Source organism: Rana temporaria, chromosome 2, assembly GCF_905171775.1.
Source record: "Rana temporaria chromosome 2, aRanTem1.1, whole genome shotgun sequence".
Lineage (NCBI taxonomy): Eukaryota > Metazoa > Chordata > Amphibia > Anura > Ranidae > Rana > Rana temporaria.
The window spans coordinates 392,939,268-393,083,446 of record NC_053490.1 but is presented as its reverse complement, the minus strand read 5'-3'; the positions used below and the strand labels follow the sequence as shown (position 1 = coordinate 393,083,446).

General features: G+C 44.7%; 2 protein-coding genes across 3 annotated transcripts in view; both read left to right on the top strand.

Annotated features, from left to right (window-relative positions):
* The window catches only part of F5 (coagulation factor V), a 139,975-nt gene extending 131,086 nt beyond the window's left edge, over nucleotides 1-8,889 (top strand). The window contains exon 26 of the mRNA XM_040338047.1: nucleotides 8,491-8,889. Coding sequence (XP_040193981.1) covers nucleotides 8,491-8,634 — 144 coding nt within the window. The 3' untranslated portion in view covers nucleotides 8,635-8,889. The remainder of the gene's footprint in view (nucleotides 1-8,490) is intronic.
* Nucleotides 8,890-41,474: 32,585 nt separating this feature from the next.
* On the top strand, nucleotides 41,475-123,956 carry THEMIS2 (thymocyte selection associated family member 2). Of its 2 annotated transcripts, none has more exons than XM_040338046.1 (6): nucleotides 41,475-41,681; nucleotides 62,438-62,578; nucleotides 64,476-64,880; nucleotides 72,589-73,625; nucleotides 90,721-90,793; nucleotides 122,793-123,956. In XM_040338046.1, the coding sequence occupies exons 1-6, from the start codon at nucleotides 41,576-41,578 to the stop codon at nucleotides 122,873-122,875; spliced, it is 1,845 nt and encodes a 614-aa protein (XP_040193980.1). In that variant the 5' UTR covers nucleotides 41,475-41,575; the 3' UTR covers nucleotides 122,876-123,956. The 2 variants fall into 2 exon arrangements, with proteins under 2 accessions (XP_040193980.1, XP_040193979.1); XM_040338045.1 differs by having other exon boundaries at nucleotides 90,721-90,865.
* The last annotated feature ends 20,223 nt before the right edge of the window (nucleotides 123,957-144,179 follow it).

The window sequence follows — 144,179 nt, the reverse complement described above, 5'->3', positions numbered from 1 at the left end:
ATATAGTGTATACAATGCAGTAGTGTGTAATGTACAATATACAGTAGTGCAGGAGTGTGATATGTACAAAATAGTGTATACAGTGCAGGAATGTGTAATGTACAGTACAATATAGTCTATATAGTGCAGGAGTGTACAATGTGAAATATAGTGTTTACAGCACAGGAGTGTGTAATGTACAATATAGTGTATATAGTGCAGGAGTGTGTAATGTACAATATAGTGTATACAGCACAGGAGTGTGTAATGTACAATATAGTGTATATAGTACAGGAGTATGTAATGTAAAATATACTGTATACAGTGCAGTAGTGTGTAATGTAGAATATAGTGCATATCGTGCAGGAGTGTGTAACATGCAATATATAGAAGTCTGTCCCCCAGATCAAGCACCCCCCAGGTCAGTGTCCCCCAGCACATTCGCTCTCCAAGTCAGTGTGCCCCAGCACAATTACCAACCTCCCAGGTCAGTGTTCCCCAGCACAATTACCGCAATTACCCCTTAGGTCCGTGTCCTCCAGCACGAACACCCCCCAGGTCAGTGTACCGCAGCACAATTACCCCCAAGCCAGTGTCCCCCCAGCACAATCACCATCCCCCTCAGTTCAGGGTCCCTCAGCACAATCACCATCCCCACCAGTTTAGGGTCCCCCAGCACAATAACCATCCCCCAGTTTAGGGTCCCCCAGCATAATCCACCAGTTTAAGGTCCCCAAGCACAATCACTTTCCCCAGTTTTGGGTCCCTAGCACAGTCACCAAGTCCCTCCCCTTAGTTAACAGCTAACAGACCTCAGACATATCTCTGCAGCATGTGAAGTTTCCTTCCTCCCGGGCTCAAGATTACATCAGAGCCATATCCCCCAGTGATGCTGAACCACCCCCAGAGTTAACAGCCCGTGGCAAATCCTGAACAGCAACAGGCAAGGGGACACATGCAGCAGGACGCTGACAGCCGAATACAAACAGCGGGACATGGGCAGCGGGATACAAGCAGCAGGACAAAGGCAGCGGGAATCAGGATACAAGCAAGCAGCAGGACATAGTTAGGGCAGTGACAGGCGTGGCTGCAGCACACAGTCATATTTAGGATTAAAATTCTCCTCCATGGTTGCATTGTTGACAGAGCACAGTGGGCCCCACCTCCTTCAGTGTCCCTCAGCCCCACTGGGGCTGAGGGAAGTCTTGCAAGTTGGAAGGGGACTGGGTGCCACACAATGAAAGGGGCAAGAGGGGCTGTGCCTTGCAAGATGGAAGGTTATTTAGGGGGGTGGGTGCTGCAAGGTGGAAGGGGCTAGAGGGAGCTGAGCTGGGAATTTAACATAAAAGGTGCTTGATGAGGCTGGGTTTTTCAAGTTAAAAGAGGCTTGAGGATGGGTACTGCAAGATGGACAGGTCAAGAAGAAATTGCAAAATGGAGGAGGCTAGAGAGGGCTGGGTACCTCCATATTAAAGATGCTGGAAGAAGGTGGGCCCTAAAAGATTGGGGGGAACTGGGTGCTACAAGGTAGAAGGTGCTAGAGAGGGCTTTGCAGTGCAAGATGAAAAGGGCTGGAAAATGTCATTCATTGTTCGATTTTTCCATTTGTTTGTGGGGTCAAATCAACATTCATTTTAAACTACAGTGACAATAAAATTTGAAAAGGCAAGATGGAAATTTTTTCTCCAACAAACATATTTCTAACAGTGTATGTGGTTTTAGTTCAGGAAATTACATTACATTCATTCTGGTGCAGCTGTACATGTTAACCAATCAGCGACTAACTTCAGCTTGTTCAATGAAGCTTTGGCAACAAGGCCGGGTTCACACTGGTACGACACTACAGTCGTACTACTTTGGATCCGACTTTGCCCTGCGACTTGAAGTCAGAGACGCGTCCGACTTCAATGAATGGGGATCCCGGCCAATACCAGGCACTGTGTTTGGTATGAATCTTGAGGGAGAACTCCACGCCAAATTTTAAATGAAAAAAACGGCATGGGTCCCCCCTCCAAGAGCATACCAGGCCCTTCGGTCTGGTATGGATACTAAGGGGAACCCCCTATGCCGAAAAAACGGAATGGGGTCCCCCCAAAATCAATACCAGGCCCTAATCCGAGCACGCAGCCTGGTCAGTCAGGCCTGCCCCCCATCACCACTCTGACCCAACTGTAGTGCCCTGCATCCCCGATCTCCCAGGAGCCCTCCCTGCACTGCAACAGGCCGGCCTTCCCTCCAGCAGCAGCAGTTGTTAGCCCGGAAGGGAGTCTGGATCGTTTGGTGTGAGGATTTAGAGTGGGAGGGGCTGGTAAACATGTGTTTACCAGCCCCTTTTCTTTCCTAGGTGGACATAGTGAGCGAACGGTACCGGTCGCTCCTGTGTTTAGCTGTCATGGTGGCATAGTAAACAGTGTTTACTATGCCCCAGTTTATTAATGAATGGGAGCGTCTCTACAGACACTTCAATCCATTCATAAGCATTGAGCCTGCAGAAAAAGGGACTGAATCTGTCTAAACAAAGAGACATTAGAGGTCTGTCTAGACCCTTGATGTCTCTCCAAAAATAAAAATAATTGCTGTGTCCCAATTGACATAAATATGACTGCACAAGGATCCCTGTGCAGGTAAACCTGGCAGTTTCATGGGTGTACGCTTTAGCACACCCCACTGAATGAGGCCTTAGTAGGAATTTAGCAGGAATTAATTAAGTTATATTGTGTTTATGTGTGCAAATAAGGATTTTTGGGTTTTGTGAAAGTAGTGATTTGATAAACATTTGCGCAAAAATTGCAGGGCCTTAAAAATATGTAGCGCCTTCTTTTTATCCTACCGGCCATGTGCTTTCAGAAAAATAGGATTTTTTAAACAGCTTACTTGTAAAATCATTTTCTTGGAGTACATCACGGGACACGGAGCTCTGTTAATTACTTAATGGGTTATATCTCATCCCCAGGTGATTGGACACTGACACACCCTAATTAAGAGAGAAGTTCCCCTCTATGTAACCCCTCCCATATGGAGAGTACCTCAGTTTTGTAGCAAAGTGTGCAGCATTGCCAGCAGCACCTGAGAGACACAGAGTGTCCAGGGGACATAACACAAAGCAATAAGTATCCCAATATAAAATATATACATATATATATCTATATACACCGTATTTATCGGCGTATAACACGCACAGGCATATAACACGCACCCTAACTTTAAGAGGGAAGTTTTGCGAAAAAAACTTTCCACAGCCCCCTGCGTATAACACGCAGGCACAGTTTACCCTCTATTTTCAGGGTAAAAAAGTGAGTGTTATACGCCAATAAATACAGTATATATATATATACACACCTCAAAATAAGAGGGGCAGGAGCTCTGTGTCCTGTGATTGTCCTCCAAGAAAAGGGTTTTACAAGTAAACAGTTTAAAAAATCCTATTTTCTTTTTTGTACATCACGGGACACAGAGCTCTGTTAATTACTTAATGGGATGTTCTAGAGCAATGCTTAACTTGAGGGGAGGGGGACACAGATCAAAGCCAACCGCCATCGGACGTGAGGAACTATACTGCTGTCTGCAGCACACTGCAACCGAAGGCGTTATCCTCATGCCCTCTTACATCCACTTGATTGAATTTTGTGAACGTATGGACCAAAGACCAAGTTGCAGCCTTGCAGATCTGAGCCATGGAGGCCTGGTGATGCACTTTCCATGAAGCATTTACTGCTCTGGTTGAGTGCGCTTTCACATGAAAAGGAAGAATTTTCTTCTTCAAACCATAAGCCTAAACAATAACTTGCCAAACCCACTGGCAGCCCAAAAAACATCAGTTTTTTGTATCTGAGCCGTTGCTCAGATACAGCAACAATTTCTCTTCTGTCTTGATTAAGATAAAATCCTGAAACCATCTTGGGCAGAAAAGTTGGATGGGGATGCAACACCACCCTATCTTTGTGAATGATTAAATAGGGCTCCTTACAGGAAAAAGACGCTAATTCCGATACCCTTCTAGCAGAGAATATAGCAACTAGAAAGACCAACTTTTTTGTCAACAAAAACAAAGGAATATGATGCATTGGTTCAAAAGGTTGTTTTTGTAAAACAGACAAAACTAAATTCAAATCCTATGGGCACAAGGGAGACTTAACCGGTGGCCTTAAATGCAATACCCCTTGAATAAAAGCCTGGACCAAGGAATGAGAGGCAAGTGGCCTTTGAAAAAATATTGATAAGGCCAAGATCTGACCCTTGATGGTGCTCAAGGCCAACTTCATTTCCATTTGTAGAAAGGCAAGAACTCTACTAATGAAATATTTTCAAGGATGCCATCCCTTGGATTCACACCAGGAAATGTGCCTTCCAGATTCTGCAATAAATGAGCCTGGAGGCCGGCTTCCTAGCATTAATCAGAGTGGAGCAAACCGGACCCGAGAGTCCACGACCTTTTAGGATGTAGGTCTCAACAGCCAAACCGTCAAATTTAGGCTTTGTAAGGAAGGATGGAACATTGGTCCCTGTGAGAGCAGGTCTGGGCATATACGATATCTGTATACCACGATCTTCTGGGCCAAGCTGGGGCCACCAGAATTACCGGTTTCTTTTCCTTCTTGACTCTGCGAAGGAGTCGTGGTAAGAGCAGAACCGGAGGAAACGCATAGATCAGAGAAAACTGTGCGTGCACGCATGTGCTCGCTCATGGCAGCCACGGCCCCCGCTGCTCCAGTGTACAGAAAAGTGTGCTCCCCGCATGCACATAGGGGGCGGTGGTGAGCGGGGGAGAGATGACCTTATGCAGGGGGATCGCTGTGGGACCGTGGACAACATGGGACCCCCTTCACCCTTTTTGTGGCAGAGCCTGAAGCGGAAGAGGTGAGCAGATCCTCAGATCGGCTGACCTGATCCTGAAGAGCATGCAAGTAAAAACACCAGGTATGTCTCTTTACTCCCTCTAGTGGAGGAAACAGGTAAGACATGCAACTCATAGAAGAGAACCCATGAAATTTTCTCAGGGTTGGCTTCACTTACCTTATTCCCTCCGCCGGATACTGTTGAAGAGCAGACAGTTCAAACCTTCATCCATCACGGCGGGCTTCAGGGTTCTGGGTTCCTACTTAAAGGAGGCCTCTTCCCTGGACCTGTAAAGCACTCTGCCAGAAACCTTTGGGTATTTTTTAATATGTGCCACGAAGTGCTGGATCCCAGAATCCAGTCCTACAAAAGAGACATTACAGGCAAAACCTTGCTTTTCCGCGAGGCCCGGGGTAAGGTACCTGTGGTAGGTGGTAGGTAGTGTCCAAAGTGCAGCTTGTGTGCTGAGGACTCAGGCGAAAACTTAGTCAAGCAGGACAGCAACAGATCAGGCAAATCGGTACACGATTGAAATCCAGAGAGTGGTCAGGCAGGCAGAGGTCATACATGAGCTGGCGTCGATGTACAAAATCAGCAGGCTAGAGAATAGTCAGGAATTCAGGCAGGAGTTATACATGGAAATCAGAGTCACAAAGCTTTTATCACAACACCCAGGGAGCTAGTCCACACAAACGGGCACTGAGAGATAGGAAGTGCTGCTATTTATGGGCTGCTTTGATTGTAGATTGTCCACAGCTGGCAGCAGGTGGGGCAAGTGAGTCTAAGGTAATGCTTCAAACTGAGAGGACATTTCCATAACTCCAGAGCTCCTCCATGGCACACCAGGTAAGACTGCAGCTGTGGGCCCAGGAAGATCCCTGTTCAAGTACACCCAGGTACATGACACCCGGATACCATCCACTTTGGCGTTTTTTCTGACCTTCTTGGATGGATCCGGTTGTGTAGCTCCTTAACCACTTAAACCCCGGACCATTTTGTTGCTAAATGGCCGGGCCACTTTTTGAGATTCGGCACTGTGTCGCTTTAACTGACAATTGCGCGGTCGTGCAACGTGGCTCCCAAACAACAATTGACATCTTTTTTTTCCCCACACATAGAGCTTTTTTTGGTGGCATTTGATCATTTTTGCGTTTTTGATTTTTTGCGCTAAAAACAAAAATAGAGCGATAATAAAAAAAATGCAATATTTTTTATTTTTTGCTAGAATAAATATCCCCAAAAAAGATATAAAAAAATTATTTTCTCAGTTTAGGCCGATACATATTCTTCTACATATTTTTGGTAAAAAAAAAATCGCAATAAGCGTTTATTGATTGGTTTGCACAAAAGATATGATGTCTACAAAATAGGGGATAGTTTTATAGCATTTTTAATTATAATAATTATAAAAATGCACTGATTACTGTGTAAATGACACTGGCAGTGAAGGGGTTAACCACTAGGTGGTGCTGTAAGGGTTAAGTGTTCCCTAAGGAGTGGCTTGCTGTGACACATCACTGATCGTGTTCCCGATGACAGGGAACAAGATCAGTGACAGTGTCACTAGGCAGAACGGGGAGATTCTGGGCCATATTCTCATAGAAGTTACAATAGAGTATCTCAGGATGCTCCATCGTATCTCCCTTTTTTGGCCCGTGTATCTATGCGACTGAGTCTTAGAATAATTTTCGCATAGATACACTTAAGATCCGCCATCTGTAAGTTACTTACACTGGCGGATCTTAAATGTAATGACGCCGGCCGCCGCTAGATGGCATTTACGTGAAGGACTCATTTGCGTATGCAAATGATCCTTCTACGCCGATTCCCGAACGAGTTTGCGTCGCGTAACCGGCGCTAACGTCGTTTGCGTAAGCGGAAACTTACTCCTGCTATATGAGGAGTAAGTTTCCGCAAGTCCCACGTAGGCCATGTTACGGATGGCGTCGGGTCCGCGTCGTGTTTTTTCGTCGGGTACGTCGTTTACGTAAGTCGTTCTTGAATACGACTTTACGTCAATGACGCACACGTCAGCGTCATTGACATTTTCCGCCGAGAACTCGAGCATGCGCACTGGGCTTTTTGAAGCCCGGCGCATGCGCAGTTCATTAGAATCGGGGGCGTGCTTAATTTGAATACAAGCCGCCCCCTTGGAGATCCGCCAGGCTACGCCGGGGCATTTACACTCTGCCGTCCCAACTTACGGAGCAAGTGTTTGGGGAATACAACACTTGCTCCTGTAAGTTGGGACAGCGGAGTGTAAGTGCCTTAAGCGCAGCCCGTGGATTTTTAGAGAGAATATGGGCCGTTGTGTTTACACTAACATCTCCCCATTCTATCTCTCCGTGAGGTGATCACGGGTATGCCCGAGGTGATCGAGTCCACGGGACCCACGGGCAGGCTCACAGAGATCGTGGTGGGCACGCACGCGCGTGCCTGCAACAACGGCTTCTTAAAGGGGACGTATATATACGTCTTTTTACCTGCACGTGCCATGCTGCAGACGTATATCTGCATGTGGCGGGCGGCAAGTGGTTAACCCCCGGAGGAATCCTCAGCAGAGCTTCTTCTTAGCACATACTTTAACCGTGACAGACACCATAGACACTGGTGAAAGAACTGAGGTACTCTCCATATGGGAGGGGTTATATAGAGGGGAACTTCTCTCTTAATTAGGGTATGCCAATGTCCAATCACCTGAGTGAGTGAGTGAGAAACTTACAGTATATAGCGCAACACATGCAAACTGAATCGCCTCTGGTGATGAGATATAACTCATTAAGTAATTAACAGAGCTCTGTGTCCCTGTGATATATATATATATGGTTTGGTCTGTCTTTTACAAACTCTGAAAGCCATCAGTGAATAATGAAAACCTCTAGATTTTTAGAGAAATCTTTACGGGCACGTTCGATTTTCACCATTTTGCAAAAAAGTTATTTAGTAGGGATTTAGGTGAAATTTTGTAAAACTAACTGTGTTTTTAATCTGCTGATAATGGTTTTAGTGTATTTTTAGTGAAATAAAAAAAAAAAAACATTCACGCAAATATCAAGGGGCCTTGAAAATCAGCAGTATCTTATTTTTATTCTACATGTCATCTGCTTTCAGAAAATGTATGTTTTTTGGGAGTCTTTAACAAATTATTAAAACTGTAAGGAAAAAATTCAAATTTTTTGAGAAATTTGGATATTAACACTTTTGCGTCTGTTTTCACCATTTTGCAAAAGGGCGCAATTTAAAGTTACAAATATTTGTTAACTCAATACAGGTTAAGCTTTTATATTTAGTAGGAATTTTGGAAAATGTGCTGTATTTTTATCTGCTAATAATGATTTTAATGTATTTTTAGCAAAAATAATGTTTAACATGTGCGCAGATATCATAGGGCCTTAAAAATCATTATCTTCTTTTTATTCTACTGGTCCTGTGCTTTCAGAAAATCTATGGTTTTGGTGAAAAAATATATAAATCTATGGAAAAAATGCAAAGATGGTCTGGCCAGCTGAGTTTAAAAGTGGAGCTCAGGGCCTCACAGCAAAAAAAAATTAGACGACAACAGTTTATATTTGTGATTTTCTAGATTTTGTTATCATCGGTTTTGTAGATATAAAATTAGATGTGTATTATTTGACTATTTGACTAAAAAAGTGAATTTTACTGTACTTTTTTTAGATATTCAGAGGAAACAGCAACAGTGCAGGATATGCTAAGAATAATTTCAACCCTCCAATATTTTCACGTTTCCTGAGGATAATTCCAAAAAGTTGGAATCAAAGCATCATCATGAGAGTGGAACTCTATGGTTGTAATATTTAAAGTCATCATTGAAGTGTTCCGAATGTATGGAACATGTTTTGTGTTACAGTAACTATCCAGAGACACATTTGCCTTGTTAATTTGTGGTCTGTATATTCAAACAAATGTTACCATTTGACATATTCTTTTTTTAAAGTTTTTTTATTTATGAAAATTGTTTTTGTGATATCTTGGTTGTTTTTTATAAAACTGCTTATTTCTGTTACTGAAAATATAATCTATTAAAATGAACTTGTACTCAAAATTTAACATAAAGCTATATGTTTTTTTTTTTACTTTCAATTTGTATTATTTTGGACAAAATGCATTCCAATATAGATGAATACAATTAATTGGTATTGCTTATCATATTATATAGAACAGATAACAAAAATTGAGAAATGAATAGCAAGAAGTAATAATAACCTTAAGGTACAATATCTGAAGTTTTATATCCTACTACCGCATACCCGAGTGGGATCATACTGTTGGCGGGAGCTGGTCATCACATTTTTAGACATGAAAAGAAGAAGAGGGGTCTATAAAAAATGAAATATCTTGGTGTGTCATACAGTATAATCGATATTCTTTAAGTAATCGGAGGCTCTTGGGTTATTTATCCACGCTTGCCATTTTTTGGGGAAAATAGTGATAGAGAAATTTTGGAATGCTAACATCAATTTGTATTGGGACTGAGTATTTAGTCTTATGACATTTGACAAGTTAGGAGCTTCTGTGCATTTCCACATGTTGGCAATGGTAAGTCTCGCTGCTATTAGGACATGTGATATAGCAATGTGGGTATATATCTAGATTTAATCCTACCAATGCTGTTTCCAGTGTCAGTTCTGTCAGATTACCTGTAAGGTCTGCAATAAAGGAGGAAACTGAGTTCCAAAAACTTGAAAGGTTCTTGCATGACCAAAGAGTATGGTATAGGTTTCCCACTAATTCCTCACACCTCCAACAGATAGGAGAGGTGGAAGGGAATATTTTGGACAATCTATAAGGCCTGGTACACACGATAGGATTGATCCGCGGATACGGTCCGCCGGACCGTATCCGCGGATAAATCCTCTGCGGATTTTAATCCAATGGAGTGTACACACCATCGGATCGAAATCCGTGCGGAATTCCCATTGCGGTGACGTGTCGCGCTGTCGCCGCGATGATGACGCGGCGACGTGCGCGACACTGCGATATAAGGATATCCACGCATGCGTCGAATCATTACGACGCATGCGAGGGATGGGTTCAGACGGATCGATCCGGTGAGTCTGTACAGACCACCGGATCGATCCGCTGGTGCCAATTCCAGCGGATAGATTTGTAAGCATGTCTACAAATTTTTATCTGCTGGAATTCGGAAATATCCGCGGATAAATATCCGCTGGAACGTACACACCAGGGGATCTATCCGCTGAAACCGATCCGCTGAGATTTTTCAGCGGATGGATCCTCTCGTGTGTACGGGGCCTAAGGTGTCAGGTACCATCTGTTAAGAATTTTTTGAAAATGATCCCAATGTTCTGAACATGAGGATGCTTTACTAGAGGTTGATAGGGCTTTATGCCATTGTTCCCATGTAAAGGTTTGTGAAAAATACTTTTGCCATTTTAACATGTTGGAATTTGTTTCTTCTGGGGGAAGAAGGGGAGAGAAGGTTGTAGAAAAGCCCAATTCCTCTTACTTTTTGAAATTTATGGTGTGTGAAATATTGCCATATTTCTGTTGGGATATCAACATTGTCAGAAAGGCTTATTTTTTTTGTGATATGCGCATTTGCTGAATTTCCCTACCACTATGTTCTTGAAGAGGGATGGTAGGCAATTATAAGTTTGGAAGCCTGGTTTGGTCCATTCTTTTGTTGATTGACTTATTTTACAGTAGTCTATTATTGTGGGCAATGATATTTTAGCGAACAAGTTTCCCTTTTTGGTTTTAGAATATGTTTCCATGCTATTAAAGTTGATTTAATAAAAAGGAGGTTTGGTACAATTATTTTTTTGATTATTACATGCTTCGCCATAAAAAGGGCGAATAGGTCATGACCTATAGTCATTTCTTTTTCGATATTTAACAATAGTTTATCATTAGGAGAGGTAAACCAAAATTAATTTTGGTCTAATAAAGAAGCATAATGATAGTTTCTAATGTCTGACAGTCCCATTCCTTCTAGGTCTTTGTTGGCAGTTAGTATCGAGAATGATACTCTTGGTTTTTTGCCATTTCATATGTAATTTTTTAATTTAATGTTCATTTGTTTAAAGAATTTGGAGGGTAACGGAACTGAAAGATCATATGGTCCTATTTTTATGCAGCTGATGTCCGGATTAGTGCGTAAATATTCAACTAATGGCTGTATTGCTAGGGAAAATATTATTGAGGAGAGTGGGCATCCTTGTCTACTGCCCTTGGATGAATTGAAGATTTTGGAGATTAATCCCAAGGAGAGCACCTTTGCTGAGGGTTGGGAATATAATGACAAAATAGCTGAGTGTATGAATCCTTTCAAACCAAATTTTTCTAATGTTTTGGAGATATATTTCCAATGCATTCCATAGAATGCTTTTTCAGCATCTAAAGCTAAAAGAAGAGCATTTTGTTATTTTCCATATGGTTGATTAGATTCACCATCCTTCTAGTGGCGTCAGGTTACTTGATCGGGCCCAATGAGATATGATGTTATATTTATTAAACGATTGGCTATAATCTTAGCATAAATTTTAATGTCAACATTTAGTAATGATATAGGTCTGTAATTTATGGGTGATGTTGGTTCTTTGGTTTTGGGATGGTAATTATTAATGCTTATAACTAGAGTTGAGCAGACACCTGGATGTTCAGGTTCGGCGGGTTCAGCCGAACTTTGGAAAAAAGTCCGGGTTCGGGACCCGAACATGACCTGAACCCGAACCCTATTGAAATCAATGGGGACCCACATTTTTGATTACTAAAATGTCTCTAAAAAACTAAGGGAAAGGGCTAGAGGGCTGCAAATGGCAGCAACATGTTGGTAAGAGCATGGCAAGTACTCTGCAATCAAATGTGGATAGGGAAATAACTTAAAATAACATAAAAAAATAAATAAAAATCTTGACCTAGGAGGACGAGGTTCATATGGAGTAGGAGGTTGAGGGTTAGGGTTAGGGTTAGCTAGAGGGCTGCAAATGGAAGCAAAATGTCGGTAAGAGCATGGCAAGTACTCTGAAAATAAATGTGGATCGGGAAATAACTTAAAATAACATAAAAAATAAAAATAAAAATAACTTTAAAAAAAAAATTCATCTTGACCTAGGAGGACGAGGTCCATATGGAGTAGGAGGTTGAGGTGGCGGTGGATGTGGCGGTGTAGGTGGAAGCGGCGGTGGAGGAGGACGAGGTAGCCAAGCAGGTTTTGGTTTTTAATTGATTTATTTTTTAAATTAGGGTACACCCCAAAAGAGTGAGAAAAATCTAGGGTTGCCACCTCATCCCTTTAAACCTGAACACATAGTAATTACACAGGTTCTGGGGCTAATTTAATGTCGATAAGGCACCACGTGAGTTTAATTAGCAGCACCTTAATCAGCCAGAGAACTTGTGTAATTAATATGTTTTCGCTTTTAACCAGTTAACCACCAGCCGCCATCATATAACGGCGGCAAGGTGGTTGCCTAACTGGGGGTCGCCGTTATGTAACGGCGCCCAGCAGATTCAGTAATGCGCGCCGCCTCGGGCGCGCACAAAGAAAATTCCGTGCGTGCCGGGTCTATGAGACACAGATCACAGATCACGGTAACTGACCAATAACAGCGGTCTTTTACCATGTGATCGCGCCGTCCAATAACGGAGCGATCACAGGTAAACAAACCGGCGTCATTTGATGACGCCGGTTCCTCCCTCCTCTCGCTGTATCGATCGGTACAGTGTGAGAGGAGAGCGCGGATGGCAGCAGCAGTGTGGGATGGATCTGTGACTATTGCAGTCACAGATCCATCCATCCCTGCTCAGCCATCCCTGCATTAACCCCTGCAATACTCTGCCTTCCCTGCGCAATACTCTGCAATGCTCTGCCTTCCCTGCGCAATTACTCTGCAATACCCCCTGCGCAATACTCTGCAATACCCCCTGCGCAATACTCTGCAATACCCCCACGCAATACTCTGCAATACCCCCGCGCAATACTCTGCAAAACCCCCGCGCAATACTCTGCAAAACCCCCGCGCAATACTCTGCAAAACCCCAGCGCAATACTCTGCAATACCCCCGCGCAATACTCTGCAATACCCCCGCGCAATACTCTGCAATACCCCCTGCGCGATACTCTGCAGTACCCCCTGCGCGATACTCTGCAATACCCCCGCACAATACTCTGCAATACCCCCGCACAATACTCTGCAATACCCCCGCGCAATACTCTGCAATACCCCCTGCCAGTACTCTGCAGTACCCCTTGCGCAATACTCTGCAGTACCCCCGCACAATACTCTGCAATACCCCCTGCGCAATACTCTGCAGTACCCCTTGCGCAATACTCTGCAATACCCCCCGCACAATACTCTGCAATACCCACGCACAATACTCTGCAATACCCCCCGCACAATACTCTGCAATACCCCCCGCACAATACTCTGCAATACCCCCCGCACAATACTCTGCAATACCCCCGCACAATACTCTGCAATACCCCCGCACAATACTCTGCAATACCCCCCACACAATACTCTGCAATACCCCCCACACAATACTCTGCAATACCCCCGCACCATACTCTGCAATACCCCCGCACCAATACTCTGCAATACCCCCACACCAATACTTTGCAATACCCCCGCACCAATACTCTGCAATACCCCCGCACCAATACTTTGCAATACCCCGGCCAATACTCTGCAATACCCAGAAAATACTCTGGGGAAAAAAATGTGTTTTAACCACTTCCCGCCCACGTCATATGAGGTCCTTGACTTTGTGCAGGGATATCTAAATGATGCCTGCAGCTACAGGCATCATTCAGATATAATTTTTTTCAGCCAGCGATTCTCTACACCATAAGAATGATCATGGCGGCTGTTCCACCTCTTGATCGTTCTTACGGGAGGCAAAAGGGGACGTCCCCACTCCCTTCGCCCTCCGGTGCTTCTTCCGACTCACCGCTGCGATCGAAGCCAGGATCGTTTATTTTTTTTTTCAGGCTTCCCAGCCTAGAGGTGAGATGTGGGGTCTTATTGATCCCATATCTCACTGTAAAGAGGACCTGTCATGCTATATTCCTATTACAAGGGATGTTTACATTCCTTGTAATTGTAATAAAAGTGATCAAAACATTTATTTTTGGGGAAAAACGTGTCAAACTAAAATAAATAAAGTAAAATGAACAATAAAAATAAAAAATAAATATTTAAAGCGCCCCTGTCCCCGCGTGCTTGTATACAGAAGCGAATGTGCACGTAAGTCCCGCCCACATATGAAAACGGTGTTCAAACCACACATGTGGGGTATCGCTGCGAACGTTAGAGCGAGAGCAATCATTTTGGCCCCAGACCTCCTCTGTAACTAAAAATATGTAACCAGTAAAAACATTTAAAACGTCACCTATGGGGATTTTTAAGTAGCGAAGTTTGGCGCCATTCCACAAGCGTGTGCAATATTGAAGGGTGACATGTTGGGTATCTATTTACTCGGCATAACTTCATCTTTCATATTATGCAAAAACATTGGGCTAACTTTAATGTTATTTTTTTTAAAAAAGCACAAAACTGTTTTATTTCCCAAAAAAATGCGTTCGAAAAATTGCTGTGCAAATACAATGCGCGATAAAAAGTTGCAACGACCGCCATTGTATTCTCTAGGGTCTTTGCTAAAAAAGCATATATAATGTTTTGGGGTTCTATGTAATTTTCTAGCAAATAAATTATGATTTTTACATGTAGGAGAGAAACGTCAGAATTGGTCTGGGTGTTCCAGAACGCCTGATGGTGCTCTCTGCATGTCGGGCCTCTGTATGTGGCCACGCTGTGTAAAAGTCTCACACATGTGGTATCGCCATACTCGGGAGGAATAGCAGAATGTGTTTTGTGGTGTAATTTGTGGTATGCATATGCTGTGTGTGAGAAATAACCTGCTAATATGAAACTTTTGTGGAAAAAAAAAAAAAAAAAAAAAAAAACCTTGATTTTGCAAAGAATTGTGGAAAAAAATGACAACTTCAAAAAACTCACAATGCCTCTTTCTAAATACCTTGGAATGTCTTCTTTCCAAAAAGGGGTCATTTAGGGGGTATTTGTACTTTTCTGGCATGTTAGGGTCTCAAGAAATGAGAGAGGCCGTCAGTACTCCAGATGTGATCAAATTGATAAATTTTCAGTAATTGGTACCATAGCTTGTAGACCTTATAACTTTCACCCAGACTAAATAATATCCAAATTTTTTTTTTTAACCAAAGATATGTAGCAGTATACATTTTAGGCCAAATTTATGAAGAAAAATTCATTTTTTGCTAAATTTTATAATAGAAATGAAGAAAAATTCATTTTTTTACAAAATTTTCGTTCTTTTTTCATTTATAGCGAAAAAAATAAAAACCGCAGAGGTGATCAAATACCACCAAAAGAAAGCTCTATTTGTGGGGAAAAAAGGACAAAAATTTCATTTGGTTACAGTATTGTATGACTGAGTTATTGTCATTCAAAATGTGAGAGCACCGAAAGCTGAAAATTGGTCTGGTTATTAACCTCCCTGGCGGTATGATTCTGTCTGGAATTACGTACCAAAAGCGGTACAATTATTTTGTAAGGAAATTGGCGTTTTATACTGTAGGCCTGTAATTTTTAGAAATAACTCACTTAAATCTGACCAAGCAAGAGTCTTGTAGGCATCCCGGGTATGATTTTTTTTTTTAAAACAAAATGATAAATTATAATATAATAAATAATTATAAATAATTATAACAAATAATAATATAATTATAATAAAAATTATTCAATAATGTAATCAACTCAAAATCACTGAAATTTGCAGTTGCAGAATTGTCGCTGTCATTATTTTATTTTTTTTATGGCGAATTTCCCCGCAAATCGCTATCGCACATTTCTGCAAGTGATGATAATTTATTATCGCTGTTTTCTAGCTAATCTAAAACCATTTTTGACATAAAGGGACACTTTTGGACAATCTACAGTTTTTAGGCAGAAATGACATTTTTTATTATATAAAAGTACATGCAGGGCACTGGGCAGACCACTAGGGACAAGGGGGGTGTGTATTTTTTTACATACAGTACTGTAATCTATAAGATTACAGTATACTGTATGTAAAGTGTTTGTTTACTTTTTTTGAATTTGGCGCCGTTCTCCGTCCCCGTGCGTCGTAACGTCGCAGGGAACGGAGATCGGCGGCACACGGAGACTGTGAATCGAGCGAGGAGGACCCGCTCGCTCACACAGCGGGTGGCATCGCTGGATCCAGGGACAAGGTAAGTAAACCAAGCCTGTGGATCCAGCGAAAGGTAAGCCCGTCCAGCCCGAGCGTGACTCAGGTTTACCGATCCTAACATGAAAAACCAACCCCGAGTCACGCTCGGGTTTACCGTCAGGGGGGTTAAGTGGGTTTAAGTGCCCAGTTGTCAAGTGGTTAAAGGGATGAGGTGGCAACCCTAGAAAGATCAGAAAAAAAAGAATGGCTGGGTAAGGCCGGCCCGGTGTCTATTCTGCACAAGGTACGGACAAGTCCTGTGGGATCCATGCCTGGTTCATTTTAATGAACGTGAGCTTGTCCACATTGGCTCTGGACAGGCGGCTGCGCTTGTCTGTGATAACGCCCCCTGCCGTACTAAATACACGTTCAGATAATACACTGGCTGCAGGGCAGGCCAGCACCTCCAAGGCGTAAAGGGCAAGCTCAGGCCATGTGCCCAATTTAAAGACGCAGAAGTTTAAGGGGGCAGACCCGTCATTCAGTACGTGTAGGCGTGTGCACACATACTGCTCCACCATGTTGCTGAAATGCTGCCTCCTGCTAAAACGTTCCATATCAGCTGGTGGTGCTGGTTGTTGTGGTGTGCTGACAAAGCTTTTCCACATTTCAGCCATGCTAACCCTGCCTTCTGAGGTGCTGGCGGTGCCCCGGCTGCATTGGCGACCTCTTCCTCCTCCTCTGCCTTCACCTTGTGCTTCCACTGTGCCCCCGCTGTCAGGTGGGAATTCCACCAACAGCACGTCTACCAGCGTGCGCTTGTACTCGCGCATCTTGCGATCACGCTCCAGTGAGGGAATTAAGGACAGTACATTGTCCTTGTAACGGGGATCCAGCAGCGTGGCCACCCAGTAATCAGCACCTGTTAAAATGTGCGAAACACGGCGGTCGTTGTGGAGACACTGCAGCATGTAATTGCTCATGTGTGCCAGGCTGCGCAGAGGCAAGGAAAAGCTGTCCTCTGTGGGAGGTGTATCATCTGTGTCTTCTGTATCCCCCCAGACACGCACCAGTGATGGCCATGAGCTGGTCTGGGTGCCACCCTGCTGTGAACATGGTTCCTCCTCCATCTCCTCCTCCTCATCCTCCACCTCATCATCCTCCAGAACTGTGCCCTTGCTGGACAATTGTGTACCTGGCCTTTGTTGGTGCAGGAACCCACCCACGGAGCCACTTGTGAATGACTGCCCTGAAAGCCTTGGAAATTATCCCGATTCCTCCTCCTCCTCCTGTGCCACATCCTCTTCCATCATCGCCCGAAGCGTTTTTTCAAGGAGGCATAGAACTGGGATAGTCACGCTGACAACGGCGTCATCGGCACTGGCCATGTTGGTGGAGTACTCGAAACAGCGCAACAAGGCACACAGGTCTCGCATGGAGGCCCAGTTATTGGTGGTGAAGAGGTCCTGTTCCGCAGAGCGACTCACGCGTGCGTGCTGCAGCTGAAACTCCACTATTGCCTGCTGCTGCTCGCACAGTCTGGCCAGCATGTGCAAGGTGGAGTTCCACCTTGTGGGCACGTCACATATGAGGCGGTGAGCGGGAAGGCCAAAGTTATGCTGCAGCGCTGCCAGGTGAGCAGCAGCAGGGTGAGAACGCCAAAAGTGCACACAGACGGCCCGCACTTTCTGCAGCAGCTGTGGCATATCGGGGTAAGTTTTAAGGAACCTCTGCACCACCAAATTCAGCACATGCGCCAGGCAAGGGATGTGCGTCACACCGGCTAGGCCCAGAGCTGCTACGAGATTTCTCCCGTTATTGCACACCACCAGGCCCGGCTTGAGGCTCACTGACGCCAACCACTCATCGGTCTGTTGTTCCATGTCCCTCCACAACTCCTGCGCGGTGTGGGGTTTTTCCCCCAAACAGGAAAGTTTTAAAACTGCCTGCTGGCGTTTACCCATGGCTGTGCTGAAGTTGGTGGTGAATGTGTTACGCTGACCGGATGAGGAGGCGGTAGAGGATGAGGAAGCGGAGTAGGAGGAGTTAGAAATAGGAGGTAAACTGAAGCGCCCTGCAATCCTCGGTGGTGGAAGGACATGCGCCAAACTGCTATCCGCCTCAGGCCCAGCCACCACTGCATTTACCCAGTGCGCTGTTAGGGAGATATAACGTCCCTGACCGTGCTTACTGGTCCACGTATCCGTAGTTAGGTGGACCTTGGCACAGATGGCGTTGCGCAGTGCACACCTGATTTTGTCCCCCACTTGGTTGTGCAGGGAAGGGATGTCTCTCCTGGAAAAGTAGTGGCGGCTGGGCATGACGTACTGTGGGACAGCCAATGCCATCAGGCTTTAAAAACTCTGCGTCTCTACCAGACAGAATGACAGCATTTCAAAGGCCAGGAATTTTGAAATGCTGGCATTCAGGGCCAGGGATCGCGGGTGGGTAGGGGGGTACTTCCTCTTCCACTCCAGTGTTTGGGAGATAGAGAGCTTGCCGATCCTCTGATTGCGGGGTGGCAGGTGGCACTGTCAGTACAGAGGTGGATGAAGAGGCAGAGAGGCCCGAGACTGAAGCAGAAGAGGAAGCAGGAGGAGCCAGAGACCTTTCTTGGTTTTTGAGGTGTGTACTCCACTGCAGCTCGTGCCTTGCACCTAGATGCCTGGTCATGCAGGTTGTGCTCAGGTTGAGAACGTTTATGCCTCGCTTCAGCCTCTGATTGCACAGCGTGCAAACCACTCGTGTCTTGTCATCAGCACATTGTGTGAAGAACTGCCACGCTAGGGAACTCCTTGGACCTGGCTTTGGTGTGCTCGGTCCCTTGCTGCGTTGGGCAGTAGCAGGCGTACTGTCTAGGGGACGAACGCTCCGCTTTGGCATCCTGCTCCCTCTTCTGCTGTGCTGGTGGCTCTGTGCGACCACCGCCTCTTCCTCCGAACTACATGGGTCACCTGCATGAGGTTGATTCCATGTGGGGCCGAGGACCTCATCGTCCTCCACATCATCTTCCACCCAGTCTTTACCACTGCCCTCCTTGTTGGTCTGCACAATTGCAAAAGCAGCAGCAGTTGGCAACTGTGTTTCATCATCATCCGAGACGTGCTGTGATGGTCCCCCCATGTACTCATCTTGAAATATGAGTGGTTGGGCATCGGTGCACTCAATCTCTTCCACTTCTGGGGCTGGGCTAGGTGGATGGCCCTGGGAACACATGCTAACAGACTCATCAAAAAGCAGAAGAGACTGTTGCATGATTTGGGGCTCAGACTGCTTGGCTGATTTGCAAGGGGGTGAGGTGAAAGACTGATGGACATCGGCTGCAGGTGCCAACTCTGATCTTTCAGCACAAGACTGGTTGGGAGACAATGTGAAGGAACTGGAGGCACTGTCAGCAACCCAATCTACTACCGCCTGTTCTGCTCCTGGCCTCAACATTCGTAGAGTCGTATTAGGCCCGACCAAATACCGATGCAGGCTCTGTCGCCTACTCGCACCTGAGAAAGGTGTTTCACTTGTGCGTGTAGCTGGCACAGAACGACCACGTCCTCTCCCTGCAACAGGAGCTCCACCAGCACCACCGCGACCGCGGCCACGTCCCTTATTTGACGTTCTCATATTTCAAAAAATTTAGGATCTTGCCCTAAATGGGTGTTTTTTGAATAGAACAATAGAAGAACACTGGCTTAAGTGTTTATCTCACACCTACAGATATGGAGGAAACACTGCAAACACTGGAGGAAACACTGGAAATTTTTTATTTTTTCCCTAAATGGATGTTTTTTGAATAGCACAATAGAAGAAAAGTATATAAATGGTGTATCTCACAGGTGACAGATGCAGTGCTGGTGTAATATGCAGAGTATCTCCTATATAATTCTCTCACTATAACAACAAGCAGGAACCTTGCCCTAAACTATGTAATGCACAGTATCTCACAGGGGACAGATGCAGTGCTGGTGTAATATGCAGAGTATCTCCTATATAATTCTCTCCTTATAGCAACAAGCAGGAACCTTGCCCTAAACTATGTAATGCACAGTATCTCACAGGGGACAGATGCAGTGCTGGTGTAATATGCAGAGTATCTCCTATATAATTCTCTCCCTATAGCAACAAGCAGGAACCTTGCCCTAAACGATGTAATGCACTGGGGCTGATTTACCAAGCCTTTACTCCATGACTCATGGAGTAAAAGCAGGAGTAGCAGCCGTTTGGTCATTTACTACTGAAATACGCTGCTAGTGCAGTGTATTTCAGTAGTTACTAATGTGCTCCGTGCGCCCAGGAGAGGGTGCATTGTGCACTACTATAGACCTGGCGCACGGCACATTGAAATGTAAATTGCGGGGGTTTGGGCGGGAGTTTATTAGGGGGGAGGTGGGGGGATGCAGGGGAAGTGAAGTGACATGTGTTTGAATGTGTTTGGCGGGCCGAATTGAAAGTGAAAGTGTTTTTTTGAAAACAGATCCCCGTACGCTTGCACAGTGCGCCTGAACCTCGGGAGGTTCATTTGCATACTGGGCATGCGTAGAGAGAAAAGTCAGGGATTCCCGTGCGCCTTGTCAGTACGCCGTGAGAATCTTGGTAAATACCAAGCGGCGTACCCGTGAATGCGCTGCGTGACGCGGCGCACGGGAATCTCCGAGCTGTTTTCAGCCATGAAGGGGAACTCCGCGCCAAATTTCAAACTTGAAATCGGCGCGGGTCCCCCTCCAGGGCTACATTAGGCTCTTAGGCTTGGTCCGGAACGTGAGGGGTTAAACCCGCGCCGATTCGGCGTGGGGTTCCCCCCCAGATCCAAACCAAGCCCTCATCCCAAGCACGCAGTCTGGCCCGGACAGGAATGGGGGTGGGGACGAGCGAGCGCCCCCCCCCTCCTGAGCCGTACCAGACCGCATGCCCTCAACATGGGGGAGTGTGTGCTGTGGGGAGGGGAGCACTGCCCCCCCACCCCACAGCACTCTTGCCCCCATGTCGATAGGGACAAGAGCCTCTTCCCGACAACCCTTGCCATTGGTTGTCGGGGTATGCGGGCGGGGGCTAATCGGAATCTGCGAGCCCCCTTTAATAAGGGGGCCCCTAGATGCCGGCCCCCACCCTATGTGAATGAGTATGGGGTACATCGTACCTCTACCCATTCACCTGGGGGAAATGTAAAGTTAAATAAAACACCACACAGAATAAAATATTTTATTAATCAGCTCCGGAGCCCCCCCTTTCTTCTTTCACAAGGGGGGGTTTCTTCTCTCCCGATCTTCTGCCGGGACCCTGGGCTTCGGTGATTTCTGCCGGGGGAGGGCGCCATCTCTCGGTCCTCTCCGGAGCCTTCCGCCGGGTGCCCCCACCCCATTTAAGCTCTTTTACATTATGGGGGGGCCATCCGGACTTCGGCGACTTCTGCCGGGGGATGGCGCCTATCCCCCGGTCTTTCCGGTGCCTTCCGCCAGGGTTCCGGTCTTCCTGGTCTTCTGCCGGGGGTGCGCCAACTCCCCGGTCTTTTCTCTGCTCCCTCTTCTGCCTGGCTCCCCCGCGGAGCCAGGGCTTCCTTTCCGCTTCTTTCTTCTCTGTTCCTTCTTCTGCCTGTCTCCTCCGGGAGCCCAGGGCTTCCTTTCCGCTTCTTTCTTCTCTCTTCCTTCTTCTGCCTGTCTCCTCCAGGAGCACAGGGCTTGTCTGCGCTGTCCTCTCCCTTCTCTTCCATTGGATGTTGACACGACGAGGTTCCGCGCTGACATGCGTGTCAGCGGCGGGCATCGACTTATATAGGGCAATGCCACCATGTGACCTCAACCCATGTGACATCACATTCCCTGGGCATGATGGGAATGTGATGTCACATGGGTTGAGGTCACATGGTGGCATTGCCCTATATAAGTCGATGCCCGCTGCTCAGACGGCATTCCAGCACGGAACCTCGTCGTGTCAACATCGAATGGAAGAGAAGTGAGAGGACAGCGCAGACAAGCCCTGTGCTCCCGGAGGAGCCAGGCAGAAGCGGAAGGCACCGCAGAAGCCCGGAGGGTGGCGCCCTCCGGCGGAAGAAAGCCCTGTGCTCCGCGGAGGAGACAGGCAGAAGCGGAAGGCATCGCAGAAGCCTGCGGGTGTCGCCCCCCGGCGGAAAACACCGTAGAAGCTCGGGACCCTCCCCCAAAGGCAAGGAGCCTCACTGGTGAAGGGGGTCCCGGTGAAAGACAGCGCTGCACCCCCCCGAAGAAACCGACGAAGCCCTGGGACCCTCCCCCAAAGGCAAGGAGCCTCACTGGTGAAGGGGGTCCCGGTGAAAGACGGCGCTGAAGCCCCCCGCAGAAACCGACGAAGCCCGGGACCCTCCCCCAATGGCAAGGAGCTTCACTGGTGAAGGGGGTCCCGGTGAAAGACTGCGCTGAAGACCCCCCCGCAGAAACCGATGAAGCCCGGGACCCTCCCCCAAAGGCAAGGAGCCTCACTGGTGAAGGGGGTCCCGGTGAAAGACGGCGCTGCACCCCCCCGCAGAAACCGACGAAGCCCGGGACCCTCTCCCAAAGGCAAGGAGCCTCACTGGTGAAGGGGGTCCCGGTGAAAGACGGCGCTGAAGCCCCCCGCAGAAACCGACGAAGCCCGGGACCCTCCCCCAAAGGCAAGGAGCCTCACTGGTGAAGGGGGTCCCGGTGAAAGACTGCGCTGAAGACCCCCCCCGCAGAAACCGACGAAGCCCGGGACCCTCCCCCAAAGGCAAGGAGCCTCACTGGTGAAGGGGGTCCCGGTGAAAGACTGCGCTGAAGACCCCCCCGCAGAAACCGACGAAGCCCGGGACCCTCCCCCAAAGGCAAGGAGCCTCACTGGTGAAGGGGGTCCCAGTGAAAGACTGCGCTGAAGACCCCCCCGCAGAAACCGACGAAGCCCGGGACCCTCCCCCAAAGGCAAGGAGCCTCACTGGTGAAGGGGGTCCCGGTGAAAGACGGCGCTGAAGACCCCCCCGCAGAAACCGACGAAGCCCGGGACCCTCCCCCAAAGGCAAGGAGCCTCACTGGTGAAGGGGGTCCCGGTGAAAGACGGCGCTGAAGACGGGGGGGGTAGGTGAACCCCCCCGCAGAAAGCGACGGAGCCCTCCCCCATAGGCAGGAGCCTCATGGTGAAGGGGGCTCTGGCAGAAGACGGCGAAGCCCAGGGCCTAATGGGGTGGTGGTGGGGGGACCCGGCAGAAGACCCCCGGCAGACTAATAAATTAATTTATTAATGTGTGTTGTGTTTTATTTCTTTACATTTTTTTCCCAAGGTGAATGGGTAGGGGTACAATGTACCCCATACTCCTTCACATAGGGTGGGGGGCCGGAATCTGGGGGCCACCTTATTAAAGGGGCCTCTCAGATTCTGATAAGCCCCCCGCCCGCATACCCCGACAACCACGGCCAGGGTTGTCGGGAAGAGGCTCTTGTCCCTATCGACATGGGGACAAGAGTGCTTTGGGGTGGGGGGGCAGTGCCCCCCTCCCCCACAGCACACACTCCCCCATGTTGAGGGCATGCGGTCTGGTACGGCTCAGGAGGGGGGGGCACTCGCTTGTCCCCGCCCCCATTCCTGTCCGGCCAGACTGCGTGCCTGGGATAAGGGCTTGGTCTGCATCTTGGGGGGGACCCCGCGCTGGTTTTCAGCGCGGGTTTACCCCCTTATGTTCCAGACCAAGCCTAAGAGCCTGGTATGCACCTGTAGGGGAACCCACATTTTTTTTTTGGTCTGGAGTTCCCCTTCATGAACAGCGATCTGTCATTTACCCATGTCAGTCCCACCCCCCCTTCAGTTAGAACACACCCAGGGTGTTAACGCACCTAGTGTTAACCCCTTCCCTGCCAGTGGCATTTTTATAGTAAGCAATGCATTTTTACAGCACTGATCGCTAGAAAAATGCCAATGGTTCCAAAAAAGTGTCCGATGTGTCCGCCATAATGTCGCAGTACCGATAAAAATCGCTGATCGCCGCAATAACTAGTTCAAAAAAATATATAACAAAAATGCCATATTTTGGACACTTTTGCCAAAACCAATCAATAAACGCTAATTGCGATTTTTTTGGAACCAAAAAGATGTAGAATATGTTTCGGCCTAAACTGAGGGATTTATTTATTTTTTAGAATATATATTTTTGGGGATATTTATTATAGCAAAAAGTCAAAATTATTATTTTTTTTTTTTAAATTGTCGCTCTATTTTTGGTTATAGCTCTAAAAATTCAAAAAAAACGCAGAGGTGATCAAATACCACCAAAATAAAGCTCTCTTTGTGGGAAAAAAAAGGTTGCCAATTTTGTTTGGGAGCCACGTCGCACGACTGCGCAATTGTCAGTTAAAGCGACGCTGTGCCGAATCACAAAAACTGGCCCGGTCATTGACCAGCAATATGGTCCGGGGCTCAAGTGGTTAAAAATTCACAAAACACTAAAGTTAGCCCAATTTTTGGTGATAATGTGAAAGATGATGTTACGCCGAGTAAATAGATACCTTACATGTCACGCTTTACTATTGAAAACACTCCTGCAATGGGGCCAAAATTCAGTACTGGAAATTCCCCATAGGCGACCTTTTTTTTTTTTTTCAGGTTACCAGTTTATAGCTACAGAGAAAGTCTAGTGCTAAAAGTATTGCTCTCGCTCTAACGCACGCGACAATACCTCACATGTGTGGTTTGAACGGTGTTTACATATGTGGGCGGGACTTACGCAAGTCCCGCCCATATTTATAAACATCGTTCAAACCACACATGTGAGGTATTGACGCGTGCGTTAGAGCGAGAGCAATACTTTTAGCACTAGACCTTCTTTGTAACTATAAACTGGTAACCTGAAAAAAAAAAAGTCGCCTATGGGGAATTTCAAGTACTGAATTTTGGCCCCATTGCAGGAGTGTTTTCAATAGTAAAGCGTGACATGTAAGGTATCTATTTACTCGGTGTAACATCATCTTTCACATTATCACCAAAAATTGGGCTAACTTTAGTGTTTTGTGAATTTTTAACCACTTCAGCCCGGACCATATTGCTGGTCAATGACCGGGCCAGTTTTTGTGATTCGGCACGGCGTCGCTTTAACTGACAATTGCGCAGTCGTGCGACGTGGCTCCCAAACAAAATTGGCAACCTTTTTTTTCCCACAAATAGATTATTAAATGTGCGTGTTCAATTCTGTCTTTAACACCTCCCCTTCAGGCTGGAAAGCATCAGATCAGGGAAAAAAAAAAAAAAAGCTCTCATGCCATTGCAGCTTGGTTCCTACATGTGTGATGAACTGAGTCTGCTCAAACACTTAGAAAAAAATTATCCTTTCTTTTTGAGGCTGGGTTCACACTACTACACTACTTTCATCCTACTTTGCTCGGTGTTCAATGTTTCCCTATGAGAGCGTCTTGTAGTGTCCTACATTGGTCCTACACAAGACGGTCCGACTTTGAAAATGCTCCCTGTACTACTTTTGGTCCTACATTGATCCTACTTCAGGCCCATTGAATATCATTGAAGTCGGACCAAAGTAGTATCCTGTTCATGAAAGTAGGATGGATGTAGGACCAATGTAGGATAAATGTAGGACCAATGTAGCAGAGCAAAGTAGGATCAAAGTAGTGTAGTAGTGTGAACCCAGCCTAAAAGGTGAAAAACACTTGGATGCTCATAGAGCGTGGTTTGGGTTAATACCAGGTGTGCGCAATTACAAGCTCACCCAAACTAGAGACTGCAATTTGTTCATGTGATTTCAATTGCTTCATTACTAGCACTGTTATAAAAAGCATGGATCGATCATTCCTCAGCTGCCCTCAGAAGGGGCAGGCTGGCAGAAATGCTGTTGCTAAACACAAATGTGGTTTGTTGCATGTTTTTTTTATTTTGCCAATGGTTTTTGTTTATTTTGAAATGATGTTCACTTTGATGTATTTGTCTATGCGGCCTTATTTTATGAAAAATGTGTCAAGATGTGAGGTTAAAACTATGTTTATTTTGATTATTGAAATGTATTTTTGTTTGTGTGTTTCTTTGTCTTTTTTTGCTTTCCTTGTTTTGTTGACCAATAAAAATTACTTTAAAATTTGGAAGTTTGTTTTTTGTTACTTTTTCATGCTATATTTTGACAGCTGCAGCTGAAATAGGTTTGGGCCTAACAAATTATGTGTGATTTTTGTCTAAGCTTCTTTCCTGGTGTGTAGGCATGAAATGTTTGCCATGTTTAATCTCGAAATTAAAGACAAACTGGTAAGTATTTTCTTTTTTCTGCAGTGGTCCTCAGCCCTCAAGTACCCCCGACAGGACATGTTTTGTGGATTTCTCTTATCAAGAATTGCTGTCCAGACTGTCTTTTAAAGCACATGTGCAAGATGAAGTAAAACCTGCAAACATGGCCCATGGGGGGGGGGGGGGGGGGTTTGCTATTGGTGGACAGGCTTGACGTGCTGATTTACAGCACTGTGCTTAAATCTAGCGCAAGGCAATCCTATTCTAATTGTGGGTGTTTGAGGGAAGCCAAGTGGGTGTTAGAACCCCTGCTTTGTGTTTTTTTTGGGTTGAGCTTTGTGTCCCTTTTCTTAAAATTGGCTTCACTTCCTGTCACACAGCTGAACAGGAAGTGAGGTTAAAACCCTACCAGTGTCTTTTCTTGGGGACACAGGTCAATCTAACTAGTGTCCCCATTAAGCAAATTGCACTCCAGCACTGCTGTGTACACCCCAAATCATGGGTCTTCAAACTACGGCCCTCCAGTTGTTCAGGAACTACAATTCCCATCATGCCTAGTCATGTCTGTGAATGTCAGTGCAATACAAGGCCTCATGGGATGTGTAGTTCTACAACAGCTGGAGGGCCGTAGTTTGAGGATCCCTGCCCCAAATGATTATTTAGTTTGGGGTATAGTAAAGGCAAAGCCACTCTGCAGTACAAGCATAGTTGCTGAAAATCAGAGAGGAAGCACTGATGGTTTTAACATCCAATCCTGTAGAAGCAAAGTTGTTTTGTTTTCTTCCTTGCTTTGCACTTGTAGTGAAAAGTGGATTTGCCTTTAGTAAATGGACCCCAAAGTCCAAGATCCCTAATAATTTGGGGTGTACACAGCAAAATGCTAGAGTGCAATTTACATAATGGGAAACTATTTAGATTGATCTCTGTGTCCCCAAGAAAAGATATTAGTAAGGTTTTACCCTCACTTCCTGTTTGGCTATGTGACAGGAAGTGAATGAATTAGAAAGGGTGAAGACACCTCACAAATGTTGTCACTATCAGGGGTGCAGACATCCCCAAAAAAATGAGCAGATAATACTTATTTGCAAATTAATAATTTTTTAGTTAACATTGGGTGGGGTGCTCTAACACACACATTCATACATATTAGCCACGCTGTATCCTGGCCTATTGGCATGGTTATATTTTCTTAGGCCTCTCAATAAAACTCTATGAAATTTGTGCTTAAACTAGAACCAGGGGCGGACTGACAACTCATGGGGCCCCCGGGCAATAGAAGATTATGGGGCCCCCGGCTTACAGATGGCAACCACGCCAGGAGGCAGTGCAGAGGCGGGGCAGCTAAAATCTTGGGATATTCACATTAAAAGCATGTCAGTTTCGGACATATCAGGGACAGATCTAAAAAAATAAAAGATTTTTACATACTGTCCCTGGTTTTACTGAGCCTGGCAACCCTGATGGGGGCCCCCTAGTGGCATGTGGCCCTTGGGCAGTGCCCGAGTGACTCAATGGTCAGTCCGCCCCTGACTAGAACTATAATCAACACTTTTTATTTTCTTTAATTTTGGATAGAGTGAGGGAGGGTTATAGGCCCTGTCAGTTTATTTTGTATTATCTGTGTCCAATTGGGGATATTTGCCTTCACTTCCTGCCCCATAGCCAAACAGGAAGTGAGAGAAAAACTATGCAAATTAAGGGAGTCCAGTAACCCCCTCCCCCCCCCCCAGAACTAGTGTGTGTGTGTGCCCTGAAAATTCCTGGGCGGGTGATACAAAAACAGGGTGTGGCTTTGGCAGGAAGGGGTGGGTCATTTTTCTATTAGGAGGTGCAGAAATGTAGTCAGGCCTAGGGCAGCACAAAACCTAAATATACTACTGCATATTAGGGCTTATTTAGACCGGATCCGATTTACAGCATGTTTTTATATTGTGGGAGGAAACCCACACAGGCACAGGGAGAACATGCAAACTCCATGCAGATGCTGTCACGGGCGGGATTCGAACCAACGACTCTTTTGCTGCTAGGTCAAAGTGCTATACACTACACCACTGTGCTGAACGAACATGATTGCAGCTGAAAGCATGAGATCTTTTTTTTATTTCCAATACCATGCTTTCCAGCCTTATTGACCCCGCCTCTCTCCATAAAGAGGACCTGTCACACACTAGTCCTATTACAAAGGATGTTTACATTCCTTGTAATAGGAAGAAAAGTGATCCGAAATCAAAAAAAGTGACAAAAAAGTGAAAGAAGAAAAATATGAGCTAAAAAACACAAAAAAATAAACGGCCCTGTCCCTAGAAGCTCGCACTCAGAAGCGAATATGCATGTAAGTCCCCACATATGTAAACACCATTCAAACCACACATGTGAGGTATTGACGCATGCGTTAGAGCGAGAGCAATAATTCTAGCCCTAGACCTCCTCTGTAACTCTGAACTGGTCACCTGTATAAAAAAAAACAAGCATCGCCTATGGATATTTTTATGTCCCGAAGTTTGGCGCTATTCCATGATTGTGTGACAAGTCGGTATCTATTTACTTGGTGTAACATCATCTTTCACATTATCCATAAAAATTGGGCTAACTTTACTGTTTGGTTATTTTTAAATTCATGGACCGTGGTTTTTTTTTGGGCAAAAAAAAAATGGCATTAGAATAATTATTGCGCAAATGCCGTTGGAAATCAAGTAAAAAATGTCCGCCACTTTATTCCCTAGGGTGTCTGCTAAAAAATTATATATAATGTTTGGGGGTCCTGAGTAATTTCCCAGGAACAAAATATAATTTTTACATGAAGGAGAGAAGTGCCAGAATAGGCGCGGTATGGAAGTGGTTAAAGTGAAATAATAAAAGTGAAATATTCCTTTAAATTTCATACAGGGGGGGAGGGGGGGTACACTTATCAGAATCTGGAAGACCCCTTTAACAAAGGGGACCCCCAGATCCTGCCCCCCCCTGTGTGAAATGGTAATGGGGTACATTGTACCCCTACCATTTTACAAAAAAAAAGTGACAAAAGTGTGAAAAATGACAGTAGCCGGTTTTTGACAATTCCTTTAATAAAATCTTCTTTCCGCGGTTCCTTCTTCTTTCATTCAGGTTTCTTCCTCTGCTTCTTTCTTGGGTCTTCTCGTCCACATCTTGCCGTCTTGCCGTCTTCTCCCATCTTCTTCTCTGTCCGTCGACCTTCTCGTCCCACATCTTCTTCATCTTCTGGGCGCTGCGCTTGAAATTGTAGATCCCGCCGTGTTCCCGCTCCTGGGACCCGCCCCCCTCTGACGCCACAGGTTAACTCATCTGCAAGTCCGCGTGTGGCATATGTGCGTCAGAGGGGGGCGGGGTCACATGAGTGTGACACGGCGGGAACTTCAATTGGAAGCTGCGGCGGCTTCTCCTCCGGACGGCGCGCTTGAAATCAAATTCCCCCGCCGTGTGACGCTCTGTGACCCCGCCCCCTCTGACGCACATGACCTTCTAAGGAGTTTACTTGTGGCGTCAGAGGGGGGCGGGTCCCAGGAGCGGAACACGGCGGCCAATTCAAATTCAAGCGCTGGGTCCGGGGAAGAAAAAGATGTGGACGAGAAGGCTGGCGGACCGAGAAGAAGACAGGAGAAGACACAAGATGCGGACGAGGAGGCCGACGGAAGGAGAAGAAGACAGGAGAAGACACAAGATGCGGACGAGGAGGCCGACGGAAGGAGAAGAAGATAGGAGAAGACACCGGGCAGACGAGGAGGCTGAAGGACGGACGGAGAAGATAGAAGAAGACGTCGGGCAAGATGTGGACGAGAAGACCCAAGAAAGAAGCAGCGGAAGAAACCCGAATGGAAGAAGAAAAGAAGATTTTAATAAAAGATTTGTCAAAAACCGGCTACTGTCATTTTTAACACTTTTGACATTTTTTTGGGGTGAAATGGTAGAGGTACAATGTACCCCATTACCATTTCACATAGGGGGGGGCCAGGATCTGGGGGTCCCCTTTGTTAAAGGGGTCTTCCAGATTCTGATAAGCCCCCCGCCCGCAGACCCCCACAACCACCGGGCAAGGGTTGTGGGGATGATGCCCTCCTCCCCATGTTGAGGGCATGTGGCCTGGTGCGGTTCAGGAGAGGGGGGGGCCGCACTCTGTCCCCCCCTCTTTTCTGCGGCCGGCCAGGTCAACGTGCTCGGATAAGGGTCTGGTGTGGATTTTTAGGGGGACTCCACGCCATTTTTTTTTTTAAATTTGGGGTGGAGTTCCCCTTAAAATCCACACCAGACCTGAAGGGCCTGGTATGGATATTTGCCGGGAACCGCACATCTTTTTTTTTCTTTTTTTAATATCCATATCAGACCTGAAGGGCCTGGTAATTTAATTTGGGGGAACCCCTACACATTTTTTTTTTGTTTTATGAATTAATCCTGTCAGAATTGTCAGAGCCGACAATTCATTATAGCCGCGTGTGAATTTTAAATGGCTTTTTTTCCTTCTGAATGTCACTTTGTGCAGGGGCAGTTCTAAGTGCGGGAAAAATGCGCTATTTCACATGCTGACATTACACCCCCCCTAGGTACGAAATTTAAAGGAATATTTCACTTTTATTGTTTCACTTTAAGAATTATTAATTTCACTGCTCCTGAAAAAACGGCCGTTTAAAAAAAAAAAAAACATTGATACATGTCCCCTGGGGCAGGACTGAGGTCCCCAAACACTTTTTACGACAAAACTTGCAGATTAGCCTTTAATAATAACACTTTTGATTTCTCCCATAGACTTCTATAGGGAGATCGGCGCGGCTTTACATATTACTTTCAATGCGCCGGCTGCTACGCTGGTTCATGCGCCTAATTAAGGCTTCACCCGGAGTACTAATTAACGCATGAACCAGCGCAGCGCACAGAGCATAGTAAATCAGCCCCATAGTATCTCACAGGGGACAGATGCAGTGCTGGTGTAATATACAGAGTATCTCCTATATAATTCTCTCCCTATAACAACAAGCAGGAACCTTGCCCTAAACTATTAATGCACAGTATTTCACAGGGGACAGATGCAGTGCTGGTGTAATATGCAGAGTATCTCCTATATAATTCTCTCCCTATAGCAACAAGCAGGAACCTTGCCCTAAACTATGTAATGCACAGTATCTCACAGGGGACAGATGCAGTGCTGGTGTAATATGCAGAGTATCTCCTATATAATTCTCTCCCTATAGCAACAAGCAGGAACCTTGCCCTAAACTATGTAATGCACAGTATCTCACAGGGGACAGATGCAGTGCTGGTGTAATATGCAGAGTATCTCCTATATAATTCTCTCCCTATAGCAACAAGCAGGAACCTTGCCCTAAACTATGTAATGCACAGTATCTTACAGGGGACAGATGCAGTGCTGGTGTAATATGCAGAGTATCTCCTATATAATTCTCTCCCTATAGCAACAAGCAGGAATCTTGCCCTAAACTGTCTAATGCAGAGTATCTCACAGGAACCTACTCAGTGCTGCTGTAATATGCAGAGTATCTCCTATATAATTCTCTCCCTATAGCAACAAGCAGGAACCTTGCCCTAAACTATGTAATGCACAGTATCTCACAGGGGACAGATGCAGTGCTGGTGTAATATGCAGAGTATCTCCTATATAATTCTCTCCCTATAGCAACAAGCAGGAACCTTGCCCTAAACTGTCTAATGCAGAGTATCTCACAGGGACAGATGCAGTGCTGGTGTAGATTTCTGAAGCAGGATAGTCCTATCTCAATCTCTCCCTCAGATCAGCAGCAGCGTTTCCCTACCCTAGCTAAAGCAGAGTGACGAGCTGGTCACTCCATTTGGCTTGCTGGATGGGATGTGGCCCCTCCCTCTCCCTCTCCCCTTCCCCCTTTTCTTTCTTTTTTGTTTTTCCTCTCCTATCTGGATAAGCTAACATGATGTTTTACAATGAAGATGGATTTCCTTGCACTGTCTATAACAAATGTTTGGAGCCTTACGGCCCTGTGTGTATCACCATCTTATAACAAATTCACCATGCAGGCTGTGAGCACAGCACTGACAAAAAAAGACTTGAGAATGACTGACTAGATTACCTGTCGCCATGTACACACATCGCATGGTCACTCTAGCAGATGACACGCTGGAGATGCCGGCCTCTTTTATCAGTTGAGAATACGCTTAAATATACGACCGCAGGGATTCGGACTTACGACGGCGTATCTACTGATACGCCCGTCGTAAGTCTCTATGAATCTATCCCACTGTGTCTCTCTCTATCTCTCTAACTGACTGACTGTCTGATGTGGTCTGTAACAACGCCGCAACACACTACACGCGGCCGCCTTGCAGGCGGCCTTATATAGTGTGGGGCGTGTACTAAACCCCCTGAGCCATAATTGGCCAAAGCCACCCTGGCTTTGGCCAATTATTGTTCTCCATTTTTTGCGCGCTGTGATTGGCCAAGCATGCAAGGTCATAGTGCATGCTTGACCAATCATCAGCGCGCAATGGCGCAGTGAATTATGGGCCGTTGCGCGTCACTCGAATTTGGCGCGAACGACCCATTTTGTTCGAAATTCCTCGAACGTACGAACAGACAATGTTCGAGTCGAACATACGTTCGAATCGAACACAAAGCTCATCCCTAGTCGCACAGAGCCGCCAGCACAGCAGAAGAGGGAGCAGGGTGCCAAAGTGGAGCGTCCGTCCCCTAGACAGTACGCCTGCTACTGCCCAACGCAGCAAGGGACCGAGCACACCAAAGCCAGGTCCTAGGAGTTCCCTAGCGTGTCAGTTCTTCACACAATGTGCTGATGACAAGACACGAGTGGTTTGCACGCTGTGCAATCAGAGGCTGAAGCGAGGCATAAACGTTCTCAACCTGAGCACAACATGCATGACCAGGCATCTAGGTGCAAGGCATGAGCTGCAGTGGAGTACACACCTCAAAAACCAAGAAAGGTCTCTGGCTCCTCCTGCTTCCTCTTCTGCTTCAGTCTCGGGCCTCTCTGCCTCTTCATCCACCTCTGTAGTGACAGTGCCACCTGCCACCCCGCAATCAGAGGATCGGCAAGAAACACTACCACCTGGGTCACCAAACATCTCCACAATGTCCCATGGAAGCATTCAGCTCTCTATCTCCCAAACACTGGAGCGGAAGAGGAAGTACCCCCCTACCCACCCGCGATCCCTGGCCCTGAATGCCAGCATTTCAAAATTCCTGGCCTTTGAAATGCTGTCATTCCGTCTGGTGGAGACGCAGAGTTTTAAAAGCCTGATGGCATTGGCTGTCCCACAGTACGTCGTGCCCAGCCGCCGCTTCAGTTTACCTCCTATTGCTAACTCCTCCTACTCCGCTTCCTCATCCTCTACCGCCTCCTCATCCGGTCAGCGTAACACATTCACCACCAACTTCAGCACAGCCATGGGTAAACGCCAGCAGGCAGTTTTTAAATTTTTCTGTTTGGGGGGAAAAACCCCACACCGCGCAGGAGTTGTGGAGGGACATGGAACAACAGACCGATGAGTGGTTGGCGTCAGTGAGCCTCAAGCCGGGCCTGGTGGTGTGCGATAACGGGCAAAATCTCGTAGCAGCTCTGGGCCTAGCCGGTTTGACGCACATCCCTTGCCTGGCGCATGTGCTGAATTTGGTGGTGCAGAGGTTCCTTAAAACTTACCCCGATATGCCACAGCTGCTGCAGAAAGTGCGGGCCATCTGTGCACACTTTCGGCGTTCTCACCCTGCTGCTGCTCGCCTGGCAGCGCTGCAGCGTAACTTTGGCCTTCCAGCTCACCACCTCATATGTGACTTGCCCACAAGGTGGAACTCCACCTTGCACATGCTGGCCATACTGTGCGAGCAGCAGCAGGCGATAGTGGAGTTTCAGCACGCACGCGTGAGTCGCTCTGCGGAACAGGACCACTTCACCACCAATAACTGGGCCTCCATGCGAGACCTGTGTGCCTTGTTGCGCTGTTTCGAGTACTCCACCAACATGGCCAGTGCCGATGACGCCGTGTCAGCGTGACTATCCCAGTTCTATGCCTCCTTGAAAAAACGCTTCGGGCGATGATGGAATGTGGCACAGGAGGAGGAGGAGGAATCGGGATAATTTCCAAGGCTTTCAGGGCAGTCATTCACAAGTGGCTCTGAGGGTGGGTTCCTGCACCAACAAAGGCCAGGTACACAATTGTCCATCAAGGGCACAGTTCTGGAGGATGACGAGGTGGAGGAGATGGAGGAGGAACCATGTTCACAGCAGGGTGGCACCCAGACCAGCTCATGGCCATCACTGGTGCGTGGCTGGGGGGATACAGAGGACACAGATGATACACCTCCCACAGAGGACAGCTTTTCTTTGCCTCTGGGCAGCCTGGCACACATGAGCAATTACATGCTGCAGTGTCTCCGCAACGACCGCCGTGTTTCGCACATTTTAACAGGTGCTGATTACTGGGTGGCCACGCTGCTGGATCCCCGTTACAAGGACAATGTACCGTCCTTAATTCCCTCACTGGAGCGTGATCGCAAGATGCGCGAGTACCAGCGCACGCTGGTAGACGCGCTGCTGGTGTAATTCCCACCTGACAGCGGGGGCACAGTGGAAGCACAAGGCCAAGGCAGAGGAGGAGGAAGAGGTCGCCAACGCAGCCGGGGCACCGCCAGCACCTCAGAAGGCAGGGTTAGCATGGCCGAAATGTGGAAAAGCTTTGTCAGCACGCCACAACAACCAGCACTACCAGCTGATATGGAACGTTTTAGCAGGAGGCAGCATTTCAGCAACATGGTGGAGCAGTATGTGTGCACACGCCTACACATACTGAATGACGGGTCTGCCCCCTTAAACTTCTGGGTCTCTAAATTTGGCACATGGTCTGAGCTTGCCCTTTACGCCTTGGAGGTGCTGGCCTGCCCTGCAGCCAGTGTATTATCTGAACGTGTATTTAGCACGGCAGGGGGCGTTATCACAGACAAGCGCAGCCGCCTGTCCAGAGCCAATGTGGACAAGCTCACGTTCATTAAAATGAACCAGGCATGGATCCCACAGGACTTGTCCGTACCTTGTGCAGAATAGACACCGGGCCGGCCTTACCCAGCCATTCTTTTTTTTCTGATCTTTCTAGGATTGCCACCTCATCCCTTTGAAAGCGAAAACATATTAATTACACAAGTTCTCTGGCTGATTAAGGTGCTGCTAATTAAACTCACTTGGTGCCTTATCGACATTAAATTAGCCCCAGAACCTGTGTAATTACTATGTGTTCAGGTTTAAAGGGATGAGGTGGCAACCTTAGATCTTTCTCACTCTTTTGGGGTGTACCCTAATTTAAAAAATAAATCAATTAAAAACCAAAACCTGCTGTGTTGGCTACCTCGTCCTCCTCCACCGCCGCTTCCACCTACACAGCCACATCCACCGCCACCTCAACCTCCTACTCCATATGGACCTCGTCCTCCTAGGTCAAGATTATTATTATTTTTTTTAAGTTATTTTTATTTTTATTTTTTATGTTATTTTAAGTTATTTCCCGATACACATTTATTTTCAGAGTACTTGCCATGCTCTTACCAACATTTTGCTGCCATTTGCAGCCCTCTAGCTAACCCTAACCCCCTAACCCTAACCCCTAACCCTAACCCCTAACCCTAACCCTCAACCTCCTACTCCATATGGACCTCGTCCTCCTAGGTCAAGATTTTATTTTTATGTTATTTTAAGTTATTTCCCTATTTGATTGCAGAGTACTTGCCATGGACGCCGATCTGTGTCTCGTGGACTTTTTCCATCCCATGACGCTGGCGGTGGACACGCCCCAGGCTAGCGGTATTTCAGCCAGGTTGTCACCCATGGCTCACTCTCTTGCCTCCAGACTGGGGAGTGGCTTCCTGGATTTCCATCCACACTTCAGGTACTGTGGTTTCCACACCAACACTCACATTCACTTACCCACACTTAATTACAGTTTTATCCCATTCATCGCCTCACACATTCACACCTTCGATTCCCTATGCCTCTCATATGCATCAGTGTTGTGGCACACCTAATGGTTTTTATTTCATTCGTTTTTTTTTTATATATACATCCCTTACCATTCACCAAAGCGCCCCCTTTGGGTTAATTTTCATTACATTACACACTGTTTGCAACCACCACCTTGATCTCCTGTCTCTCTTTTTTTGTTTTTTTACTTTTTTTCTTTCATTCTTTTGTCTATTGTTCTATCACTCATTCGTTCTTCTCTCCACAGAACCTGTTTTGTGTTCCCTGTTTGCCTACGCTCCAGTCAGGTAGTGCATTGTGGCTGTTCGTGTTCATCCTTGGCTGATTTTTCCCGCCACTACAGGTTTTGGACTCCCCCATTCCATCTTGAGAGCCCCTTCCTTTGCGGGGCTTAACCACCGCCTCTACCTCGGGGGAGACAGCCCATCCGGGACCGTCAGTCTATTCCCAACTGTGGGACTTTTTTGGGTATCCACTTTGGGCTTTGCCACTGGAAATGTATACTATTTCCCACTCTGCTCTCCTATTGAAAGCATGATCTAGCCCACCTGAGACCTCATTGGCCTAACTGTCTATTTATGTATTTATTTGCCATTCCAGTTGACATTTACGCACCTCACTCCTGATGACTGGCTTTAAACGCCAAGAAACGCGTCGAGTCCATACTCAGGGTTGCCAAGTCAATTTTGTCCAACAAGGAATTTTTTAATAATCTCATTGTATATATATTTCTCCATAGGATAATTATGTTCACTATATCTGTATATCCAGGTATTGATTGTGACTTGTCAGGATTGTAACACATGATCCATTTTTTGATTTTTGAGATTTTTTCAGACACACATCCTCGCCTCATTTAAAGTCCCATGACCCCTTCTTCTCTTTTTTCTTAAAATACAAGGTTTGACAATACAATACAAGCTTTGACCATAGACTCATAAAAGTCATAAGACTGCAATATACTGCTGATAAGAAAAGGTATTTAGCCTTTTATATTTACTAAAACTATTGCATTTCCATGTTCTGTGTACTGTGGGAGACCAGATATAGTGAATGCAGGGTCCTGGGTTTAGTAACACTTTAACTATAATGGCCCGTACACATGATCCAAATATCGTACGACAGATCGTACAACTTTTTCGCTTAATAGTCACAAGTAGAAATTAAATTGGTTATTAAAGTCACAAAATTTCTCGTACGACAGAAAAAAAAAATCGTAAGTGATGTCATGTGTTGTAATGTATTTGTATTGTATTTTTGGACGACAACTGTACTGACTAAACGAAAATCGTACTATCTGGTACCGTGCGAGAACATTTTTTGTGCTTGTCAGATCGAATAATATCGGATGAACTGTCATAATCGGCTCTAGAAAGCTCTGTACCAACGATTCGATTATCGTACGGTTCTTCCTCGGACGACATTTTTCGTACGATATTCGGATCGTGTGTACGGGGCATAAGTCACATAATTTCAAAGCCATGGTTGATACACTGTGTTTTTTCTAGGAGTTTCTAGGAAATCAACAGCCTCTCTGCAGTTGCTAATAAACTGAAACATGCTCAATGTTTCAGGTTGTGATTTATGCCGCGTACACACGACCGTTTTTCATGACGAGAATTTTTTTTTATTTGCCTTAAAAAAACGGTCGTGTGTAGGCTCCAGAGCATTTTTCTCAACGAGAAAAATGGGCATTAAAAATTTAGAACCTGCTTTATTTTTTCTCGTTGTTTTTCACGTCGTCGTTTTTCTCGTCGTAAAAAACGGTCGTGTGTAGGCTTTAACGAGGGGGGAAAAACTCACATGCTCAGAAGCAAGTTATGAGATTAGAAACTGGCATAATCAGCCCAAAGGGTGGCGCCATTCAAATGGAACTTCCCCTGTATAGTGCCGTCGAACATGTTGTACGTCACCACGCTTTGCTCGAGCATTTTTTATTACAATCCTGTGTATGCAAGGCAGGCTTATGAGGAATCACGCCGAGGAAAATGTCGTTTTTTTCCATGACATGAATAACGGTCGTGTGTACACGGCATTAGGCTGCCTTCCTCTGAGGAGGATTTTGTTATATTTAATGCAAGAAAGTATATTTTTTCTTTTCTTTTTCAAATAACAAATTAGATTTTTAAATTCTGACCTGTATGCTTTTAATCTAGTTAATTGCGTGAGTTGTATTTATTGATTAGCTTCAAGCCTTGGTAAGATTACATTTTTAAATTAACTATAGGAGTGTTTTTAAACATTCATTACATTTTATACTGGACCATATATGGATCATCTCCAAGTTCCTCATTTGCAGTTTTGCTTTGTTGAGTTGTTGATTTGGAACAGGAAATACTCATATGGCAACAGAGACCTCCTTGTCAGGATTTTAACATATGATCAATTTTTTGACCTTTGAGATTTTTTCAGACACACATACTCGCCTCATTTAAAGTCCCATAAGCCCTTCTCTTTTTTCTTTGTATCCAGGGATGGAGGCTTGGCTTGTGCTATTCGATGGTTCCATTGGGTCATTTACTGTTTATCAAATTAACCAGGGTGGAAGACACCCAGTCCCCTTTTTGGACCCTACCTTTTATGACGATCTTCTCTTCTCAGTTATTGATCTCTGAGACAATTTAAATGCTGGCTTTCTTTTTTCAATACATATATTCATACATTTTTTATATTTTTATAACTTACCAACCTTTCAGACAACAGGTCATTATCTAAATACATTTTTGTCTCCTTTAATGTCCATCTAGTTTCTTTTTGTTTCATCTACAACCTAAAACGTTTTCAATCTAACCGTGGCTTACCCAGCCCATCTGATGACAGGTCCTGTTGTTTTTGCTTATTCTTCCTCGGGGTATCGATGCGCCCAGATCCCCCTCCTTTTCCCATCCCTCCTTTGCGATGGGGGCAGGGCCGGACCTCGGCGCATTGGCGTCATGCCTAGCACTTCGCACACCCGGCGTCCATGGACGCCGATCTGTGTCTCGTGGACTTTTTCCATCCCGTTTGGCTCAGGGAATGGGTTGGCTCCCCGCTGAGGTCTTTGCACCATAGGTGGGTGTTTTTTCCATCCTCCTTCACGGCCAATGCGATGACGCATGATGCTGGCGGTGGACACGCCCCAGGCTAGCAGTATTTCAGCCAGGTTGTCACCCACGGCTTACTCTCTTGCCTCCAGACTGGGGAGAGGTTTTCTGGATTTCCATCCACACTTCAGGTACTCTGGTTTCTACACCAACACTCACATTCACTTACCCACACTTAATTACAGTTTTATCCCATTCATCACCTCACACATTCATTCACACACACTCTCACACCTTCAATTCCCCATGCCTCTCATATGCATCAGTGTTGTGGCACACCTAATGGTTTTTATTTCATTTGTTTTTTTTTTATATACATCCCTCACCATTCACCAAAGCGCCACCTTTGGGTTAATTTTCATTACATTACACACTGGGCTAGATTCACATAGATCAGCGGATCTTTAGATCCGCGTGATCTATGTGATTTAAGATACGCTGCCGCAAGTTTGAGAGGCAAGTGGGTAATTCACAAACCACTTACCTCCAAACTTGCGGCGGCGGATCGTAAAACCCCTGGCGGAATTCAAATTCCGCGGCTAGGGGGAGTGTACTATTTAAATCAGGTGCGTCCCCGCGCCAATTTAAATGAGCATGCGCCGTCCGCGAAATTTCCCGGCGTGCATTGCTCCCACTGACGTCGCTAGGACGTCAGTGGTTTTGGCGTGAGCGTAACTTGCGGCGCGCGGGTTTCTAAATCGGCGTACGCAAACGACGTAAAAAAATTCAAAATCGACGCGGGAACGACGGCTATACTTAACATTGGCTGTGCCTCATAGAAGCAGGGGTAAGTATATGCCGGGAAAACCGCTACGGAAACGTCGTAACAACACTGCGTCGGGTCCGCGTACGTTCGTGAATTTGCGTATCTCGCTGATTTACATATTTCTCATCGTAAATCAGCGCCATTTTTAAATTACAAATAAGATCTGACGGTGTAACACAGTTACACCTGTCGGATCTTAGCCATATCTATGCGTATCTGATTCTATGAATCAGGCGCATAGATACGACCAGTGTATGTCAGAGATACGACGGCGTATCAGGAGATACACCGTCGTATCTCTTTGTGAATCTGGCCCACTGTTTGCAACCACCACCTTGATCTCATGTCTCTCTACTTTTTTCCTTTTTTCTCCTTTTTTCTCTTTTCTTCTTTTCCATATTTATTATATATTTTTTTTGTTTTTTTACTTTTTTTCTTTCATTCTTTTGCCTATTGTTCTATCACTCATTCGTTCTTCTCTCCACAGAACCTGTTTTGTGTTCCCTGTTTGCCTACGCTCCAGTCAGGTAGTGCATTGTGGCTGTTCGTGTTCATCCTTGGCTGATTTTTCCCGCCACAACAGGTTTTGGACTCCCCCCATTCCATCTTGAGAGCCACTTCCTTTGGGGGGCTTAACCACCACCTATAACTCGGGGGAGACAGCTCATCCGGGACCATCAGTCTATTCCCAACTGTGGGACATTTTGGGGTATCCACTTTGGGCTTTGCCACTGATAATGTATACTATTTCCCACTCTGCTCTCCTATTGAAAGCATGATCTAGCCCACCTGAGACTTCATTGACCTAACTGTCTATTTATGTATTTATTTGTCATTCCAGTTGACATTTACACACCCCACTCCTGATGATTGGCTTTAAACGCCAAGAAATGCGTCGAGTCCATACTCAGGGATGCCAAGTAAATTTTGTCCAACAATGAAACTGGCATAATCAGCCCAAAGGGTGGCGCCATTCGAATGGAACTTCCCCTTTATAGTGCCGTTGTACGTGTTGTACGTCACCGCGCTTTGCTCGAGCATTTTTTATCACAATCGTGTGTATGCAAGGCAGGCTTGAGAGGAATCACGTCGAGAAAAACGTTGTTTTTTTCCATGACATGAATAACGGTCGTGTGTACGCGGCATTAGTCTGCCTTCCTCTGAGGAGGATTTTGTTATATTTAATGCAAGAAAGTATATTTTTTCTTTTGTTTTTCAAATAACAAATTCGATTTTAAAATTCTGACCTGTATGCTTTTAATCTAGTTTAATGCGTGAGTTGTATCTATTGATTAGCTTCAAGCCTTGGCAAGATTACATTTTTAAATTAACTATAGGAGTGTTTTTAAACATTCATTAAATTTATACTGGACCATATATAGAGCATCTCCAAGTTCCCCATTTGCAGTTTTGCTTTGTTGATTTGTTGATTTGGAACAGGAAATACTGACATTCTGAGGTTTGAGTCAGCTCAAATATAATTCCGCTTCAGTAAACAGTTCATGTGATTGTTCCTACATTCCAGCAAGTTTTTCTTTCTATCTACAATGGATAATCCGGAGAATACTATATCCTTGAAGGATTTTATTACATCCTTGTCCATTTCTTCATTACCAAGGATATTACAGATCGCCTCTGGGGTCTATCTGCAGAGTGAGTATAATACAAAAATATAGAGGCTTAGCAACAATTAAACACAGCAGACACAGCTTATGATAAGCAGGAGCGGACTGACAACTCATGGGGCCCCCGGGCAATAGGAGATTATGGGGCCCCCAGGCAATAGATTATGGGGCCACACAGTATACACACACACAGTATACATACACACAGAATACACATACACACACTGAAAAGGTCCTGGAGAGGCGGGGCAGCTATAATCTTGGGATTTTTAGACCAAAAGGATGTCGGTAAGGGACATTTTAGGGACAGATGTAAAAAATACAGATTTTGACATACTGTCCCTGGTTTTACTGAGGCTTGCAACCCTCATGGGGCCCCCTAGAGGCGTGGGGCCCTCGGGCAGTGCCGAGTGCCTGAATGGTCAGTCCGCCCCAGATGATAAGTACTAAGATAGACATTAGTCTAGAGCTAGTGATCCCTTTTTATGTTACAATTTAAATTGCCTGTGTATATTTACTAGGGATGTCAACTGATAGTATAGCATTTCTACATTGCTTTAGAACAGGGGTAGGCAACCTGGGGCCCTCCAGCTCTTGCAGAACTACAAGTCCCATCATGCCTTTGGGAGTAGTTGTAACTGCCAGCCTTGCAATGCCTCATGGGAAATGTAGTTCCACAACAGTTCCCCAGGTTGCTTACCCCTGCTTTAGAATATGCAACCCTCAATACAACCTAAATTGTTTCCTTGAACACTAAGGGTCTCAACAGCTCTTTTAAATGCTTGCTACTATGGTAAGAGGCTATCCCCCAGAAGGCAGACATACTCTGAGTCCAGGAGAAAATAAACTTCCCCAATTCTCTCACAAATCATTCCCACATTGTTTCCAATCACACGCTGGTAAAAAGCAAGAGGGGTCATGATTGCAGTTTGTTCCTCGGTATCATTCACTCCCACTCATCTTAAACAAGACCCCTCAGGCAGATATTGATCTTATCAGCCTCCTTCCACAATCACCCTCTCTTTATCGTAAATATATATATATGCTTCCAACATTCACCAGAGATCTTTTTATAAGTCCATATTACAAAAATGTTCTAATAGAGATCCAGGAAATGCTAGTCTCGGTCCACACCAGGGTGACTTGTCAGGCAGTGCAATGGAACTGGTCTAATCTTAGAAAAAGGTTCCTGTACTACTTGGGGGCGACTTCGGGATGGCTTGCATAGACTTCTATAGAAGCTGTTTGCAAGCCGCGCTGAAGTCGCGCTGTGCGGGGCAGCTTCAGAGTCAAGCAACATTGAAGCTACCCCAGTGTGAACCGAGCCTAGATGGTACATTTGGTATTGGTACAACTTGTGTTTTTCAACACAGAGCTTTTTGACCTAGTATAAACAAAAAATATTAAACTAAACGTCTAAATTGTAAATTGATCCCTAATTGCTGACCCTAAAAATCTCTTAACCTAAACAAACTGCTAAACTTAAGTTGGCCATATAGTGTACTAGATGAATTTCATTTGACTATTTTATGGCCAACCTAAATTTAGGGATTTTTTAGGTTAGGTCATAGGTAGGGTCAAGCATACGGCCCCATACACACGAGAGGATTTATCCGCGAATACGGTCCAGCGGACCGTATCCACGGATAAATCCTCTCGTGGATTTCGGCGGATTTTCATGCGATGGTGTGTACACACCATCGCATTGAAATCCACGCCGAAATCCTCTTGCGATGACGTGTCGCGCCGTCGCCGCGATTATGACGCGGCGACGTGCGCGACGCTGTCATATAAGGAATTCCACGCATGCGTCAAATCATTACGACGCATGCGGGGGATCCCTTCGGACGGATGGATTCGGTGAGTCTGTACAGACCAGCGGATCCATCCGTGGGATCCGATTCCAGCGGATAGATATTCTGTGCATGTCGACAAATATTTATCTGCTGGAATTCGGAAATATCCGCGGATAAATATCCGCCGAAGTGTACACACCATAGAATCTATCCGCTGAAACCCATTCGATGGGATTTATCTGCGGATAGATTCTATGGTGTGTACGGGGCCTAAGAGTCGGTTCACACTGGGGCGACACGACTTCCAGCACGACTTTCAGAGGCAACTCCAACACGACTTTAGCATGAACCACAGGGCGACCTGGGGCCATCTGGGGCGACTTACAACACAGCTTGAAGTCCTTTCCAGGACAGGGAATGTTAGAAGTGGCCAATCAGAGCTTCTAAGCTCTTTTGACATCATTCTTCTTTCTGTTTCATTTCTTCTTCCCTGTTCCCTGTATTTCTGTGTCCAAAATGCTCTCTGTGTGTTACGTAATGCTGTTGCTGGGAAATAATCCACTGGTGTGTTCTATTGTTCCTGTCAGTGATCTACTGTTGTTATAAGGCGATCTATTGTTACTGTCAGCGATTTATTGTTGACAGGGGATCTATTGTTCCTGTCAGGGATCTACTGTTGTCAGGGGATCTATTGTTCCTAACAGGGAAATATTGTTGTCAGGGGATCTATTGATCCTGCCAGGGATATACTGTTGTTAGGGATCTATTGTTGCTGTCAGGGGAACTAGTGTTCCTGTTAGGGATCTACTGTTGTCAGGGATCTATTGTTGTTGTCACAGGAACTATTGTTCCTGTTAGGGATCTACTGTTGTCAGGGATCTATTGTTGTTGTCACATGAACTATTGTTCCTGTCAGGGATCTACTCTTGTCAGGGATCTATTGTTGTTGTCAGGGAAACTAGTGTTCCTGTTAGGGATCTACTGTTGTCAGGGATCTATTGTTGTCACAGGAACTATTGTTTCTGTCAGGGATCTACTCTTGTCAGGGATATATTGTTGTTGTCACAGGAACTAGTGTTCCTGTTAGGAATCTACTGTTTTAAGGGAATCTATTTTTGTCAGGGGAACTAGTGTTCCTGTTAGGGATCTACTGCTTTCATGGATCTATTGTTGTTGTCAGGGAAACTAGTGTTCCTGTTAGGGATCTACTGTTGTCAGGGATCTATTGTTGTCACAGGAACTATTGTTTCTGTCAGGGATCTACTCTTGTCAGGGATATATTGTTGTTGTCACAGGAACTAGTGTTCCTGTTAGGAATCTACTGTTTTAAGGGAATCTATTTTTGTCAGGGGAACTAGTGTTCCTGTTAGGGATCTACTGCTTTCATGGATCTATTGTTGTTGTCACGGGAACTATTGTTCCTGTCAGGGATCTAGTGTTGTCAGGGATCTAGTGTTGTCAAGGATCTAGTGTTGTCACAGGAACTATTGTTCATGTTAGGGATCTACTGTTGTCGGAGATCTATTGTTGTTGTCACATGAACTATTGTTCCTGTTAGGGATTTACTGTTGTCAGGGATCTATTGTTGTTGTCAGGGGATCTATTGTTCCTGTCAGAGATCTACTGTTGTCGTCAAGGAAACTAGTGTTCCTGTTAGGGATCTACTGTTGTAAGTGGATCTATTCTTCATGTCATGGATCTATTTTTCTTCTCAGGGATCTATTGTTATTGTCACGGGAACTATTGTTCCTGTCAGGGATCTAGTGTTGTTGTCACAGGAAGTATTGTTCATGTTAATAATGAGTTTTATTTTTTAAAATAATAGAAAAAGAGTCAGAGTACAGAATACAACCAGGGTACATGAGTACCGCACACAAACACATAGTCAAAACCTGACAATACATACTCTGAAAATAAGCAACTTTTTATCTTATAACAAAAGATAGCACAGGGCACATAACACCTAGGATATTGCCCGCTACTAACTAATACTAAGAAGAAAATTAGAAAAAAGGCAAAGAAAGAAAAAAAAAAAAAGGGGAAGAAAGAGGGAGAAGAAAGAGAAAAAAAGAGAGACAAAAAGAAAAGGGAAAAAAGGGGGGGGGATAGGGGGGAAAGCTGACACTGTGCAAAACGGCCCATCTTAAATTACCAGGGAGAGTGGAAAGGAAAGGACCATAGTCACGACGGCAATCTCATCTCATCTCTAATTGCAAGTATTGGTCCGAATGCCTAAACGCCACCCAAGGTGACCACATCAGATTAAAATTTGTAATCGATTCCCTGGCAATAGCTACAGTTTCCTCCATTTGATAAATATTTTCTATGGCACTGAGCCATTCGGGGATACAAGGAGTATCCCTCGATTTCCAATGTCTGGGGATCAAAACTTTTGCTACATTCAGCAGATGTCTAGTGAGCGATTTTTTATACTGCTGCCATGAGCAGTCTGCAATATGTAGTAGGCAACATGCAGAAGTGAGAGAGATTGTAGTATCCGCAATGACCCTGATCAACTCGACCACCTTATCCCAAAAGGGTCTCAGACGAGGGCACTCCCACCAAATATGGATAGTAGTGCCCTGGTCTTGCTCACATCTCCAGCAAAGATCTGATGTCAACGGGTACCATTTTTTAATCTTATCCGGCGTGGCATACCATTGTGTTAAAAGCTTATAAGATGTTTCCTGTATCTTCGTGCCAATGGAACACTTATGGGCGAAAACACAGGCACGTTTCCATTGCTTCTCAGTAATTCTTATTTTCAGGGCCATCTCCCATTGTACTCGTATTCCAGATGCTATACCCCCCCTGTCTAGTTGAAGCCATGAGTACGCCAGTGAGGTGGCTCTAGGTACCGGAGCTCCAGCCAGGCAGGTTTGTTCGAAAGGAGTTAACGATCTAAGGAACTGTTTTTTTGTCTGGGAGACCTGTATGTAATTATGCAGCTGGCAGTAGGTCCAAAATGAAAATGGATTCTGAGAGTCCAGTTCTCGTTTTAAGGACTCAAAATGTTTTAGTGTATTATTTTCTACACAATGTGTCATTAAAAGGGGTGTTAAATGGTCAGTGGGTGCAGAAAAGTGCAGATCCATCCCAGGCAAAAAATCTGGGTTTCGGATAATGGGGGTAAGCGGGCCGGGAGACGAGGACAATTTATGATTCTTCATGATCGTGTAAAAAACTCTAAGCGTGGTCCCCACCAAAGGGTGCTGCCGCAGGCTCTGCGGCAGCTTCGCCCATGGGATCCAGGGTAGGAATCTAAGATGAAATGTGGAGGACGTTGCCTCCAGTGTGACCCAATCTTTCTGTCCCCTGTGACAATTCCAGTCCAAAATTCTAGCTATATGTATCCAGGAATGATAAAGTTTAAAATCAGGTAGACCTAAACCCCCTTCTTCCTTAGGTTTTGTAAGTGTATCCAGCTTTATCCTAGGTTTTTGTCCCTTCCAAATAAACGTGCGTATAATAGATTGGAGTCGTTTAAAGAAAAAACCTGGGAGTGGAATGGGTAGGGTATGGAAGTGATATAAAATTCTCGGTAAAATTACCAACTTCAGGATAGCAGCTCTGCCAAACCAGGAGAAGGGTCTAGAGATCCAACCTTTAAGATCTACTTGAATTTTGTTTAACAAAGGGGTAAAATTAATGTTATAAATGTCCCTAAATCTGGCGGCAAGTTTTATTCCTAGATAAGTGATAGATGAGGTTACCCACTTAAACAAGCTAGAGCCACGTGCGCTTTTTAGGGTGTCAGTGGGCAATGTGAGATTAAGGGCTTCTGACTTAGAATAATTGATTTTCATATTGGAAATATAGCTAAACATTTTAAAGGCTTTAGAGAGGTTCGGAATTGAGACCAGGGGCCGTGTTAGAAAAAATAAGAGATCATCCGCATATGCTGCTATTTTGTATTCTCGCTCCCCTATCAAAAAGCCTTGTATTTCTGAGTTTGCATTAACAGTGCGAATAAAAGGTTATAATGATAGAATAAATAAAAGAGGGGAAAGAGGACATCCCTGCCTTGTACCATTGTTTATGTTCACTGCTTCCAAAAGAGATCCGTTAATTTTAAGCTGAGCCCGTGGTTTGTAATATAGAGCGCCTATCCACGCCATCATGTGCGGTCCTAGCCCTATATGTCTACAGGTAGCAAACAGATAGTCCCAGGCCACACGATCAAAGGCCTTCTCCGCATCAGTTGATAGGAGAAGGCCCTCGATTCCCCGGGTATGTGCGTAATGAACCAAATTAAGAGCTTTTATGACATTGTCCCGCGCTTCCCTCCCTCTATTGTTCATGTTAGGGATCTACTGTTGTCAGGGATCTATTGTTGTTGTCACAGGAACTATTGTTCCTGTTAGGGATCTACTGTTGTCAGGGATCTATTGTTGTCAGGGGATCTATTGTTCCTGTCAGGGATCTACTGATGTTGAAAGGGGATCTATTGATCCTGGTAGGGATATACTGTTGTCAATGATCTATTGTTGTCATGTGAACTAGTGTTTCTGTTAGGGAGCTACTGTTGTTGTATGGGGATCTATTGTTCCTGTCAGGGATCTACTTTTGTCAGGGATCTATTGTTCCTGGCAGGGGACCTATTGTTGCTGGTGTGTTCTATTGTTGCTGTCTGCAAGGTATCTATTATACTGCTTGTCTTGGTAAAACGTTCTATACAAAACTGTTAGTACCACAAATGGCCAGAAGGGGTAGTCTTTGGAGGTGAGTAGGGGTTGGAAACAAGGCATGGTGCTCAGATCTGGGTAGGGATGTAGACAAGGGATGACTTGGAAAGGGGGAGTTCATGCACCCATTCTCTGTGAAAACAAGTGGCCTGTATGGAACTACAACCATCATGCCTAGTGAAGGAAAACAGACATATAATAAAGGTTACACTTACATTTGGCAGTGCGATGGTCTGGGACAAAACATCAAAATCCTCAAAGGACAGGCGACAAATATTCAGCCAGGCATTGTCCCTCTTCAGTTGGTCCTTGTAATGTCTGTCTGTCTTGTCATACAGACATGGTCTCTCCTTGATGAACCTTATAAGAGACTCATTACCCACAGCCTCTCATCTATTCCCTTCCCTTACTCTGGTAGACATGGTGTATAGAGGAATACAGAGACAACGCCTAAACTGAAAGTAATCAGTGTCTAGGAAGGTGGGGGCTTCCTGGGCACAGGGGAGTACCTGGGTGATTCTGGGTAAATTCCTCTCTACTTCCTGAAAAGTTGCTTCTGAGTTGCCTCACTATGTACAGGGATCAGACTTGGAGACGACTTCCATTGAAATCAATGGGTACAAGTTGCCTAGAAATCTGATCTGATTGAAGTAGTACAGAAACCTTTTCTGAAGTCGGAGCTACTTCAGTAGTGTATATTAAGACGGCTCCCATTCACTTCCATTGCTTTTCTTGACAGCGCGACTTGGGGAGACTTGAAGCGACCTGAAGTCGTATAGCAGATCGCCCCAGTGTGAACCAGCTCTAAGGCTCCATTCACACCTTGGCGACAAAACGCCCGACGCTCGTGCCGCTGGAGGGGAGAATTGCCATTGATGTCTATGAGATGGTTCACATCTCATAATCGCTGTACGGCTGCCGCCTGAAAACAAGTCCCGGACCCTTTTTTTCAGGCGGCATTGGCGTTCGGCCATAGACATCAATGGCAATTCTTTGTGAAAAAAAAAAGTAACCTAATCGCGGCAAAATACGCCGCGTACGCGGCGTTACAATGTGAATGGGGGCTTAGGGATTATGGGTTATTGTTTTTGTTTTAAGAACATTTGTTTGTTTGTTTACTCTTTTTAATCTGGCCATACATTATACAATTTTCTTGTTCAATTTCCTTTAAAGCGGGGGTTCACCCTAAAAACAATTTTCTAACATTAAATTGAGCTCACTCTCGACATTGACAGTATGCCGATTAATTTTTTTTTTGTTGCTGTACATACCTCGTATAGCTATTTTCTTACCCGGCTTCCGGGTAGTGAATCCTGCGGGAGTTGGTTGTTCCTATGCAGCAGTTAGTGATTGACTTGATAAAAAAACTACCCCCCTGTCACATAAGGAGCGTCACGAGTTGCCGAAAGAAGCCGAACGTTGAGTCGGCGCTATACAGGGCCTGCGCACCGACGTTCGGCTTCTATCGGCAACTCGTGACGCTCCTTATGCGACGGGGTGGGTAGTTTTTGTCATCACGTCAATCACTAACTGCTGCACAGGAACGCCCACTCCCGCGGGAGGCACTACCCGGAAGCCGGGTAAGAAAATAGCTATACGAGGTATGTACAGCAAAAAAAAATAAAAAATCGGCATACTGTCAATTTCGAGAGTGAGCTCAATGTATTGTTAGAAAATTGTTTTTAGGGTGAACCCCCGCTTTAAGCCTCGAACACACGCTCGGTTTTCTCGACAAGAACCAGCAAGTAAACCGAGCGTGTGTACGAGGCTTTCAGGTTTCTCGTCAAGAAAACTGCCCAGAATCTAGACGAGAAAAATAGAGAACATGTTCTCTATTTTCTCGTCATGAGATTCTCTGCAGTCTTTTCCTGGCGAGAAACCCAAGAGTGTGTATACTTACATGTTGCCGTAGAAACCCGCGCATGCTCTAAATGATTTTGACGCATGCGCGGTAGCTTCCTAGGCATAGGTAGGGTGCAGCAAGATGGCGGCGACGGCATCGAATGTGACGAGTGCATGCTCGTCGTAGGCGATGACCTCACCGCGTTCTTGCCATTCAAAAGAACGGTGGTTCTTTTGAATGGAGTGTCTGTACACTCGGGCGGCAAGCGATTCTTGCCAAGAATCTCATCAGGAAAAACTATGTTTTTTCCCTGACGAGATTCTGGCCCGTGAGTACAGGGCTTGAGATTTACCTTCCACTACATAGTAGAAGGGCTTATCTGATTGCATACAAGTAGAAAGTGTTTAGGTTTGATCTCCTATTTATGATTATGGTAAATGTAAAGGAAAGTTGTACTAGAAAATTGTATAATGTATGGTCAGCCTTAGTGTGGTCAAACCAATGTTCAACTTTGACCAAAGTGATGGAAAAAAATCAAAGAAGCATGATGGAATTTTTTTTTCTTGAACGGACAAAGTTTGTTGAAGTGAATGTAGTCTTAGCTTGGGATGTTTAAAGAAAACATTTTCTGAAGTACTTTTGCTTTACAAGATTCATATAACAGTACACTATTCATCATCATCAATTTCTTGTTATATAAACAGTGAACATGTGCACACTGAAATATTTTGTTTCGGAATTTTGTTTTCGTCCGAAAAATTTATTAATTTAGTTACTTCCAAAATTTGTTTTTTATTGATTTTGTTTCGTTAAAAAATCTGAATTAATTAAGGTCAAATCTGCCATTGAATGCTTATGGTGTCTGTCGAATGTTCTAAGAAGATTCGACAGAGCAGCTAAACTGTACGATGCTGCAATTGTACATTTCCGGTCGAATGTTCCGCCTACAAGCTATAGAAGAATTCAAATGTTGTATGACACTAGTAATAATTATATTTATAAATTATTATTACTAGTCAATCAACATTCAAATTCTTCTATAGCCTATGGGCCGAGCATTTGACCGGAAATGTACGATTGCAGCGTCGTACAGTTTAGCTGCTTGTCGAATCTTCTAAGAACTTTCGACAGACACCATAAGCCTTCAATGACAGATTCGACATTTGTATGTTTTTCGCTGCTTTGTCGAATCTTCGTCGTTCATGTCGAATGGTCTACCCAACACTGTCTCTATAATGTCAAATCTTTTCTCTCTGTGTCGAATCTTTCCTCTCTATGTAGAATAATCTTGGACTAATAGAGTTAAGGTTAGGCACATTCGACCACAGGTTCGATAGACACAGATTGCTATTGTCAGCATCATGTCGAATTTCCTATCTATATCGAATTGTTGTAACAACGAAAATAAAAATAAAGCATTTTTTTATGTCAGATCTTTCGGATTTCGGATTATCCGCCCCCCCCCCCCCCCAAAGTGCTAGTCACTAAAGAAAACATTTTTTTTTTTTTAAAGGTCCTTTAAAAATAAAAATGTTTTAAAAAGGTTCTTTAAGAAAAAAAAAAGTTCTTTAACCCTCTTGGCGGTATTCCCGAGCCTGACTCGGGGTTACATTTTTGTGCTGCCATTGGTAACCCCGAGTCAGACTCGAGCTCGCCTCGCAGCATCCACAGGCAGTGTTTACTTACCTTGTCCCTGGATCCAGCAATGCCACCGCGCTGTGTGAGCGAGCGGTGTCCTCCTCGCTCGATTCACAGTGCCTGTGTGCCGCAGATCTCCGTTCCCTGCGACTTTACGACCCACGGGGGCGGAGAACGGCACTGTGAAGCATATGCTTCAGTGTAATTCTCCCTGCTTGTTTTAGTTATATTGTGTGTGTTAGAGGTAAAAAGGGTTCATGTGTTACAGGCTGATTGTTATGTTAATGACCCTTCCTCAGCCAGCTCCCTATTTCAAAGAGTTAATTGACTCTCTTGTGTGTATTGTTCTAAATGTTAATTGATAAAGGAATGTGTCTGATCAGGTTAAACATAGCGGAGCCGAACCGGCTAGATACTGATTAGTTCAAAGAGATATCCTTATTTCAAAGGATCTGTATTGAAGACCCCCCACTGTGTGAGGGGGGCGGAGATTGTCATTGTAACAGTTGTAACCACATATAAGCTCTGTGTTATACCCATTAAAAGCCTGTCTTCTTCTAGCAGTAAGCCTGGACTCATGTGTGGCTTATTGGGGCGATTCCATGGACTCCTACTTGTGGAATATTGGGTGATTTTCGTTATGGGAAGAAGGGACTGTTTGACGGGGATATCATACCAATACCGTCACAATTGGTTGGCAGCAGCGGGATTTTCCCTTCTACTCTCCTTTACACCCGGATTCCAAGCAGACACTGGAAGAACTACTGGAAGTTCGTGGAAGGATTGCTAGCAACAAAACCAAGCGGGTCATCATAGCAGAATTAATGGAGCGAGACCAGGAGGACTTGGTTGCAGCAACGCCAGCAGTACAAGAGATGGAGACACCAGTGATTCAGGAGGAGCAATCGCCAGCCAACAAGATAATGAGAGAGAAGCTAGCATGGTTCGGTCCGAACCCAACGGCGGATGTGGTGCTGAAAGTGATGGACCTGTTAGTAAACGCAGAGCTACAGAAGGATAAACAAATAAGAGATGCAGAACTACAAAAGGCTAAACAAATAAGAGACGCAGAACTACAGTTAAAACTGGCAGCAGTCCATGGGAAGAAGGGACTGTTTGACGGGGATATCATACCAATACCGTCACAGGCACCAAATTCAAAAAAGTAAACAAACACATTACATACAGTATACTGTAATTTTATAGATTACAGTACTGTATGTAAAAAATACACACACCCCTTGTCCCTAGTGGTCTGCCCAGTGCCCTACATGTTCTTTTGTATAATAAAAACTGTTCTTTCTGCCTGCAAACTGTAGATTGTCCGTAGCAACCAAAAGTGTCCCTTTATGTCAAAAATGGTTTTAGAGCAGCTAGAAAACAGCGATAATAAATTATAATCACTTGCAGAATTGAGCGATAGCGATTTGTGGGGAAATACGTCATAAAAAAATTATGAAAAGTAATGACAGTGACAATTCTGCAACTGAGCAAATTTCAGTGATTTTGAGTTGATTACATTATTGAATAATTTGTATTATAATTATATTATTATTTGTTATAATTATTTATAATTATTTATTATATTATAATTTAAAATTTTGTTTTTTTTAAAAAAATGTCATATCCGGGATGCCTACTAGACTCTTGTTTGGTCAGATTTAAGTGAGTTAACGCCAAATTTCCATGCAAATAATGGTACCGCTTTCAGCACCTAAAATCTGAAATAAACATACCACCAGGGAGGTTAAGTGCACAAGTGCACTGTGTATGGGCGCCGGACAAGTGCACTATGCAATCATGTGATTGCATTATGAGATGACCCATTTGCGGGGTTTTTTGAGTGCTTGTGGCGCAAAGCGGAGCGCCGATGGCTTCTGTTTTCAGGCATTCCCCTTGCTGTGGGGTTTTCCATTCGCAAATGGGCGGTGCTTTCCCCAGGGGTCACTTCCGGTTTATCTGTGTCAGTAGGAAGTCAGAAGTGCCCCTGACCTGCGGCTCCGTGGATGGAGAAGAAAACCGCTGTCCTTCTCTTTACAGCAGCATCCTGTGATTTGGAGTCATCGGACTGAGGGTGGAGGGCACACTGCTACAACTTTGCCCTAGAATCAAGCTTCAGCCAGAGCCATTCACCCAACAGTGTGCTGATTCAGAGACATGTGCCAGGCAGGAGAGGAGAGAGGAGGGGGGCCATGGGGGACTGGTTCAGATCTAATACTTCTCCTATTCACTACTAAATCCCAGGAGGGGGAGGACAGTGATATCACTCTCTCATCTCCCTCTCTCTCATCTATCTGTGTTTATCTCTCTCTCATCTATCTGTGTTTATCTCTCCCTCATCTATCTGTCTGTATCTCTCTCTCACACACATCTATCTATCTTCATGTCTATCTATATATCTTATCTGTCCATCTATCTATCTGCAATATCTACATATCTATCTATCTATCTACATGTTTGTCTATCTCTTTATCTACATATTTATTCTATCTATCTATCTATCTATCTATCTGTCTGTCTGTCTGTCTGTCTGTCTGTCTGTCTGTCTGTCTGTCTGTCTACATGTCTATTTAGCTATCTGTCTGTCTATCTAACTTATCTATATATCTATTTATCTTTATGTCTGTCTATATATCTATCTAATATATCTATCTATCTATCTATCTATCTATTGAAAGGGGGGGGGTCAGTATGACCAAGATATGACCCAGTTGTTCCTTCAATCTCAGCTTACGGCGCCGGAGAACACTTCTGAACCATTAATGCACACAGAGACATAGGGCCAGATTCACATACATTTGCGGCCGTGTAACGTAACCCATTTACGTTACACCGCCGCAAGTTTCCAGTTTTAGTGCCCGATCCACAAAGCACTTACCTGGAAACTTGCGGCGGTGTATCGTTAATACGTCCGGCGCAAGACGGGCCAATTCAAATGGGCGTGTGCCATTTAAATTAGGCGCGCTCCCGCGCCGGACCTACTGCGCATGCTCCGTTTCGCAATTCCCATCGTGCTTTGCTCGCAGTGACGTCATTTTTTCGAACGGCAACGCGCGTAGCGTAATTCCGTATTCCCGGAAGGCTTACGCAAACGACGTTCATTTTTAAATTTCGACGCAGGAACGACGGCCATACTTTATACAGCAATACGATTGCTGTGTAAAGTTAAGGCACCAAAAACGACGACTAACTTTGCGACGGGAAACTAGACTAACGGTGACGTAGCGAACGCGAAAATCCGTCGTGGATCGCCGTAACTCCTAATTTGCATACCTGACGCTGGTTTACGACGCAAACTCCCCCCAGCGGCGGCCGCGGTACTGCATCCTAAGATTCGACAGTGTAAAACAATTACACCTGTCGGATCTTATGGATATCTATGCGTAACTGATTCTATGAATCAGTCGCATAAATAGAAACAGAGATACGACGGCGTATCAGGAGATACGCCGTCGTATCTCTTTTGTGAATCTGGCCCATAGTTTCAGAGTGGTCTGATAATGCTGTATTATTGTGTGGTTTATATAAGACAGAATGATGCTGTTTACACGCAGTAGTTCTATTGTTGATATAACAGAAACAGCAAACAATATTACAGCTAGATTGTTATAGAACATCTTACTGAGAATACAAAAGACATGAATAGTGATAAGATAGTCAAGCGTCAATAACAAGAAATCACATGTTATTAAGGAACAAGAAACTAACCTAGACTTGTTCCCAAACAAAGCGTTTACTGATATATGTGTGGGCGAGAAATAATATGCAGTAGATTATATGACTAAGCAATTATCCCTAAAATGGATGCTTATTCTAAGATGGAGTCACATTGGTTCACATTCCTATCTATCTATCTATCTATCTATCTATCTATCTATCTATCTATCTATCTATCTATCTATCTATCTATCTATCTATCTATCTATCTATCTATCTATCCATCTATCTATCTGCATGCCTATTTAGCTCTCTATCTATCTATCTATCTATCTATCTATCTATCTATCTATCTGCATTTGGTTGTGAATGTCACCGGCGCAAAAGAAAATAAATAAATAAATAAATAAATGTGAACCGTGATCTGCTGCAGTACTGTGTGCCCTTAGTGGGGGTCAATAGTGCATGAGGAAGAAAAGTGTTACTGCGCTGATCTAATTATCCAGAGGTATTAAATCTCTGGGAGTATGGACATAAGTGAAATATCAGGGCCACAATGTACCCAATCTTAAATGTGAATAACCTGGATACAAACAATATATAAAAAAATATGAGAAATATATGAGTCATACAAATGTGACACAGTGATTTCAAACTTGAATCGTATATCTAGATCAGTGTGTCAGCATACAATCCATATGCCACAGTGCTTCTATGAGAAAAATGGCTGTTGCTGCTACTGACCAACCAAATAGTGAAAACAATACGAAAGATATTACAAAAAATATTGTGTATATATGTGTATAAAACTACAATATGCAGTATACCAACTGCACCGTGAGTTGTCCAATAACCGGTATTGGAACAAAATAAATATCAAAAAAGTGAAATAATTATCAAACAACCATACAAATGTGCAATGTGCTGACTGCACTTAAAAATAGTCCAAATGGCAGGCAATCTTGCGCTTATACAATAGGTTCCAGCAAACACAAGGTTCAATGTTGGTAGTACTGTGTAGAGGAAAGTGCCGCTATCTCTTCCACCCGACAAAGATGTGCCACCATCACCAATGGTTAAAATCAACACTCACCAGACCCCAGATATTATTAGGCTCCAAAGTGGTGTCTTTTCTTTGTCCGTCAGTGGGTGTTGCCTCCTTTTCCCTTTTACAAGGTGTCATCAATTCCTCAAAAACAAGGGGCTCATCATGGTGTAGTATATTAAAATATGTATTTATTTAAAAAAGGTAAAAAAATATAACACTTACAATATAAAGTGCCTCTGACCGGCACTGAGTGTCTTTGGCAGTGTCAACCGTTAAAAGCCGCTGACCAGCATTTAAATGGCGTCCTAAGAGGTGTGCTTGCTCCGCATGTATTGCTACAAGGGGTCCGGGCGCGCTGGTGTGCTGCACCCTCTGTGTGCGTGTCCAAACAGCCTCTACGCGTTTCGCTAATTGCGTCGTCAGGAGAGCTGTGGACACTACTGTTTAAGCTGTATTTATACCCCTGTGGATTCCCTGAAATGCTGCAAGGTAGTCACAGGAAACAGGAAGTCTTCCGGCCACCATCTTGGCTGATGGCACAGGAAGTTCCTGTTCCACCATTTTGGTTACTGGATACCTGGCTATTTGCCAGTCCTGCCTGTTGTTACTGGGTGTCAGCAATAAAAATATGCCCAGCAGCCAGGGTGGCTGTATGTGTGGGGCGCTATGTGCGCTGCTACCTCCGTTCGTTTGTGCACCTCCCCCCCCTCCGTGTGTGCGCGCTTATCGCCCTGTGTGTTATTCCCTGTATTATCGCCGCTACCGGAAGTGCTTGTGCGGCCATCTTGCCTCCGTCACCGGAAGTGTCCGTTCCGCCAATTTTGGTTACTAGCATCCTATGTTAGTCTATGCCTGTTTTGGGTAATGGCTAATTCTCCACACAGGATGTAATGTTAGTCATTTTAGCTACTGGCAATAGTCCCTGTGTAGCAGTCACCGTCTCTGGTTGACGCTGCCAGGGACACTTTACAAAAAACAACATTTTATCACCTATATTACTTTAAGTGGTCAAAAGCTGTGTTTATTAAAAAAATGTATTTACTAAAAATTAATCAAACACCATGAGGCCATAAGCAGCAGGAAACAATACAGTTTTCATTTTTCTGCTGCTATATTTTGACTTTTCTGTATAAACACTTCTCAGTGTGTGTTATTACTGGTTTAATTTTCTTATAATTTTTTTGCAAATCTATAAAAGTTTCAAAACTGTTATAGATTTGCAAAAAAATTATAAGAAAATTAAACCAGTAATAACACACACTGAGAAGTGTTTATACAGAAAAGTCAAAATATAGCAGCAGAAAAATGAAAACTGTATTGTTTCCTGCTGCTTATGGCCTCATGGTGTTTGATTAATTTTTAGTAAATACATTTTTTTAGTAAACACAGCTTTTGACCACTTAAAGTAATATAGGTGATAAAATGTTGTTTTTTGTAAAGTGTCCCTGGCAGCGTCAACCAGAGACGGTGACTGCTACACAGGGACTATTGCCAGTAGCTAAAATGACTAACATTACATCCTGTGTGGAGAATTAGCCATTACCCAAAACAGGCATAGACTAACATAGGATGCTAGTAACCAAAATTGGCGGAACGGACACTTCCGGTGACGGAGGCAAGATGGCCGCACAAGCACTTCCGGTAGCGGCGATAATACAGGGAATAACACACAGGGCGATAAGCGCGCACACACGGAGGGGGGGGAGGTGCACAAACGAACGGAGGTAGCAGCGCACATAGCGCCCCACACATACAGCCACCCTGGCTGCTGGGCATATTTTTATTGCTGACACCCAGTAACAACAGGCAGGACTGGCAAATAGCCAGGTATCCAGTAACCAAAATGGTGGAACAGGAACTTCCTGTGCCATCAGCCAAGATGGTGGCCGGAAGACTTCCTGTTTCCTGTGACTACCTTGCAGCATTTCAGGGAATCCACAGGGGTATAAATACAGCTTAAACAGTAGTGTCCACAGCTCTCCTGACGACGCAATTAGCGAAACGCGTAGAGGCTGTTTGGACACGCACACAGAGGGTGCAGCACACCAGCGCGCCCGGACCCCTTGTAGCAATACATGCGGAGCAAGCACACCTCTTAGGACGCCATTTAAATGCTGGTCAGCGGCTTTTAACGGTTGACACTGCCAAAGACACTCAGTGCCGGTCAGAGGCACTTTATATTGTAAGTGTTATATTTTTTTACCTTTTTTAAATAAATACATATTTTAATATACTACACCATGATGAGCCCCTTGTTTTTGAGGAATTGATGACACCTTGTAAAAGGGAAAAGGAGGCAACACCCACTGACGGACAAAGAAAAGACACCACTTTGGAGCCTAATAATATCTGGGGTCTGGTGAGTGTTGATTTTAACCATTGGTGATGGTGGCACATCTTTGTCGGGTGGAAGAGATAGCGGCACTTTCCTCTACACAGTACTACCAACATTGAACCTTGTGTTTGCTGGAACCTATTGTATAAGCGCAAGATTGCCTGCCATTTGGACTATTTTTAAGTGCAGTCAGCACATTGCACATTTGTATGGTTGTTTGATAATTATTTCACTTTTTTGATATTTATTTTGTTCCAATACCGGTTATTGGACAACTCACGGTGCAGTTGGTATACTGCATATTGTAGTTTTATACACATATATACACAATATTTTTTGTAATATCTTTCGTATTGTTTTCACTATTTGGTTGGTCAGTAGCAGCAACAGCCATTTTTCTCATAGAAGCACTGTGGCATATGGATTGTATGCTGACACACTGATCTAGATATACGATTCAAGTTTGAAATCACTGTGTCACATTTGTATGACTCATATATTTCTCATATTTTTTTATATATTGTTTGTATCCAGGTTATTCACATTTAAGATTGGGTACATTGTGGCCCTGATATTTCACTTATGTCCATACTCCCAGAGATTTAATACCTCTGGATAATTAGATCAGCGCAGTAACACTTTTCTTCCTCATGCACTATCTATCTGCATGTCTACCTATCTGTAACGGAATGACCAGTGACAAACAGAGACTTTGGAAGGATGAGGGGTACTCCTGTACCGGCATCACCAAGGAGTCTTATGTCTAGGGTCACCTTATGTCCGATAGGGCCATAGGGTGACTGAGAAATTATATCCTAAATTACAGGACAAGGGGACATTACTGATAGCTCATATTGCAGGAGATATTGCAAAGTGTTGGTTTATTCTATGACTCATCTCTCTGTGTAGACTGTTGACATGCTAATTGAGTCTGGTCCAGGATCTCTCATTATGTATGCTACATACTGTTTTGTGTGTGGAATGGAACTTGTCAAGCTGTATGCGGAGACAGAACGTCTGTCTAAAGATGTGGATTGAGGGGAATTCATTGTGTGATGGTGTTTTGTTTGAATTCTGTTAATGAAGGAATGTGACTTCTCAGGTGCAGTGATTAGGTCATGATAATTATAGGCTGGCGCCGAGATGTCTGGAATGTTTAGCAATTAGCCATCTGAAGGTGTATTGAAGCCCCCCAGGGTGTGATGTGTGGGTGGAGAGTTTGATTGTTCCTGTAATCACTGAAACATGCCTTGAAAACTGTATATAAACGTGAGAGCTAACCATTTATGTATTCATACATTTTGAAGCAGAGAATAGAGCGGTCTGCTGGTTTGTCTGTGTGTCGGATAAGCTGTCGTGGGTTGATGGAAGGTCATAAACGGTGGTGACCGTTACACTATCTATCTATATGTCTATTTATCTAGCTATCTGTTTGTTTATCTATCTATCTACAAGTCTGTTTATCTATTTATCTGTTTATCTATCTGCATATCTGTCTATCTGCATTTTTGTCTATCAATTTATCTATCCATCTGTCTGTTTGTCTATCTATCTATCTATCTATCTATCTATCTATCTATCTATCTATCTATCTATCTATATGTCTGTCTATATATCGTATATATCTATCTACCTATCTATTTGCATATCTATCTACATATCTATATATCTATCTGTCATGTTTATCTGTCATGTTTGTCTATCAGTTTAGATATCTATCTACATGTATACCTATCTATCTGCATGTCTATTTATCTATCTTATATATCTATCTACCTACCTATCTATTTGCATATCTATCTACATATATATATCTCTATCTGTCATATTTGTCCATAAGTTTATCTATCTATCCATCAGTCTGTTTATCTATTTATCTGTTTATTTATCTGCATGTCTGTCTATCTGCATTTTTGTCCATCTATGTATCTATCCATCTGTCTGTTTATCTATCTATCCACATGTCTGTCTATCTATCTATCTACCTTCGTATTTGCATATATATCTACATATCTATATATCTATCTGTCACGTTTGTCTATCAGTTTATCTACCTACCTATCTATAAGTCTGTTTATCTATCTGCATGTCTGTCTATCTGCATTTTTGTCTATCAGTGGCGGCCCGTCCATAGGGACGCACGGGCGCCGCCCCCCCTCCCACAGTCACAAAAAAAAAAAAAAACGGGCCCTTTAAGAACTTTTATTCGGCTAAAATGTCATTTTGACATTTTAGCCGCAGTTCTGGCGGCCGTCTATAGAGGGCGCTGCAGCGCCACCCCCTCTCGCAAATAACACACATTCGTGCATAAATGCACGAATGTATGTTATTGCTGGTTGCCAGCGCTGCCTGGTCTATTCAGATAACCGGATGCGGGACGCCGGTTACCCGAATAGCGGCAGCTGGTTGGCTGAGGGGAACTGCCTATCAAAGCCAGCGGCTCTGATAGGCTTTTCTCCGGCTCTCAGCTGTCTATACTCTGAGCGCAGGCAATCTGCGCTCATTGTATAAGACAAACGGCCGTTTCAGGCAATCAGGTTCCCGGATTCTGGTTATCAGGAACCTGATTGGCTGAAGCTTCACCACAGCGGCAGAAGACATCGAGGGAGCACATGGAATCCTCAGGTAAGTGCTTTTTACAGGGAAAGGGGCACAGTGACATCATGGGGCACAGTGGTGACAAAGGCCACAGAGGTGACAATTGGCACAGTGGCATCATGGGGCACAGTGGTGACAAAGGGCACAGAGGTGACAATGGGCACAGTGGCATCATGGGGCACAGTGGTGAGTGACAATGGGCACAATGGCATCTTGGGGCACAGTGGTGACAATGGGCACAGTGGCATCATGGGGCACAGTGGTGACAATGGGCACAGTGGCATCAAGGGGCACAGTGGTGACAATGGGCACAGTGGCATCATGGGGCACAGTGGTGACAATTAAAGGGCACAGTGGTGACAATTGGCACAGTGGCAACAGTTGAGGGGCACAGTGGCTGCGTTTGATGGCATGGCACAGTGGTGACAATTGATGGCACAGTGACTGCGTTTGATGGTATGGCATAGTGGTGACAATTGATGGCACAGTGGCTGCGTTTGATGGCATGGCACAGTGGTGACAATTGATGGCACAGTGGTTGCGTTTGATGGCATGGCACAGTGGTGACAATTGATGGCACAGTGGCTGCGTTTGATGGCATGGCACAGTGGTGACAATTGATGGCACAGTGGCTGCGTTTGATGGCATGGCACAGTGGTGACAATTGATGGCACAGTTGCTGTTTGATGGCATGGCACAGTGGTGACAATTGATGGCACAGTGGCTGCATTTGGTGGCATGGCACAGTGGCTGCGTTTGATGGCACAGTGGCTGCATGTGATGGGCACAGTGAGGCTGCAATTTTTTTTTTTTCGTTTGCGCCCCCCCAAAAATTTCGAGCACCAGCCGCCACTGCTATCTATTTATCTATCCGTCTGTCTGTTTATCTATCTATCTATCTATCTATCTATCTATCTATCTATCTATCTATCTATCTATCTATCTATCTATCTATCTATCTATCTATCTATCTATCTATCTATCCACATGTCTGTCTGTCTATCTATATATCTACCTACCTATCTAACAGCTTGCCTTGAAAAATTTGGCATAGCCACAGTGTTAAAATTAGATGTTCACCATACCAATATACAATACTGAAGGTGCACAATGAAAACATATTTTCTGAAATATATATTATAATAATTTATTTAATAATTATTTAATTTTTACTTAACTTTCAGGTTCAGTGTATGACATCAGTGGCTCTGAATGTTGTTTATCAACCGGGGATTTGGTAAAAGTTATTGGAAGGGAATTACAGTCTGTTAGTCTTGTAAACGTAAAAACAGGAAAGAGCCACACACTGCCCAATAACTTTCAAGGTAAGACTAACTAATTTTTTTTTTTTTTTTTTTCCCCCTTTCCTTACAAAACATATATCTATCTATCCAATGTTAAATGCTGCTTGTGTACCTGTTGAATTGATTTCCCTTGCCCACCACAGGTTTTTTCCACATCAACAGTTAACTGAAATGCTGCTTTTCTTACTAGTCCCCCTATCCCAGCTCTCCTAGCTCTCTATGCTCACTCATCCTTTGGTCGCAGTGCCCCACTGCACAGCCTATTCCTGTATAGGGGTTCTCCTAACATCCTAGGAGCTGACCTTACTCCAGGGATAGTAAAACATTTTTTTTTTCTGCCAGTAAATACCATATACAGCTCACTTCCTGTTTCTTGTCTGGTAGAAAGCCTAGGCTTATGACATCACGCACAGCTCTCTCTCCCTAGTGAGAGTTTGCCTGGAAGGGGGGGATGAGTCAGAAGACTCCCAACGAGAGCTGCAGAGCTAGAGGTGTGCCTCCAGGAATTAAACAGGCAACAGCTTCAGTTGTAAAAGGAAAAAATCTGCGCTAAACCCTATAAAACTAAATAAATAAATGAACAAGTGAAAAAATGTGTTTAATAATGATCAAGATGGTATAAAAAAAATAAAAAAAAATAAGTGTAGTGGTGCAGCAACTAAAAAAACGTAAATATTCAGTCCATAAAAGTGTAAAACAAAAATAGTGCGCTACCACATAAATATCCAAAAAAGGGGTGAAAACGTGTTACGTAATAAGTGAAAAACCTTAAATGAGAGAATATCTAGAAAAATAGATACAATGTCCTAAGCAAGCAATTAGGGATCCAAAAAATGATCGGAGTAGCTTCACAATTCCCGGTATCCACAATTACAACAGAATGACAACTTGTCTGCAGGTAAGATTTTTTGTTCATCAAAGAAAATAAGGTAATCACTGCCGCTTACCAAAACTGTTGGATCTCAGGCAATAGAGATCTAAAAGGCATGTCAGAACACCATCAGCCAGATAGGGATCAGCATCTGAGGTTTCCAATGAAGGTGCAGATGTCCCGTCCGTGCTACGCAAAACTCCTTTTTCAATGGATTTTACAAATCAAATGGATATCCAAACTTGCTCACCATACCGGTATTGTTAATAGGGGCAGAAAGAGAAAGGCTTCATGGTGCAGTTCGTTTAAAAGATTTATTGCTCCAAATCAGAACATAACATCAAGCAAAAAACAAAGTTCCAAACAAAAATTCAAAAAGCACAACCACAGCACATAGCATGACTGGCTCAAGTATAATAGCGTCTAGGATAGTGACTCCACCCAATGCATTTCCCCACATAAGGATTCTTCTTGTGAGGCCCTGTATACACGACCGAGTTTCTCGGCAGAATTCAGCCAGAAACTAGATCGGAGCTGTATTCTGCCGAGAAACCCGGTCGTGTGTACACTTTTGGCCGAGGAAGCCGACGAGGATCTCGTCGGGCCAAATAGAGAACATGTTCTCTATTTCCTCGTTGTTCAATGGGAAATTTCGGCTCGCCGAGATCCTCTGTGGCTTCACAAGGAACTCGACGAGCAAAACTATGTGTTTTGCCCGTCGAGTTTCTCAGACGTGTGTAGGGGGCCTGAGAGTTTGCTTGGAAGAGGGGGGGTGACTCAGAAGACTCCCAATGAGAGCTGCAGAGCTGGAGGTGTGCCTCCAGGAATTAAACAGGCAACAGCTTCAGCTGCCAACAGTTAAAATGGCTGCAGCCAGACTTAATGGAGGGAGATTTCTGCAGCATAATTGGCATATACAGAATCACAATATATATAAAATAATATGCAAAGTGGTGTTAGCGGAAGCTTCAGAATGGCAAAGATGCTTTTATTACAAATTATGTGAGCAGACTGCAGTTCCTCTTTAACAACAAATCTGTATTCCAGGTGTGTTTGAAGTCAACGTATATAATTGCGTGTACAGCACTCTTGAGATGTTACATGCAGAATTATCCAGTGGCGATGATATGTTTCCATATTGGTTCACCTCCATGACTGATTTCACTGTGGGGAATCATGTTATTCGGCAGCAGCTTCCAATTCACTTTGTGTCATTCGACAGACAAACCAGTTGTGCAGAATGCCATGTCTATGAGGATCCCCAATCATACTCCATCACAATTCCCTTATCCACACAAGGACAATTTTATGAGAGTGAAAACACAGAGTCATATACACTTGAGCAGCTCTTGCTGTCTCCAGCTTTACTAAAACGTGCCTTTAAATGCAGAACTATAGGACCTGGAGTTTATAGGATCTGTCCAGTATATGAAATTAAAACAGTCATGAATAGTAAGTATATTGCCAGCTCACGGTAATTAACTAAAATATGTATATCTCTATACTGAATGTGTTCACATCTAAAACAGTTAAATGTTTGAAACAGATCTCTTATTTTGTCTTTTTATGTTTTCTATTGTCTTCCTTGTTATCTATATGACTTGTTTTCATTGCATCTGTAAAATCTTGTATTGTGATAAAGCTGAACTAGAAAAAAGTTTTAAAAGCTTCTCTAGCAGCAAGTATGTTATCCCTAATAATATGTATACTATCATACCTCCCAACCGTCCCTGATTCGCCGGGACCGTCCCAGAATTTGATCTATGTCCCGGAGTGCCATTGAATCAGGACTGAGTCTCAGAATGCCTGCAGGGTGTCTTGGTTCCTGCATGTAAGACTTTGCATTGCAGTCGGGGAGAGATCTCCCTAGCTACTTCTGACAGACACAGTGCACTGCAGAGTGGAACACACTGAACCTGCCCCTCCTCCTCCTGCTGGGATCAGGTCGTGACACTTGTCTTGGGCGCAGTCTTTTGAGATTGGAAGGGGGTACCAGATTGCGGGCTGCGCTTACATGTCCCGACTCTGCTGCCGTCCACAGGTGTATATAGAACTAGTTTCCTTCTACCGCCACCAATGTCCTAAACAAATGCCTGTGTCCTTGCAGCCATGCTGATCGGCTTCAAGAACAGCGCAGGCTGCACAGTAAACACTAATATTGCAAATTTGCCAGCAGACAGAATTCACCCTGCCCACTGCCTGCCAGTGATAGTGGTTGTTTGTTTGGAATGTGCCAGAGTCCAAGTAACCAATCAAATGTTTGTCCCGACCCCATGCCCCAGGGGTTCAGAGGAGAAGGGGAATGGAATTTTTCCCACAGACCAGGCCGGTCACCATACCTCAACTTCCACAAGACAGTCCTGTAATAAAAGAGAAGTAATGGCCAAGTTCAGTAAGGCTACTTTCACACTGAGGCACTTTACAGGCACTATAGCACCTGCAAAGTGCCTGTAAAGCGCTTCTCCTGTCACTCCAGTGTGAAAGCCTGAGGGGGCACAGTGGCAGCATTTGGTGGGCAAAGTGGCTGCATTTGATGACACAGTGGCTGCAGTTGATGGGCACAGTGTCAGAGTTTGGGCACAGTGGCAGCGTTTGATGGGCACAGTGGCAGCGTTTGATGGGCACAGTGAGGCTGCAATTGATGTTTTTTTTTTTTTAGAATTTTTCAGTTTGTTTATGCCCACCAAAAAATTTTGAGCACCAGCCGTCACTGTTTGGGAGTAGTACATGACTGGGAGGAGGCAGTTCCAGATAGTGTAATCCTCAGTGGCCTCGAGGACTCTGCTTCTCATGCCTCCACAAACTTGTGAAGCATGGGCTCCCTGATTCTTAACACAACCACACATACTCCTAGCACATGCTCACATATCTGTTCTTAACCACTTGCTGACTGTGTAACTTACATATACGGTGGCAAAATTACACTGCTGCACCGGATCACGTGCCTGGTACATGATCTGACACTTCTGGTAAGGTGGAGCGCATGCGTACTGCCGGTGGCCTGCTCCCACTGTGATTATACATATGTATATATATATATATATATATATATATATATATATATATATATATATATATGTCCGCCGACACTCGTCAATCCTTAGGTACAGATGGAGAATGGCCATCTGCTTATGTAAAATAGGCAGATCACCGTTTCTGTCAGTAGGGAAGGCACAGATCCATGCCTTCCCTTAGTTAAAGCACCTTCCCCAGTACACAAAATCACTAGCTAGGCAAACATTTAAGCCTTTGATCGCTCCTGATGGTAACCCCTTCCCAGCCAGTGTCATTGATACAGTGACCGTGCATATTTTTTAGCACTGATCACTGTATTAGTGTCACTGGTCCCCAAAAAGTGTCAAAAGTGTCTGACTGTCCACCGCAATATCGCAGTCCTGCTATAAGTCACTGATCGCTGCCGTTACTATCAAAATATAAATAAATAAAAATATCCCAGTTTGTAGATGCTATAACTTTTGCGCAAACCAATTAATGTACACTTATTGGGATTTTTACCAAAAATATGTAGCAGAATACATATTAACCTAAATTGATGAAGACATATGATTTTTTTAAAAAAATTTTATCGTGTGTGTTTTATAGAAGAAAGTAAAAAACATATTTTTTTTTTCAAAATGGATGGTCTTTTTTTGTTTATGCGCAAAAAAATAAATACGCAGAGGTGATCAAATACCACCAAAAAAAGCTCTAATTGTGGGAAAAAAAGGACTCCCATTTTTTTGGGTACAGAGTCGCATGACCACGCATATGCACACCCAAAAATTTTATAGTCTCCACACTTTCCACCTCCTCACCACCTATATATATACCGATCAATGATTGATCTTTCTTGATCTCCTATAATCCACTATTATTTCTTTGGTGTCTGTAGTATTAAGAAAAAAAATCTGTACACCACTCAACCAAATGTTAAATTTCTGCCTATAATCTGTCTCATCATTATCTTGTATCCAAGATAAATTGGTGTCATCAGCAAACTTCACTATAGTATTTGACATTGTATAGGAATACAGTCATCCGTAAACAATGTAAACAGGGCCCGGCTCAACACACATCCCTGTGGTACCCTTGTATTCACAATAATGGTATTAGACACCTGATCTCCTATTTTCACAATTTGTGGTCTTTTTGTTAGGAAATCCTTAATCTATGCATGAAGGTAAAAAACCTTCTGTGTACAGCAGCCCCCCAGCCCCCCTCCCCAATACTTACCAAAACCCAATCCAGTGACGTGCACGAGAGCCTCAACTCCCCCCAGTCTCTCCGTCCTCATCAGCAGAGACAGCAGCAGTAGCCATTGGAAGAAAGCGGGGGGGGTGAATGGACACACAGAAACATGGCTCGGAAGCGGGCCTGCTTGGGTGCCCCCATAGCAAGCTGCTTGCTATGGGGGAACTAGACCAGAATCACTGGCAGGGTACCCAAGAGGAGGAGGATTGGGGCAGCTCTGTGCAAAACCACTGCTCAGAGCTGGTAAGTATGACATGTTTGTTATTTTCAAACAAAAAAATCTGCCTTTAATATTCTTTTAAGATAGAGTCTATACCCGGGATACAGGATTTGCATAGTATTATGAATTTCATAAAAAGAAAGGCAGGAATGTGATCGTATGCACATCATACAGGCTGTCCCACTTAAAGGGACACTAAAGGCAGAATTTTTTTTTAAATAACAAACATGTTATACTTACCTCCACTGTGCAGCTCGTTTTGCACAGAGTGTCCCCGAATCCGGTCTTCTGGGGTCCCTCAGCGGTTGTCTCGGCTCCCCCTTTGCAAAAGCTTTCCACCTTCATGTGAGCGAGCTTGCATGGTGGAAAGCTTTTGCGGGCGTGCTCCCGTGATACAGCGGCGGGCATAGCCGCCGACTGTATCACTCGGCCCCGCCCCCGCTGTCATCGGATTTGATTGACAGCAGCGCCAGCCAATGGCTGCGCTGCTATCAATCCGTCCAGCCTAGCCAATCAACGGCCAGGCTGGGAACCGAAAAAGATCACAAGGACGCGCGCGGGACTTTCGAGGGGTGAGGTAAGTAAAACGGGGGTTCGGGGGGGTGGGGGCGGTACAGTCGGATGTTTTTTCACCTCAATGCATAGGATGCATTAAGGTGAAAAAACATTTACCTATACAACCCTTTTAATATCAGGGGGTGCTGTAGTAAGTTGTTGGTTAGAGAGCCACCCAGGGGCGATCCTCCCTATACCCACACTACTCAAGCTGCGTAGGGGACCGCCACTTACTCAAGGCCCCGCTGGCCGATGGGAAGCATGGAGTGTGTGTCTGTTTAATAACCGAAACAATGGCCACCCCCTGGCCGGCGCCACATTTGTCACTCACTACTAGTATTCAGACGTCAGTGAGTCAGGTGACGTCGAGTGAGACGGCCGCCGCTATTACTTATGGGAGTTGTAGACTACAACTCCCATAAGTAATAGTGCCGGCCGTCTCACGCAACGTCACCTGACTCACTGACGTCTGAATACTAGAACTACAACTTGGAAAGGTACGGAAGAAGGGAGGCAGGGAGGGAAAGATTAGGAGGAGTGGACAGGGAAGAAGGTGAAAACGCCTCCTAAACAGGAGGCTGGCAGGATCTAGTCCCATTAAAGTTTTGTATTTGTCTGTTGTCTGGAAGTGTGTACAACAAATTGTCGCCACTGTGCCCATCAATTGTTGACACTGTGCCATGCCAAATGCAGCCACTGTGCCATGCCATCACATGCAGCCACTGTGCCCATCAATTGTCTCCACTGTGCCATGCCATCAAACGCAGCCACTGTGCCATCAATTGTCACCACTGTGCCCATCAATTGTCGCCACTGTGCCATGCCATCAATTGTCGCCACTGTACCATGCCATCAATTGTCGCCACTGTGCCCATCAATTGTCGCCACTGTGCCATGCAAAACGCAGCCACTGTGCCATCAATTGTCACCACTGTGCCCATCAATTGTCACCGCTGTGCCATGCCATCAATTGTCGCCACTGTACCATGCCATTGTCACCACTGTGCCCATCAATTGTCGCCACTGTGCCATGCAAAACGCAGCCACTGTGCCCATCAATTGTCACCACTGTGTCCATCAATTGTCGCCACTGTGCCATGCCATCAATTGTTGCCACTGTGCCCATCAATTGTTGCCGCTGTGCCCATCAATTGTCGCCACTGTGCCATGCCACTGTGCCCATCAATTGTCGCCACTGTGCCATGCCATCAAACGCAGCCACTGTGCAAAAGCCAAAGCCAAAGTTCAGGGTTAAAATTTATTATACTATATTGTTGTACTTATTCTTTGACTGATTTGTTTAAAGGAGGGAGGATTGTATTGGGAGCACTGAAGTGTAAGGCCCCATACACGAGGTCGGACAAAACCGATGAGAATGAACCGAAGTTCAGTTTCATCGGACCAAACTGACCGTGTGTATAGGCCATCGGTCTGCTTTCCTTCGGTCCAAAATGTTAAAACATGCTTCAAAACCGAACCGATGGACCGCTGCCCGATCGGACCAAACGGATGGTTAGTACAGAAAAGCATCGGTTCAAAACCCGCGCATGCTCAGAATCAAGTCGACGCATGCTTGGAAGCATTGAACTTTGTTTTTTTCAGCACGTCGTGTATTTTACGTCACTGCGTTCTGACCTGATCGGATTTTGAACTGATGGTGTGTACATACCTTCTTATAGTTTTTTTTCACCTGGCTTCCGGGTTCTCACTACCGCCGGGAGTAGGCGTTCCTATGAAGAGGCGAAAATATCCGAACTGGGACTCGGCCCTATACGGCGCGTGCGCAGTCAGCTCTACACGGCTCCTAGTCTGTGCGCATGCGCCGTATAGCGATGTATAGAGTCCCAGTTCGGATATTTTCGGATATTTTCGGAACGCGTGACGCGCCTTAGCCGCACGTCAATCATCTACGCCTCTTCATAGGAACGCCTATTCCCCGCGGGAGTGAGAAAAGAAAAAGAACTATAAAACGGTATGTACAGCAAAAAAAGAATAAAAAAATACCAGCATACTGTACATGTCGGAGGTATGCTGAATTTAATGGTATATAGATGTTTTTTAGGGTGAACCTCTGCTTTAAAGTGATACGAAAGTCTCATTTGTTTTAGTTCAAAATAATAAACATGTTATAGTTACCTACTCTGTGTGTGGGTTTTGCACAGAGCAGCCAAGACCCTCCTCTCAGGTCCCTCTTCCGTGCTTCTGACCCCTCCCTCATGTTAAGTGCCCCCACAGCAAGCAGCTTACCATGGGGGCAACAGAGCCAAGCCACAGCCCCCTGTGTCCAGTCAGACATTGAGCCGTGGCCTTTCTCTCCTCATTGGCTGACTGACTTTGATTGACAGTAGCGAAAGCAAAATGGCGCCATGCTGCTGTCTCAGCCAATAATGAGGGACTGTGTAAATGTGAAGATTTAAATGTAATATTTCATATTTTCCTTAACCCCTTCAGCCCCGGACCATTTGGCCAGAGCACTTTTTGCGATTTGGCACTGCATCGTTTTAACTGGCAATTGCGCGGTCATGCGACGTGGCTCCCAAACAAAATTTATGTCCTTTTTTCCCCACAAATAGAGCTTTCTTTTGGTGTTTTTTTATCACCTCTGTGTATTCTATTTTTTGCGCTATAAACAAAAGTATAGTGTCAATTTTGAAAAAAGCTATATTTTTAAGTTTTTGTTATAATAAATATCCCCAAAAAATATCTAAAAAAAAAATGTTTTTCCTTAGTTTAAGCCGATACGTATTTTTCTACATATTTTTGGTAAAAAAAATTGCAATAAGCATTTATTGATTTGTTTTCTCAAAAGTTATAACCTCTACAAAATAGGGGATCGTTTTATGGCTTTTTTATTAATATTTTTTTTACTAGTAATGGCGGCGATCGGCGATTTTTATCCTGACGGCAACATTATAGCAGACACATCGGACACTTTTGGTGCTATTTTGGGACCATTCACATTTATACAACGTTCAGTGCTATAAAAATGCACTGATTACTGTGTAAATGTGACTGGCAGTGAAGAGGTTAACCAGTAGGGGCGGGGAAGGGGTTAAGTGTGTTCTAGGGATGTGTTCTAACTGTAGGGAGGATGGGCTACTTGTGACATGACACTGATCACAGCTCCTGATCACAGGGAGCTGTTATCAGTATCCTGTCACTAGGCAGAACGAGGAATATGTATTTAGCAATGGTTTTAAAATGCTTTCCCCTTTCAGGTTGCAGCCTTATAATTTTATTAAAACTGCAAAGGAATTTAATTAAACTGTAAAGGAATAGAGACATCATTTCCCGGCAGTTGTAGTACCCTGGGGAATGCAAACACAGGCCCAGATTCTCGTAGATGGGCGTAAAACTCCGCGGGCGTAACGTATCTCATTTACGTTACGCCGCTGCAAGTTTTACAGGCAAGTGCTTTATTCACAAAGAACTTGCCTGTAAAGTTGCGGCGGTGTAGCGTAAATCACCCGGCGCAAGCCCGCCTAATTCAAATTAGCCGGGTAGGGGGTGTGGAGCATTTAAATTAAGCGCGTTCCCGCGCCGAACGTACTGCGCATGCGCCGTCCGGAAAATATCCCAGGGTGTATTGCTCCAAATGACGTCGCAAAGACGTCATTGGTTTCGACGTGAACGTAAATGGCGTCCAGCCCCATTCACGGACGACTTACGCAAACAACGTAATTTTTTAAATTTTGACGTGGGAACGACAGCCATACTTAACATTGGTTGCCCCTCATATAGCAGGGGCAACTTTACGCCGCGCAAACCTAACGTAAACGTCGTAACTTCACTGCGTTGACCGCGCATACGTTTGGGAATTCGCGTATTTAGCTAATTTGCATACTCGACGGGGAAAACGACGGAGGCGACACCTAGCGGCAAAAAAAATTGCATTTAAGATCCGACAGCGTAAGAGCCTTACGCCTGTCGGATCTAATGGATATCTATGCGTAACAGATTCTAAGAATCAGTCGCATAGATACGACGGCCCAGATTAGGACTTACGACTGCGTACATGTTGCGCCATTGTAATCCCTATGAGAATCTGGGCCTTAGTATAGAAATTCCAGTAACCTTTGTTAAAATCCTTGCCGTGTATGTGATTATTTTTATTATTTTCTTTCTCTAATGCAGTGAGAAAAGGTTTGGTTATGATTCCATCAAGTCTTGAAGTAGATGTAATAGATATCACTGACCATAGTGGAAACATCACTTTTATCGAGCCCCTGTCCTTGGAAGAAGTTTGTCAGCATGAAAGCAAGTTTCCAGTTGTTGCAGAAATTCTGGATATGGCAGAATCCAACCATTTGATGAAAAATGACAGCTATTCAGCGCTACACAAAGGGAAAAAAATTATTATCCACAAAAAAATTATTTCTAGAAAAGTGCTGGCCAAAGCCTGTAAAGGTAAAACCTTCAGGTTCTTTTTCATACACAAACAATACCAAGGAAAGTTTCGCCAAAAACCAAGAGAGTTTTCAACAGTGTATGAGCTGTGGACCAAAATGGCCGAAGGAACACAGTTAACTGTTGTGGTGACCAAGGACAGTGAGAGCAGTGACGATAACTTCCCTGCACTCTGCATTGGGGATCATCTACACACCTTGCATCAAACCAAAACTATCTTCTCAAGTCAAAGTGGACCTCAAGAAGTTGATGTTTTGGTGTGTAATAAAGGATCAGCAGAAGATGATGACGATGATGAACCAGAAAAAATCATGCTTCCTTTGTATATGGAAGGTCATTTTGTAGAGGAAATTAAAGACAACAAAAAATACAACATCAATAGTATAGTAGAGAAAATTAAACTCCCTTGTGAGGTGAAGGTTGTAGCAAAAGACACATCTTTACCCAATGACCCTTTGACTTCTTTTCCTACTCTCAGGTTGGAAGAGGTAGTTGACGAACCTGTATTGTTGGTCAGTTTGTTGGACAATGTCTCGGAATGCTTTGAGTTGCCCATTAAATATCTAAACATTTCAGTCGTTTTACAGGATGATTCTGTCCCTTCTATAAGTAGTCTCTTTACTTCAAGTAAGTTGGAAGAATTAATGGAATGGTTTTATTATTCCTTGAGAAACTATCTGCCAACACAACAGCTTCCACCTCCTCGGCCACCTAAAAGACAAGTCAAAACTAAAGAGGATCAATCATGCAATAAACCGGTAAAGGTAAAATATTTTTTGTGTGTATTGTGTTGCCGTAACATCTTTCCATCTTTATTTTTAAAGTGTTTTTGGCTTTTTAATTGACGATGGACAATATTATATTGTTGTATAGCACTACAGTTGCTCTAGAATATAAATAATAATAATTATATAATTCTAATAATAAAATTAATAATGATAAAGTAGTACAACTCAGTATACATTTATGGCAACCCTCTGTTCCATGGTGATGTGACACCCATGCACATGCGTGAGACTGACATCAACAGCCCGGCCATTCTGCCATTCTGGGGTTGCATTTATTGTTTTATTCAGCAGTCCTGAGGGTTGTCAGGACCTCTGCAGGGGGTTTTGGGACCTCAGCGGTCTCTGGGGCTTGAGGGGGAATGCTAGCTGCAGTTTCTTTTGCCTAGGATGTGATGTGCCGGTATTGGTAGTTCCACTCAGCCTGGTTGCTCACAGCTCCTTGTTTCCTCGGTACTAGTCGTTCATGGTCATGAGTGTGTCGAGGGCTCACACAGTTTACTACCATTCACCCCTACTTTGGGGGGAGGCATCCTACATCCCGCTGATGTAGGGCTGGTATTCAGGTAGGCCCATTTCTCATCGGTTTTCATTGGGTGCATTTTATTTGTGTTTCGTCACTTGGGTATCATGCAGTCACGGCACGTACATCAGTAGCCATTTCCATCCTCCTATGCATTTTTATGTCTCATCATACCTTTTTGTTCGGTCATTTCATTACTTATACATGGATAAAGTTAGCTAGTACTCACATCTTAAAGCGGTTGTAAACCTAAAATTGCAACTTTCTATTTCTAGAGGCATTCCAATAGCCCCAATTCGTCTCTGTCTTTTTTTTTCCCCTACCTGCTTCCTTCTCCTGATATCGCCGATATCCCGAATGGTGACATCACTCCGCGCATGCGCCGTTCGTTCGTTAATCCGGCCAGCCGAGACCCTGCTGGTCACTAGCTCTGTTTATGTCGGGGCTGCGTCATTTCCTGCTGTTGACGTCAGCCCCGACATTGCGCGATATTTTTCATTGATATTTCCTCCCTCCCCCTCCCCAAGAGGCTCATGGATGTTTACGCTGTGTGGGTGGGTGTACGCTGTGCAGACCTTCTCTTCGTTTCCATAGTAACCGGAAACGAAGAGGAGGCTTGAATATTTGACGTAGTGCGCACGCGCGGGATTACAGCAATCGTCAACTGTGGGCGGAAGTTTTTACAGCAGCAGACGCGGAAGACCAAAAGAAGAATGGCGCTGGCATAGTACAAGGAAGCCCAAGGACAAAGGTAACGATTAAACCGCAATTATAATAATTGCATTGATTACAGAACGATCGGTGGACGCAGCGGGACACTGTCTTTAGAAAACTGTTAATACTGAAGATAGTAGATGGGGGTTTACAACCGCTTTAAGATCTGTCACGTCTACAGATCCATACGGGCTGAGTTCTTGTTTTTAAATGATTGTTGGACCACAAACGTATCGCCTGTATTCCATACGTCAAACGATGCACGTTCATTTCATTACACCGGTATGTCTGCCCACCATGGTCTGTGGGTACCTTAGCCCTTAGTGTTCATTTTTAATTACCTGTCTTGGCACTGCAGGTTACTCATGCTTACTTACTGCAAACACTAGGGTGGTGGTTGCCACAGCAAAATTGATTTTTATCTGCCAACCCCATCAAGTTATATATGTCAGATGTCCAGCACTACAGGTTCCTGCAGACTCCTGACAGTCTGTCCATTTTTTGCGGCTTACCCTCTCAAAGCCATATTGAGAGGTATTTAGAGAACTCTGGGACAATCACATCTGTCATGTCTACCAGGTACCGGACAGATTTTCTGTGGTATTTCAAAATGTATTGTCTCCTCCCCCTTTTTGGTGCAGGTCCCAGTTTAGTGCTCAAGGCAGCCATCTACTTGAGTGTCTTTGGGCTTCCTCAGACCCAGGGAAGTGTCCCAGGCTGGCACCTATTCTGCTCAAAGGCAGTGTCACCAGGTTCCCTTATCACTACGCTTTACAACTTCCCAATAACAAGAATAGGCAGGGAGGCCAGGGGTTCATGGCAAATGTTATAGAACCAACAGTAACTGGTGTCTCATAGAAGTGTTTGACTTTCTCTGCAATCATTTCACAGTGGCTGCTCTGGACATCCTTTTCTCCCTTTTCCATACTTATCCTCTCACGAAAGAGCAGTTTCATTCCTCATGTCAGGATTTGACTCGGTAATTAGGCTTAAATCCAAAAAAATGTTCTTGACATTCATTTAGTATGGGGGTAGCATCCGCAGCTTCCAAACAGGGGGTCCCTTCTCATATCATCAAGTCCATGGGGCGCTGGAGTTCCTCTTGTCATAGCAGATACATACTGGAACCCCATACGGAAGGCATTCGGGTATTTGCTACTTTACGGGACTGATTGTTGTTACCTGTTGGTTATTAAGCATTTTATAATCACACCTACCTCCATGTTTTTGCCCTCTTTTAGGCATACTACTGACCAGGGCCTACAGCACTATTAAGACATATCTTTCAGGAATCCAACACTTTTGTCCTTGCGGGACCCCGATAGGCCATCCATTTTTGCAGCACATTCCATCAAGGCCATTCTTAAGGGGATTCAGAAGAGTACCTACCATGGTTTGCAGACTTCTCACCACTAGGGATGAGCTTCGAGTTCGAGTCGAACTCATGTTCGACTCGAACATTGCCTGTTCGCCTGTTTGGCGAACAACGAACAATTAGGGGTGTCCGCGGCAAATTCGAAAAGCCGCGGAACACCCTGTTAAAGTCTATGGGAGAAATCTAAAGTGTTAATTTTAAAGGCTAATATGCAATTTATTGTCCTAAAAATTGTTTGGGGACCTGGGTCCTGTCGCAGGAAACATGTATCAATGCAAAAAAAAGTTTTAAAAACGGCCGTTTATTCAGGAGCAGTGAATTTAATAATGCTAAAAGTGAAACAATAAAAGTGTAATATTACTTTAAATTTTGTACCTAGGGGGGGTGTAAAGTCAGCATGTGAAAAGGCGCATGTTTCCCTACATAGAACTAACCCTGCACAAAGTGTCATTTCTGAAAGAAAAAAAGCCATTTAAAACCGGCTTTGCTGCTCCAATGAATTGTCGGCTCTTTCAATTACAGAGATGATTCATTCATAAAGGAAAAAAAAATGTGTGGGGGTCCCCCAAATTAAATTACCAGGCCCTTCAGGTCTGGAATGGATATTAAGGGGAACCCCGCCGTAAAAAAAAAAAAAAAAATTACGTAGGGTTCCCTGCAAATATCCATACCAGGCCCTTCAGGTCTGGTGTGGATTTTAAGGGGAACTCCACCCCAAATAAAAAAAAAAATGGCGTGGAGTCCCCCTAAAAATCCACACCAGACCCTTATCCGAGCACGTTAACCTGGCCGGCCGCAGAAAAGAGGGGGGGGACAGAGTGCGGCCCCCCCTCTCCTGAACCGCACCAGGCCACATGCCCTCAACATGGGGAGGATGTGTAAATAGGAAGTGTAAATAGTTTAAAAAAAACACACAGACACCGTAGAAAAAAATCCTTTATTAATAAAAAAAAAAAAAAAAAAAATCCAGCGATGTGAATCCACTGTCTCCTATCCAGCGATGGATGATCTCTCCAGCGACGGATGATCAGCGGTCCGGTCCAGCGATGCAGAAGATCCATCCATCCAGAGCGCAGCAGGGGAGCTCCACTCTCCGCTGGACACAGCCCAGCGGAATGACGCGCTGGAGCTGTGACATTACTTATATAGGGGAAGCACCGGCCACCCGTCACGTGACCCCGCCCCCTCTGACGCACCCTCGTACGTCACTGGGAAAGCCCTGTCTTTCAGGGTCTTTCCCAGTGACGTACGAGGGTGCGTCAGAGGGGGCGGAGTCACGTGACGGGTGGCCGGCGCTTCCCCTATATAAGTAATGTCACAGCTCCAGCGCGTCATTCCGCTGGGCTGTGTCCAGCGGAGAGTCGAGCCCCCCTGCTGCGCTCTGGACGGATGGATCTTCTGCATCATTTCCGGTTGCATATGGACACTTGCAAGACGCAGCAGACAGGAGCTGGTACTGACAGCAATGCCTGGTACCCAGTCACAGTCTTAGACCAACTCATGGTGGTAACAGCGTATAAACCCAGGGATAGTCCACTATGGCCTTTTCCTTAGTGCTCCCCTCTCCACAGAACAGTTCATGAAACATTGCTGCACCCTGCTGTCAAACCTAGGTTTGGACCCCAATGCTTATTGAGGCCATTACCCTATTTTAGGATAGGTGCGGTTTCCGCTGCCTCTCGCCAAGGAGTCTCTGTTCATGTTATTAACAAGTTAGGCAGGTGGAATTCAGTATGCTTCTCCAGAGGTATCCACATGTTGAGATGTCACGGGCATTCATGCATTTGGCTGATTAATGTTACATACAGTTACTTTCAATAAATCTGTTTGCTAGCTCATCCTACTGTCTTTATTTTTGCCCCATTTAGGCATACTGACCATGTGACTATGGCACACCCCAGGTCACTTTTCCAGTTTTCCCTTCATACCTTTGCCAATACGGTCTACTATAGACTCCAAGTACAAATGGGAAGGCTAGCTGCAGGTCAGCCTGGATTTGTAGGAGGAGTTGGACTGTATTTAAGCCCACCCTCTATTCTCCTTTTCCTGTCGACGTTTCTCTCATGTCCCAGCCGCCCCTTCCCTTTTCTTTCTATTTTCTTCTCTTTTACTTATACTTTGATATGCCACCTTTAGGCATACTTACCACATAATTACGGCACACCCCAGGCCACTTTTCCAGTTTTCCCTTCATACCTTTCATAATATGGTCTACTAGAGACTCTGGGCCAGATTCACAGAAGAGATACGATGGCGTATCTCCTTATACGCCGTCGTATCTCTGTGATCCGCCTGTCCTAACTATGCGACTATGCGACTGATTCATAGAATCAGTTAACATAGATAGCCATAAGATCCGACAGGTGTAATTGACTTACACCGTCGAATCTTAGGATGCAATTCAATGCCGGCCGCTAGGTGGCGATTCCATAGCGGTCGGCGTAGATAATGCAAATGACTAGTTACGGCGATCCACAAAGATCCGCGCGTTCTTCGCAATCCCGTACGTCGTCGCTAGTCATTTTTACCCGTCGCAAAGTTACACCTGCTTTAACATGGCTTATCTTTAGATCAGCCATGTTAAAGTATGGCCGTCGTTCCCGCGTCGAATTTCGAAATTTTTTTTTCTTTGCGTAAGACGTCCGGGAATACGAAACGCCGTAACGCACGTCGCATTTAAAAAAAAACGTTGGGGGCGCCGTAATTTTGCGCAATGCACGTCGGGAAATTTCCTAACGGAGCATGCGCAGACCGTTTGGCGCGAGAACGCGCCTAATTTAAATGGTGCCCGCCCCACTTGAATTAGGCGGGCTTGCGCCGAGCGCATTTTCGTTACACCGCCGCAAGTTTACAGGTAAGAGCTTTGTGAATCAGGCACTTACGCTGTAAACCTGCGGGGGTGTAACCTAAATGGGATACGTTACGCTGCCACGGTGTAACGTAATTGTCTGTGAATCTGGCCCTCTGAGTACAAATTGAAAAGGTAGATAAGACTAACTGTACATTTAAATGACACAAAAGAGCAATAATGAAACCCTAAGTAACATTTACATTCTTGATTATAAAATGTAAATTTTATTTCCAATACGCATGTCAGTTATTGATATATTGTGGTAGCAGTATCACCACTTAGGCTTTGAGGAAGGGGGTACGCCCCGGAAAAGCGTCAGCCATCTATTTGTCTGTGGTTCCACTGGCAGGTGCCGTAAAGGTCCAGTTCCTAGCTGTCTGAAAAGCGCTTACTTAAGCTTTCTTTGTGAGTAAGACCATTGTTTTTATTCTGTTTTTAATAAAATGTAAGTGGTAATGCACTAGGTCGGAAGGCCCTCCCTTCTTTTCTTTTTCTCTAGCTATGTGAACACCCTTTGTTCTGAGGAGGGCTGCAAGATTTTAGACTTTGCCGTGAGACTATACTACACCACCCGGGTTTGGCGAAACATCAGAGCGCAGGAGAATTTTGTTTTATAGTTATTGATATATAGCAGCGGTCTCCAAACTGTGGCCCAAGGGCCGAATGTGGCCCTTGACGCACTATTTCTTTCATTGATTTAAGGAATTATTTCCTCCTACTGACAGCAATGATAAGGCACCATTTTTTCATAAGACATCAACAGTAGGGCAAAAAACCTCTCATTGACGACAACAGTGAGGCCCTATTCCTTCCACTGACACCAACGACGGGGCACTATTACTATTCCTGCCATTGACACCAAAGATGGGGCACTATTTCTCTGACTGACACCAATGATGGGGCATTATTCCTCCTACTCACATCATGATTGGGCACTTTTTTCTTCCATTGACATCAACAATTGGCCACTATTCTTTCCACTGATGCCAACAATGGGGCACTATTCCTTCCACTGATGCCAGCAATAGAGCACCATTTCTCACACTAATACCAATGATGAGACACTATTCCTGCCACTGACACCAATGATGGGGCACTATTCCTTCAACTGATACCAATGATGGGGCACTATTCCTCCTCTTGCTGACCACAGATGCTATGTAATTTTTTACTCCCACTGACCGCCAAACCCAAGGCATTTTCTACTCCCTCTGGCCCTGCTATAGTCTGAAGGACAGTAAACTGTCCCTCTGATATATAGGAACAAATAAGTCAAATAAGTTTAAGCAATAGGAAAAGTATATAATACAGTACAATATATATCACAGTTGCTTGAACACCAATTGTACTGGACAATTATCGTATTCAAACCTGTAAACAAATGTGTGATTTTTTTTTTTTTGTCATAAAGTAATAACACCACTATTATAATGTCCATAGGCAACAAATGTACGTGTGAAATACTTGAGATGAAAACAGAATGGCACAGAGATGTTTTTTAAATAATCAAAAAATTGCTAATGACACCTATTCAGACTGACCTAGTACATACAGTACACTACATTTAACATGGTGAGATGTAGACGGGGAAGACAGTTAAACTGTAACCTCGGTGGATCACGGCAATACCTGACGTAAGATTTTTTATGCAATTAGATGGGGAAAAAAAGTCTACTGGCTAGCCTGGTTATAGGAGCAAGGATGAAAGGGGAAGGGCTATGTTGGGAAGGGTAGGTGGCAGATGGAGGTAGCCCTGAATTTCCACAATTGGGTAGGGGAGAGGGAGTTCTGGGAAAAAGGGAGGTTAATTTAGATCAGAGTAGATAAAAGGAAAGAGATGACGGGGAAAGCTTTTAGGGCACTTTCCAAAAGGTAGCAGAATTTTTATGCAAAGCACTTATAGCACTACCCCCGTAGGAGCTGCTGGTTTAGATTTTGGGTTTTGCACGTTACCTCTAAGTTCGTTGTCTAGGGAAGGAAGTCTATAGAAAATTGCAATGTCCACAGAAGATGTAAAGCCTTTAACTGTAGGCTTTATTTTCGCTGCATAAAGGAAGGAAGTAGAGAGTATAGAGAGAGGGGGGAAGGTTCAGGTACTCAGTACATAATGCACAAAAAGTATTCAAAGTTCCAGTATTCACCACTCACTCCTGAGTGGGTATTGCTCACCCCTCTCACATGGCCTAGCAGCCGGAATGATGCCCGGACAGTATAGAAACAGTCTCTGCCACAGAGCGCATGAGAACACAGGATGGATAGTCAGGAATCCTCTGCCACAGGATTTAAAGTCCCGAACTTCCTGCCTTACAGCCAAAGAGCCTTTAAGCCAATCCGGCGGACTGTAAGACAATTTGCTTAGTGGATCCCTTTTCCTTAACGAGGTTTCCAGGCCTGTCCCGAGACATCAGCTTGCCTTGCTTGTCTCCTGAAGGGCAGGTCTTCCCCCGGTTTCCTTCGCTAAGCAGCTTCCTCCACTTGGACGGACAGCTTGGGATCCCCTGTAGAACCATAGGCCTCAGCCAGCATAGCTGGGCCTACTCGACAGGAACACAACGTGGTCCAGAGACTGGAATCACACACACTCACCTCACGCCAGGACCACAAGGCGAAGGACCCCGAAAAACGGCGTCTGCCCCTTAAGTACCCCCTGCCAGCATGCACAGCGGGGCATCACTCCCACTGGGCTGCTGCGGAGAGGGATCACCTAATACACTATGGTCTGCTCGAGTTCCAACATGGGCTGGAAATGATAACACCACCACAGGCAACAAGGGAGAACTTCTATTGAGCACAACCATAGCCAGAACAGAGGCTAATTTAAATAGAATTAACAGAGTCTGAGCCCAACTATCGGCTCAGACACCCCTAAATTTACAATAGTGTGCTGCACTTTCTAAAAGCGCACCAAAACTCCTGCATTCAGGAGTTTTGGTGCACTTTCAGAAAGTGCACCAAACCTGCAGGATATAATAGAAGTCTATGGCTAAGTGCAGCAAACCCACAGAAAAGCTGCAGTTACACAGCACTGCACCCACGGTGTGGGTAAACTGCAGTGCATTCGTGTAAAAGCAGCCATATACTATTATGCCCAGTGTATTGCTTCACACTGACCTGAAGATCTCTTTTTTCCTGCTACTGGCACCACTCTGGAGACCGCTAGCTGAGGTGGAGAGCAATTGCACTACAGAGGAGGCATCAGCTTATGTGGCTCATGCTCCATACTATATCTCCAGCTTTACAAGTAGTCCCTTGGCACTGTTTGGTGCTCTGGAATGGCTGTTTAGCAAGCCCAGAACATGATCTACCAGTCACCAGTCCGCGATATACTGGTTGCTGACCCCCCCCCCCCCCCCGACATAGAGTGTGTATAACATAGAGAGTATTGGTTCTATAGTCCTCAGGGAACAATGTATTTGATAACAGTCGGATCAGGCAGACAGCACAGGAAATTATCGGCTCCCAAGATTTCCAGCAAGGGCAACAGTAGAGTTAGGCTGAACACTCCCTGGTTCGGTTTGCACCAGAACTCTCAAATATCGTAAAAGTTCAGACCTGAACCGGAAACTCTAGTAAATTCTATGGGACCCGAACTTGAAAAATCAAAAGTGCCCATTTTGAAGGCTTATATGCACGTTATTGGCCATAAAAAGGGTATGGGGGCCCAGGTACCACCCTGGGGGACATGTATCAATGTAAAAAAAAAAAATAAGATTTTAATCAATGATTTTAATGATGATTAAAGTGAAACAAAAAAGATGAAAAATTCCTTTAAATATGCCTGGGGGATCCCCTTAGTCTGCATGTAAAGTGGTGCATCTGTACCGTGTATAAAACCCGCTGCAGAAAAACTGATATTTAAAAAGAAAAAAATGACATTTAAATTTCCGGCAATACAATACCATTGTCGGTAATACAAAAATGTTTTAAAAAAAAAAAAAAACAGCATGAGGGTCCCAGACAATCCATACCGGGCCCTTCACTAAGCATGCAGCCTAGCAGATCAGAAGAGGGGGGGAGCGCCCATCCCCCCTGAACATACCAGGCCATATGCCCTCAACATTGGGGGGTGCTTTGGGGCAAGGGGGTTTCCCCCCCCCCCCAAAGCACCTTGTCCCATGTTGATGAGGACAAGGGCCTCTTCCCAACAACCCTGGGCGGTGGTTTCAGTTTCCGATAAGCCCCTTTTAACAAGGGGGCCCCCAGATCCCGCCCCCCTGTGAAAGAGTATGGGGTACATTCTACCCTTACTCATTCACCAAAAGAAGTGTCAATAATGAATGAGGCAAGAAGGCAGTTAACAATTCCTTTATTAAAAAAAATAAAAAAACAATGTCCCCTGATGAAGATCCATCATCAACCATGACGCTGCTGTGCTGCTGGACCCTAAAGAAGAGAAAAAAATAACGCTCCGCCCACAATGAAGGCTAACTGCCAAATGCCTGCTCCCACAGTTCTTAAATGGTTAAGGAGCAGGTCCACCTGGTGACGTCACCTGGTGGCACCGCCCCCTTGTGATGTCTCCGACTGGTGCATGCTAAGTTAAGGATGTCACCAGGGTGGCGGTGCCACCAGGTGACGTCGCCAGATGTCCCCTTACCAGAAATGTAACAAAGTGGGGCAGGCATTCGGCGGTTAACCTTTGTTGCGGATGGAACTTTTTTTTTTCTTTTTAAGGGTCCAGCGGTGCAACGGGCTTGGATCCACACCAGGGGACATTGTTTTTTGTTTTTTTAATAGAGGAATTGTCAAAAACTGCCTCCTGTCTATTTATATTTTACACTTTTTTGGTAAATTAGTAGGGGTACTCATTCAGTCCCAGTCATATCCAATATCTCATGGGTAGACTATCCCTTACTCATCCAATACTTTGATTGGGGGCTGCATCTGAGACTCGAAGGAGAGCAGAGACTCTCTAGGTGGAATTTTCTACTTGCTCTGGACTTCCTGAGATCTCTTTTCAGTCCAGCTTGGATAAAGACTGAGCTATGAAGACATGTACTCTAAAGCTATCTCTTCAGCCGGGAAGTTTGCCAGGGACAAAGCTTTGGGCTAGAAAGCATCCTTTGGTGACTTATCTCTCCAGGTGGGATAACCTCCAGTCCAGTTGGGGTAAGGATTAAGTCATCATGTCATTCTCTATAAGGGCTACATCCTCAGTAGGAAGTTTGCCAGAATCAGGACCTTAAGGACCCTTTGGCAGTTTGCTGCTCAAGGTGGGATCTCTTTCAGTCCAGTTTTGAGTAAAGGTTTGGTCATGAAGGCAGCCTCTCAAAGGATCTGGGCCTATTTGCCATGAGGAATCCTTGTTGGCATTCTTCCTAGTATGGGTAGTGTTTATATTCATACTGGGTTGCAATCTGAGGTGGCTTTGGCATCCTATGAAAACAAAAGGATAACTGGTTCCATGCCATGGATATTGGGATACTTTGAGCATTCTCTCAAGCTATAGTTTTGCTTAGAGTTTTAGGACATAGATCTCTCTCTAACAGAACCAGCGGGTCGGAGATATCATCCACAATCATTGCTGGATTGGTCATTCCAGATAGCCAATAGGCTTAAAGGGCTTAGGGATTGATTCCTATGGAAGCAGTGACAACATAATCAACCAGGAGTGTGTGGGCTTTGTGGCCTCCCTGTGAAAGGACACAAGGAATATTTGTAGAGGGATGGCCTGTCTTCTATTAAAGTGTAAGTCCACCCTAAAACTAAAATCTCTGCATCTACAGATATCCACGATCTAACACAAACTATCTAGCCCTGTAAAGAAGAAATCAGCCTACATATCTTTTTTGAAGCTGATCCGGTCTGGTCTCCAGTGGCGGAAGCTCTGCAGAGGACACGGCTGACAATGGCTGTGAAATGAATGGGAAGAGACGTCACCCATAGAGTTACTATGGGGCTTATATTGTCGGCTGTGTCCTCTGCACCCAACTCCACAGAGAAACGGCAAATGAGAGCTCAGCGTGGGATCGGGTTGGATCACCTTTAAAAAAGGTATGTATGCTGATTTCTTCTTTACAGGGCTAGGTAGGTTAGTGTTGGATTGTGGATGTCTGTATATGCAGGGATTTTAGTGTTAGGGTGGACTTATACTTTAACCACTTGCTTACTGGGCACATAAACCCCCTTCGTGCCCAGGCGAAATTTCAGCTTCCGGCACTGCGTCGCTTTAACTGACATTTGCGCGGTCGTGCGACGTGGCTCCCAAACAAAATTGACGTCCTTTTTTCCCCACAAATAGAGCTTTTTTTTGGTGGTATTTGATCACCTCTGCGGTTTTTATTTTTTGCGCTATAAACAAAAAAAGAGCGACAATTTAAAAAAATATATATATTTTTTTTACTTGTTGCTATAATAAATATCCCAATTTTTTTTAAAAAAAAACTATTTTTTTTCTCAGTTAAGGCCAATACGTATTTTTCGACGTATTTTTGTAAAAAAAAAAAAAAAAACGCAATAAGTGACTGGTTTGCGCAAAAGTTATAGCGCCTACAAAATGGGGGATAGATTTATGATTTTTTTTTTTTTACTTGTAATGGCGGCGTTTTGCGATTTTTTTTGTCAGGGCTGCGATATTGCGGCGGACGTATCGGACACTTTTGACACAATTTTGGGACCATTCACATTTATACAGCGATTAGTGCTATAAAAATGCACTAATTACTGTATAAATGTGACTGGCAGTGAAGGGGTTAACACTAGGGGGTGAGGAAGGGGTTAAATGTATTCCCTCATTGTGTTCTTACTGTGTGGGGGGAGGGGACTCACTGGGGGAGGTGACCGATGCTGTGTCCCTATGAAAAGGGACACAGATCGGTCTCCTCTCTCCCTGACAGCACGTGGAGCTCTGTGTTTACACACAGAGCTCCGCGTCTCTGCTGTGTCACCGACGATCGCGTGTGTCTGGCGGACATCGAGGCCGCCAGGCACTCGCATCGGCTCCCGAACGATGCGCCGGGCACGTTGTTTCCCCGCTGCGCGCCCCCAGCGGCGCGCACGGGGAACAACAACAACAGGACGTCCAGGGAGATCCACCCGGCACTTGAGAGCCGCGCTGTGGACGTCTTTCGACCATAGCGCGGATCTCAAGTGGTTAAGGCTGTTCTGGCACATAATGGTGTGTAGCTAGCTTCCTTACTGTTAGTATCTATCCATAAAGCTTCTGTTGGCCAAGTGCTACGTTATAAACCTTACCTTTTTTGGCATCCCACCCTTGTTTCTTGGGCTAGTTAGTTCCCAAACGTATGCTGCCATGGAGCCTGTCAGAAAAACTTAGAAAATCCTAACAAATACATACTGTAAATTTCCTTTCCTGATGGACTCGCCATGAGTAGGCTAGTTAAGGAATGCGGGCTACCCAAACGTATGCTGCCATGAAGCCTATCAGGAAAGGAAAATTATGGTAAGTATTCGATCGGAAATTTTCAGTTATTTTGGTATAGTAAACATCAGAGAAACTTTATATACAACATATATATAGTATAGTATATAATATAGATTCCTATATACAGTATACAATTCATGTCAGATAGCGCTTGCTTTACCATAAACTTACAATAGCCAAACAATTACAACATACTACAAATGCCACTAAAGTGATCATGGTGATGCTATTAGTGCAAATATGAAAAAAAAATTAATAACACGTATTTATCGGCGTATAAAACGCACCCTAACTTTAAGGGAAGTTTCAGGAAAAAAACTTTCCACAGCCCCCTGCGTATAACACGCAGGCACAGTTTACCCTCTATTTTCAGGGTAAAAAAGTCAGTGTTATACGCCAATAAATACAGTATATATAATTAAAGTGACTTAGTGCAATCTTGAGTGCTCCGTGCCTTGTTCCCAGGGTTCCCCCTGTGTGTTTCATTATGTGTGTTAGCGTCTTCCCACCACACGCACCAGATGTCAGTGACTTCCTGGTCATATAGCAAGGAAAGTCAGCAAAGCTTGTAGGTCATAAGGGGGACCTGGCTCACATTTGCTGGTGTCTTGTTTCCACAAATGTTGTGTTCCTCCCTGTCGTAGTCCAAGGAGTTCTCCCACACAGTTATATGGCAGATGAGAAATAAGTGGAGATAGCGTAAAATCCTTAGGTTTATTGTTGTAAAATAAATAATCTGCGTTTGACAACGTCGCCTGTTGATAACAAAAATTGGATATTATTAGTTTATGGTATAGCAAGCACTATTTGACTTTCACTGTTTATTGGTTTACCTCTGTTGACACAACATACAGCAGCTGTATAAAATATCATTATTTCGATTTTTTTTTTCCTGGGCATGGGTATGTCTTAAAGTGGTTGTAAAGGCAGAAGGTTTTTTTATCTTAATGCATTCTATGCATTAAGATAAAAAGCCTTCTGTGTGCAGCAGCCCCCCTCAGCTCCCCTAACACTTACCTGAGGTCCCTCCCTGTCCACCGATGACCATGAGCGTCTCAGCCATCCGAGATTCCCCCACCTGATTGGTTGAGACACAGCAGCGGCACCATTGGATGCCGCTGCTGTCAATCAAAGGCAGCAAGCCAATCAAGGGAGAGAGGGGGCAGAGTCCGGTTGGGGCTCCGTGTCTGAATGGACACAGGGAGCTGTGACGCGGCCTGGGTACCCCCATAGCAAGCTGCTTGCTGTGGGGGCACCCAACAGGAGGGAGGGGCCAGGAGCACAGAAGAAGGACCCGAGAACAGGAGGATCCAGGCTGTTCTGTGTAAATCCACTGCAATAGAGCTTATTTTTATAGGAAAAAAACAAGACTTTAGTATCACTTTAATCTATATACAGTTATATGCAGTTATGTTTATGTGTGCATATGTATAAAAGTTTCCTGGCTGTGAATGTGTGAAAATGCTACTTCCTCAGTTTCTAAAAATATTAAGCATAGTTTGTAGCAATGTGATCCTGTTACTTCTCTTCAATTTAGTTTCTCATTGCGGGCCTGATAATTTTTTTATTTTTTAATACAACAGGCTAGGCTGGCTGCAAGCTTTGAAAATGGTTTGAAACTGCCATTATTGTAATTATTTTTGTATCTGTGAAAAGTGTGGCATGCATTTGTATTCAGCCCCCCTGAGTCAATACTTTGTAGAACCACCTTTCGCTGCAATTACAGCTGCAAGTCTTTTTGAGTATGTCTCTACATCTATAGAGTGAAATTTTTGGCCATCATTCTTCTTTGCAAAAATAGCTCAAGCTCTGTCAAATTGGATGGAGAGTGTGTGCAAACAGGAATTTTCAAGTCTTGCCACAGATTCTCAATTGGATTTAGGTCTGGACTTTGACTGGGCCATTTTAACAAATGAATATGCTTTTATTTAAACCATTCCATTGTAGCTCTGGCTGTATGTTTAGGGTTGTTGTCTTGCTGGAAGGTGAACCTCCACCCCAGTCTCAAATTCCATTTTGTTCTCATCTGACCAGAGCACCTTCTTTCACATATGTACTGTGTCCCCCACATTGCTTCTTGCAAACCGCAAACGGGCCTTTGTATGGATTTCTTTCAACAATGGCTTTCTTCCTGACATATTTGTGGCGTGCACGACTAATAGTTGTCCTGTGAACAGATTCTCCCACCTGAGATGTGAATCTCTGAAGCTCCTCCAGAGTTACCATGGGCCTCTTGGCTGCTTTTCTGATTAATGATCTTCTTGCCCGGGATGTCAGTTTAGGTGGACGGCCATGTCTTGGTAGGTTTGCAGTTGTGCCATACTCTTCCCATTTTCGGATGATAGATTGAACAGTGCTTTGTGAGATAACCTAACCCTGCTTTAAACTTTTCCACAACTTTATCCCTGACCTGTCTGGTGTGTTGCTTGGCCTTTATGATGCTGTTTGTTCGATCTTTTTCCATTATTGTAATTATTTTCTTATCTTTCCAATTGATACATCTGTGTAACTACCTGGTAGATTCGAAAAGCGCGAATCGTCTTTTACTAACACAAAATCAGCTAAAGCAGCCCCAAGGGTGGCGCCATTGGATTTGAACTTCCCCTTTATAGTGCCGTCGTACGTGGTTTACGTGACCACGTTCTGACACAATCGTTTTTTTAACTAATGGTGTGTAGGCACGACTGACCATTAGTCAGCTTCATCGGTTAACCAATGGAAAAATCCATCAGACCGTTCTCATCGGATGGACCGATCGTGTGTACAGGGCTATAGTGTAGCAATATGTTGCTAAATGTTGTACCTTCATTAATTGTAACCATATTGCTACACTTAGGCTCCATTCACACTAATGCGTTTTAGATGCATTTTGCAGAAATGCAGGGAATTTTTTTAACATGGTTTCCTATGGAACATGTTCACATCAATGCTTTTTTGTGCCTCTGCGTTTTTGGAAAGGGTTTGGGGACTTTTTTTTCTGCAAAAAGCAGCATTTTGCATGTAATTCAATGGACCCGCATGCAAAACGCAATACCGCGCGATTTGCAGCGATTTTGCCGCGATTTGCGTTTTTTTTATACCTGTTTATAGCTGGTTGTTAAAGGAAATGTAAAAAAAAAAAAAATTGCCGGCTAAAAAAAATAATAATAATAATAATAAAAAAAAAACGCAAATCGCTGTAAAATCGCGGTTTCAGGGACCACACCAACTGTGTGTAGCAACGATCTATCTCCATAACCATCTCTATCGTATTCATTTTTAGATCTGATTAGATAATGAAGTGATATCAAGTACATCTAAAAAAAAAATATTAATGGCTCTGCTATATGTGTAAATATTGTTACTGGTCAGACTTACTTCCTTCTGCTTACTTCTAGTCAAATTGTGTTGTGCAGCCAAATTGATCTTTTTATCACAGTTAAAGTGGAGGTTCACCCAAAAAATCAATTTTTAACACTAGATTGGGCCTAATTACGGGAAGCAGAATCAGGTGTTTTGTTTAAAATCAATGCAGTACTTACCGTTTTACAGATAGATGTTCTCCGCCGCTTCCGGGTATGGGCTGCGGGACTGGGCGTTCCTATTTGATTGACAGCCTTCCGACCGTTGCATACAGCGCGTCACCAGTTTCCAAAAGTAGCCGAACGTCGGTGCGCAGGCGCCGTATAGAGCCGCACCGACGTTCGGCAACTCGTGACGCGCTGTATGCGACCGTCGGAAGGCTGTCAATCAAATAGGAACGCCCAGTCCCGAAGACCATACCCGGAAGCGGCAGAGAACATCTATCTGTAAAACGGTAAGTACTGCATTGATTTTAAACAAAACACCCGATTCTGCTTCCCGTAATTAGGCCCAATCTAATGTTAAAAATAGATTTTCGGGTGAACGCCCGCTTTATTTTCCTTTGAAAGGGAACCTGTGTGTATGGGAACTGTTAGGGCCAGTTCACACAAGATGCACATGTGCATTTTTTCTGCACTAAAAATGCATGCACAGTGTTTTCCATGTATTCCAATGGCTCTAGTTGGCTCCAGTTCACACCATGCAGTCAGTTTCCGGTCAGTTTTCGGTGCAGAAGCCAACTAGAGCCATTGCAATACATGGAAAACATTGTGCAATCATTTTGTGCAGAAAAAAAGCACACGGAAATGAACGGAACTGCGTCTGGTGTGAACTGGCCCTAAACCTGTTTGCAATTTTCTCAGGATTATCTGTTTTCCATTTCAGAATACTCCAGACACCCTTGCTAAACCACCGGTGCCCCATCGGAAGAACTCTTCAAAAGGGAGTAAAACAGCTGGTGAGATATGTCAATTACTGAGGGGTAATGAGTACATACCCATGCCAAGAAGGAATACAGTAAAACAAAAAGGTGTGTTAATGTCTTTATAGTGACCCTTTTAATTACTCATGAATGGCAAAGCAAACAAGTTACCTAACGTTCTTCCTGCCCAGCAACATATACTAACATCTTGGCTGCCAGGATTGAAGAAAGAAAGCCTTGTGTAAGCTCCAAGATGACTTGTCAGAACTTACACAGGGCTAAAGCCTGCTGGCTTACACAGTGCTGGACCAGACACAAGGATTCAGCAGCCTACCTGGACATTTTTGAAGTCAGTGAGCTTCAGATTGGAAGTGGTGCAAAGGTTGGATCTAATAGCAGTGCTTGCTATGGGCCATGCTAAAAGTAGTAGGGCATATGAGGGCATTGATTATCTACATCTGACACATGTTTTAAAATGCACAAAAAATAGGTCAGCAGATTCCCAATTACCTCAGACATACAGTGTAGATGACAATTTTGAGGCCTTGTACGATTTAAAGTGGATGTACACCCAAACTTTTTTATATATATTTGTCTTTATTTCTTCCTTTTTTTTTGAAAAGGGCCCCCCCGCTTCTCAATTCGCAGCATCCCCCCCCCCCCCCGGTTCTCCGGTTCTCTGCTCCAGGGGGCCCATGCCTGAAGCTGTGTAAAAGGGGCCCCATAATTCCTGATGGCGGCCCTGACTATAAATTCCTAACCTGATAATTTTGGGGTGTGTAATAGTGGGAAAGATGTGTTCTGACTGTATGGCCGCTTTTGTGTGAAACATGGAAGTCAAAAGACTTCCTTCTTCCTCCACAATACTCAGCCAGCTTCGGCTTCTCTCTCTGATTCTCCACCTCTGAGATCTGAGATGGTGAATCAGAAAGTGAGAATTCTGTCACAGATCGCCAGTGAGGTGCCGAGATCGCACCTTCATAAACTGGCCGTTTCTGTGACAGTCAGTTACAGATTCTTACTGTGCTGAGATGATTAGTGGAGAACATGTTCTCCGCTGATTACCTCAGCTTCATAAACTGGTAATGACCTGAGATCAGCTGCGATACTCGGGATCTCCGCTGATCTCACATTCATAAAAGGACACCTAGAGGTATAGACAATAAAGTGATAAAGTGCTAGTGTATGTAACCCTACTACCACAAGCCTTACCAGCAACAGTAGGTGTTATGAAATATCAACTGAATGCATTAACCACTTAAGGACCGCCTAACGCCGATATACGTCGGAAGAATGGCACGGCTGGGCACAATCACGTACCTGTACGTGATTGTTAAATGCCCAGCCGTGGGTCGTGGGCACGCGCCCGCAACCCGGTCTGAAGCTCCGTGACCGCAGTAGCGGGATCATCGGACCGATCGCCGCCGGAGTCCCACGATCGGTCACAGGAGCTGAAGAACAGGGAGAGGTGTGTGTAAACACAGCTTCCCCATTCTTCACAGTTGCGCTGTCATTGATCGTCTGTTCCCTGATATAGGGAAACCCGATCAATGATTTTTATAGCACTTTTTTCTGTGAAAATGACAATGTTAGGCGAATCACTTGTATAAGACCACCCAGGTAGGTTGTTAGGTTCAAATGACGGAGATAGAGATTTCATCAGTCTACGGGCCCCGGAGACATCAATTGACACAAGAAAAACTAGCATGCGTTGTGTGCAAATGACATCTGTTTTACTTGAGTTAGCCCCTCATATATATACAGATTTAGAAGGACAAAGGAGGAGTTTCTCAAGGGCATAGTGTAAATACAATAATACATTCAGGTTAATCATTTCCTATTAGATAGTATCTGTTGTATAAGTTCAGTTAATATATGGATGTGACCTAAGATCTTAAACAAACATTAGCAGAGGTGAAATTCCATTCATACATATCTAGGTGAAAGGTATAACTTCATGTAAAGCTTTTTTAAACCTTTCCTTTAAATTATAACATGGCAACCTGAATATAAAATGGAGGCGATCATGCTATGTTCTTCACAAATCCTCTCTTTGAGACATAATATGTCTCACAATTATATAATCCTTCTTCTATCATAATACATACTCAGATAAATCCTATTCGCAGCCACAGGATCAGATGTTCGGGATGCCTTAACAATTATGCACATTATAAGCTTATAACAAGCATATAGGAACAAAACAAAAAGAATAATCATAATGATGGTTATGGCAGCACTTTTTAACCATGTCAGTATTCCTACTCCAGAATTTAGGTTTGCAAAAGGATCCCATGTCTTGGCAATATTTCTAGATGTCTAGCTTCATCTTGTAACTTGCTTACTTCTTTATAGATATATATATATATATCTCAACATTATCAGTACCCTATTGTGGGGTCACTACCATATCTTCTCTACCTAGTATGACACCAAAGGGTCCACAGTACTACTTCACATCTATGTGGAGCAAAGATCTTCTTAAGGTGTATGTGGATACATATCTTTACTCATTCATATCACCCATCTTGGCATCATATGAATCTGCTAATCTGACAATCTGATAACACTCTATCTCTAGATAACCATCTAAAACTTCAATAATAACATTTTATCTGTAAAACTTTCTGAGTTTTCATTTCTCTTGTGTCTGTCATGTGTATTATTCTGTTGTGGAGTGTTTAGAGGCTCCATAAATGCTCTTTATGTGTCCCAAATCTTCAGGATGATAAATACAGTTAGTTGTCAGCCAAATTGGCAGGAACACGATCAGGGCAGCCCAGAATAAGAGGCACAAGGCTTTCCCAGAAGTCGGTGGTGAAATAAGCAACGTCATCTTCTTCAGAGACTTTTTTCCACCTGCTTCACTCACTGTTCGAGGATTTGTATCACCTTCTTCACCTCCTTTATCCTTGGCTTGCTTCTTAGGTGTTTGGTTCACCTTCTTCACACGACTGGCATGGATCCAAGCCTGTTGTCCCTCTACCAGAATAGCTGTTCGGGTAACCGCGATCACTGTAGTCGGGGGTCCAAATGGATACTCTTCCTTCTTGGTACGCTTCAGTTGCTGGACCACTACGACATCTCCCACTTGAAAGGGATGAGTTGGTTTCTGTGAAGAAAAACGGAGAGGTGCGAGCAACATTCCTTTCAACTTGATCTAAAGTTTCAATAAGTTTTTTTTTTTACATATTCTTCCTGAATAAGATCTAGGTCCCCTCTTTCTAACATAAGTGGTTGTCTGGCCCATGGGGTGGGGAATGGTCTACCCATTAAGACTTCAAAAGGAGAGTATCCTGTCTTTTTAGAGGGTGTCATTCTTACCTCGGCTAGCACAGCTGGTAGGACCTTCTTCAATTTGCATACGTACCTCTAGTGACCTTCCTGATCCCATCTTCAAGGGTTCTGTTCATTCTTTCCACTATACCTGAGCTCTGGGGATGGTACGGAATATGAAACTTCCATTCTATTTTCAGTGTCTTTACTAGATCTTGACAAACTTTGGCCACAAATGCAGGGCCATTGTCTGAGTTGATCTGAAATGGGCATCCCCATCTGGGAATGATTTCCTGTGTGAGAATTCTTACTACTGTTTATGCATCTTCCTTTGTTGTTACAAACACTTCTATCCATCTTGAGAACATGTCCACTATTACTAGCAAATATTCCTGTCTTTTACCTAGTTTGGGCATGTGTGTAAAATCAATTTGTAAATGAGTGAATGGTGTGGATGGATATATCAGATGTTCATGTTTTGCCTTGTGAGGGTTCCTGGGATTATTCCGAATGCATATGATGCATCTGGAAACATATGCCTTAACGAGAGAGGGAAGACCTGGAATGTAAAAATCCCTATCCAAAAGTTCACATGTGACCTTCCAACCTCTGTGACCTATGCCATGGTATTGTGAAATAAAAATGGGTGCGCTGGCTACAGGGATACATGGTCTCCCCTCTTGGCAGACAAGGCCAGTTTCTGGGCTTGTCTGCACACCTATTTTGTTCCATTGCTGGATGTCTTGGTCTGTGGCATATGCTTGGAGGTCATGCAATGTTTGATCTAGTAGTGGGATTTCAGGTGAGAGCAATGGCATTTGGATGTCTGCTGGCTGTGTGGATGCTGCTTCTCTAGCTGCTTTGTCAGCCAAGGCATTGCCTTTGGCTATGTCATTTTGTTGCCCTGTATGTGCCCTACAGTGTAGTACAGCTATGGACCTTGGCAACTGTATGGCTTCTAATAGATTTGTGACAAGTGTGGAATGTGAAATTGATTTACCATCCGCTGCTATGTAGCCCCTCCTTTCCCATATGACCCCAAAATCGTGCGACACGCCATGTGCGTATTTTGAGTCAGTGTAAATGTTTACATCTTGCCCTTCAAAAAGCTGACAAGCTCTGGTAAGCGCAATTAGTTCAGCAGCCTGGGCTGACTGGAATGGGACTGGATTTGCTTCTAGGATTTTATCAGGTAATTGCCCAACAGCATACCCAGCATGGTATGTGTTGTCATTCGGCCTGGAACAGGAACCATCCACAAAGACATTCTGTGCATCTGGAAGAGCCACAGAAGACATGTCTGGCCTTGGGGATGTATTCTGATGTATGAGATCTATACATTTATGCTGTGGGACAACCTCATCCTGTTCTCCTTTTAACCCTAACAAAGCATTCAGAATTGGGGTGGGGCCAGAAGTAGGAGAGGTGTACTTTATTTCAAGCTGTGGGTTGGACAAAAGAATAACCTCATACCCACTCAGCCGTTGGGCTGACATATGTTGGGTATGGATATTCTTTAGTAAAATTGATACATTATGTGTAGTATGCAGGGTGGTGGGATGACCCAGAGTGAATGATGTAGCCATTTCCACCACCATCGCACAGGATGCTAGAGCTCTGAGACACGCCAGCATGCCCTGCACTGGCATAGGCACAACCCTTGGGGGAAAAAAACGCTAGGGCGCAGTTTGCCTCCCATGTTTTTGCGTCAGGACTCCTGTCATTGTTGTACAGTTGTCCCTAGCAAATAGGTGTAACCCTTTGCTATACTCAGAGGCCAAGACCAGGAGCTGTTATCATAGTTTTGAGGTATACAAAAGCATTATAAATGTCATACAATCTGGCATGTCAGTACCTGTGGTTTGTCTCAAAATGTTATCATAGTAGGAACAGTCAGGTATGCATTGGCGGCAGTCATCCCAATCATGCCAAGAAAGGACAGCATATCCTTCTTGGTCTGTGGGGGGGCTAGACCCACGGAGAGCCGCAGCTCGTGACTGACTTTCTTTTCACCTTTTGTGAGTACAAAACCAAAGTATACAACAGTTTCCTGACACCATTGAAGTTTATTTTTGGAAACTTTATGACCATTATCTGCCAACCAATGTAGCAGATCTAAACCATCCTCTTTGCAGGCTACCTGGCTTGGGTTACATATCAATCAACATATTGGAGTAGGACAGAACAATGGCAGGGAGTCCAGGACCGCAATGTGACCTGGGGCATAACTGAGTAGACTACAGGAGTCCACATAACCCTGGGACATTCTACACCATGTCATCTGGCAAAAAAATGTTTTTAAAAAACAGAAAGCAAGGGTTGGCTGTGTCTCCTCATCCACAAGGACGCTAAAAATACATTTGTTAAATAAAACATAGAAAAATACTCTGCATCGGGTGGTATGGAGATAAAAGAGTGATTGGCACATCATGCACTTTAGGTGCACACCAGGTTATTTACAGCTCGAAGGTCTTGAACAAATCTATAACTGCCACCCTGCCTGATAATGGGCACTCACTGCTTTCTCTCTTATTACATCAAAACATCCCACTGCTTCTTTCTGTATTAAAGTTTCCTGAAATTGGTCAATCATCTTTGTTGTCCATTCAGATATCATCTGTTTGACCAACAAGGCGAACTGGGGCCTTAGATTATTCATATAGGTTTGAATAAACAAAGCTCCCACATCAGCCGTTTTAGCTAATCCAGCTTCTGTTGTCCAATTGTCATGAAATCTTTTCCAGAACTCAACTACAGTTTCTTCTGACTTTTGTTTGCATGCTATGGCAGTAGGAAGGGAATTTTTATTTTTAAATACATTCATCATTTCAGCCTCTAATTCTGTCCACATGGTATTAATACCTGCTACTGTGTTTAACCCATATGCTCCCGCATTTCCAGTGTCAATAGTATTTATGTTTGGAACATTTGCCCAGCTCCAGGAACTGGTGTGTCCTATAATGCCATCAATAATAAGGCGCATGTCTTCCTGTGTGTAATTTTTACCCTTACATGCCTTTTTTAAGTAAGTTAAAGTACCTCCTGCAGAGGCGGTGGGTTTGGGGCAATGTTTCACTATCCGATCTATGTCCTCAATGTCAATTACTTTTTTTAAAATTTCATTTCCAATCGTCATGAAAGGCATTTGAAGGTTAGTGTTACTATATACCGTTCCACTCTTTGTTTTAGGGGGGCTAAGTGTTTTACTTGTTCCAGCGTCTCCCTGTTCTTCCTCCTGCTCTTGGCCAGGTGGTGAAACTACCCCTCCTATAGCTCCCTGATCTTCTTCTGGTTCAGCTACCTCGACTCTGACTTCCTGTCTGTGCCTCTGTAGGTGCTGTCTATCTTGTTGTGAAGTGTGGGGAAGAGTAGGGGGGGCAGCTGTTGTGGTTGTTGAGCAGGCGGGGCCTGCTGTTGTGGTTGTGGAGCAGGCGGGGCCTGCTGTTGTGGTTGTAGTGCTGGGGGGGCCTGCTGTTGTGGTTGTAGAGCTGGGGGGGCCTGCTGTTGTCTGATTGCATGATGTCCAGTCAGAAGATCAATATCTTCCTTTGTTAAACTCGGATAGATATGTACATATGAGGGTGGAGGGTGACTGACTATTGACAGGGGTGGGGCTCTTGGGTCAGGGACAACTCTCTTTTTATTAGCTTCTTCTCTATATTTCTGATCATAATCTTCCTTACTTAAACATTTGGTGGGCTTTTTCTGTTTTATATTTTCCCTTGGGAACCAATATGGGGCATATTTTAACCAATTCTCTGCTCCCTTTTCCATATAATCCATATCCCATTGAGGGTCCCCGGGGTACCAAGGGAAAGCTTTCTTATCTCCTAAACACAATCCTTTGACCATATCTATGTGGAATTCTGTATTGCTACCTTTTTGGGGGAACGGGTCTACACTGTGTAAGGCTGTGGTCCATCCCGCTTAATTTGAAACCCATGGGAATATAAGTTCATAATTAGTACCACAAATTCTAGCTACAAAATCTGTACACATTTCTCCTGGGTTGGGAGGAGGGGGAGGACCTTCTTTACCTTGTTTCTGACCCATATTGAAAGTGGGAGACGACTGACTTACCACACAGTCTTCTGATCCACACAACAAATGATACTTATACTTCTAATAATACTTATACTTCTATGCGATAGAAAGAAAAAGCAAAGGTTTTTAGGCTGTTGGAATCTCTTTCCTCATTAACCACTTACTTTTCCTTCCCTAAAGGAATATCTATGCAGTACTGCTTATCTTTTGTGGGTTTCCCAAAAACCCTTCTATGGGTTTACCCAAAACCCTTCTATGTGGGTTTACCAAAAACCCTTCTATTAACCTCCTGGCGTGGTTCTTATCCCCTACTAATTTTATGGTTCTAAAAAAGCTTTAATCAGAGCTGAGGCAAGAAGTATTCAGTCAATAAAGACAAAAAAAGACTCTTACCTCAGTTGATTTCAGCTTTTATCTCGGACGAATCCCCCATTGCTGTTAGGCGAATCACTTGTATAAGACCACCCAGGTAGGTTGTTAGGTTCAAATGACGGAGATAGAGATTTCATCAGTCTACGGGCCCCGGAGACATCAATTGACACAAGAAAAACTAGCATGCGTTGTGTGCAAATGACATCTGTTTTACTTGAGTTAGCCCCTCATATATATACAGATTTAGAAGGACAAAGGAGGAGTTTCTCAAGGGCATAGTGTAAATACAATAATACATTCAGGTTAATCATTTCCTATTAGATAGTATCTGTTGTATAAGTTCAGTTAATATATGGATGTGACCTAAGATCTTAAACAAACATTAGCAGAGGTGAAATTCCATTCATACATATCTAGGTGAAAGGTATAACTTCATGTAAAGCTTTTTTAAACCTTTCCTTTAAATTATAACATGGCAACCTGAATATAAAATGGAGGCGATCATGCTATGTTCTTCACAGACAATAGCCCCAAAAATGTGTCAAAATTGTCCGATGTGTCCACCATAATGTCGCAGTCATGAGAAAAATCGCTGATCGCCGCCATTAGTAGTAAAAAAAAAATATTAATAAAAATGCAATAAAACTATTTTGTAAACGCTATAAATTTTGCGCAAACCAATTGATAAACGCTTATTGCGATTTTTTTTTTACCAAAAATAGGTAGAAGAATATGTATCGGCCTAAACTGAGGGGAAAAAAAATGTTTTTTTATATATTTTTGGGGGATATTTATTATAGCAAAAAGTAAAAAATATTGAATTTTTTTTAAAATTGTCGCTCTATTTTTGTTTATAGCGCAAAAAATAAAAAACCACAGAGGTGATCAAATACCACCAAAAAAAAGCTCTATTTGTGGGAAAAAAAAGGATGCCAATTTTGTTTGGGAGCCATGTCGCACCACCGCGCAATTGTCAGTTAAAGCGACGCAGTGCCGAATCGCAAAAAGGGGCCTGGTCCTTTACCTGCATATTGGTCCGGGTCTTAAGTGGTTAAAAAGTGTGACACCATATATACAATGCCTAATGGCAGTCCAGTCCATAGGCCATGGGTAATAGATTGTGCAAACAAAGCTAAAACAAAAATGCCTATAAGCTGATATTGCAAATGTTTGCAGGCTATAACCAATGAATTTGAGCTGTGCTTTGTTCAAATGTTATCGTTTGTAAGCTGGAAGGACTCCCCTGGCATTGGTGCTACTGGGATGAAGGGGACGCTATCTTCGGTGAGGGGGGTTAGGTGGACCTGAGAGGAAAGGGGATCTAGGGAGAAAAATTGAGGAAGGGAAGAGGGTTATGGGGCTGGGGTGCCCCCTCCACCTTCTGTGCACTTACATTGCAGACTTCCTCTCAGTATGGGCACCTATCCAGGAATGGAAGCAGCTCTTGTTACCATCTCTGGTCATGTGATATGTCACATGACAGGGAGAGACAGGAGGAAAGGCAGTTCACCCTCACTCCTTAGCAGGTGTCCTTACTGAGAAAGGGTCTTTTCTGAGTGGGCTGTTTGGCCACTTCCACCCACCCTAGTTGCCATAGGAGGGAGAAAGGGAAAAGAGGATCCCTCCAACAGTTATTTTGGGCCCTCCATTGTCTCACACGAGTGACTTTAGTGTCAGTTCTGTCAGTCAGCAGGCAGCCAGAGATTTGAGATTCCAGCCAAAAGTTCCCAGCGATGACCAGCACTGTCATATAGGGGGAGGGTAATGAGTTACATGCTCACCCATACCTGAAAGTTCCAGGCATTTACTTCCATTTGCATTTTGCTGAGTAGTAGGAGAGCAAAGAAAGGGTGAATATATGCTGCTGGGGAGGGAGGTGTTAAGTGACTCTTTTACACTGGCCTGCATTGGCAAAAGAGAGGGTCACTGTAAAGTATGAGTAGAGGTAATGCAATTTAACCAACACCCTTTTAGCAATTAAAGTTTTTGCATAACAGATATAACAATAATTATTCCATATCTGCATTGTATGATATTGAATTATAGCTTAAAATTACCAACGTATAACATCAATATGTGGCATAAGCATTATTTTCAGCAATACCAGAAAACTAGCATTCACATTGCTTTTAAAAAAACACATGCATTATAGCTTAGCCAGCCAAGCTTTATGTCATTTTTTTAAATATTTATTCATTAACATACAGTGCCTTGAAAAAGTATTCAAACCCCTTGAAATTTTCCACATTTTGTCATGTTACAACCAAAAATGTAAATGTATTTTATTGGGATTTTATGTGATAGACCAGTGATGGTGAACGTGTGGCACGCGTGCCCCTCCCGGCACGGCAAGCTGTTTCGGTGGGCACGCCATGACACTGTAGAAATGTCACAGAAAAAAATAATGAAATCGTCGCACGGCACCGACAAACTACATTTCCCACACTTCTCTGTGCTAGCGTTGACGTGTCCGAGTGGGCGTGACATAGAATGAGCGCCCGGAGGTCACGTGCTAGCTTGCTAACCAATCAAAGCGGCTGAGACATACACACTGCCCAAAAAAATATCAGCGCTGGCTGACGTGCTGGGCGTGACTGGGAGAGAGCATAAGGAGAAGACGTGTGGCGGGAAAGAGCTGCAGGACTCGTGAAGCCATCCATCTTGAACCAGACTGGATTGCAATTTGGGAAAGTGAAAAATTAAAGCTTGATTCAGCTACAGATGAGATAAAGTAAGAATACTATTTAGACATGGGATAACTGGGTTTTTGGCTGCATGATATCATGACGTTTAAAAAAAATATTAAAATGATTTTGTGTATTGAAGCCTCAGATTCTTTTCACTGTGCTAGACAGAATATTCTGCCACTAACCGATATTGGGGATGTACAATGGCCATTTATGAAGACCTCACACTAAACATTGCTGTTCATGTGCCTCATTAAATATAGGCGTCATTGGGAAAATTTTGCCCCCCTCATTAGTGTTCATGTGCCTCATTATAGGTGTCATTGGGAAACATTGTGCCCCATCATTGCTGTTATTGGGCCTAATAATTAGGCCCAATAACAGCAATGATGGGGTGCAATATTTCCCACTGACACCTATAATGAGGCACATGAACACTAATGAGGCGGGTAATATGTTTCCCAATGAGGCACATGAACAGCAATGTTTCCCAATGACACCTATAATTAGGCCCAATAACAACAATGCTGGGGCGCAATGTTTCCCAATGACACCTATAATTAGGCCCTTATTATAGGTGTCATTGGGAAACATTGCCCCATCATTTCTGTTATTGGGCCTAAATATAGGTGTCATTGGGAACCCTGCATTCTGAGCGAATCTGGCAGAATCTTACGTTTTTGGTCTCTTAGGGCTCATTCAGAGAGGGATGTTCAGTCCCATCCTCTGTACAGAGCCGCTGGTAGGTTTAATTCTGTGTTGGCACATTGAAAGTAATATGTTGGTTTTGCGTCGCGGTTTGGAGTGGAAAGAATTTAATAAGACTCCTTTAACATGGGAGGTGTTTTTCAGGCGCTTTAGCGCTGTAAAGTGTCTGAAAAATGCCTCATCTGCAGTCCCAAGAATTAAACTTAATTTTCTCGCCTCGTCGCAGTGTTGTATGTCACTGCATTCTTAATGCTCGAAAGTTCAGAGAATTTTTGTGTGACCGTGTGTATGCAAGCCAAGCTTGAGCGGAATTCCGTCGGAAAAACCATCCAACTTTTTTTCAAAGGAAATTTTCGCTCGTGTGTACGGGGCATAACATGTTTTCTTCTAAGATTTCCCTGTATTTGTCTCCATCCATCCTTCCGTCAACTCTACCCAGCTTCCCCGTCCCTGCTGAAGAAAAGCATCTCCACAACATGATGCTGCCACCACCATGTTTCATGGTGGGGATGGTGTGTTCAGGGTGATGTGCAGTTTTAGATTCCCGAACAAATATTGCCGGATTCAGGTAGACTTACACTGGCGTATCTACTAATACACCGTCGTAAGTCCAAATGTGCGCCGTCGTATCTATGCGCTGATTCTTAAAATGAGATACGCCTGAATTTTGCCAAGATACGACCAACGTAGGTCTCCTACGCAGTCGTATCTTGGGTGCATATTTACGCTGGCCGCTAGGGGCGCTTCCGTTGATTTACGCGTCAAATATGTAAATAAGCAAGATACGCCGATTCACGAACGTACGTACGCCCGTCGCAGTAAGCTATGCCGTTTACGTAAGGCGTACGTTAGGCGTAAAGATAAAACACCTCTATAGGTGGCGCAGCCAATGCAAAGTATGGACGACGGAACAGCCGTCTGAGTTTACGTTGTTTGCTTACGCCGGCCCATTTACGTTACGCCGGCGCACATATGGGCTTTGTGAATACAGTACTTGCCTCTCAATGTTACGACGGCGTAGTGCATATGAGATGCGCTGTGCATATCTAAAGATGCGCCGATCTCTCTGAATCTGGCTAATAGCGTTTTGCTTTTAGGCCAAAAAGTTAAATTTTGGTCTCATCTGACCAAAGCACCTTCTTTCACATATTTGGGACAATGGTCCCCAGAGCATATATATAGTTGCATAGTTATATAGTTATGCCGCGTACACACGATCGGTTTGTCTGATGAAAACGGTCTGATGGACCGTTTTCATCAGACATACCGATCGTGTGTGGGCCCCATCGTTTTTTTATCCATTGGTTAAAAAACTAGGAACTTGTTTTCAAATTGTCTGATGGTTAAAAAACTGATAGAAAAAAAACGATCGTCTGTGGGCACGTTCATCGGTTAAAAATCCACGCATGCTCAGAATCAAATCGACGCATACTCGGAAGCATTGAACTTAATTTTTCTCAGCATGCCGTAGTGTTTTACGTCACCGCGTTCTGACACGATCGTTTTTTAACCGATGGTGTGTAGGCACGACTGATGAAAGTCAGCTTCATCGGATATCTAATGAAAAAATACATCAGACCGTTTTCATCGGATGAACCGATCGTGTGCACAGGGCATTAGTCTGGTTGAAAAAAGACACAAGTCCATCCAGTTCAACCAATAAAGAAAAATCATACAATTCCATATACACAATCCTATACCCACAGTTGATCCAGAGGAAGGCAAAAAAAAAAAACAGCAAAGCATGATCCAATTTGCTCCAGCAGGAGAAAAAAATCCTTCTCGATCCCCTGAGAGGCAATCGGATATTCCCCAGATCAACTTTACCTATAAATGTTAGTATCCAGTTATATTATTTACATTTAGCAAAGAATTCAGGCTTTTCTTAAAAGTAATCTACTGAGCTGACCAGAACCAGCTCTTGAGGGAGTCTATTTCACATTTTCCCAGCCGTTAACTGTAAAAATCCTCTGTGTGTGGAGAATAAGGGCATCGCATGCGTTAGGATGGTGACATTACCACGTAACACATGTGATAATGAAAATGTCAATTCACTATTGCTCATATGCAGCACTTAGCACAAACACCAGTTAATTTACTGCATACTTGAATGCGGTAAAATATCGCTTAGTGAATTGTGCCCTAAATCTCTTTTCCTCTAGACATAAACAGTGCCCCCTTGTCCTCTGTGATGACCTTAAAGTTAATAACTCACCACCAAGTTCACTATATGGACCACTTATGTTGTTATACATGTTGAGCATATCCCCCCTTAATCTTCTCTTAGGGAGAGAATACATTCAGTTCCTCTAATCTTTCCTCACAGCTAAGCTCCTCCATGCATCTTACCAGTTTGGTTGCCCTTCTCTGAACTTTCTCCAGTTCCCCGATATCCTTTTTGAGAACTGGTGCCCAAAACTGAACTGCATATTCCAGATGAGGTCCTACTAATGATTTGTATAGGGGCAAAATTATATCTCTCTCTCTGGAGTCCATACCTCTCTTAATACAAGAAAGTTTTTTTTGCTCGCTTTGGAAACCGCAGCTTGGCATTGCATGCCATTATTAAGCTTATGATCTACCAAAACCCCCAGATCCTTCTCCTCCATTGATTCTCCCAGTTGAACTCCTCTGGTATGTATGATGCATGCATATTCTTAGCCCCCAAGTGCATAACTTTACATTTATCAACATGAAACCTGCCAAATATGCCTCGTTTCCACTGAGCGGATCGGTTCGGTACGGTTCGATACGGTACGCTATTTTGGGTGTTTCCATTATGAAAGCGTGTCATAAAACTGAACCGTACCGCACCATTCAGAGTCCTGCTTCAGATATGGGGCCATAGAAAATGGAGCAGTATGGTTAGGGCGGAGCTACTGGCGTCACACGGTACATTCCACTGATTGGTGGACAGAAAACATCAATGCTGACGTCAAAGCAAAGGGCCAAACAAACACCACGTCGCCTTTCAGTCCATATAAAGGAGAAGGATGCCGACAAACAACAGCAGGGTCTGGTTATCTCAGGAACTATCTACTTTCTTAGCAATAATTGGTGATAGCGTTATTCAGAGTGAGTTTGATGGATCGGCGAGAAATTAAAAGGTGTATAAAGATATTTCTCAGCGGATGGCAGCCGAGGGATTTGAACGGACATCGGGTCAGTGTAGGGCAAAGCTTAAAAAGCTTAAAGTACAATATAAAAAAATTAAGGACGCCAACAGCCGTAGTGGAAACTGTCCGAGTACTTGAAGGTGGTACGGCGCCATGGACGCCATTTACTGTCATCGGCCGGCAAACCAAGGCAGGGAGGGAGGTCTGGACTCTGCAACTGTAATTCTCGAATCCATGGTAGACCCCTTTGGTAAGTGTTTTTTTTAAACTTGGCATAGGATATCGCTCTGCTATCCTTTTGAAAGAAATATATAACCATATGTTTATTTTCAGAAACAGTTGATGGACTCTCCAATGATCCGTCAAACTTTTCAGATGATGGACCTTCAATGTCTTTCAGCAGCACCAGTAGTATTTCATCAAGCCAACCACAGAGTAGCCAACCACAGAGTGCGCCCAATGCACCCCGGCACAATGGTAAGACATGATGATAATAGAGACATTTTTAATTGTGCATTTTCTTAAAAGTAAATCAGCAGTGGGGCCAGATGTGCAGGGGGTACAGTGGTGGAAGAGATCAAAAGGGGGGTTCAGCAGTGGGGCAGATGTGCAGGGAGTACAGTGGTGGGAGAGATCAGAAGGGGGTTCAGCAGTGGGGCAGATGTGCAGGGGGTACAGTGGTGGAAGAGATCAGAAGGGGGGGTTCAGCAGTGGGGCAGAAGAGCAGTGCTGTGTATTGGTCGAGCAGATGAGCAGGGGGAACAGAGGTGGGTCAGTCAATCAGTGTGTTAATACAGTCAATACAGTCTAGTGGGGCAGATGAGAAAGGGGCTTACAGTAGTGGTTTGACAGATGTTACCAAAAACAATATTTTGTTCTTTTGTATATTACAGGTGAAAGGAGACGGTTGCAGTTAGATCTGCGCACAGTCATGGAGGATATGCGGGCAGCAGAAGAAAGGCAGCTGGAAAGAATGGAGAACCTTTCTGAGAGGAGGTTTCAGGCACTGCGTCAGGATGCACAGGAAGCTATGCGCCAGGAGGCAGAAATTACCCGGCAGCAGATGGAGCAGTTGGCTACCTTCAACCAGGCCTTGCTCGGTGTCCTTGGTCAGCTTGTTCAAGTGCTTGGAGCCAGTCGTCATCCCAGGTCACCACCCAGACAGTAGTGCCTTTCATGCAGCACAGGACCTGTACCCATGTTTTTGTTTAAAAAAAATTAAATAAAGGGGGTTTTAAAGGTTAGATTTTAGTTTCTAAATAGGTTCCTTTAAGCTAGTGCATTGTTGGTTCACTTACCTTTTCCTTACATTTCCCTTCTAAATGTTTTTTTTCTTTGTCTGAATTTCTCACTTCCTGTTCCTTCTCAGTAAACTTGACACCATCACCTGAGCTGTGTTTAGTCAGTCAGAACAGCTTACTGAACAGCTTACTGAGGAGGAACAGGAAGTGAGAAATTCAGACAAAGAAAACAAAGAAAAAAACATTTAGAAGGGAATTTGAAGGAAAAGGAAGTGAACCAACAATGCAATAGCTTAAAGGAATTTAGTTTGATAATAAAAAACAAACCTTTACAACCACTTTAAGTTTTTGTAAAAAATGTTTCTAGATTTTAAAAATGTTTACTTTAAAGAATATATAGAAAGATTATTTTTTTGTTGAATAAAAAACATGAGATACTTCTCTGAGTATGTCTGATTTCATTTAACATTTTATTACAAATATATAAAAAAGTAATTAAAAATTGTAATAATTCATGGTAAGAACTTAAACGTTAAGGTGCCGCATCAGAGCCTGACGTATTTCACTGCACTCTTCTTCCATATCCTGTGCTGCTATTACTGGTACTGGCTCTTCTGGAGATGTATTCCAATCCTGGTCAAAGTCTTCTCCATGACTTTCACAAAGATTGTGAAGAGCACAGCAAGTTAGTACCATGGATTTGGCAAGTTTAATGTCACTGTCATTCCTCTTCAAAAGACACCTCCATCTACCCTTAAGTCTTCTAAAAGCATTTTCCACTACGACACATGCCCTGGATGTTTTCTTGTTGTAGGTTTGCTGTTCTGTTGTTAGGCGGCCATTCTCAGGAAATGGTTTCAGAAGCCAATTTTGTAAAGGGTAGGCAGAGTCTCCAAGCACATAATAGCCAACATTCACCCCACAAATGTTCTTAGTGCAAACAGGGTACAGGCCTCCCTGGCCTACCCAATCCTAAAATGTGGACAATCGTAGAACCCGAGCATCATGCAAACTCCCAGGCTTTCCTACATTCACATTCCAGAATAGTCCCTTGCCATCCACTACTCCCTGGAGGATGATGGAATGCCAGCCTTTTCTGTTGAAGTAGTCAGTGTGGTATTCTTGTGGTGCTATTATTGGTATGTGTGAGCCATCAATAGCACCAACACACTGTGGAAGGCCCCACCTGTTCTCAAAGTACTCAGCCATGTCTTTAAGCTTTTCCCTGTCCGGAAAATGAGCAATTTCAGAAGCTAGCAATGTGCACACAGCCTTACAGAAGTCCTGCACACACCGGCACACTGATGATTTACTGACACCAAAAAGATGACCTATACTTCTGTATTCACTGTTGGTAGCCAGCTTCCACAGTGCAATGGCAACTCTTTTCCTGACAGGCAAACTGGATCTGAAGTTGGTGCTTTGCTTTACCATCGCTGGACATAGCTTGGCACAAAGGTATGAGAAGGTTTCCTCTAACATTCTTAAATTCTGCACCCACTGTGTGTGTGTGTGTGAATCCTGGGACAGTCACATGCCACCACTCATTGGCACGGGGGAAAGCCCAAATGACTGGTCGGCGGTGCTGCTTTGCCAAGAGGAGAAGCATAAAAAAAAAAAAAGAAACAAATGATAACATAACACAAAAAATAAAACATCATTCAACATATATAACATAAGTGTCAGTCAGTGTGTGTGTCAGGTTGGTAGGTCAGTGTGTGTGTGTGTGTGTCAGGTTGATAGGTCAGTGTGTGTGTGTGTGTGTGTGTGTGTGTGTATGTCAGGTTGGTGGGTCAGTGTGTGTGTGTGTCAGGTTAGTGGGTCAGTGTGTGTGTGTGTATGTCAGGTTGGTGGGTCAAATGTGTACTTCTCCTCCCGGCTAAACATCCAAGCTAGAAGTTTTATTTAATTTTTTTCTGCTGTGTTTCTCATTGCCGCTCGCAACCTTCTCTCATACAGTGCGGCATCTATTTTGACTACAAAGAACCAGGGCAGTACAGAAAAGACGAGTTGCTGAATGACCTCCATTGTTGTTGTTGTTTGGCTGACGCTGAGTGACGCTGCATCACGTTTCTCGTCGCACTAGTGTGACATCACAAGAGGCATTTTTTTTAAAACCTGTATGGCCCCTGGCGGTCTGACTTGCAGTGGAAACGCTCACCAGAATAGACCGGACCATTCTAAACGCAGTGTTGTAAGTAACGGCGTTTAAATAAACGCTGTTACGTAACGATGGGCCCCCTGAGGGTAACGAGTAATCTACATTACATTGAGCGTGCGCGGGGGGGGCAGTCCGGGGCTCCGGGCAGACTCTGACTGAGGGCGGGGGTCATGTCTGTGACACCACGTTACTGTCACTCTGTCAGTGGCAGGGCGGGATGGAGCTAGCCTGTGATTGGGTCACATCGCGATTTGTCGCCGGTGGCCGGGACTCGTGACTCGTGGGTGGCGCTGGCGCATGCACGCGCCTGGAGTCTCCCGCCGGCCTGCAGCAGTGACGTGTCGAGGGAGTGAGTCTGGCTCCCCTCCTCAAAGTCCTCACCTCAGCCGACACTCGGCCGCCGACATCTCCCCCGGCCCCCGCGGAGGCTCCGCTCCACCATCACCGGTCCGGACTCCGGGGATACTCACCTCACCATCTGAGAGCGCCAGCAGACCAGCACCGACCGACCGTGGCCCTGCAGGTGAGGAGCAGAGGCGAGCGGCATCGGATTGGAACTGGGAGTTGGGGGGGGGGACGGCCTAGTCTAAGGCCTGGTGAAATATGAACTTTGTGCTGATATTGCTTGTAAAGCTTAAAAGACTCCAATTATCTGTCTATAACAGGCTGTTATAGACAGACAATTGAAGTATTTTAAGCTTTACAAGCAATATCAGCACAAAGTTCATATTTCATCAGGCCTTAGACTAGGCCGCTCTCCTAACAAAAAACACTTGGAACAAATTCTGTATTCCAAAGTTCACACACAACCTAAAAATACACTTCAATCCATTGTTACCAAACAAATAGAGTTATTATAATATCACGGCAACTAGAAACTTGCTTCATTCCATAGCGTATTGTTCTCTTGTACAATATGGTATCTACCAATTTTATTTTATGAAATATTTCAGGAAACATCATGTAAGTAAGTGCAATCACTTTGGCTTTGGCAGTGACATGCAATCAAAAAGTGTGTAAACTAATTTAAAACGGATGAGGGCCTGGGCACAACCCGCATGTCCTGTGCCCTATATTAGGAATAGATAACCCCATGGGGCCACTTTTCTATTTTTTCCTTTCGTGGCCCTGACAGTCTAATTGCAGGTAAAAAAAATCTCCCAGTAAGGTCTGGTTCTGGTTAAAGTCTTGTAATAGTGAGAGTCCCTGTCACTATGAAAAGGGAGCAAAAACGGACACAGTCATGTCATGTCAGCGGACTGCAGAACAACACAGCATAGCTTTGAAACAGAGAAAACTGTTTTGGCTGCTTTCTCCGGGTTTTTCTAAGCTCGGATGGGGCTGTGTAGTTTGGAGATCCTGCAGAGACTTGGGCGGGATGGGATCTTCAACCCTGTGTCCAGGTCTTATGAATAGCCAGCAGGTTGTGTGCCCAGGTGCATATAATGAGGGACTGGTGAGAGCAGAGGAGAGGAAGGTGGAGTGTGTGCAGCTGGCTGCTGGTTCAACACACTGTGTGAGGAAAGCGGTCTGCCCTGGAAGACTACATCCCTGGTGTGGGGGGATTTTGTGCCTGGCGGACTGGGAAGGCTGGTAGACCTGAGGTGGCTAGCGAGTCCAAGGGGGCTGAAGGAAGTCTGGAAGTCTGGGAGACAGTGAGCTGGAGAATCCTGTTGAGGCCAGGAGTGGGCCAGGTATAGCAGGTACTGGAAGGTTGAGTGAGCCTGGGAGCCAGGAGGTTTGGTATTTTGTTTCTATGAACATTACTGGAGAAGAACCCCTGCGTGGGAATCCTGTGTGTGAACTGTTATTTTGTGCTTTTCAATAAGAATGGGCTGCCATGCCCTCAAACCTAACATCTGACTGCTGTGGACTCGCTGAAAAACGCATTTACCATTGAGTTAACAACCCCCAATGTTTACAGTGTACACTGAGCTGTACATCTGCAGCCCAGTTTATATCATGAGGAAGATGAATGATGATATACAGTATTGCTGGGCATGGAGGTGGAGTGTGATGATGATATATAGAATAATATAGTACAGTAATTTGCTGGGCATGTGGAGGTGGAGTGTGATGAATTTGATATTGTATTGATATGATATATAACTGTAATAATACCATACAAACCAAACCTGGAAATCTAGAAAGGATTTTAAGGTGGACCAGTGGACCACATAAAAAAAAATTAAAATAAAAAAAAGATATTGAGTACAGTGCTATGAGGCTCATGCCTTTCTTGTGCTAATGTTTGCTGCTAATTTTACTGCAAGCCTTTGGTAGAAGTTGCAGAATACTTGCATCGATAGGAAAAGATAGGATCCCAGCTGTTGCACAGTGCTTAGAATATTGCCGTTTTGTCTTGTATTATATTCTGCAACTTCTACCAAAGGCTTGCATTAAAATTAGCAGCAAACATTAGCACAAGAAAGGCATGAGCCTCATAGCACTGTACTCAATATCTTTTTTTATTTTTAAATGTTCTAAAATACTGTATATAGTGTTTTTATTCTTCAATCGGTTAATATAAACATCTTTGATATTAAAGATGTTATAGAACGTAATTGCATTGTAAAATATTTAAAAAAAAGTCAGTTACTTTGCTGAGTGACTAATTACTTTGCCAATGAAGTAACTGAGTCACTAACTCAATTACTTTTCCGGTCAAATAATTTGTAACTGTAACTAATTACTTTTTTAAAGGAAGATGAGCAACACTGTCTAAACGTTCCATACTGTACTGACCCGAACCGATCCGCTCAGTGGAAACGAGGCAATAGTTGCCCAATTAAACAGTGGATTGAGGTCAGCTTGTAAGTTGAAGACATCCTGTAAGAACATTATTCCACTGCATAGCTTAGTATCATCTGCAAAGCCTGAAAATGGTACCTTTAATCCCAGACCTATATAGATTTGTTTTCTAAAATTAGAAAAGGTTTTATTGAAAATAAACAAAATGCAAAGACAATCCAGTGAGCTGACACAGAGCTATAAACAATATGGCACGGATTCACGTAGCACTTACGCCGACGTATCTCGAGATACGCAGCGTAAGTGTAAATGTGCGCCGTCGTATTTATGCGCCTTGCCCATAGAAGTAGATACGCCTGAAATTAGGCTTCATCCGACCGATGTAAGTTTCCTACGCCGTTGTATCGTCGGCGCATATTTACGCTGGCCGCAAGGGGCGCTTCCATTGATTTACGATTTGAATATGCAAATGAGGGAGATACGCCGAATCATGAACGTACTTGCGCCCGGCGCATTCATATACGCGGTTTACGTAAGTCGTACGTCCGGCGTAAAGTTAAGCTTCATAAAGCAGGGGTAAGTCATGTTAAGGTATGGACCAGGGAACAGCGGTCGTATTTTACGTCGTTTACGTAGTAGTACGTGAATAGTGCTGGGCGTAGGTTAAGTCACGTCGTAGGCAGTGATTCGACGTATCTTATGGAGTATTTTCGACGTGATTCTAAACATGCGCACTGGGATGCGTCCACGGGACGGCGCATGCGCCGTTCATTCGGCCCATCATTTGCATGGGGTCACGCTTCATTTAAATGTATTACGCCAACTTCCACCTACTTTGAATTAGGCGGGCTTACGCCGACGACTTTACGTTACGCCGGTGCAACGTTGGGAGCATTTGCATTGTGAATTTGGTGCTTGGCTCTCTGCTTTACGTCGGTGTAGCGCATATAAGATGCGCTACGCCCTCCTAAAAATGAGCCGATGTCTGTGAATCCGGGCCTATACATCCAGGTGTCATAGAATGAGAATTTGTGTTGCAACACATCTCAACACGGCCTAATAAGTCAATTATACAGCATATCCAGAAATCAGTATCAGGAGAAATATCTTTCCAGGAGAAGGATGTTTCCCATAAGATTCACCCAGGTTTTGACAGATGGTGGGGTTGACTCAACCAATAATAATTACTTTCCTAGCCTGAAATAAATAGAAATGGCTACTCTTCTCATCTCCTCTGGAATCACCTCTTCAAGCACACCTAGCAGACAGAAAATTGGATTTAGAGGAACCCTGAGAGAACCCTGCTCCAGTATCAACAACGTTTTGGGCATAGCTTGTGGATATTAATGAGGTCCCAAGGCGTCCGTCCACCTTTACCACAAATGGGATCTGGAAGCCTACCTATTTTATTAATTTTAATGGGGAGTGTAGTGCACTCTAAGCAGGATATACTGTTGGGACACTTTCTGAGATACATTGAGAGAACATAAATAGGTAGATTCAGGTAGAGTTAGGCCGGCGTACCAGTAGATACGCCGACCTAACTCAGAATCTGCGCCGACCTATGTTTAAGTGTATTCTCAAACCGAGATACGCTTAAACATATCTAAGATACGACGGCTTGCGCCGTCCTATCTTAGGTTGCAATATTTCGGCTGGCCGCTAGGTGGCGCTTCCATTGCGGTCGGCGTAGAATATGTAAATCAGTAGATACGCCTATTCACGAACGTACGCCCGGCCGCCGCAGTACATTTACGCCGTTTACGTAAGAGATAGGCCACCTAAAGTTAAAGCTGCCCCCTAGGTGGCGTAGAAAATGTAAAAGTATGGCTGCCGTTCCCGCTTCGAAATTCAAAAATTTTACGTTGTTTGCGTAAGTCGTCCATGAATAGGGATTTACGTTGTTTACGTCCACGTCTAAATCAATAGGCCCGTGCGGCGGACTTAGCCGCAATGCACACTGGGAAATGTAGGCACCCGTCACATGCGCAGTTAAAAAAAACGTCAATCACGTCGGGTCAAGCCTCATTACCATAAAACACTCCCCCTCAGACAAATTTAAATTAGGCGCCCTTACGCCCGCCCGCTTTAGGCTACGCAACTTAGCAGGCAAGTACTTTGAGAATCAAGTACTTACCTCGCTAACTTACGGCGGCGTAGCCTAAACACGCTAAGCTACGCCGCCGCAAAGTTGCGGCAATCTCTCTGAATCTACCTAATAATGACTGGCTGCAAAGCTACCTCCCACTGGTCTCCTGTCAGTGAGCCTAGGTCTTCCTCCCATTGAGACATCGCCCTTGTGGGGTTGGCCTTTAACCACTTCCTAACCAGATAAATGTTCAGCTTTCGGTGCTTTCACAATTTGAATGACAATTACTCAGTCATACAACATTGTACCCATATGACATTTTTGGCCTTTTTTTTCACACAAATAGAGCTTTCTTTTGGTGGTATTTTATCACCTCCTGGGTTTTTTATTTTATTTTTGGTGGTAGCTATGGTAGCTATGATTAAGCATTGATATCCAATGCGAAACGCGTCAGTTGTTTTTCCCACTGTGTGCTGATACCTGTAGTGCATTTTTCCTTCACCCAATAAAGGGCACGTCTTTTTAAGTACTTGGAGTGCGGCTGTCCATATCTTCCTTCTTTTGCACATTCTGTGCATTGCCGGCACCCATTGGTTTCTGAGTGGATATTGATTATTCTAGTGTGCTCATCTGGAGCGGCAGCTTCCCTACCTGCCAGTACTCTTGGGCAAGTGCCTGTCTCACCCAACCGGTTCAGGCCTTGTACTTCTGTGGCACTCCGTCCCCGATCTCCAGTCACAGTCCTGTTAGCCGGCAGCCTCCGGTTCTCAGACAGGTCGCAGGCATACTGGAAGCCCATCCAATCACTCCGACAGAGGTTCCGTCTCTTCTTCTCAAAGGCGCTCCGCCTGGGCGTATGTAGGCCTCAGCTGCGGCCTACTCCCCATGGAGACACTTCTGGCAGTGTCCTCCTGGGTTGAAGAGGCGGTCCAGAGAGAGCGCGCCAAACATGTCCACTCCCTTAAATTACCTCCCCCAGCAGGCGGCGCGGAAGGCAAAGCATCTTGGGGTTTCCAGCTGCTCTCTGGGTAATGTAGTTTATTACAGGTCAGGGCAAATGGAGTCTCTTCTCCTCCTGAACTCAATTCCCCAACATTCTCTGCGGTACCAAAACAAAATGTAAACAACAGGTGTCTCTAACCCATCTCGGCCACAAGAGGGAACTGAGATCCTTCACGAGCAGCAATGGTAGTCTTTTATATCACATCGAAAGGGTGATACCCCGCTAAAAATTAAAAAGTAAGGGTCCCAACACTGAACCTTGGGGTACACCACTGATAACCTTAGACCAATCAGAGTATGAATCATTAACCACTACTCTCTGAATTCTGTCTTTTAGCCAGTTTTCTATCCATTTACAAACCGATCTTTCCAAGCCTATAGACTTTACCTTACACATTGGCCATGTGTGGGGAATTGTGTCGAACGCTTTTACAAAATCCAAGTATACCACGTCCACAGCCACCCCTCTGTCCAAGGTTTTACTTACCGCCTCATAAAAATAAATCAATTTTGTTTGGCAACTTCTTTCGGTCATAATTCCTTGCTGTTTGTTGTCTAAAATATTTTTTTTTCCCAGCAAGAACTCATCTCTGTGGTCTTTATTTAAACTCTCAAGTATCTTCCAAAATTCCCACTATAGAAATTAAACTAACAGGTCTATAGTTACTTGGTGAAGACTTTTATCCTCTTTTAAACATGTGCACCACATTGGCGTTACGCTAATCCAGTGGTATTCCTGTCATTAACCACTTAAGCCCCGGACCATTTTGTTGCTAAAGGTTTTGCGATTCGGCACTGCGTCGCTTTAACAGACAATTGCGCGGTCGTGCGATGTGGCTCCCAAACAAAATTGGCGTCCTTTTTTCCCCACAAATAGAGCTTTCTTTTGGTGGTATTTGATCACCTCTGCGGTTTTTATTTTTTGCGCTATAAACAAAAATAGAGCGACAATTTTGAAAAAAATGCAATATTTTTTACTTTTTGCTATAATAAATATCCCCCAAAAACATATATAACATTATTTTTTTCCTCAGTTTAGGCCGATACGTATTCTTCTACCTATTTTTGGTAAAAAAAAATCGCAATAAGTGTTTATCGATTGGTTTGCACAACATTTATAGCGTTTACAAAATAGGGGATAGTTTTATTGCATTTTTATAAAAAAAAATTTTTACTACTATTGGCGGCGATCAGCGATTTTTTTTTCGTGACTGCGACATTATGGCGGACACTTCGGACAATTTTGACACATTTTTGGGACCATTGTCATTTTCACAGCAAAAAATGCATTTAAATTGCATTGTTTATTGTGAAAATGACAGTTGCAGCTTGGGAGTTAACCACAGAGGGCGGTGTAGGATTTAGGGTTCACCTAGTGTGTGTTTACAACTGTAGGGGGGTGTGGCTGTAGGACTGACGTCATCGATCGAGTCTCCCTATAAAAGGGATCACTCGATCGATGCAGCCGCCACAGTGAAGCACGGGGAAGCCGTGTTTACATACGGCTCTCCCCGTTCTTCAGCTCCGGGGAGCGATCGCGACGGAGCGGCTATAAACGAATAACCGCGCCGTCGTCCCGGATCGCTCCCCGAGGTAAGCCGCCCGCCGCACGCAGCAGAGGGGGTCCCGATCGGACCCCCGACCCGCGGAAAGGCAAGGACGTATATATACGCCCATCTGCCTGTCCGTGCCATTTTGCGGACGCAAATAGTCGTGCGGCGGGCGCTAAGTGGTTAAACCCTCAAGTATCTTCCAAAATTCCCACTATAGAAATTAAACTAACAGGTCTACAGATAGTTGGTAAAGACTTTTATCCTCTTATAAATATAGGCACCACATTGGCCTTACTCCAATCCAGTGGTATTCCTGTCATTAAAGAGTCCCTAAAAATTACAAACAATGGCTTTGAAATCACGGAGCTCAATTCTTTTAGGATCCATAGGTGTACGCCATCTGGTCCAGGGTTACCTTTATTATGTCCAAATATTTCTGGACCATATTAATTTTGAGCCATTGTGGATCATTTGGGGCTGTGCCAATACCATTCATATTATGGACATGCTCCTTTGTATACACAGAGCTGAAGAAAGTATTTAATACATTTGCCTTCTCTATGTCCCCAGTCACCCACTCGAGATTATTTTGTAAAGGGTCTACATGCTCAGACCTGACCTTTTTTTTTAATTAATATACAATAAACAATTGTTCTCTATGTGCCCTGTTCACACCACAACATTAGTATTACTTGTGTATTTTTTCTGTGCAGGAATCTTCAACAGGTATAAAACTCACTGAAACGTGCATGAAAACTGATGTCAAGTCACGTCAAATTAAAGCTTTTCCTTCAGTTTTTCTGCATGTATGGTGTAAACCCGGCCTCACCAAGTTATTCAAGACTAGAAGTTTTGTCTGGAGTTCCACTTGCAGTACTTAGTAAACGGTTTTAATAAGTTGAATAACACCACAAATTTCTTGTACTTCCTTCTTGAGAATCTCACTTCACTATTCTCTGGGTTCTCTCTTCCTTCTGTCTGCTGTTTATAGCTGTCCTATTCATTGCCTGTAATACGTGCAGATCTACCTAAACACCCACTGATGCCTGGACAAGTTGAGCAGCGTCATCATGTGTTTTTAGCTTAGCCATATTTCCATGACTAATCAGCGTGCCTAAAATATCTATCTATCTATCTATCTATCTATCTATCTATCTATCTATCTATCTATCTATCTATCTATCTATCTATCTATCTATCTATCTATCTATCTATATACACACACACATACAGTATGTCACAAAAGTGAGTACACCCCTCCCATTTTTGTAAACATTTTATTGTATCTTTTCATGTGACAACACTGAAGAAATTAAACTTTGATACAATGTAAAGTAGTGAGTGTACAGCTTGTATAACAGTGTAAATTTGCTGTCCCCTAACAAAATAACTCAACACAGCCATTAATGTCTAAACTGCTGGCAACTAAGGTGAGTACACCCCTAAGTGAAAAGGTCCAAATTGGGCCACCATTATTTTCCAGCACTACCTTAACCCTCTTAGGGCATGGAGTTCACCAGAGATTTGCAGGTTGCCACAAGAGTCCTCTTCCACTCCTCCATGACGACATCACGGAGCTGGTAGATGTTAGAGACCTTGCACTCCTCCAACTTCCATTTGAGGATGCTCAATAGGTATTAGGTCTATGGACATGCTTGACCAGTCCATCACTTTTACTCTCAGATACTTTAGTAAGGCAGTGGTCATCTTGGAGGTGTGTTTGGGGTCTTTATCATGATGGAATACTGCCCTGCGGCCCAGTCTCTGATAGGAAGGGATCATGCTCTGCTTCAGTATGTCACAGTACATGTTAGAATTCATGGTTCCCTCAATGAACTGTAGCTCCCCAGTTTCGGCAGGACTCATGCAGCCCCACCACCAAGCTTGACTGTAGGCAAGACACACTTGTCATTGTACACCTCACCTGGTTGCCGTCCCACATGCTTGACACCATCTGAACCAAATACATTTATCTTGGTCTCATCAGACCAGTAATCCATGTCCTTAGTCTGCTTGTCTTCAGCAAACTGTTTGCAGACTTTTTTGTGCATCATCATTAGAAGAGGCTTTCTGGGACGACTGCAATGCAGACCAATTTGATGCAGTGTGTGGCGTATGGTCTGGGCACTGACAGGCTGACCCCCCAACCCCTTCAAACTCTGCAGCAATGCTGGCAGCACTCATACATATATTTCCCAAAGACAACCTCTGGATATGATCCTGGATTTGGTCGACCATGGCGAGGCCTGGACAGATAATAAGGCTGTGTCTGACAGTTACATTATTAAACATTTCCAGCCCATGCCAATTCTGGCATTCCTCTCCAATATCTAAAAAACATAATATATTTTGCTAGAAAATGATTTAGAACCCCCAAACATCAGAGGCCCTAGAGAATAAAATGGTGGGTATTGCATATTTTTATGTCACACAACATTTGCACAGTGGTTTTCAAACGCACTTCTTTTTGTAAAAATACACTTTAATGAATTTTAATGCACAAAAACACATTATAATACCCAATTGTTTGGTAAAATACAAAAGATGTTGTTGTGCCGAGTAAATAGATACCAAACATGCCATGCTTTAAAATTGCGTCAACCAGTAGAACGGCGCCAAATTATGGTACCTAAAAATCTCCATAGGCAATGCCTATACAAGTTACCAGTTTAGAGTAAGACAAAAGGTCTGGTGCTAAAATGATTGCTCTTGCTCTGACGTTCATGCGATACCTCACATGTGTGGTGCATTTGGTGTTTATATATGCGTGCGGGACCTACGAGTCCTCTTTGTGGAGAGATCTGGGGTCAATGAAACAGATCAGACACAGATTGGTCTGATCAGCTGCTTCCCTGGCCGGTAACAGCCAGGTAAACAAAGAACAGAAACAGAAAGTGACAAAATCCTCATTGCTGATGTCACATAGTGGGAGGAACAACATCTGTTGCTCTCACTGTGTGCCTGGAGCTTGATGCCACTGGTCGCATCCTTACTGGGTTCTCTGATTGCATGGGAGAGTCTGGTAAAGGTGGCGATGGCAGGAGGTGGATGTGACCCCCTTCTGCTGTCTGTAAAAGTAAATCAGTAGTTCATTAGCTCAGATCGCTTTTATTTTGTAGGTAATCGCTGGCCCTAAATAATGATATCTCAATCATTGCTGCAGCAATGACCGAGCTATTACCCTTCCCGTCTAAAAGGAAGTTTATAAACGTACGGCAGAAGGAAGTGGTTAAATAGATATATGCTGTAGATATACTCTGAACCCTGAAGTGTTAATTTGCAGGTCGAAGGCTTCATATTTTTATCAATGAAACCTCCAGCCTGCACGATGTCCATGTCAAGGCTGACATAATCATCATATGATCAGGAACATCTCATGCCGCGTACACACAATAATTTTTCGGGTTGTAAAAAACAACGTTTTCCAGGCTCTAGAAAAAACAACGTTTTTTTCAACTTGATCATTAAAACGGCCTTGCCTACACACGATCGTGAAAAAAAAAATGCTCTAGCACAGCGCGGTGACGTACAACACGTATGACGGCACTATAAAGGGGAAGTTCCATTCGGATGGCGCCACCCTTTGGGCTGCTTTAGCTGATTTTGTGTTAGTAAAAGACGATTCGCGCTTTTCTGTCTGTTACAGCGTGATGAATGTGCTTACTCCATTACGAACGCTAGTTTTACCAGAACGAGCGCTTCCGTCTCATAACTTACTTCTAAACATGCGCGGATTTTTCACGTCGTTAAAGCCCACACGACCATTTTTTATAACCCGAAAAACGACAACATTAAAAACGTCGTGAAATAATAGAGCGTGTTCGAAAAAAAATTGGCCCGTTTTTCAGAACCCGAAAAATGCTCTGAAGCCCACACACGATCGTTTTTAATGACATTAAAAAAAAACTTTATTTTTTACAACCCGAAAAATGATCGTGTGTACGTGGAATCAGATTTGGAAATGTTAAGCAACAGTTTGTTGGCATGAAGTTTAAATAGAAACGGCAAACAAATATAAAAGACTATTCTTTACAGTGAAATAAATAAATAGAAACAGCATTCCCATCAGCTTATCACACACATTACAATCTGTTTGTACAATTTCCGTTAGATTTTTATATGTTTGTTAGGTCCTCATATTAGGCTAGGTTCAAACATATGCAGACCTAATCCACTGCGCAGAGGTGCTATTATTTCTTAAACACTTGCCGCTTGCCCACAGCACATTTACTGCAGGCAGGTGGCATCTCCAGGCTAAGAAATGTACTGGTACATCATGGCTATCTTCCTGGCGTTTGGGCACACTGTGCACACACCCTGCTAGTCTGTGCTATGTTTGGCCACAGCACGAGTGTGTTAGTAGGTTACACCCAACAGTGTTGCCAACCTCCCAATGTGAAATTTACTGACAGGACGCCCAAAATTTACAAACAGCACCAATTTATTACTGGCAACAATCATGAAACTTACTGACAGAGCCACGTCTTTTACTGCCACTTCATAAAAGTACATCAAATGGACATTTTAATAGCAAAACAGTGCAAATATAAATATTTAAGCTATATATATATATATAGCTAGTGCTATTAGCACTGGCCCATATTCAAGAAGCAATTGCGCCTGCGTAACCATAGGTTACACAGCGCAATTGCTTACTTGCTCCGGCGTTACGAATGCTCCTGATTCAGGAACATCGTAACGCCGACTGCAGCCTAAAATCTGCGTGGCATAAGGCTCTTATGCCACGCAGATTTTAGGCTGCATTCTTGCGATGACTGCTAGGGGGCGCTCCCATTGTGCTCAGTGTATAGTATGCAAATTGCATACTAACACCGATTCACAATGTTGCGTGGGCCCTGCGTACGGAAGTTACGGAGTTTCCGTACGGCGTCTTTAGCGTAAGGCTGCCCCTTCTAATAGTAGGGGCAGCCAATGCTAAAGTATACCTGCCGTTCCCGCGTCGTGAAATTTGAATTTCACGTCGTTTGCGTAAGTGATTCGTGAATGGCGCTGGACGCCATTCACGTTCACTTGGAAGCAAATGACGTCCTTGCGACGTCATTTGCCGCAATGCACGTCGGGAAAGTTTCCCGACGGAGCATGCGCTCGGCGCGGGAGCGCGTCTAATTTAAATGATTCCCGCCCCCTACGGGATCATTTACATTAGGCGGCCTTACGCAGGGCAATTTTAAAGAGCGCACACGCAATTTACGGAGCTACTGCTACGTGAATCGCGCGCAGCGCAGATTATTTACGGGGGCGCAGGGCAAAAACGCTGCCCTGTGCCTCCGTAAAAAAGGGGCAAATCGTACCTGAATCTGGGCCAATGTGTTTAAGTTATAAGAAAAGTCAAAAAACATATTTCTTCATTTCCATGAAGATCAGGTGAAAATAACCCAGCAGTTTTGTCACCTGCGTCCAGCTGGAGAGATTTCCCTTAAATTTCAATTTCAGTCCCCTAGATAATTAGCCATCGACACAGAAATTAAGGGGAAATCTCAGGTAGCCACCAGGATCAATAGAATTGAGGTCCCCTCAAATTCTCTTCTAGATTTGGTGGAATGGTAAACAGGGCAACTGGAGGGTGAATCTCCCCAACTGGAGCACAGAGACATTATTAACCACTTGAGGCCCAGAGGACATCATATGACATCCTGGGCTTTGTGGGGCTATATCTGAATGATAACTGCAGCTACAGGCATCATTCAGATATTAGCATTTTCAGCCAGCAATTTCCTTATACCATAGGAGCAATCATAGCGGCTGTTCCACCGCTTGATCATTCCTTCGGGCCAGTGGCGGCTGGTGAAGTTTTAGGATTGGGGGCGCAAACCCCCGCCCCTCCATGTTTGGCCCCTCCCATTTCTCGCAAGCCACGCCCCTTATATAATCCACCTACTCCGTCCCCTGTATTCCACTTGCTTCCACTCATAGTTTCAGGAGTATACAGCTCAGCATCACAGGACAGAGTATATAGCCCCAGAATTACAGGACAGAGTATAAAGGTATATGGTATATAGCGCAGCCTTACAGATCGGCGCAAACCAACTGAAAAATTACACTGTTAAAAATGAGGTGTTCCCTCTATAATGAGGGGTTCCCACCTGTAAATTGCACGTATCTGCATTCTGCAACCTGTAAATAGCACTCAGTGGCGTCTCCAGCTTTCATATTTAGGGGGGGAACTGGGGCTTAGGTGCATGCAATCCACCATCTTTGTCCAGTTTTTCTCTCACTGCTGGGACTTGTAGTCCCATAGATGGTGGATTGCATGCACCTGAGCCCCAGGAGAAGATGGAGAACGACAAGTCCCAGCAGGTTATAATATAAGGCTCCGAGGTGGATGGATGTCCAGACACCCATCCACCTCGGAGCCTTATATTATAACCTACTGGGACTTGTAGTTCTCCATCGTCTCCTGGGACTCAGGTGCATGCAATCCACACCCATTCACCTCAGAGCCTTATTGTATGTATAACCTGCTGTGACTTGTAGTTCTCCATCGTCTCCTGGGGCTCGGGTGCATGCAATCCACCATCTTTGTCCAGTTTTTTTTTATGGGCTGGCCGCCACTGTGCAAGAGAGAAACGGCTTACATGTTTCGCACACGAATTGTGCTTTGTCAAAGGGTTTTTTGAGCACCCTGCAGTGAGGAGATCATGCTGTTGGAGCCAGCTCACTTGTGAGCAGCGTGGACCTTTTGTTAAATGCACTGCAAACTGGACCAAAGCAGTGCAGGAACCTGATTTCAAAATCGAACCGTTATGAGTTGCATTGATGTGAACGGGCACCCCTGAAAACAATGAGATTTCCCATGTCATGCAATTCTGTGCGACTCAAGTCAAATCGTAATTCACGCTTAGGTGAACCAGGCCTTACCTCTAAACAGATCAGCATATCAAGGTTGATGGCCAGGGTGTAATACCAAGACAGTATTATATTTCTACAGATAGTTAATTTATTCATTAAGCGTGCTATACTGATGTTCCTGGGTCATGATATCTAACTCATATATTATGCACATTTTATTCACAGGCAGCGATAGTGATCATGACTATGAAGAACTGGACAAAGACATGAAGAGTCAATTAAAAATTGTGACTGAAATTACCAACTGAAAAAGGATTTGAGACACACCAAAGCACTTCAAAACCACAGATAAAAATGAACCCATAGTTTATAAACAGTTTCCAGTGCAGCTTAAGGTGTGATGGCCTATTTATTGCATAGAAGTATTTGTTTACACAAAAGAGTTTTCTGCCATGCAACTTTTCTTTCATATGTGTAGCACTACCCCCGTAGGAGCTGCTGGTTTAGATTTGGGCCTGCCGTTACCTTACTGTTCCATACGCTCATTGCAGGGGTTGTCCTTAAAGAGTTGTCCTTAAAGTGGTTGTAAACCCTCGGAGACTACATTATTAAAAAAATTAGCCCATAACACAGGCAGTTGATCACTGCCTGTGAAAGTGTACTCACCGCTACATTTACCTGTAAAATTTTATTTTTATTTTCAATGACGTCACCGCGCTTGCGCACTTTTGACCCTCAAAACCGGCATCTAAAGTTTGTCCGGTTTTCATTTTCATTGTTTCCGGCACTGAATCTGAGCGAACTTCCCCTCTGTCCGCACAGAGGAGAAGTCTCGCGTTATAATCCTTCTACTGTTTCTGATACTCCCCCCTCTCCTTGCCAGTGCTTTTGCATTTGCCACGTATCTTGGTTGACATGGTAACGGCAATTGACATTGAGGCTTGGTTTCGGCGCTACGGCGCACGCGCGAGATTTCGAACAGGGACTCCGTAAGGGCGGAAGTAATGCCAGATAAGGATTCACTGAACAGCACAAAGAATGGCGATTTCAATACCCGGAAGTAGGGAGAACAACAACAGGAGATAAAGGGTATTTGCGGGCCTCGTTTTTCTAAATGTTATATGTAATATGCATTGCCATGCCCTTGTGTAACATAATATTTCAAAAATAGAAAAAATCGGCCGGGGTTTACAACCGCTTTAAGAATGTCTGCACCAACACAAAGTCTTTTTCACGGGTTTTATTAACAAAGTTCTCCAACAGAAAGGTAGAGGGACAGGGAAAGACTCAGGCACTTTCACTTTGCTGATCACGGGTACCACTTAGATCCAGAGGATAAACTCAGCTCCACACTGGATCGTAGCAGCCACCAGATAGGCCTACTCTCTCCAGCCTAGCAGCTGGTGCGAAGCTCGACAAAGTCTCTGCCACAGACTTGATGAGTGTCGTCAGGCCGTCCCACAATCTTCTGCCACAAGATCATGTAACGACTGCACACTCGATATAGTTCCAACAAAGTTACACGACTCACGGTGCCAAGAATCTTTCAGCTGGACTGGCAGCACAGTGAGGTAAATTCGCCAGGGTACGTCCATTAATTGAATCCCACTGGTTTAGCTTCCTTACATAGATGAGTTAGCGAAGGACCATCTCTGGATCAGTAGGCCCCAGAAACTCCTGGGCCTACTCTCCGTTGCTAGGCCTGGGGCCAGCCGGCCCCGAGGCTACAAAACAGCTCAACATCCCTGAGGCCAGGAGGGCCCTCAGGTCGGGATCAGAAGACGAACCCAGCTAAATGGCGTCTGTCCCTTAAGTACCCCCCCAGAATGCACAGTGTGTTTACCACGCCCCCCGAGCCTCTTCTGAGCGAGAGATACCCAATACGTCCACCCTGTTGCCTTTCCAACCATGACAAGTGGTGACAGCAACACCTACCGTCAGGGGGAAACTTGGGCAACCCAGCTAAACTGAACTGAACAGAACCAACAATTTAGAATAATCATCCTGAGCCAAAACTACTGCTCAGGCAACTATAATTTAACACATAGCGCCCACTCATTGGGAGCAGGGCGCTACATATGTAATAACTGTATGTTCTTAATAAAGCATAGTAGCCGAATGTCTGACAACATCGACCAGTTCAATATGTGTATGGCAGCTGTTTGGTCGGCTTTTGTTGAACGTGCATGCTGGAAACCAGTAGCCAACTGGCTCCGATCAGCGCTTTTAGCCAATGGCTAAGAGCGCTGACTGGAGTGTTCTGGCAGGGGGGCATCCCGCTCTCAGAACACAACAGCTCAGTGGGAGAGATCGCTGTAATAACATCGGATTGTTAGTAAAGCAGCTCTGATTGGAGCTGTCAGGTTTTATTTTCCGTTCAACACCGCTAGGTTATAGGGGACAAAAACATGATGTGTATTAGGCTTAAGAGATCAATGAGTGCAATTTTTAGTGCAGCAACCATTTTAAGGCTTGTATTAACTTGTGGAAATATTTAAATAGCACTTAGAAACTGAAACCTAAGCATAGTGGTTCCCTTAACTGGTTATATTACAATATCATGTGACAGATTCGTTCAGCAACGTGTAACGGTTTATGTGAAATCTCCATTAATAACTGTAAAATATTGTAATTATGAATATATTTCATTTGGCTTGCATCTATGAAAGCCGGGCAAAAGGGTGTTACAGAAGCGCCTGGTAGAGCAGACATTGCAGAGGCAAGACTTGTATATTCAAACCACGGAGAGACAATTGATCATTGTTTTACACCCACTCCCTACAAAGGATCCATTGAAGGGAGCCCCGCCTGTAATCAATACCTAACTTCCTGGGAAAATTCAATTAAATCTCCTGGCCAGAACAGTCACCAGGACTTGCAAGAAAGGGGGCTGATTTATGTAGTAAGCCCTCCAATCATGAGCCAAGCTAGGCCAACCTATGGGGTATCAGGATAAAGAGATATACTCAGAGGAGAGATAGAAGGGAGCTCTCTTTATGAAAGGGTAGCCTGAAGGATGGTTCTAAAGGGTAACTATGGGAAAGGTCTGTCTTACATGGAACGGCACACGCTTGTACTTTAATGTTTTAGAGCAGGGGTCCTCAAACTATGGCCCTCCAGTTTTTCAGGAACTACAATTCCCATAATGCCTAGTCATGCCTGTGAATGTCAGAGTTTTACAATGCCTCATGGGACATGAAGGTCCCTGTTTTAGAATATGCTCTTTATTCCTCCATGTATATGTTTGTATTTTAACCTACTATTTCCTGCTTTTTTAAGACTATAGATAGTTTTTGTGTATTAGATTAGACTTTGTATAGAAAGTAATATAAATAAATAAGTAAATAGTAAATAAATGTTTATTATGTTAAACGCTTTCACTTCTGGTCAAAAGAACTCTTATTTAACCCATATCATATCTTTGAGATATTAAATCTTGAATATAGGTTTTAAAGGTTAACAAAAGCACGCCTAAATACTCCAATGGAAGTTAGTATTCTAGTTTTCTGGGTGGGTGGATAACGAACTGATACTTCTATGTACCAAATCACTAGGATATCTACCCTACCTTTATTTCAACTATATTAATCCAGTAAATTTCCTCCTACATAGTCAATGAACTATGCCCGATATTTAGCATTACAGTAAACTTGCAAAATAGAATGATTCTCCCCAAGGGGTTGTTTAGCAGCTAAATATTCCAATCAAGATTCAATTTAATAAAATCTTTATTTAAATATAGCGGCCTGCTCCTGTTGGGCTGGCGCTGCTTTAAATTTAGGGGAAAGTCTGAGAGTTAATTGACTCAGACATGTCTGATTTTGAGCAAATTTGACTTCTGTTCCAGCCATGGCTGTGCTGTGAGTGACCACTATTGTTTGCCTGGGGTGATGTTCCTACTCCAGGCCAAGGGTGGCAGCAGCTAGGTCAAGGTGATTTGAGTATTTTCCCTGGGAGCCAATCAGTGGGGGTTGATCATCCCGCTGTGCATGCTGGGGAGGGGTACTTAAGGAACAGAGGTCATTGGTCCGGGGTCGTCGTCGGTCCTGGTCTGTCGTCCCACCACCCCGTGTGTGGCCCTCCTGGCCAGGGGTGCGTGTTCCTGTAATCCTGGCTTCGGATCATGTTGGTCTGGGGTTGTGATCTTCTAAGTAGGCCCAGTAAGCAGATTGGGTCTGCGTTTTCAAGGGTGATCCTGTGCTGTCCGTCCTGGAGGGAGGGAGCCGCTTGATGAAAGAACTATTTTGGAGAGGACCAAGCACGAGGCTGGTATCTGAAGGGAGGCCTTGAACTTCATTGAAGGATGCACTGTTTACTGAAAGGCTTGATGGTGATCGCCTGTCAGTTTCGTCACTCTGAAAGAAGTTAATCTGGAGAGATCCGGGTGTTGAATCCTGTGCTACAAGGATTTTGGACCGAAAGTGTCTCCATTTGTGGGAAGGTCTGTGGCAGAGACTGCTCCCTATTCCGTGTGCCTTTCTGGCTACTAGGCTAGTGAGGGAAACCTATCCGGGTGCGCAATACCCACTCTGGCTAGAGTGGCGACAAAAGCTGTGTCGCAGGAAACAGGAGTGTTCCCCCATTGAAATACTGCACCTGAACCTATTTACCGGTTACCCTTCCAACCTTTCAATCACTTTTTTTATTCTTCTAACAAGTTCAGCAAATAAATCTTTAAAAATGTAAGTGTAACGTGTGGACCATGAACTTTCTCTACTTTCATCCATCACCCTGGACGGCGAGGAAATAGAGGTAACATGCCACCCAAAAATATTCAGCAGCTCCTTCAGAGGTAGTGCTACATAAACAAAATCAGATTCAAAATTGTAATGGAATTAACCACTTCCATACCGGGCACATATATCACCTCTGCGGTTTTTATTTTTTGCGCTATAAAACAAAAAAAGCAACAATTTTGAAAAAAAATTCAATATTTTTTACTTGTTGCTATAATAAATAGCCAAATTTTTTTTTCCAAAAATTTTTTTCTCAGTTTAGGTCTATACGTATTATTCTACATATTTTTGGTAATTTTTTGGTATTTTTGGAAAAAAAAAAATCGCAATAAGCGCTTACAAAATATGGGACAGAATTATTATTATTATTATTATTATTTTTTTTTTTTTTTTACTAGTAATGGCGGCGATCTGCGATTTTTTTTTATTGGGACTGCGACATTATGGCGGACACATCGGACACTTTTGACACATTTTTGGCGCCATTCACATTTATACTGCGATCAGTGCTATAAAAATGCACTAATTACTGTATAAATGTGACTGGCATTGAAGGGGTTAACACTAGGGGGTGAGGAAGGGGTTAAATGTGTAGCCTGGGTGTGTTCTAACTGTGGGGGAAGGGGGGTGACTGGGGGAGGTGACCGATCTATGTCCCTATGTACAAGAGACACAGATCGGTCTCCTCTGTCCCCTGACAGGACGTGGAGCTCTGTGTTTACACACAGAGCTCCACGTCCCTGCTCTGTCACTGCTGATCGTGGGTGCCTGGCGGACATCGCGACCGCCAGGCACGCGCATCGGCATCTCGGGGACGCGCCCCCCAGTGGCCGGAGGAATCCAGGACGTCAATTGACGTCCTGTTGAGTTTCCAGAGCCACTGTGAAGCCGTCATTTTACATGCGGCTGGTATTCAAGTGGTTAAAATATGAGTTCTGGCTACAAGTATACACAAACCATGTTCCATTGCAGCTGACAAATATCACACAACTGTAATGCCTCGTACACACTGGCAAACATGTACGATGAAAACGGTCCGCCGGACCGTTTTCAGCGGACATGCCCGCCCGGAGATTTCTGTATGATGGCTGTACACACCATCATATAGAAATGAGAGACAATCCGCGCGGACAGACAGCGCGGTGACGTGTTTGCGCCGTCGCCGCGACGTGCGCGACGCTGAAAGGTCAATGCTTCCACGCATGCATCAAAGTCATTCGACGCATGCGAGGGATGGCGGCCGCTCGGACATGTACGGTAAGTCTGTACAGACGACCGAACATGTCCGACGGACAGGATTCCAGCGGGCATGTTTCTAAGCAAGTTTAGAAACATTTGTCCGCTCGAAAACGGTCTGGCGGGCAAATGTACGCTGGAATCCTGTCCGATCGGCCGTACACATGACCGAACATGTCTGCTGAAACTGATCCGCGGACCAGTTTCAGCAGACATGTTCGGTCGTGTGTACGGGGCCATAGTTGTCACTACATTACAATAATGATATCCACATGAACACCCCTGTAAACTTGTGACTGGAAAGAAATTCTCTGGGACATACAATATGACACTGAATGTTTAAAATCTCTAGGAATGTTTACAATAAAAATAACTTACTTTTTGTGAACCTGAACTTAAAAAGTTAAAGCGGTTGTAAAATGTTTTTTTTTTTTCTAAAAAAGGTTCCTTTAAGCTAGGGCATTGTTGGTTCACTTACCTTTTCCTTCGATTTCCCTTCTAAATGATTTTTTTCTTTCTTTTCTTTGTCTGAAGTTCTCACTTCCTGTTCCTCCTCAGTAAGCTGTTCTGGCTGACTAACCCCCATGGATGATGGGGGCAAACTTACAGAGGAGAAACAGGAAGTGAGAAATTCAGACAAAGAAAAAAAGTTTTTAGAAAGGAAATAGAAGGAAAAGGTAAGTGAACCAACAATGCACTAGCTTAATGGAACCTATTTACAAAATAAAAAACAAACCTTTACAACCCCTGATTTGCTATATTATAGGAACATCTAGAAGTATTATATGGTTAATTACACCTTTACAAGAAAATTGTCTATGCAGTTAAGAGGAGCAAATAGATAAAAACAAAGGGCCAAATCCTCAGCCAGGCGGCGTAACTTAACTTTCAGCAGTTAAGTTACACTGACTTAAAGTTTTTACCTAAGTGCCTGATCCACAAAGCACTTACGTAAAAATTTCAAGCCGTGTAAGTTAAGTGCCGCCGTCGTAAGGCGTTCCTCCTCTCCGGGGGGCGTTTACAATTTAAATGAGGCGCGCTCCCGCGCCGGCCGTACTGCGCATGCGTGTGACGTCATTTTCCCGACGTGCATCGCGCGAACGTAATTGACGCCGGGCGGCTTTGTGGATTGCGACGGGACACTAAAGTTGCGACGGGTGAAAAAAAGACGCGCCGGGAAAACAAATAATTAAAACAAAAAATGACAGCGTCGCTCAGCATGCATTCCTGAGAGGGAGAACTCCATGCCAATTTTCAACGAAAAAACCGGCATGGGTTCCCCCCCAGGAGCATACCAGGCCCTTAGGTCTGTTATGGGTTGTAAGGAGACCCCCCTCCGCCGAAAAATCGACGTAGGGGGTCCCCCTACAATCCATACCAGACCCGTATCCAAAGCACGCTACCCGGCCAGCCAGGAAGGGAGTGGGGACGAGCGAGCGCCCCCCCCCTCCTGAGCCGTGCCAGGCCGCATGCCCTCAACATGGGGGGGTTGGGTGCTCTGGGGCAGGGGGGCGCACTGCGGGCCCCCCCACCCCAGAGCACCCTGTCCCCATGTTGATGAGGACAGGACCTCTTCCCGACAACCCTTGCCGTTGGTTGTCGGGGTATGCGGGCGGGGGCTTATCGGAATCCGGGAGTCCCCTTTAATAAGGGGGCCCCCAGATACCGGCCCCCCACCCTAAGTGAATGGATATGGGGTACATCGTACCCCTACCCATTCACCTGTAGGCAAAAAGTAAAATGTAGTAAACACACAACACAAGGCTTTTTAAAATAATTTATTATTCTGCTCCGGATGCCCCCCCTGTCTTCGTTATTAGCTCAATTAGCAGGGGGGGCTTCTTCTTCCGCTCTCCGGGGGTCTTCCGCTCTCCGGGGGGGCTTCTCCGGACTCCGGGGGGGGCTTCTCCGGACTCCGGGGGGGGCTTCTCCGGGCTCCGGGGGGCTTCTTCCATCTTCTCCCCTCTTCCGCTGTTGACTCGGCGAACCCCGGTTCTTCTGCAGCTCTCCGGTGCCTTCTTCTTCAGCGCTGGCTGCCTGCTATGTTTGTGTGTTAGCTCGATTTCAAACAGGCAGCCAGCGCGGTCTTCTGTGGCGTCATCTTCTCTTCTGTTCTTCTCCCCTCTTCCGATGTTGCCTCGTCGCCTGTTGTCGCTGTAATGATGGAAGCGCGCCTTGCATCCCATTTATATAGGCATCACCGTCCCATCATGCTCCGGTAGGTACCCACGTGGTGGGTGCCTACCCACGTGCACCCACCACGTGGGTACCTGCCGGAGCATGATGGGACGGTGATGCCTATATAAATGGGATGCAAGGCGCGCTTCCATCATTACAGCGACAACAGGCGACGAGGCAACATCGGAAGAGGGGAGAAGAACAGAAGAGAAGATGACGCCACAGAAGACCGCGCTGGCTGCCTGTTTGAAATCGAGCTAACACACAAACATAGCAGGCAGCCAGCGCTGAAGAAGAAGGCACCGGAGAGCTGCAGAAGAACCGGGGTTCGCCGAGTCAACAGCGGAAGAGGGGAGAAGATGGAAGAAGCCCCCCGGAGTCCGGAGAAGCCCCCCCCGGAGTCCGGAGAAGCCCCCCCGGAGAGCGGAGAAGACCCCCGGAGAGTGGAAGACCCCCGGAGAGCGGAAGAAGAAGCCCCCCCTGCTAATTGAGCTAATAACGAAGACAGGGGGGGCATCCGGAGCAGAATAATAAATTATTTTAAAAAGCCTTGTGTTGTGTGTTTACTACATTTTACTTTTTGCCTACAGGTGAATGGGTAGGGGTACGATGTACCCCATATCCATTCACTTAGGGTGGGGGGCCGGTATCTGGGGGCCCCCTTATTAAAGGGGACTCCCAGATTCCGATAAGCCCCCGCCCGCATACCCCGACAACCAACGGCAAGGGTTGTCGGGAAGAGGTCCTGTCCTCATCAACATGGGGACAGGGTGCTCTGGGGTGGGGGGGCCCGCAGTGCGCCCCCCTGCCCCAGAGCACCCAACCCCCCCATGTTGAGGGCATGCGGCCTGGCCCGGCTCAGGAGGGGGGGGGACGCTCGCTCGTCCCCACTCCCATTCCTGACCGGCCGGGTAGCGTGCTTTGGATACGGGTCTGGTATGGATTGTAGGGGGACCCCCTACGTCAATTTTTCGGCGTAGGGGGGTCTCCTTACAACCCATAACAGACCTACGGGCCTGGTATGCTCCTGGGGGGGAACCCATGCCGGTTTGGATTTTACAAATTGCCGTGGAGTTCTCCCTCGGGAATGCATACCAAATGCCGTCGCTTGAATGGGCCTTTACAAGGTGTGACTAACTTTACACTTTGTAAAAGCAGCCCTAGTTTTACACCAGGCAAACTAACACTTACGGCGAAAAAACTAGGCACAAAAGCTTTGAGGATCGCCCTAAGTGCTAATTTGCATACTAGCAGAGGCATTTCGACTCGAAATGCCCCCAGTGGCGGATGCGGTACTGCATCCTAAGATCCGGCAGTGTAAGTCCCTTACAGATGTCGGATCTTCTGCCTAACTTAGGAAAACTGCTTCTGAGGATCAGTTCCAAAGTTAGAACCAGAGATACGACGGCTTACGCCGGAGTATCTCTTTTGTGGATATGGCCCAAAGGCCGGGATTCAGAAAGAACTTACGCCGACATATCTTCTGATACGTCGCGTAAGTCCACGGATGCGCCGTCGTATCTATGCGCCGTACCCACAAAACTAGATACGTCTGAAAATAGGCTTCTTCCGATGTAACTTTCCTACGCCGGCGTATGGTGGGTGCATATTTATGCTGGACACATCTGGCGCTCCCATTGATTTCATATTCAAATATGCAAATGAGGGAGATACGGCGATTCAGAAACATACGTTTGGCCGGCGCAGGCTACACGCGGTGCGCGTAAGCTGTACGTTCGGCCTAAAGTTACCCCTCATAAAGCAGGGGTAACTCTGCACCAGACTTGCACAGGTCAGCTGGAGAGCAGCTACAGCACCCCCGTTACAGACGAGCTGAGCAACCACACTTGCAGGACAACACATCTGTATGCCAACATGCCAGGGGCAGCCGTGGTCATAGCACTACTGTGTCTACAGGCACGGAGGAGGGCACGGGAGAGGATCTACAGAACGCGCATGAATGTCTTTGGCATGGGGGATTCGGAGGTGTATCGCATCTTCAGATTCAGCCCTGCTGCCATCCTGGAAATAGCCACAGCCCTGCATGATGACATCACCAGTCAGACACAACATGTACACGCAGTGCAGCCACTAGTCAAGGTACTGGCAACACTGCATTTCCTCGCCAGTGGATCTTTTCAGCGTACAAGTGGAGTCGTGGCTGGGATGTCACAATCCACCATGAGCAGATGCGTGCACCAGGTTGTCCCCGCAATCCACACAAGCATGTCCCACCACATCATCAAACCCACCCATGAGCATCTGGTCAGTTAAAGCGACGCAGTCCCGAATCGCAAAAAGGGGCCTGGTCCTTTACCTGCATTTTGGTCCGGGGCTTAAGTGGTTAAATGTTACCATGTTGCCACACTTAGGCCCCATACTCACGACCAAACATGTCTGCTGAAACTGGCCCGCAGGCCAGTTTCAGCAGACATGTTTGGTCGTGTGTGGGCGCGAGCGGGCCGAATTTCAGCAAACATTTGCCCGCCGGGCCTTTTCCCAGCAGACAAATATTCCTGGACTTGTTTTAAAACAGTCCGCTGGAATTCTGCCCGCTCGGACATGTACGGTCGTCAGTACAGACCTACCGTACATGTCCAGGCGCCCGCCGTCCCTCGCATGCGTCGAATGACTTCGACGCATGCGTGGAAGCATTTTAAAGGCGGGCCGCCCACGTCGCCGCGTCATTGTCGCGGCGACACCGCGTCATCGACGCGGCGACACCGCGGACACGCCCCGCGTATTGTTTACGCGCGGACTTCTGTACGATGGTGTGTACAACCATCGTACAGAAGCCCTCTGGCAGACATGTATGGTGAAAACGGTCCGACGGACCGCTTTCACCATACATGTTTGTCCGTGTGTACCCGGCCTTAGAGGCGCCTCTCTTCTTTTTAGCTCCTGCTGGATTTTGCTTCTAATCCCCTTGTGGAGGCTGCCATTTGTGGATGGTCATTTTATGTGTACACAACCTAACACATTGCTATAATCTTTTTATATGGACTATAAACTGAGGGACTTATGAATAAATGGTTGTGGAATGAATCATCTGAGTTTCCATTATTTCTTATGGGGAACTTTGCTTTGATATACGAGTGCTTTGGATTACAAGCATGTTTCCGGAACAAATTGTGCTCGCAATCCAAGGTTTTACTGTATCTAATTTTTTACTACATGCAAACATACAAAAATGTGTTGCACTGTTTTATACCCCATCAATAATGTAACAAACTCAAATGTAAAATATATAGTTAATAAAAGAAGGCCACAGTAAAAGTCCCAAAGTGATTTCCAAAGGTCCATCTGAAGCTCAGCATATTTAAACACCTTCAACTTCAGTGCTCCAGCCACCACCACAGAAACATGTTTACCAGAGCCCAAGACCTCACAGCCCAGGAGGACTTAAATCGCATTAAATCTCTCACAGAAGGATGGGTGACTTTCTCTATGCAGGATACCGCTTACACTAAAACCCAGTGTCACATGTGGAAGGAGGTAGAATGAACCACATAATGTAGTAATTTTCCAAGTATTTATTTAAAAAACAAGGACAGCCATGCATTACCAAGAAACAACCAGTTACTGTGGATTATCAAATCTCTTTTGCTGGCATACTTAACAGATTGTAAATTGAGGTTAATCTCAAAGTTTTAACAAGATGGTATGTGATCGTGTAACTCCTAAAATTGTATCCATATTTACATAGTTACATAGTTAGTCAGGTTGAAAAAAGACACAAGTCAATCCAGTTCAACCACAAAAAATAAAAAAACAAAATAAAAAACACAGTACAATCCTATACACCCAACTCCATACCCACAGTTGATCCAGAGGAAGGCAAAAACCCCAGCAGAGCATGATCCAATTTGCTACAGCAGGGGAAACAATTCCTTCCTGATCCCCCGAGAGGCAATCGGATTTACTCTGGATCAACTTTACCTACAAATCTTAGTACTCAGTTATTTTATGTACATTTAGGAAAGAATCCAGGCCTTTCTTAAAGCAATCTACTGAGCTGGCCAGAACCACCTCTGGAGGGAGTCTGTTCCACATTTTCATTCCTCTCCTATATGCTTAGGTACTACTTATCACATTTTGCGGGAATGTCTGATGCCGCGTAAACACGGTCGGGTTTCTCGGCGATGAAAACACCGCCGAGAAACCCGACTGGAAAACCGAGGACCGGCTTGGTCCCTTTTTCCCGTGTACACACGGCCGGTTTTTCTGACATGTCTTCTCTTGTCAGAAAAAAGGGGGCGAAGAACTGAAGTTACACTTTGCAAGGCTCAGTGAGGAGAGCCTTGACAGTGTGCTTCATATAGCACACATAATCAGAGGCTGTCAATCATCTGGAGACTAAAAGGATCTGCTTTGTTCATATTTAGTGACTGAGGTTAACAACCACTTTAAGTATTTCACTGCATTCCTTATCCCAAGACAAGACTAGCCATCAACCCTTGCAATAGGGGTGGGTAATTACATGGCTACTTTTTACACCTGACTGGAGTTCAACCTACAGTGATTGTAAAGTCTCCTTTTCTCTGAGACTTTCTCTGAGACTTTACAATCGGTGCTCAGCCACGATTAAGCACTAATGTAGTGTGAAACATGTCGGCTGTCCCTTTCTGTGGCTGCGTCTTGCTGTGTATGCCTACTTTTATTGAATAAAAACAACTTTCCGAAGTTTATCTGTGGTGCGGCTGTCCATTTTCTCCCGAATCTTCTTCATTGGCCCCTCCCTACTGTTGAGTAACCCCACAGCAAGAAGCTTGCTATGGGGAACCCGAGCCGAATCACAGCTCCCTGTGTCCATTCAGACACAGAACAGTGGCCCGGCCCCACCCCCTCTCACTTCTGATTGGCTCACTGACTTTGACTGACTTTGACTTGACTCACCAATGGTGAGAAAAAGTTTTTTGCTTAAATGTGCATCCTCACAGGGTAACACTGTGGATGCATCAGTATACATGTGCCAACGTCCCGATATATTTGAAAATGAATACTAATTTAAACTAGAAACTTGGGGCCAGATTCACAAAAGGGATACGACGGCGTTTCTCCTGATACGCCGTCGTATCCCTGTTTCTATCTATGCGACTGATTCATAGAATCAGTTACGCATAGATATCCCTAAGATCCGACAGGTGTAATAGTTTTACACTGTCGGATCTTAGGATGCAGTACCGCGGCCGCCACTGGGGGGAGTTTGCGTCGTAAACCAGCGTCGGGTATGCAAATTAGGAGTTACGGCCGATCCACAAAGGTTTTTCGCGTTCGCTGCTTCGTCCGTAGTCAAGTTTCCCGTCGCAAAGTTAGTCTTTTTTTTTGGTGCCCTAACTTTAGTCAGCAAGTTTATTGCTGTCTAAAGTATGGCCGTCGTTCCCGCGTCGAAATTCAAAATTTAACGTCGTTTGCGTAAGCCATCCGGGAATACGGAAGTACGCTACGCGCGTCGCCGTTCAAAAAAATGACATCACGGCGCGCAAAGCACGGCGGGAGTTAGGAAACGGAGCATGCGCAGTAGGTCCGGCGCGGGAGCGCGCCTAATTTAAATGGCACACGCCCATTTGAATTGGCCCGCCTTGCGCCGGAGGCCGCGGGCGTAGTTTTCATCGCAAATGCTTGGTGAATCAGGCACTTGCGATGAAAAATTGCGGCGGTGTAACTTATCTAGGATAAGTTACGCCGCCGCGATTCTACGTGAATCTGGCCCTTGGACTTTAAACGGCACAGCGGTATTGAGTATAAAAATCTATAGATATTCATTTGTAGAAAAATATATAAAAATATATACATTCATAAATAACAATATAATAATCGTCAAACTATGGCCCTGACAGATACTAGCCAATGGCACTGCTACTGTGTCTCAGCCAATCAGGAGAAGAGTCCTGGATGGCCGAGGCACTTGTGGACATCACTGGATAGAGAAGATGGGGCTCAGATAAGTATTAGTGGGGCTGCTTCACAAGGAAGGCTTTTTTATCTTAATACATAGAATGCATTAAAATAAAAGAAACCTTACGACTTTACAACCACTTTAAAGAAAAGGCACAAGGACTGACCGAATGTGTGGAAGGAAACAGTGTCAACTTCCTTTTCTTAGTTGCTTAAAGTCTGTGTACTCAGCAAAAACCACAACACCACAATGAAGTAGAAAATAAAACAGTCAAAATAGAGAAACACAGCATCATTTGCTTGGTTGGGAAACATTGATTATCCTAAAAATTTCTATTTATTGCTTTTCAATTTTTAATACAAATACAAACATTAAACAGTAGACAGCACAACAGAAAGACAATAAACCACAGTGTTACAGCACCCGTGGCTATGCTGGCAATGCTAGTAGTCATTGGCGGAAGTATAGGGGTCGCTGAGGGCCCCCTGTATACCTTGAAAGGAGGAGCGGCAAGGGTGGCTAAGACCGAGCTCCCAGATTGTCAGCTGAACTGTAATCGGCACTGTGCGGGGATCTGCAGGGATCTGGTCACACTGATAGATTGATCAGATCAATCTGATAGATCTAAAGTGAAAGCACAATGGCCCGGATTCACATACATTGGCGCATATTTATGCCGGCGTAGCGTATCTAATATACGCTACGCCGACGTCGCGCAGAGAGGCAAGCACCGAATACTCAAAGCACTTGCCTCCCAAACTGCGCTGGGTTCCCCTTGGCGTAAGCCGTCGTAGGTGGAAGTGGGTGTGAGTCATGCTAATGAGGCGTGACCCCATGCTAATGATGGGCCAAGTGCCATAGAAGTACTTAAAATGAACGGCGCATGCGCAGTCCCGTGGCCGCATCCCAGTGCGCATGCTCAGAATCACGTCGAAACAACTGCCTAAGATACGTCGAATCACTGCCTACGACGTGAACGTAACCTACGCCTAGCCATATTCACGTACTACGTAAACGACATAAAATACGACGGCTGTGTTCCCTGGTCCATACCTTTGCATGAGTTGCGCCTCCTATATGGGGAATAACTTTACGCCGGACGTACGACCTATGCAAACAGCGTATATTATGCGCCGGGCGCAACTACGTTCGTGAATCGGCGTATCTCCCTCATTTGCATATGTGCATACAAAATCAATGGGAGCGCCACTTGCGGCCAGCGTAAATATGCGCCCATGATACGTCAGCGTAGGAAAGTTACGTCGGTCGGATGAAGCCTATTTTCAAGCGTATCTCAGATTGTGGGCACGGCACACAGATACAATGGCGCATAGTTACACTTACTCGGCGTATCTCGAGATACGTCGGCATAAGTGCTTTGTGAATCCTGGCCAATGTGTGCTGTGATCTTTGTCTCCCCCTACAGTGCAGTACCCGGCAGGAAGAGGTAAGGTAAAGCACTGCCGATTTTTAAAAGGATATCTGTACAGTGGGGCAAATAAGTATTTAGTCAGCCACCAATTGTGCAAGTTCTCCCACTTAAAAAGATGAGAGAGGCCCGTAATTGTCATCATAGGTATACCTCAACTATGAGAGACAAAATGTGGAAACAAAGCCAGACAATCACAGTGTCTGATTTGGAAAGAATTTATTTGCAAATTATGGTGGAAAATATGTATTTGGTCAATATCAAAAGTTCATCTCAATACTTTGTTATATATCCTTTGTTGGCAATGACAGAGGTCAAACGTTTTCTGTAAGTCTTCACAAGGTTGTCACACACTGTTGCTGGTATGTTGGCCCATTCCTCCATGCAGATCTCCTCTAGAGCAGTGATGTTTTGGGGCTGTTGCTGGGCAACACCGACATTTTTAACTCCCTGCAGATTTTCTATTGGGTTGAGATCTGGAGACTGGCTAGGTTGCTGGGTGGTGTGTTTGTGATCATTGTCATGCTGAAAGACCCAGCCATGTTTCATCTTCAATGCCCTTGCTGATGGGAGGAGGTTTGCACTCAAAATCTCACGATACATGGCCCCATTCATTCTTTCATGTACACGGATGAGTCGTCCTGTTCCCTTTGCAGAGAAACAGCCCCAAAGCATGATGTTGCCACCACCATGCTTCACAGTAGGTATGGTGTTCTTTGGTTGCAACTCAGCATTCTCTCTCCTCCAAACACAACAAGTTGTGTTTCTACCAAACAGTTCTACTTTGGTTTCATCTGACCATATGACATTCTCCCAATCCTCTTCTGGATCCAAATGCTCTCTAGCAAACCTCAGACGGGCCCGGACATGTACTGGCTTAAACAGGGGGACACGTCTGGCACTGCAGGATCTAAGTCCCTGGCGGCGTAGTGTGTTACTGATGGTAGCCTTTGTTACATTGGTCCCAGCTCTGTCACGCCCCTGACGGTAAGAGCCTGATGTGCGGAAGACGGCCTCCCTTGCAGCTCTGACTCCGAGCTCCTGGTAAAGTGGACAGGAGACTCCAAAGTACAAAGTCGCACGAGTGCCTTGCAGGATCGCTGGTGAGTCGCTGAGCTGGAGTTGCTGAGCAGGTAGCGGAGAGGCACAGGTGCAGGTGGTAGTCCCAGGCAGCTGTCAGCGGGTAGAGGAAGTGGTCAAGCCGGGTCATGCACTATCGGATACGTCTAGAACACAGGCGGAAGCCGGAAGCGAGGTCACGGTGCAGGCTGGGTCGGTATTGGGCTGGCAGCAGAGTAGCAGAATCAGTAGGCGAAAGCAGGGTCCAAAACAAGCCGGGTCGGTGCAGGCGGAGAGCAGGGGTATCAAAGGCAAGCCGGGTCGGTTCAACGGTACAGGAAACAGGATACAGGTTACTAGGTAGGTTCGCCAAACGCTATAGAACGGACAGCACCTGAGTCCAAGAAGAGGCCAGCCTAAATAGCCTGTCTGGCGCCAAAAACACTCAGAGAGTGCACGCCGCGGCGCCCGCTCGTGCACGCACGGGAGCGCACGCACGGGAGCGCGCACACGCGCTAACGGCGCTCCCGTGGAAGCTGAAGACCCAGCTGGACCTCCATGGTCGCCATTTTGGGTGCTGGCATGCCCTTCCTGACAAGCTCTCTGCAGGTCATTCACTAGGTCCCCCTGTGTGGTTCTGGGATTTTTGCTCACCGTTCTTGTGATCATTTTGACCCCACGGGGTGAGATCTTGCGTGGAGCCCCAGATCGAGCGACATTATCAGTGGTCTTGTTTGTCTTCCATTTTCTAATTATTGCTCCCACAGTTGATTTCTTCACACCAAGCTGCTTGCCTATTGCAGATTCAGTCTTCCCAGCTTGGTGCAGGTCTACAATTTTGTTTCTGGTGAAGGACTTGAAGGACTTCAAAAGCTCTTTGGTCTTCCCCATAGTGGAGTTTGGAGTGTGACTGTTTTGAGGCTGTGGACAGGTGTCTTTTAGGGCCCTTTCACACGGGCGTTTATATATACACAGTGGGCCAGATTCAGGTATAATCGCCTATCTTTAGGCGGGCGTAGCGTATCTCAGATACACTACGCTGCCGTAAGTTTGAGCAGCAAGTTATGTATTCACATAGTACTTGCGCTTAAACTTACAACGGCGCAGTGTAACTGGGCCGGCGTAAGCCCACCTAATTCAAAATAGGCTGGCTGGGGGCGTGTACTATGTAAAATAGTAGTGACCCCACGTTTTTGACGTTTTTAACGAACGGCGCATGCGCCGTCCGTGGACATATCCCAGTGCGCATGCTCCAAAGGACGTCGGCAAATCGGCATGTTTCGACGTGAACGTAAATTACGTCCAGCCCTATTCGCGAACGACTTACGCAAACAACGTAAAAAATTCAAATTTCGTCGTGGGAACGACGGCCATACTTAACATTGGCTGCGCCTCATAGACCCAGGGGTAACTTTACGCCGGAAAAAGCCAAACGTAAACAACGTAAAAAAATGCCCCGGGCGGACGTACGTTTGTGAATTGGCGTATCTACCTAATTTGCATATTCTACGCTGAAATCGACGGAAGCGCCACCTAGCGGTCAGCGTAAATATGCAGCCTAAGATACGAAGGTGTAAGAGACTTACGCCGGTCGGATCTTAGGGAAATCTATGCGTAACTGATTCTAAGAATCAGGCGCATAGATACGACGGCGCCCAATCGGACTTACGACGACGTATCTGGAGATACGCCGTCGTAAGTCTCTGTGAATCTGGCCCAGTATATGTATGTGTGTTTATATATGTGTATGTTTACATGTATGTATGCACATTTTAAGTATGGACGTTTAATCCTGACCCCCTATATGTGTACAATCAGAACACATTTTTTTTCTTGCTTGTTTAAAAAAAACGCTGTTCCTCTGAAAAGCGACTAATGCTCAGATCACTTTTCAGAGGCAATTGACAGCCAGTAAAGAGGCAATATGTTGCCTTCTGACTGCCTGGTTTAACCCCTTAAATGCATCATCACTATGCTGCAACTGCATGCAATGCACACAGTTGCAGAGTGGTTGCAGTGCAGCCCCATTCACCTAGGGGTATACTTCAAGGGTGCCCTGCCTGAAAAAAGATTGAGAAACACTGGCATAGAGGAACCGATCTCTTCATTTTCCTCCTGCAGCCGCTGAATGCCTACGGGAGGGAGAGATGGAGAAGCTAGGGAAAATTGAAAAATCGGTTCCCTCATATGCAGCCACCCACTTGCGACCGGGCCCTGTTGTTCCGCCACTGGGCTCAGAGGAAAGGGCCCTGCCGGGGGGTCAGGGGGACCCATTATGATTTCTTGCATCGGGGCCCTGAAGGTTCTAGTTACGCCACTGTTAGTAGTTAATTGCATAAGCAGTGAGACAGAATATTATACAATAAACAAAGTACATGTTAAAGTGTTTGTAAAGTCTTGTTTTAAAACAAAAAAATTACAAACATGTCATATTTACCACCTCTCAGCTTCTCAGGTCCCTCTCTGTTGCACCTGGCTCCTCCCTCCTATCGAGTGCCCCCACAGTCAGCAGCTTCCTATGGTGGCACTTGAGCCAAGTCACAGCTCCATGTGTCCATTCACAAAAGGAGCCCCGACCCAGCCACACCCCTCTCTCCCCTGATTGGCTGACTGACTTTGATTGACAGCTGCGGGAGCCAATGGTGCCGCTACTGTGTCTCAGCCAATCAGGAGGAGTGTCCTGGGCGGCTTTGACATTCGTGGACATCGCTGGAGAGAAATGAGGTTTAGGTAAGTAATTAGGGGGGTGCTGGGGGGACTGCTACCCACAAACGTTTTTTTTTAACTTAATGCATTAAGATGAAAAAACTTCTGCCTTTACAACTCCTTTAAATGTTACACAAAACACCAAGAAGGGCAGCATGTCAAGTATATAAAGAACAGATAAGTCCCTGGTGACCACTAGAGGAGAGAGGAAACTACATGGTAATCTAATAATGGTAGACATCAAAGAAGAGTTAACATGCACGCACTTTGACCACGCGGTCTCTAAAAAAGAGAGGCGAAGGACTAACGGGGCTGGTTGAGTGGGCAAATCCCTTATAAGGAGTCCCTCTGCCCCGTTGGGCTTCAAAGCGGAGCAGGTAGGGCGGGCTGTGTGGGAGGACCTCCTCACACACCCGCCATTGCCACCCGGGGCATGAAGAAAGGTGGCAGACTGCCACTGGGGGAGGCCTGCCTACTCCCAACTCCTGCAGTCCGGCTCCTCTCTCGAGTACACGCACAAAATACACTTAAAAAAAAAAAAAAAACGACGTTGCCTACACGGTGACGTACAACACGTACGACGGCACTCTAAAGGGGAAGTTTAATTCGCCTTTGGGCTGCTTTAGCTGATTCTGTGTTAGTAAAAGACGATTCGCGTTTTACCAGAATGAGCGCTCCCGTCTCATAACTTGCTTCTGAGCGTGCGTGTTTTTTTTACGTTGTTTTAGCCCACACACGATAATTTTTTGCGACCCGAAAAACGACATTGTTTAAAACGACGTTAAAAAATGCAGCATGGTCGAATTTTTTTTTTGTCATTTTTCAGAACCTGGAAAATGATGTGTAGCCCACACATGATCATTTTAAATGAAGTTTTTGAAAAACAACGTTTTTTTTCATGCCGAAAAATGATCGTGTCTGCGCGGCATTAGAGTTTGCTTAACAGCTCCTTTTAGTTTTTGATTTCATGTGTTCCTCTGCTGAATGGTCTTTGCTTCAGAGGCTTGCAGCCATGACATTTATAAGCCTTTGCGGACTCTTGCTGTACATTTGTCCTGTATCTCTTCTTACCATAAAAATCATTAAAAATTGTAAGATTAAAAAAACTACAACTGCAGTCAGATTGAATGCTGTGAGCTCTATCTTTTTTTTCAAACAAACTGATTGCGCAAATAATGTGCTCTAAATGGGCAAATGTGCTTTGCCCATTTAACTCGTTAATGTTTTTGTTTTTTGTATTTTTTCGGTATATATTTATTGAAAATTTTCATCAAACATTATGCATTCAAGTATAAATTAGGACATATACAACAGTCTCATAGCATAACTATCAATGTTAAACAGTAAAATGTTTTACACTTATGAGTCGAAATCCAAAAATAAACATGGCTTAATAGAAGCAATAACACCATAGTGGTTAGCTGTCTCGCATGGATGGCGAGGGAAGTTGAGGTAGGCCTAGACAGTTGGTGATAATAGGGGATTCTATAATCAGAAGGAGTGATAGAATAATTTGTCGCCAGGATCACCTCAACCAAATGGTCTGCTGTCTCCCTGGTGCCAGGGTTTGTCATGTGGTGGATAAAATACTGGGAGGGGCTGGGCATGGCCCAGCTGTCTTGGTCCACGTTGGAACCAAAGACAGGATATATGGAAGGTGGAGGCTCTTTAATTTAAAGAACTAGGCTGCAAGTTGAAGGGAAAGGCCTCCAATGTGATATTCTCTGAAATATTGCCTGTGCCATGCACAACACAGGATAGGCACGGGGAGATTAGAGAGCTAAATGCATGGCTAAAGACCTGGTGTAAGAAGGAGGGATTTGGGTTTTTATAGCACTGGGCTGACTTTTCATTGGGGTGTAACCTATATGCTAAAGATTGTTTGTACCTAAATGAAAAGGGGGTCTGCTGTGCTGGGGGAGAGGTTTATGGGTAGGCTGGAGGAGTATTTAAAGTGGAAGTAAACCCTCCTATTGTTTTCAGCCAAGGAAGCTGCCATCTTGGCCTCTGTTTAATCTGCAACTGCCACAATGCTGCACATGTGATCAGTTATGAAACCAGCCATTGGATGGTTTGACAGTTTGGTTGAGAGCACAAGCAAATGTGACACCTAGCATTTCCGGCATGCCTGTTTTTTTAAACTATCAAATAGATGGGTTTACTTCCGCTTTAAACTTGGATTGTGTGGGGAGGGTGAATTAGATTATAATGGGGCAGACAGGTCAAGCAAGGGTCAGACCCTATTGGTGGCTGGAATGGGGAAAGATGGGGGGAGTGCTATGGCAGATGATATGAAGGTTCCTATGTTACAAACAACCATTGGAAATAGTACTAATTGTACTAAAATAAAAAATATGCAACATACGTTT

Excerpts from the sequence above, each read along its gene's own strand:
- THEMIS2 (XM_040338045.1), top strand. The coding sequence starts at position 41,576 with ATGGATAATCCGGAGAATACTATATCCTTGAAGGATTTTATTACATCC. Across the intron at positions 73,626-90,720 it reads CATGCAATAAACCGGTAAAG|AATACTCCAGACACCCTTGC; the intron begins GTAAAATATTTT and ends TTTCCATTTCAG. Across the intron at positions 90,866-122,792 it reads GAATACAGTAAAACAAAAAG|GCAGCGATAGTGATCATGAC; the intron begins GTGTGTTAATGT and ends TTTTATTCACAG.